General features: G+C 42.4%; 7 protein-coding genes across 8 annotated transcripts in view; 5 read left to right on the top strand and 2 right to left on the bottom strand.

The window, feature by feature from the left end:
• The window catches only part of LOC111981955 (microtubule-associated protein 6 homolog), a 37,963-nt gene extending 24,130 nt beyond the window's left edge, over positions 1–13,833 (top strand). Inside the window, exons 2-5 of the mRNA XM_024013458.2 lie at positions 7,604–7,823; positions 8,139–8,371; positions 11,707–11,817; positions 13,281–13,833. Of these exons, the coding sequence (XP_023869226.1) occupies positions 7,604–7,823; positions 8,139–8,371; positions 11,707–11,817; positions 13,281–13,425 (709 nt within the window). The 3' untranslated portion in view covers positions 13,426–13,833. The remainder of the gene's footprint in view (positions 1–7,603; positions 7,824–8,138; positions 8,372–11,706; positions 11,818–13,280) is intronic.
• Positions 13,834–22,027: 8,194 nt separating this feature from the next.
• LOC111979983 (uromodulin-like 1) lies at positions 22,028–32,555 on the bottom strand. The gene is made up of 15 exons (XM_070449741.1): positions 32,393–32,555; positions 30,496–30,605; positions 30,196–30,382; positions 29,718–29,858; positions 29,121–29,615; positions 28,566–28,826; positions 28,098–28,210; positions 27,712–27,931; positions 27,310–27,447; positions 26,551–27,167; positions 26,076–26,236; positions 25,585–25,821; positions 25,231–25,390; positions 23,314–23,398; positions 22,028–22,474 (listed from the first exon to the last, which is right to left on the bottom strand). Exons 1-15 carry the CDS (start codon positions 32,553–32,555, stop codon positions 22,287–22,289), a joined length of 3,276 nt encoding a protein of 1,091 aa, XP_070305842.1. The 3' UTR covers positions 22,028–22,286.
• Positions 32,556–36,336: 3,781 nt separating this feature from the next.
• On the top strand, positions 36,337–42,845 carry LOC111982086 (zinc finger and BTB domain-containing protein 21-like). Its single transcript, XM_024013635.2, has 2 exons — positions 36,337–36,433; positions 37,708–42,845. The coding sequence occupies exon 2, from the start codon at positions 37,713–37,715 to the stop codon at positions 40,782–40,784; it is 3,072 nt and encodes a 1,023-aa protein (XP_023869403.1). The 5' UTR covers positions 36,337–36,433; positions 37,708–37,712; the 3' UTR covers positions 40,785–42,845.
• A 3,603-nt stretch (positions 42,846–46,448) lies between these two features.
• LOC111980786 (autophagy-related protein 101) lies at positions 46,449–47,810 on the bottom strand. Its single transcript, XM_024011772.2, has 2 exons — positions 47,559–47,810; positions 46,449–47,431 (listed from the first exon to the last, which is right to left on the bottom strand). Exons 1-2 carry the CDS (start codon positions 47,808–47,810, stop codon positions 47,030–47,032), a joined length of 654 nt encoding a protein of 217 aa, XP_023867540.1. The 3' UTR covers positions 46,449–47,029.
• Positions 47,811–49,238: 1,428 nt separating this feature from the next.
• Positions 49,239–71,474, top strand: LOC111980785 (C2 domain-containing protein 2). Of its 2 annotated transcripts, none has more exons than XM_024011771.3 (13): positions 49,239–49,638; positions 50,378–50,473; positions 51,974–52,093; positions 65,499–65,600; positions 65,823–65,939; positions 66,223–66,331; positions 67,292–67,400; positions 67,610–67,674; positions 67,920–68,035; positions 68,197–68,371; positions 69,150–69,394; positions 69,518–69,809; positions 71,079–71,474. In XM_024011771.3, exons 1-13 carry the CDS (start codon positions 49,321–49,323, stop codon positions 71,336–71,338), a joined length of 2,124 nt encoding a protein of 707 aa, XP_023867539.1. In that variant the 5' UTR covers positions 49,239–49,320; the 3' UTR covers positions 71,339–71,474. The 2 variants fall into 2 exon arrangements, with proteins under 2 accessions (XP_023867539.1, XP_023867538.1); XM_024011770.3 differs by having other exon boundaries at positions 66,220–66,331.
• Positions 71,475–75,873: 4,399 nt separating this feature from the next.
• Positions 75,874–92,226, top strand: prdm15 (PR domain containing 15). Its single transcript, XM_070449416.1, has 24 exons — positions 75,874–76,401; positions 76,832–76,925; positions 77,117–77,270; positions 77,383–77,535; positions 77,752–77,854; positions 78,035–78,121; positions 79,254–79,481; positions 79,602–79,755; positions 80,039–80,160; positions 80,337–80,431; positions 80,562–80,649; positions 80,884–81,051; positions 81,534–81,631; positions 81,742–81,873; positions 82,041–82,181; positions 82,323–82,483; positions 82,952–83,034; positions 83,243–83,362; positions 83,642–83,773; positions 83,993–84,076; positions 84,194–84,369; positions 85,719–85,799; positions 85,899–86,102; positions 89,457–92,226. The coding sequence occupies exons 1-24, from the start codon at positions 76,374–76,376 to the stop codon at positions 89,988–89,990; spliced, it is 3,420 nt and encodes a 1,139-aa protein (XP_070305517.1). The 5' UTR covers positions 75,874–76,373; the 3' UTR covers positions 89,991–92,226.
• Positions 92,227–92,998: 772 nt separating this feature from the next.
• Positions 92,999–105,612, top strand: LOC111981436 (receptor-interacting serine/threonine-protein kinase 4). Its single transcript, XM_024012703.2, has 8 exons — positions 92,999–93,330; positions 99,490–99,781; positions 100,584–100,732; positions 101,000–101,049; positions 102,025–102,183; positions 102,396–102,502; positions 103,309–103,549; positions 103,758–105,612. Exons 1-8 carry the CDS (start codon positions 93,149–93,151, stop codon positions 105,062–105,064), a joined length of 2,487 nt encoding a protein of 828 aa, XP_023868471.1. The 5' UTR covers positions 92,999–93,148; the 3' UTR covers positions 105,065–105,612.
• The last annotated feature ends 5,298 nt before the right edge of the window (positions 105,613–110,910 follow it).

Raw genomic sequence — 110,910 nt, 5'->3', positions numbered from 1 at the left:
TAAAGGCAATGCTGCTACCAAATAGTAATTGAGTGTATGTAAACTTCTGACCCACTGGGAATGTGATTAAAGAAATAAAGCTGAAATAAATCATTTTCTCTACTATTATTCTGACATTTCACATTCTTAAAATAAAGTGGTGATCCTAACTGACCTAAGACAGGGAATTTTTACTTGGATTAAATGTCAGGAATTGTGAAAAACTGAGTTTAAATGTATTTGGCTTAGTTGTATGTAAACTTCCGACTTCGTGTTTCTTATTTTGTAGAATTTATTAAGACACTCACTTCCTGAACTTGCTTCCCGACTCTCAGCGCACATCGTTACACACGGGAAACGCGTCCTCCGTTCGCTATTTAAGTGCATAGATAACACGTATTTTCCCCTCTGCTTCGAGACAGGTGCTTGATAATGGTCCATTCTCAATAAATACAAATTCACATATATATTATTTAGTATATGTAAAGACAAGCATAAATCAAGAAGAGTCTAGTGGTGTAATGATGCGGCAGTGAGTCGGAACAAGGTACAGGTGTAACGTTTTAATAAAACCAAAAACACAACACCAACATAAGACAGTACGCCAAGACAAGAACAATACCAACTGGTGAGTGAACCTGGGAGAGTGACATATAAAGGGAAGGAAATGATGAAGGTAATGAAGTCCAGGTGTGAATCATAATGATGAGTGCCAGGTGTGCGTAATGATGAATCCCAGGACCGGTGGTTAGTACTCTGGCGAMGTGGTACGCAGGGGGGGAGGAGCAGGAGCAGACGTGACAGATGGGTGACAATATTATACTTGTGAATGATATATTATCACTTGTATATGATGTCCAGCTTAAGGCAAGGAACAGCGCATGCCTTTTTTTGCAACTTTTTCTATTCATAGTCACAAACCTGATGTAGCTTAGACCATAGGGCTATATGTTTTGATAAGGTTTGTATCACAACTAAAGTGGCCAAATAACTTCTTGAAATTAAGCACATTAATTTGCTTTACAATGGGTGTAGAGCCTAACTGGCATACAGTACATACTGTACACAGTGCGTGAGTTTCAAGTTTGGGGAAGAACATTTTCACCTAATTCACCTAATTCGAGACACCTTTATAATAAAAGCATTACATGCATAATTGCATTTGCGGTCACTTTTGAGAATGGTGTTTTCTGGCAAATGGAAAACTGCCGTGTGCACATTGGTGTGCTTATAATATGAAGAAATAGCCTAATAGTTTATCAACATTTTGAACTAAACGTTCTTATCTGTTGCGTCAGGCTCATTGCTTAAAAACGTTTTTTTGATGCTAGTGGTTTTATTAATTTGGGATCTATCGCATCCCACAACTGTCCCAGACTATGTTTGGAATATTTATTTTTCGTATAGAATAAAATAGGTAAACTTTTGTACTATGGCGGATAGTAGATTGACATAGGCTAGTGCTTTTGCTGTTCGTTAGGCCTACTCATCTCATTGGCTGACGAAAAGTAAATGTGGACAGTTTTTCCAATATGTTCAATATGCACCTCGGAATTGGATAAGGACGCACGCAGTTGCGTCCCAGATGTGTCTGTCTTCACTTGTAGCCTGTGAGAAAGACCCGATCACGTGACAGATAGCCATTGAAGTGAGATGTGCTTCGGCACGCGGCCGGGAGAAGGGACTTATTATTATATTCAGCCCAAGGGCACAATGGCCACTGGCCGCAAAGGGCATGGATTTTTTTAGGGGGCATTACGGCCACACAAAGGGGATGCAGCCAGGAAATTTGAGGCCTTATCAAGTGTTTGTCAAATTGTGAATGAGAGACTGGTGAATTGTGTCTGTACAAAAAACTAAGCAGAGCTCATGCATTTCATGTGACTTTTTTCAAATCATCCTTAGAGTCGCATCATGCAGCCTTAGAATGTATTAAAAATCAAACCATATAGCCCAACAAATCTTGTCTGCTAAATTAATTGTGTAGCCCACAGCCATATGGCATAGCCAGATCAGGGCCTAACATAACGACAACTCAGAGTATRCTATTTTGTTCCTCTGAAATAGACTACATTTTCTTCATATCATGTTTTTTTTTGACTTGTCTGAAATAAATAATGGATTTATTGTGATGGTGCAGGCTATATTACTTGAATTTATTMGACTTTTTAAAATGTAGATGTTCCAAAGGTCTGCATCAGTGGCTATGCGTTGAAGCCAGAAAATGCTAAATGTGTTTATGTTAACTAACGGTCAATTACCGTGAGACCGGCAGTTATTTGCTTGACGATCACCGTCTGACAAAATGTCATGACCGCCACAACCCTAGTTGTGGTTTGAAGGCAGAGCAGATGATGTTCCATTGGCGTCAGAATAAGAGAATGCAGATCATTTTCTCTTTGAGGCATTCTCCTTATCACCACACATTCTGTTATTTTTCTCCACTCACATTCGATCCCATGACAACCTATTACAAGAGGATCTTTGAGGTATGGATCCAGCTTTGATTCATACTCTGATGGAAAAGAGCCAGCTACAGATACAGTCTGGCTGTTATTTAAGCCTCCTCGTCATCCATCCATGGCCATGCTACAGTAGCTGCCATGGGTTGAGCTATAGTGTGATAGATTTCATATCTTTCTACGTGATCTTCAGCAGCAGTTTAATTGTTATAATGGATCTGTAGTAGGGTTGCAAAGGGTCGGAAACTTTCCGGGAAATTTCTGAAATTTTCCATGGGAAGTTAAGCCCTGGAATTTGGGGAATTTTGCTTAAATTCATCAAAAAATTTAGCTTATAACAGTGAACCTTTTTGGTGGGATACACATAAGGCAATGCTAGGTCTTGTGGCTTTTTTTGGTTAAAATATCCCCAATTCAATGGAATTGCAACCCTCTGCATGCACAGTGCATTCTTCCAAGATCTTGYACACTAATGAGATGCTATTGAGCCTACACTACTACACTGTCTGAGCCAAGGACTACATGCTTTCTGGTAAGTTTTGATTACAATTCTGGGTGGGGTGAATATATTTTATTTGACATACATTCTTTTTTGTTAACTAGTAAATAGTAGCCTACAGCAAAGTGTGTTTTAAATCATTTCTAACTTGTTAACAATTTCTGCTATTTAGTTTTTGCTACCATGTGGGTTTAGCTTGCTTGAGCCTGCTAACTGAGGAGTGTTAATTCACCTGTTTCCATATATGTTTCATTTTAAAACATTTATCTTACAAAGAAGTTCTTTAATCTAACTGCTTAACTATTTATCTGTACATGGAATTGTATTTGTTTTTTTTACTCCAGTTTTTCTAATCTTTACAGGAAACTGCCACGGGCACTATCTGATGTGTGGAGACATTTCACTGCAGCTAATGTAGAAGGAAAAGCTGTGTACATTTGCAAATACTGTGCCACATCATATGTGAAGAATCCATTTTACTCAATGGAGAAACATAGTCAGAGAAATGCTGATGAATGTCTTGCTCGAGCTGTGTATGCAACTGGTTTACCTCTGACGCTCACAGGCAATGTGTATTGGAATAGATTTCTGAATGTTCTTCGCCCAACATACACCCCTCCAACCAAACATGCTTTATCTACTAATTTGCTAGATGCAGAGATCAACAGAGTTCAAGTGWAGGTCAAGCAAATCATAGAGAAAGCAAACTGTATTGCAATAATTTCTGATGGGTGGTCGAATGTTTGTGGGCAAGGAATAATTAACTAYATCATCTCCACCCCTCAACCAGTATTCTACAAGAGCACAGACACAAGGGACAACAGACACAGCGGTCTCTACATTGCATATGAGCTGAAGGCAGTCATCAATGACCTTGGACCACAGAAGGTATTTGCACCGGTGACAGACAATGCTGTGAACATGAAGGCTGCTTGGTCTAAAGTGGAATAGTCCTATCCTCACATCACACCCATTGGCTGTGCTGGTCATCCATTGAATCTGCTCCTCAAGGACATCATGGCACTGAAAACAATGGATACACTCTACAAGAGAGCCAAGGAAATGGTTAGGCATGTGAAGGGTCATCAAGTTATAGCAGCAATCTACCTCACCAAGCAAAGTGAGAAGAATAAGAACACCAGATTGAAGCTGCCCAGCAACACCCATTGGGGTGGTGTTGTCATCATGTTTGACAGTCTCCTGGAGGGGAAGGAGTCTCTCCAAGAAATGGCCATATCACAGTCTGCGGATATGGACAGCCCCATCTAGAGGATCCTCCTGGATTATGTATTTTGGGAGAGAGTGGTAAGCAGCCTGAAACTCCTGAAACCTATAGCAGTAGCCATTGCACAGATTAAGGGAGACAATGCCATCCTGTCTGATGTTCAGACTCTGCTTGCAGATGTAAGAGAAGAAATCCGTACTGCCCTGCCCACTTCACTGTTGCTCCAAGCAGAGGAAACTGCAGTTCTGAAATACATCAAAAAGTGTGAAGACTTCTGCCTGAAGTCTTCAAACACAGCATCGTACATGTTGGACCCCAAGTATGCTGGCAAGAGCATCCTGTCTGGCGCAGAGATCAACAAGGCCTATGGTGTCATCACTACCATGTCTCGCCACCTTGGCCTGGATGAGGGCAAGGTTCTTGGCAGTCTGGCGAAGTACATTTCCAAGAAAAGGCTTTGGGATGGAGATGCAATATGGCAGTCGTACCAACATATCTCATCAGCCACCTGGTGGAAGGGACTTTGTGGATCTGAGGCTCTTTCCCCTGTTGCCTCCATCATCCTCCAAATCCCACCAACATCAGCCTCCTCAGAGCGCAACTGGTCCTTGTTTGGGAACACACACCAAAGCACGCAACAGGCTGATCAATACAAGGGTTGAAAAATTGGTGGCCATCCGGGAAAATGTTAGGCTTTTTGAGCCTCACAACGAGCCATCCTCAACAAGGTTGGAAAGTGACAGTGAAGATGAGGCCTCAGAGTCTGATGTTCAAGAGGTGGACATTGAGGAGGTCCAGGGAGAAGACATGGAAGCCTGAGAGGAAGACAACCAAAGCTTTAGTTTCAAGACTATCATTTTACAGATGTATGTTGAAAACATTTTTGGGAGATGCGATGGATCATTGGGGATCATTCAATATTCCCTTTCTTTTGTTGTTCAGTGAAATCATCCCATGTGAAGAGTCAACTCATTTAATTAAAGTTCAATTCGTAACTAAATTGTTAAAAAAAATGTCTATTGGAAGGATTTAATAATTTGCCAATTATGTCTACCCATGATAAGGTAAAAGGTTTATGTTTCTGTCTCCATATGATATGGTAAATATATCCAATGCAAAAAACATCTACATTTAAATGGTATTAATATTAATTCCCATATATTCCCGTTAATTCCCATATATTCCCATTAATTCCCACAGAAAGTTTCCACCTCTGAATATTCCCCAAAATGTGTAACCCTAGTCTGTAGTACTTGAGCCTGCCTGGGCTGCTTCCTCTATCCAGGCCAGTAATAGTGTTACCTAATCCCCCCTCCCTTGACTGCTGTAGTCCACAGAGGGAACATTGAATTTTTCACTGTGGTCTTTTATTCTCTTGGTGTGTGTTGCGTGGTTGTGCGGGGGTTGGGGTCTCCTGCTGCACAGAGTGGGGTCACTGGAGAGCCTTGACAGGTAGTTTGTCCTTGTCCAGGGACCAGGGCGGGAGTCATCTGTTTACATTTGGTGTTTGCTACCTTAGTCACATGAACAATGGACATTGGCAAGGAAGGAAATACACTGTGAAAAGCCAAATCAACCGGAAGAAAAATGTAAATGTTTTATACACTGGTAAGATAGTATGAAGGAGCAGTGGGAAAGGGATGAGGAAGTTTTTTCTAGCTTTTAAATGCTAGTAAAACTAAATGCATGCTCTTCAACCGATTGCTGCCCGCACCCACCCGCCCGACTAGCATCACTACTCTGGACAGTTCTGACTTAGAATATGTGGACAACTACAAATACCTAGGTTTCTGGTTAGACTGTAAACTCTCCTTCCAGACTCACATTAAGCATCTCCAATCCAAAATTAAATCTAGAATCGGCATCCTATTTCGCAACAAAGCCAATGTCCTTTACAAAATAGCCTCCAACACTCTACTCAGCAAACTGGATGTAGTCTATCACAGTGCCGTCGTTTTGTCACTAAAGCCCCATATACTACCCACCACTGCGACCTGTATGCTCTCGTTGGCTGGCCCTCGCTACATATTCGTCGCCAAACCCACTGGATCCAGGTCATCTATAAGTCTTTGCTAGGTAAAGCCCCGCCTTATCTCAGCACACTGGTCACCATAGCAACACCCACCCGTAGCATGCGCTCCAGCAGGTATATTTCACTGGTCATCCCCAAAGCCAACACTTCCTTTGGCCGCCTTTCCTTCCAGTTCTGTGCTGCCAATGACTGGAACAAATTGCAAAAATCACTGAAGCTGGAGACTTATATCTCCCTCTCTAACTTTAAGCATCAGCTGTCAGAGCAGCTTACCGATCACTGCACCTGTACACAGCCCATCTGTAAATAGCCCACCTAACTACCTCATCCCCATATTGTTATTTATCTTCTTGCTCTTTTGCACCCCAGGATCTCTACTTGCACATCATCATCTGCACATCTTTCACTCCAGTGGTAATGCTAAATTGTAATTATTTCGCCTCTATGGCCTATTTATTGCCTTATAACTCCCTACTCTTCTACATTTGCACACACTGTACATAGATTTTTGTCTATTGTGTTATTGACTGTACGTTTGTTTATGTGCAACTCTGTGTTGTTGTTTTTGTCGCACTGCTTTGCTTTATCTTGGCCAGGGCACAGTTGCAAATGAGAACTTAAAAATAAAAAATAAAAATAAAAATATATAATGAATGAATGTTTCCACCTGACCTTCCAATAAGTTAAGTGAGTATAAGTTAATATGTCATGTCCCAGCCTTCAGCTGCCCATCAGTGAGAAGACTATCATGTAGTCATTTATGGAAAATTAGGTCTGCTTTTATGAGTTCAAAATCCATTACAACTTTTAAAATCAACTTTATCTATGATGGGCAGTTCAATCTAAAACTCCAATTAGTAGCAACATGTTCGTTTATATACCTGCTATAGAATTGATAGTGAACAGATCTCACTTTGATGCCTATCTCTAATTGCTCTTGGATGTGTCTGGAGGTTGGCTCGTCCTGTACAGAACCCCTCTATGAGACAGACTAGAGCTCAGGCTGTTCTGTGTGAAAGCCATGGAGCTGACCTTCTGAAGAACTGCTGTGTCTGGACTACATTAAACACCTGAGCCGCTGGCTGCCTGGCGCAGTCACCAACCATCTCCTATACATTACATACACCCACTCACTCATACTGTGGGAGAGACCCAGTCATTCCACTACGTCTATTTCTATATCCAAACAGTTCTATATAAATGTACTTGTTTGTAAGTGACTGATTATTTGCAAAATACTGTTACTGCATATTTCTTGGGGGTTTTGAATGCCTACATGCTGCAACACAAATTGCCCTTTGGTACAATACAGATTTATTMTTCTCTCCTGTCTATAAATAGATTGTAGGTTGAAATATGAAGAGAGCTATTTTACTGAGTGTATTTGGTGCTGATTCTTCTCGTAGGACGGAGTTCAAAGCCCACAGGGATGTGAAGCCAGTGAAGCTGATCCGAGCCAAGTCCCAGTACCTTCCCCCTGAGGAGAAGACCAGCCTGGAGACCAGCTATAGCGCCACCTACAGGGGAGAGCAGGGCAAACAGCAGCCCAACGACAACAAGGCTGTGGACAGGAGGAGGATACGCAGCCTGTACAATGAGCCCTACAAAGGGCTACAAGAGACCAAGGTGAGAATGTTTTAGATCATGTCCTATTGACTACTCCTATGGTACAGCCATAATGCAGCTAATCTCCTATTCAGAACCACAGCCTTGCAGAGTRCGTTTTCAAGCCCACTGTAATGACAGAATCTTTCTCTTGGAGGGCTGCTGTTCTCTTTACTGTGTATGTTGCGATGGCAAATAATATCAGTAATACTGATGCAAACACAATATCAAACAGAGGAGTTACAGCTCTTTGCAGAGTCATTTACACCTGCTGCTAATGTCTTTGGGGATGGTATATATAAATAATCTCCATCTTCCCCCATCCCCTGTGCCTAGGTTAAGAGGTCTAACAGTGCTCCCCGATCCAAACCCAAAAAGGCTGGCACCACGGTAGCTAGTCAGGGCGGCAAACCTGTCAAGAAGGCCAAAGAGCAGAAGCAGCCGGGCAGCACAGCACTGCGGGGCACCAAGAAGACGACCTCTGAGAACCAGCCCACTGAGTCCAGGCCTGCGGAGGGGGACAAGGAGAAAAGTAAAGAGATGAACAACAAACTGGCTGAGGCAAAAGAGTAAAAATCATTTAGCACTACTTTTTATTCTTCTTTGGGGAAAGAACACGAAGGCTGCAAAATTAATTAGAAGTTCTCATCCCTTTTATGTTATGTCTCTCTCTCTCTCGTCTCTCTCTAACCCTCTTTCTCTCTCTTTCTCTCTCTTCTCTCTGCCTCTTGGCTAAGTTAGATGTAGTTACAGTAAATGTCAGGGTTGTGACATGACATGTCGTTGCTTCCCCGCCTCACATTACATTAGATCACCGTAGTAACAAGGGGGCGTGTTCATCCGCTTCCTCTGTTCCCCGATGCCACCCTCCACCCCCCTCTCTCCACGTCTCCATCTCAAGGTTACCATGGCTACCGGCTGCCTGGTTAGCCAATGAATGGCACGTGCTATTGTTGCATGAGCCCACCGACTAGCAATCCTGTGTGGTTGGCTTCCATCTTCCAACTGAACAGATTGCTTTGTTGAGTTTATCAAGGATTTTTGTGAATGAGAAGACCATGTAAATTGGCTCAGTGACTGGACTCGATTTCTGTAGCTGTAACTTTCAAATGTATGCAAAGATACATTTATAAATGAATGCATAGACACATTAGATACTCATCTAGGATAACGGTCTGAAAATCTTTGATAAATGTGCAGCTTGGAGTGTATCGATCCATGGCTGAGTTTGTGCCTGCTCTGTATTTCCTGAATGCTGTCTTCTTGAGCAGGGCTCCAGGTCTGTCTGTTTTCAGATTGGCATTACTAAGATGCTTTGTTCAACTTTGCTATCATTCTTGAATGCAATGTCTAACTTTGTAAACCTAATAACTATGTTGATTGTGGAGGATGTGGGAATGGTTTTGAACAAGTAATTGTCAGGACAACATTTAAAACCTCATACCCTCTCATTCAAATTGTTCTCTCTTTGCAGTCAAATTCATTCATCAAGTTATTTTAGAGGTCAGACAAGGCTATATTGTTTCATCAACCTTGTTGCCAAGCTGGGAGCCATCTGGGTTACTGTAACATGATTATGCATTACTAGACCAGTCATTTGCACAGCAGATGAGAATTTCCATTGAATTAAATGTTACTATCATGCAATTATAATTACATTCAGCATTTAAAAAAACAACATTAAATTTCACTGAGTCACGATAGGAATTTGATATTGTGGCTCTATGGTCTTTAGCTATGCTTTCACCCAGCCCATATACACTCTATGTAGCTATAGCTAGGACACACACACAGAGTCATGGTTGACTGGAACCAACATGATTATTTAGGCCCCCATGGCACTAGCAGATGAGAGAAGCCAACAACAATATTCACATCCCAGAGGTCTAAAGAGGTGCATGGCTGGATGTGATACTAGTTAAAACTCTTTCTCTCTTCCAGCACATTCATGGTTTTATAATTATATGTTATTTATTGTTTTATTTATTAATCTATTTATTTGGGTATAAAACACTAATTACTTCTGCTAATACCATTATTGTAACATACCCCCAAAAATGTGTCTGCGATGTTATGGTAAGTTGAATGCTGGCCGTTTGGAAAGTTTATTTTTCCGGACTTGTTTCTGTCTTTGTTTCTGGTTTATGCATGTTGTGTCTCTATGTTTCTGTCTAGCATGGGCCTCAAACAACTGGCCTCTTCCCTGGACCAGGGGTGTGTGTGTGTGTGTGTGTGTGTGTGTGTGTGTGTTGTGTGTGTGTGTGTGTGTGTGTGTGTGTGTGTGTGTGTGTGTGTGTGTGTGTGTGTGTGTGTGTGTGTGTGTGTGTGTGGATTTCATTAGGTTGAGAAGTTTACGTGTAGATGTCAAGATTATATTAAACACATTCAACTCCAAATATATCTCTCCTCTGCTGCCTTCTATGGCAATCTAAATATAGTAGGCATAGGCTACCAATGTAGAACGACTTGATATTCTCACGTGATTTGATTGAATTAGGACAAGCAGCGAAACTACATTTTATATTTGGTTTACATTTGTATCATACTTCTGCATATGTATGCAGTTTCTTGAATGGGATATATTGAGCGAGCAAAGAAAAKTATCTGTATTACAAACATAAACCTCATTATGTCAAAATGAATCAGGTTTGTATTGGTTGTATAGTGCCAGTAGAGCTCTATTGGCTACTACACATGTCTACTTGTGTCTTAGCAGATAGTAGTAAAGACCAGAACAGCGTTTCAGACTGCTGGGATGGCGTAGACCACAATAGAGCAGTGCATTGTGCTGTGCAGGACTTGCTGGTCATGGGCCACCCCACACTCCCCAGTCTCTCTCTTGTGTTGTTGTCATCTGTTGTGCTAGTCAGAGCCCCCTGGCTCCCTCCCCTCCATTTTGAATACTGGAGTGTGTTGTCTCTCCATTTGCCATGGTGGTGTCTTGAGTTAGTATGTCACAATGAACCACCATGCCATATTCCGCTTAGACTGAGCATGTGCCCACGGAGCGACGGGTGAGGGCCATCTCCTTAGCATTTTGCAGCCTTTGGCTGGGGGGGGTCTTTCTCTCGTAACACAGGAAGAGGTGTCGGGGAGGTCATACATGTAAAGTACTGACACACAGCACACACGGTGCTATCGATCTTTAATCCAAGCATTAGAAACAAAAAAATAATAGAAAGTAATAATGGTACAAAGAAGTTACAGAATGTATTGGACACAAATATTTTACTGTGACGTGCTTGTGTTTCTCTCTGCTTGCTCCTATTTACTGAAATATTATGAATAAATGCAAAAGCAGAAAAAGCTGTGTCCTCTTGGTTCTTTGTGTTGAAACGTATGGAGGAGGAGGAGGGTGAAAGAACCGTGGTTGCAGGTATTTGTTGAATTGTTTTTGTGTCTTTGTCTTTGTGAGACATGAGATGCTTTTTAGTGAGTGAATCCACATGGAAGAGAATTTTGCCTTCAGGTTTTCTTTAGCGCTTATCAAAGACATTCTGGCATGAGTTCTGACATCCTTCAAAAGGCTTGCATATTGCTGCTACACTATGTGAGAGCTGAGGAATATATTATTTTGCATCATGTGTCCAAATATATTCAAAGACCTTGCCCAAATTATACAGCAATATGCAAGTTAAGGATGGGTAGAACATTATTCCAGAATTGGATGTCATGTATTTACTGGGCCAACAAACTGTATGATTAATGAAATGTTCTTTCTCTGCGTGTAACAAATGTGACATTTGGATATTTCTAAAATCATTATAATCATGTAATTACTATATTTTCCAGCTTCATCTGGTATCGTTATTAGCTTTTCGAGGATGTCAAATTTGGATATGCTGTGCAAGGTGAAATCCTACCTCTAGAAAACCTAATGAGTGACATTCTGATTCATTTGAAGGGTTGTGCTAAAACAGTACCACTACATACAGCTCTGTCAGCCAATCCGTGATACAGGCTGGGTGCAGACGCTAAAGCAACACCTGTGGGGCTGTACACTACCCATTCCAAGGTAACCTAAAAACACACCCAGCCGCCACAAGCCACAAATCTCTCATTCATATGTGCTCATAATATGTATTTCAAAGTCATGATTTTTTAAATATTTGATAGTGGCACAGTTTTGTTTTGAAAATCGTTGTACTCCGATACAGTTCCCACCAGGTCAGATCCCTCATACATTTCTCTTCCATATGGAAACTAGAGTAGGGGAATGAGTGTGTGGGGCTGTCTGTGTGAATGCTTGGCTGTCATGTYCTATAATGTACGTATGTCTCCTTAAGGTTCCTCTCTTAAGGAGGCCTTGGGTCTGCCTTGTTGTAGTAGAATGGCTATAGTCCAGACCATCTTGGAATCCCTCCTTGAGCTACTGGAAGATGCTAGATGCATTCATTGCTCCTGGTTATAAGAAATAGGCCAAGGCTAAACAAATTGCATGGCTATGTAGTAAAATGTGATTTTTGAATTATTCACACAGATGACTAGAGATCGCCCATCCTTTTCTATTTTTAGAGCAACAAGATTAACCCTACCGTGCAACCACTATTATGTGATATAACTTTATTTGATATTATATCAAAGTGATATCGTAATTACACACATGTTACCAGTGTGGTTATATATAAATGATGAATAAATCTGTGGGTAAACACACCTACAGATATATGTTTATAATAACACATAGTTATCCTTTTTGGTTTGATCATTTTGATAATTTGATGTAATGTTGTTATGGTGTCTGAGTGGGACCTGCAATACAAATGTTATATAATATTACCAAATGTGTGGTTATTTTATATGGGCTGGACTTGGTACTAAATCTGAATTGTTTATTGAAAATATGTCGATTCAATGTTTATTGGGGTGCATGGTCGGAATAGAGTGGGGAGGTACAGTAGTTCTAGCATTGGAGAGAGACAGTTCTGCTACTGGAGAAGATAGTAAGTGCATGTTTTGGTCCCCTCAAGTTTAATTTTAGATTATATTATTCCTGAATGTCCTGTGGCTGTTTATCCTTGAACACCCTGAGACTCATTAGACTCTCATTATTCCCATTAGTGTGCTCTAGCTTTTAGTCTGAGAAGGTTTCAGCTGACAGATTGGATTCAAACTCAGAGAGCAGTGGCTATTTATTGATCTGAACATAACACAAAATCCTAACTTTGATTGAAGAAACATTTGAACTTTTTTKGGAATTGAGGAAGGTAGGCGGGCGAACTATGTTTTTTTTTTGTTGCTATTTTAGGTTTGAAGTGATAAGAAACCAAGAGAGAGCTTTAGCAGCTTTCTCTGAGACTGAGCTTCACATCCCCACTGTGGCAGTATAATGTTGCCCTCTCATATGAGTAGTCACAGGGTGCTCAACTCAACTCAGCAAAATTCTTTGTGATTGGCCTCTGAGAAATGCCTCATCTTGTGTCTCTTTGTTTTTGTCTTTTTCTTTGTGTCTTAACTCTGTGCTGCCTCGCCTCCTAGAGAGCTTAATGACGAGGTTCTCCGACCCGGTGATCATCATTCCCAGGGTGCCGTTGGAGGAGAACCAGAACCACTGGAGGAAAGACCCGAACCACGGAGGAGCGGCGTAGTTGTGCACTTTGCCCCAGATGTAAAGTATGAGTAGATCCACTAGATCTGTACTGTAGGGACATACTGTACTGTAGGTCTATTGTATACAGGGAGGGACTGCTGTCCTGTTCTGTACTGTACATATCTAGTATTTTCAACTCAGTTCTATTGGGAAAAGAGATATACCCCATTAACAACTCCTCTGCGTRAGGAGGCTAACCAAAATAGGATGCACGTAGCGTGTTTGAAACAGCTTTAGGGCAGTGCGGTCATAGCTGTTTGAGCAAATGCAAATGCAAAAGGTGCTATAAGTTTAATTTCCCTTACATGCTTTTGTTTTAAGAGAATGTTTTAATTTGGTAATGATGTTAGAAATGCCAAACCATAAAGTGCTTATTGAAAGAAAAAAAAAGAACTGTATATTGATCAATTCAAATGCAAATAAATATAGATAACTTGCTGATTTGCTAATCTGTGTTGTATTTTTATTGGTGTGTGACTTATTGGTGTTAGTTTAGAACAGACCAAGAAGCTATCCACAACTCTGAGTACACTGAAGAAGATAGTGGAAAAGCACAGTGGAAAATAGCCTACAATAAACACACTTAAAAATGAAACATGTGAAACACACTCATATAATATCGAGGTTCTCGGGCAACCCCTTTTTAAATGCTTTAGGACACATATTCCTTTTTCATTTACTGTATGACTCATTCTAGTCTAGTGAATATTTGTGTGAGAGTGCTGGTATGCTCTGTTTACTCTGGATAAGCGCTTGTGTGAAAGGGGTTTAAGGGCTTTGCTAAAGCAGCTATTTCTCTGTTGATCTTCATATTGCTCTTCATTAAATACCCCTCTCCCTTTTCTTTGATTGTGAAGTGAAAGATGAGAATGAATTTGTATTGGATGAGTATGCATATACGTTATCTGATTGTACAGATGTGCTCTGCTGACTCATTCTCCTCAATGTGCCTAGCCCAGAGGAGTAAACACACGCACGCACGCATGCACACAACACTTTTATATGAAGCCTTCACATCTCCACATGATGCCACATAGACTTGAGCTGCTCATCAGGATTGGAGGACTCGTATCTCTAAGTTTGATTCTCCTCCTATAGACTGTGTCTCGTGATTACATGGAGGACTCGTATCTCTAAGTTTGATTCTCTTCCTATAGACTGTGTCTCGTGATTACATGGAGGACTCGTATCTCTAAGGATGAGTCATGGAAGGATGAGTCTCCTCCTTATAGACTGTGTTTCATTACTACATGGAGGACTCGTATCTCTAAGGATGAGTCATGGAAGGATGAGTCTCCTCCTATAGACTGTGTTTCATTACTACATGGAGGACTCGTATCTCTAAGGATGAGTCATGGAAAGGATTTCTCCTACTATAGACTGTGTCTCATGACTACATGGAGGACTCGTATCTCTAAGGATGAGTCATGGAAGGATGAGTCTCCTCCTATAGGCTGTGTCTCATCACTCTCATCACTCTATTCCACATCAAGTAACTCATGCCAGCAGTAAAATTTGATTTAAAAAAACAGATAAAAATACACCTTATGGAACAGCAGGGACTGTGAAGCAACACGAACATAGACACATGCATACAAACACACGATAACATGCGCACTATACACACATATACACATGGATTTTGAGTTGTAGATATGTGGTAGTAGAGTAGATGCCTGAGGGCACACACTTAATATTTTGTGAAATCTGTTATGAATGTATTGTAATGTTTTTAAAAYGTAGAACTGCCTTMATTTTGCTGGACCCCAGGAAGAGTAGTGGGGATCCATAATAAATATAATTACAACACACATAAGTCTCCTCCTACTACCAGTAAACATTTTGCTATCTACAGTACTTACAATGTTCAAAAGCAATGAATAGGAAATCATAGCCTACAAACCTTCCAATTAGAATCTTTTTGTACAGTTATTGTCGGTCATAATGATTAGAGGAGATTTTCAGCAATTGTCCACATAAAACTGTTGTCTATGACATGAACAGGGAAGAGGGGAGGGGCACCAATGAATCCTCCCCAGTATTGGAGAGCACAGTGTTGACCCGTATTGACATTTGACCTAGTGACTGTATGGCAATCACCATCTTCCCTTAAGCTTACTGTATGCTTCCCAGTCGAAACAGTTCGCACATATATTATGCAGAAATGTTGTGCCGTTTTTGTTTGTTTTGGTATTCGGCAGCATTCGGCAGGGTTATTTTCGGCTGTTGCTGAAGTCTACGCCTCCTCGTCGGTGATTGATCCACAGTAGGAATTCTTCATTGAAGTGTTTGTTGTCATTCAACTACAGACAACTAGTTTTCATGCACATTATTTAACTTGAGAAATACTGGACCAAATATATGTAAAAGTGCATGACTAAAGGCTTCAGCATGCTTCACTTCGGCTGGCCGAACTCGCATACTCGCATAAAAGACTTTCGCTTGAAAAATTAGAAAAAAGYATCAATAGTATTGTTCACCAATTTTGAGACGCCGTAGGCCAGTATAAACTTCCTCCAAATAGTCAGAATTAATCTAAGATAAATCAAGAAATCTGTGATTAATTTAGAAGTTTTTGCAGAGGAGATTTTAGTCACGCAATTTTACATCTAACTAAGATGTTTGGTGCAGTATTTCTCAAAGAAATGTTTAGCAAAAATTGAGTCGTCTCTCGTTGAATGACAACAAAGACTTTATTGAATAATCCCTACTGTTGACCAATCACCGACGAAGGGGCGCAGACTTCAACTACCGACTTCAGAAATGTTTTTATTGTGCCCGAACAGCCAGGGAAAAAACTCACGAAGTCCAAAGCAAACAAAAACATCCAGTGGTGTAGTGGTGCCTGGAGAAGTGGGTATACTGAAATTTTGCCAAAACATTTCCAAATGGCCTGCCCAGCGAAGGAAAGGTGCCCTGTGTGAAAAAATGTTTAAAAAAATATGAGAAACAGGGACATTCACTCAATGACCTAAAATCATAAATCCCATATTGGTCTTTCATAGTCAGACCAACCCAAGCTGTCCTGTGCACGAAGGCTAATAGTAGTCCTACTAATGAAACAAAGTAATTAGTCTGTCAACTGTTTTCGCTCTCGAAGTCACACTTTTACAACAGAAATACAACATAATTGCATGTTCTAAGTCCATAACAATCTTTGAACCACATCAGGAGACCACCTTCGATCGAGGTCTTGGAAAAAATCTAAGAAATGTAGTGTGTGTAGTTGCCCTTTAATTCAAATGTGCAGGCATCTAGCACTGTTATTTGGTTAGCAGTATTTCTGTTGTACATGAGATGGAGTTTGCAAAAGAAATGGCCACTGGATTAATGSAAATAATCATGATATTCTGACAGGTATACTCAAATTACATAATTTACATATTTCTTAAATTATCTTTAAATTATAAATGAGACGATTTTGAGGATGTTTACTGGCTAGTGTGTTAAGGGCTACTTTGTAGCTAGCTAACATTTAATAGAGAAGGTTTTGGGAAAGCCTTTCCATCTACCGGAAGACTGCTAGGCMTATCATTAGCATCACTAATAGTGATGGGTCGTTCGCAAACGAGTTGGGTCTAAGAGCCGGCTCTTGTAGGTGAACGTTGGGAGCCGTCTCGCATATCAGAAGAGCCTAATCTATTTATAAAAAAATAAAAAAAATTAAGATATGAATAATCAAAAGATTTAATTGAATAGAATTAACTAATTCAAAGAACAAAAAATAAATAAAATAATATATAATATAGGCCTAAATGCTCAAGCGTACACATTCGTTCTGACTGTCTGCTCAGACTCACCTGTTGTTCCTGTCAATCAGACACGCAGTGTCAATCATATACATWAAAAAAGTTATACTTTAAATGCAAATGTGTAATAGCATCCTTCTTTTTTACATTTATTTCAATTTGTGGGATGCTGCAGTTTAGCAAATTGTTATTTATATTTCTTTCATATGGTGCAATATTMTATTATGCTGTTCAGATTGTATTCGTTTTGAATGGTTAGATGTATGTGCACTTTGTTTATATACATTAAAAAGTTATACTTTAAATGCAAATGTTTAATAGAGTTCTTTTTCATAACAAACCAATGCATTTTTAAATACATTGTGGTTAAGGTAGAGTATGATTTCATTTAATAATTTAATTAGAATTGTTTTAACACCAATCATAGTCAAACTATCGCAAACTGTTTGACTTGAAAAAATACAAAACATACTTTTTTGTTGTTGAGCTAAGCCGAACGAGCCGACTCACTGAAAAGGCCGGAATGCCCATCACTAATATATTTTTCCTCCACTACACCACTACACCATTTAAAATGTCGTTATAATATCTGCACGAACTCTTMCAAACTGTTTCGGCTGGGAAGCATTCAGACACCTTTAGACCTCCGCTTCAAAAACATCGATATCAATTACATATTTCTTAAATTATCTTAGATTAATTCAGATGATTTTGAGGATGTGTACTGGCTACCGCGTTTTAAGGGCCATGGCTAGACGGGATCCAGCTTTTGTCAAATTAATGTCAGACTTGACTATTCGTAGCAGGTTAGAAGCATTTACGCAGCGGGTTACGATAATTAACGTAGCATGTTAGGAGAATTAGGTTAAAGGTAGGAAAAGGGTGACGGTAGCTAAAATGCAAMAAAAAAAATCTACTTTTGACATTAATTTGACAAAAGCTGGATCTTTTCTAGCCATGACCAGTCTCAAGAGTGATAAACAGTAATATTGGTGCTTTTTTGTAGTTTTTCAAGTGAATATATTTATTTTAAGGGAGTTTGCTCGCCGAGCTCTGCTAATACATGCTGACCAGACCGGACACGTCGCGTGCGCGAGCGTCGCATAATAAATTTAGAAATCCATGTTATTCAATTATTGCACCCACACTGCTCGYGCGGCTGAAAGTCCTGCCTCTCCCATCTCATTGGTTTATAGAAGCAGGTACCCACGTGCCATCTCCTCATTGGTTATACCCACGTGGGCGATTGAAAGACAAAATGTTTTGCTGGTCGTCGTGGTAAAAGTGTAAGTTAGATGCCAATCACCATATAAGTTCAAAGATGAAAAAGCCTGGAAGGAGGAGAGATGACTAGAAACGATTTGGCTAGCTAATTAACGTTAGCTAGCAAGTGCAAGCTAACTAGCTAAATTGCCATACATGTTTAATGCTTTTCGACCTGTCCCCAACAAACRGAGTTTGTTTTGATATTTTAACCTGCGTGTCGGTGATCGCGTTTGGTGTGGGGGGGCAAAATATATTTATGCACGATGGCGCAGGCGCGCAGCCGGTTTGGGTTCCGTGAGCAAACCGAACCTATATATGCAGACGCCTTTAGACCTCGCAATGACGCCTCTCAACACAGATTTCAAAGTTCATACTGTATATAAATGTTCAGAATGGAATGTTGAGAATGAAATGATCTGTACTTCAGCAACTAGGTGAAAATTATAACATACAGCACAATCATCCCTGCCACTGATAATAATTATGGTACTAGACGAAATGCAGTAAAGACCTCATACCCTGACTACACCGCTCGTGTCACGTGCGTGAGGTTGCAAAATAAATTTAGGAATCTATGTTATTCAATTATTGCACCCACACTGCTCGCGCGAGTCTGCGTTGCCAAGAGCTAAAATAATAGTCCTTTCTATTTCTGACGCAGATCGAGCTGCAAGTCCTGCCTCTACCATCTCCTCATTGGTTTATAGAAGCAGGTACCCATGTGCCATCTCCTCATTGGTTATACCACGTGGGTGATTGAAAGACGAACTGCTGCCGGTTGTCGTGGTAATACAATGAAAGTTTAGATGCCAATCACCAACGATGAACGATGAAAAAGCCTGGAAGGAGGAGAGAGGACTAGAAACAATTCGGTTGACTGTTTTTATGTGTGTATTAATTGTCAGAGTATAGGACCTTGTGCATTTCAGGTAAAATAATAACCTAATGTTTATATCCCAGGACAAATTAGCAAGCAACAGCAAGCTAGCTAAATAGGACAAATTAGCAAGCAAGTGCAAGCTAACTAGCTAAATTGCCATAAATGTTAAATGCTTTTTGACCTGTCCCCAAATTAATGTCATTGGTTCAGAGTTTGTTTTGATATTTTAACCTGCGTTCAGTGATCGCGTTTGGTGTAGGGGGACAAAATAAATGAATGCATGATGGCGCACGCTYGTGGTGAATATCCTCACCACCAGCAGTAATTATGTAGTTGAGGTGCTTAGATTTGGCACTGGCTGGTAATGGTAAATTAACGGACAATGGGCTGAAAGTAAGAGGAAGAGAGAACATGAATTAGTAATGGTCTGAAAGCCCAGGGAGATGACAGACAGACAGACCAGCAGTTAGGGTGATAAATGCTGTCTGTGCTTCCTATCTGCCAAATGGACTGAGGATGGAAGAGAGGAGGAGGGGAAGAATGAAGGGGAAAAGGACAGAAAGATMAATTTGCAGCCATTACATAGATGTTTGGCTCAGCTGCCTCTTAGAATACTGTTTAGTGGGATGTTAAAAAGAAAGACATTAGTCTTCTGTGGCCCCGCCTAGTCCCCAGTTTCGATGTAATATGTTTGGAAAGGACTCCCAGACACTCATAGTGGTATTTAACAATTGGGGTTCTTTGGAAATTCAGTGCAGTGTTTTCTTATTCACTCTGTGAATATTATGGATGATCCAACACATCTGCACACCACAGGGTTGAAAAAAAAACCCTGGCTAATGTTCTTAAAGCCAGATTCATTGCTAAAGGAATCCTTAATTAGGTAATTAGATCAGGGGGGAAAACACCTACTTGTTAATTTTTGGAGTGAAATGAAATCAACAAAATTGCAGAAGTGGATAATTGGGAATCAAACCTATGGTGCTGAAAATCATTGGATGAATTTGATTGAAGGAGGATGTTATCATACTGGTGGGTACTGGTATGGCAACTTCCGGTTGCATCACCGCCTGGTATGGCAACTGCTCAGCATCCGACCGTAAGGCGATTCAGAGGGTACTGCGTAAGGCCCAGTACATCACTGGGGCCAAGCTTCCTGCCATCCAGGACCTATATAGTAGGCGGTGTCAGAGGAAGGCCCAAAAAATTGTCGAAGACTCCAGTCACTCAAGTCATAGAATGTTCTCTCTGCTACGCACGGCAAGCGGTGCCAGAGCGCGAAGTCTAGGACCAAAAGGCTCCTCAACAGCTTCTACCCCCAAGCCATAAGACTGCTGAACAATTAATCAATTGGCCACCTGGACTATTTACATTGACCCCCCCCAACTTTACCCCTACCTACATGTACAAATTACCTCGACTAACCTGTACGCCCGCACATTGATTAGGTACCGGTACCCCCTGTATATATCCTCATTATTGTTATTTTATTGTGTTACTTTAAAAATTTTACTTTAGTTAATTTGGAAATATTTTTTTAACTCTATTTCTTGAACTGCATTGTTGGTTAAGGGCTTGTAAATTAGCATTTCACGGTAACGTCTACACCTGTTGTATTTGGCGCATCTGACAAATACAAATTGATTTGATTTTGAATCTACAGTTCACTCAGCTTTACAATGTGGGTATTTTTTAAACATTTATTTAACCTTTATTTAACTAGGCAAGTCAGTTAAGAACAAATGCTTATTTACAATGACGGCCTACCCCGGCTAAACCCTAACCCGAACGACGCTGGGGCAACTGTGCGACGCTCTATAACTGTAACAATCAACTATTTTTGTTTTATTTTGATGGAGGTTTGTTCCTTTGATACTTTGCCTCAGATCACTGTTTCACCCTCCCAAGAAGGTGGGTTGGGGTTGTATGCGTTAATTGGGGGTGGGGTTTATGAGTCCTCGTCCACACAGATTGTACCCCCCATCCCACCACCCTCCAGGTCTCCAGGGTACGCCTCTGAAAGAAACCAACCTCCTGCTGTTTACCATGTATCCCTCCACAGGGCTCGCCTCTCAGAGAGAGAAAGGTGTGTGTGTCACAAAGGTGTGTGTGAAGTGGTGGTGTGAAATCATCATACACATGATGGGCCCGGCCTGCACATTTACACATGCACGCAGCACAGACATACAGACCACCAAGTCTTTGATGTATTTGATAAATGTACCATACCTTCATGTAATGTTATCTAATGTCAATCATCCAAAATGTTTATAGTGTGACCATATCTAATTCATGATATTATAACACTGTGAAATCCCAACATTTGTTGTCCTACCTATGTTTTAATTTTTTTTAATGCAATGACCCAACAGTGTCCTCTAGTGTATGGATCATTACAGTAGTTCTTAGATTGTATCACAAATTCAACATTTCACCTCATAAATAAAGATTGGGGAAATATTCTCTTCCTCTGCTACAAATGTTCCAATATACAAATAATTCCTTTTTATTTCTAGTTGTTCGTTTATGAACATATTTCACATATTTTAGCAGGTCAATATTTCAGGATGTGTCTGCTATTGACTTTAGAAGACTTCAGGATAAATGGTAGATAAATGGTAGATTTTCTCAGTTATAGAAAAATATCAGTTTAAAAGAAAATGAAGGGATTGYAGAATATATTATATTTTTAAAATAAGATTTACTATACAAATCCTAACAAGACAACATTAATTTCCAAGGCAAACAGTGCTTTGTATACAGTATGTATTTAAATGTATCAATGTTGAAAAAATTGAAGAGACCCTGATGTCATCCAAATTAATAATGATTTCTGCCCTTTTGATACACTTAGTTTTTTAATAATATGCCTTAGTTTAATCAAAATTATCTGTATTGACCTCTTCATTTCTGACTACTAGGCAACAGCTTGAAGAAATTAAATACCAACTTTACTATGTCTTTGAGTTCCCTAAAACTAGCCTAAAAGTGTTCCAGCACTAAGTATTGAAAACATGATAGGTATAGTTATCTTGTTTGGGTTTGAGGCTGAAACTGTAGGTTCCAATTCGCTTCCTGTGGCTGAAGAACAAGGAAGAGAGACTCCCGATAAAGAGGAGGAATAGTCCTATTCCCAGTAAACTGTAGCCCACCAGACGAAGAGTATCAGATCTCTCTTYGAYGGACACTGCCAGAAAACATGTCAGAATATATTAACTTCACAATATGTACAGTTGATCATCCTATACATCATGTAGCCTTGTACAAACCATCCTGAGCCTTTTTCTAAAATGTGTTATTAGATTGGAGAACACATTAGGAGGGATCTTAGACCATTCCTCCATACAGAATCTTTCCAGATCCTTGATATCCTTTGTCTACCCTTATGGACTGCCCTCTTCATTTCAAACCACAGGTTTTCAATGGGGTTCAAGTCTGGACACTGAGATGGCCATTGCAAAATGTTGATTTTTTTTGGTCAATGAACAATTTCTTGATGTGTGTTTGGGGTTATTGTCTTTGTCTTGCTGGAAGATCCACTTGCGGCCAAGTTTCAGCATCCTGGCAGAGGCAACCAGGTTTTTGGCTAAAATGTCCTGGTACTGAGTAAAGTTCATGATGCCGTTGACCTTCAAAATGGAATGACATGAATCCCTCCCAATGTGTTCTCCAATCTCATAAAACGTTTTAGAAAAAGACTCAGTGCCGTTATCCTCGCAAGGCGAGGTATTGAAAGGTATTAAAAATGGGTGACAATCATTTTGACCCCTATCTTTTTGAGAGAAAAAATTATTACAAGTTACACAAAATCTCTTTGGGTGAGCAATTSTATTAGTATAAAATAATATACTTTTCCATTCTTTATAGTTCAGTATTTGCATGATTTATTTTATACATTCTTTTTGCTCATCTTTATCAAGGGTGCCAATCATTTTGGACTTGGCTGTATATGAAATTAGCAGTAGCCTAGTTGTCACAGTATAGCTTTTTTTGATGCAGTCACACTTTGAAGAGMATTTACTTTACCTTTGTGTGATCGAAGCAATGGTCCACAGGATGATTTTGCTGTTCCAATTAGATTGGAGAATCTTTCTCTCCGCCCAAAGCAATCCTGACAAAGGAAAAGATTATGGAAAGAAAACAGCATTGAACTACACTGAACAAAAATATAAACACAACATGCAACAATTTAAAAGATTTTACAGAGTTACAGTTCAAATAAGGAAATCAGTCAATTGAAATAAATTCATTAGGTCCCCTATCTATAGATTTTACATGACTGGGAATACAGATATGAATCTGTTGGTCACAGATACCTTGAAAAAAATGTAGGGGCGTGGATCAGAAAACCAGTCAGTTTCTGGTGTGACCACCATTTGCCTCATGAAGCGCAACACATCTCCTTCGCATAAAGTTACTCCATATTGGCGGAACTGGAACATGCTGTTGTACACGTAGATCCAGAGCATCCCAAACGTGCTCAATGAGCAACATGTCTGGTGGGTATGCAGGCCATGGAAGAACTGGGACATTTTCAGCTTCCAGAAGTTGTGTACAGATCCTTGCGACATCATGCTGAAACATGAGGTGATGGCAGCGGATAAATGACACAGCAATGGGCCTCAGGATCTGGTCAAGGTATCTCTGTGCATTCAAATTGCCATCGATAAAATGAAATTGTGTTCGTTGTCCAAAGCTTATGCCTGCCATACCRTAACTCCACCATGGGGCACTCTGTTCACAACGTTGACATCAGCAAACTGCTTGCCTACATGACGCCATACAAGCTGTTTCCATCTGCCCGGTACTGTGGAAACCGGGATTCATCCGTGAAGAGCACACTTCTCCAGCGTGCCAGTAGCCATTGAAGGTGAGCATTAGCCCACTGGAGTTGATTACGAAGCCAATCTGCAGTCAGGTCAAGACCCTAGTGAGGATGACGAGCAAGCAGATGAGMTTCCCTGAGGTGGTTTCTGACAGTTTGTGCAGAAATTCTTCGGTTGTACAAATCCACAGTTTCATCAGACGATCCCGCAGGTGAAAAAGCCGGATGTGGAGGTCCAGGGCTGGCGTGGTTACACGTGGTCTGCGGTTGTGCGCCGGTTGGATGTACTAACAAATTCTCTAAAACGACATTGGAGACGACTTATGGTAGAGAAATGAACATTAAAATATCTCACAACAGCTCTGGTGGACATTCCTGCAGTCAGCATGCCAATTGCACGCTCCCCCAAAACTTGAGACATCTGTGGCATTGTGTTGTGGACACAACTGCACATTTTAGAGTGGCATTTTATTGTCCCCAGAACAAGGTGCACCTGTGTAATGATCATGTTGTTTAAGCTTCTTGATATGCCACACTTGTCAGGTGGATGGATTATCTTGGCAAAGGAGAAATGCTCACTAACAGGGATGTAAACACATTTGTGCACAACATTTAAGAGTGAAAGMTTTTTGTACGTATGGAACATTTCTGGGATCTTTCATTTCAGCTCATGAAACATGGAATCAACACTTTACATGTTGTGTTTACACTTTTGTTCAGTATAATTAAACATTCTCCAAGTAGAGCATTTTTCAAGAGCCTCTAGGTAGTCATATCAAAGGGGTTGAACACAGTGGTTAAATTGAACTGGAGATACCCGGATCAAAGCGAGAGCCAGGCAGAGCCGAGCTCTAGCACCTTATGGGAGTAGGATAAAAAGCAGGATAAAAGTAGTAACCCTAACCCAAACCCTAGAATAGTAATACATTGTACTTACAGCAGTAACACTAACCCTAATTCTAACCCTAATCTTGGCATAATCCTTTTATTCAACCCGCCAGAGCTTCCCCACCTCCGAATACCCCATTTAACCCCTGGTTGGAGAGTAAATCTAGACATCAAAGTAAATACTGTATATTTGAGTAGTACAGTATGAATAAATCTGGACAGATGCTCACAGGCTGGCAGGTGGCCGAGCCAGTCTCGATACAGATCTGAATCTGGCAGTGCAGGTAGATGACATTCAGGTTAATGTAGGAGAAGATGCGAAGAGACAGGCGAGACTTGCTGGAGTTGCCGTTCTCCACGACTGTGGTGTATGTGTTTGGGAGGGGACAGCTGATTAGAAAGAGAGATACAGATTACCGGCAGAAAGCTTAGAAAGTACCCAAACACATCTAAATCTTCAAGCAAATGTCCATCCTCGGATGGACAATACATATAAATGGTATTCTATTATATGCCACGGAATAAAAACCTAGCATCTAAGCTAACTATAATAGGGCACCTTCAAAAGCAATTGTAGAACAGACCTGTTTTCCAGAAAAACATAGGTTGTTGGTTCTAAGGGGTTGCTGCTCTGGGTGGCCCAGCACTTGTTGATGACCACTTTGATCTGGGCAACCGTGGAGTCAACGCTGACCTCGACCACAACATCCTCCTCAGGAGACAGGCTGTAGTTCTGGGGGAGGGGTGACATTCCATTCAGGAGCTGAAATGTCACGTAGAACGTCCCTGAGCCCATGACAGCATCATTGATCATATCATACCTGTCAATACACCATAAGATATTATGTAAATAAATAGCTAAATATATCATGGATACTGAATATTCAAATACACTCTATGTCAATAAGAGAGATATTTGCAAGCATGTCTTTGAGTAGTGAGGAAAAATTGGGTTCTAGACATGTTTATTTTTCAGTCTAGCTGAGCAGTGATTTGTGGGAGTTAAAAGGTGGAGGGAGGTGGATATGACCATAGTGACATAGATAAGGTAACCATGGCACCTGGCAGAGCGTACCCTGTGGTGCTGTAACCAGAGGAGATGATGATGCTCCTCCTGAAGGTACACATGATGGGGACCTTCAGCCGTACTGTGGGAACCCTTGTAGTGTCGTCAGGCAAGAGCTGAGAGCTCATAGAGTTGTACAGATTCACCTGAGCAGTGTAGTGAGTGCTGTTCTGAAGTGCAAAAGTTAACATGGGTATTAGTTAGTTATTTTATTTTCTAACAGACCATGAGGACAGTTCAATCTAGTTTGGTCATCCAACACCTGCACCTACAAGATACCATGGTGACAGGCTGCATGTTTTTAATGTATAGAATAAATGGTACATAAATAAGGACATTTTAACCTGTTAAATCCAGGTCTGTTTTGTACATTATAGAATAACCTTTTATTTAGCCTAAACACACCAGAGACTATGCTCTTTGTGACACAAGGGGGCAGTAGGTAGCACCCTCTAACCACTGACTGACAAGTTTACTGACTCACATATAAGAGCTGTGTGTTACACTCGTCCCAAGCCACCGTCAGCTGGACGTGGCTACTGTTCCCTCCGTTCACGCCACACTCCTGTCTCCCTAGGAACAGGGAAGAGTCCCCAATGTGCCCCGACCACAGGAAGTCCCTGGCCACTGTCACCGTGATGGCACTGGCCCTGCACTCCACTGAGATGGCTTCCGTATAAGAGACCAGAGGAGCCAGAGATGTAGGAGTCTCAGGCTGCAGACTGGTTTTGATGAGACCGCTGGTCATTTTTGTAGGAACTTCAGTGATGGTTGAGGTTGTAACTGGCGCCATGGTTGTGATTGTGACTGGAGTTTTGGTTGAAACTGTGTTGTTGATTCTAACTGTATTGTTGACAGTGGTTGTAACTGTTGCGTTCATTGCAGCTGCATCTGTATTGTTGGATGTAATTGAGGTTGTATTGTAGGTGGTAGTGGTTGACACTGTATTGCTGGTTGTAACGGGAGTGTTTGTTGTGGTTGCGGACATAGGTGTGGTTGCGGATATAGGTGTGGTTGTGGACATAGGTGTGGTTGCGGATATAGGTGTGGTTGTGGACATAGGTGTGGTTGTGGACATAGGTGTGGTTGTGGTCAAAGGAGCTGTATGGCAACAAAAAAAAGACAATTACAGTTTGAACTGTAGTGAACTGATTAGGCAGTGTGAGACGAATACTCTAGTAACCATATCCAGATCTGAATTTAGACTACCAAAAAGGGAAAGCGATTACTCCATTTTGTCTACCTGAACAGACCCGTCCCGGCCTAGAGGGGTTAGAGTCCGTGAATCCATCCAGACAGAGACAGCTGTAGGAGCCCCAGGTGTTAGTGCAYTGGGCCCATGGGGAGCAGTCCATGTCCCCTGTACTGCACTCATCAACATCTGTTTGAAACAACAACAAAAATCTGGCATTGAATATCAGGTTAACAGTTTATGCAGATTGGTATCACTAAATGTGCTCTCCATCTAATGCTAACAGAGAGTTATCTTATTTCATATTCAACCTATATTTAACCAGAAAGCCCCATTAATTCAAATAATAATTTTCAAGAAAGGCCCATTGGAGACCTGGCACATCATCTTGTACACATCCTTTTATCAAAATCTAAGTATTCTTCCAACTGTACAAGGTTAAGACAGCGTTACCATTTATGCTGGTGTTGTTGCTGTCAACTGTGTATCTGGAGCTGTTCTGTAGGGCCTGCATCAGAGCAGAGGACACTTTCAGGATGTCCTGGGACTGACTGGGTGTGAAGATGATGGTGAAGTTCACTACTACACTGCCAGGGGCCAGGCCTGTGATCTGAACCCTCACATCTCCTGAGTTTACCAGGGCCAGAATATCAGGAGGGAGAGACTGGAGGATCTGTGGGACAGTTAGAGGAGACAGTGTGTTTGTGTCAGTGTCATTTGATAGAAACTACAACATTCCATGTTCTATAAGTGAGGACAATGACAACATTCAAACATTCAACATTTGTAAACATTCAAAAAACATTTGTCTAAGCAGCCGTTGTGTGGTAGTCTCCTACCTCTTCCATAATACTACGACTAAGATTCTGATACGCCTGGCTAGTAGGGTCCAGCAGGGCATCAGTGAACTGCACATTGGTCAGGTGAGCTGTTGCTCCAAGTGTCTGTGCAGCTGTGAATTGGATACACACATCCAGCCAAAGCACTGTAGTCACTAGAACAGTTTCATATCTGCTATAAGAGTCAGCATAACGTGAAAGTGCTTTCGTAAGTGAAACCAAATCATATTGCTGTGTCAGTGTGTAATGAATAATAGAGGGCTTTCCTCTTGTCCTTGTTCAGATGGCTTTGGCCAGCAGTTCACTATAGGGCACACCATATCAGCCTCCTTATGCATAAAGCACATATAGCTAAMATGTACTGCATCAGTTTAAGTATGCACACATTTTAAGTGATATTGACATAACAAAACTGAAAAAGATGACAGAAAGTTGATATTTTAAACACATTCTTTACATGGTACTTACCAGTCTTAACCAGCAGCAGCAGGCTGGCCCCCTGGCTCCCATGGGGACAGGAAATGACAGTAACGTTGTAGAGAACCCCAGGCTTCAACAATGTCACCTCCCAGACTGACAGCCCCGTCTCCCAGCGTCCCCTGACCTTTGACCCCTCCATCAGCACCACCAGAAAGCTAAACCCGCTCTGGGATTGGCCAGTCATCCAGGACACGCAGAAGGAGGAGCCAGTGACGTTGGAAGCCTGCAGGTTGGTGATGGGGGCGGGGTCTGGGGGAGAAGGGAGACAGTAATCAATCTCAACTTCTATGAAATATAATTTTATCAATTAGGAATGACTTTGTGAGAGTCTAAGTTTTTTAAATTATGATTATTAAAGATGTATGTGGAGCACTTTGGAGAATATTATGCAAACAGCCTCAGGGGTTCTTAGAAACAGCAGGGGAGTCATTGGGGGAATTTCTATCAACAAAATATTGATAGAAGTGATATTTTAAAAAGTCCATACGCTTAAAACTGTTGCTGTTGTACAATGTATAATGGGTGTGTTATTGATTTCCATACTGCATGTTGATGGAGATGGTGGTGATACACTCAGGGACACCACCAGAGTGGGCTCAAGGCTGGTTTGTGGCATAGTGCTGGTCTGCTGGTGATGTGTCTGCCATGCCGGTACAGAGGGGGCCGAGGTGGAGAGGGTTGGGGTTGGAGAGTTGGGGTTAGTGGTATGCTGGAGTGAGGTGGAACTACTCCAGGATGTGAGAGCTGTACTGATTTCAGGCCTGCTGGAGGTCAATACAGTACTCGAGGGTATCACTGCGGTACTGGTCTCAGACCTGTTGGAGCTGGCTTTAACTGGGTTATGTGTGGTAGCATGTATATGGGTCGAGCTCAGCATCATGCTCCTGTCTGTGGTTGTAGCTATAGCTGTTGGGGTATCAGTGAAGCTGGAGACCTGGGACTGATAGCTGGTGCTGTTGGGTGGCAACTCTGTAGCATTGGCCCACCAGAACATATGAGTGGCATTACTGGGCATGGGTGAGGTCACAGGGTCAGCAGCTGAAAAGAGAACGAACAGGTTGAGTGTTAGCTACAAACTTTTACATCTTTACATTCATTTCATATAACCCAGAGTATGTACACACCACTCCCTGTCCTTACCTTGGCAGTGTACCCCTTTGTTGTTGGGGTTGAGATCAATTAATCCTGGATGGCAGGTGCAGCTGTAGGAGCCCTCTGTGTTGGTACAGTCTGCCTGACGTGAGCAGCTGCTGAGAGCGGCATGGCTACACTCATTCATGTCTGAAAGGACAGCAGCATAATGTGTAGTAGATACTGTATACAGGATATACATTATACAGTGTGTGTGTGTGTCTATTCGTTTTGTGTGTGTGTTCGCACTGGTGTGTGTTTTTGAGAGTGTGTGTCAACGGCCAGTTTTCCATTTCCAGAGGAAACATGTCGCAGATGAGTGTAAAGAGGAAGTGGAGGCAGAGTGGGACACCGTGGTGTTACTGAGTCAGCTTTTCCTTAGCAGGGTTTTCAGTAACAAGAGAACAACTATAACACATACATCATTATATCCACCAGAAAASCCTGTGTATTTTACGCCCCACAGTACAGTACAGAATCCCCTTACCTTCAACTGACACCGAGGTGACTTCTTCAATGTGTATGAGAAGAAGGTGCAGCTTTGTGGTCGTGTTGGACAGGGACAGCATTTCAGGGGAACTAATCAGCAGAGAGGAGGAGGTTCTAAATGGCCATATAGGCCAGGAGCTGATATAGTATACAGAGACGTCATAAGAGTCCAGCGCTCCAGTCACCTGTAAACCAATACAGAATGGTCATGGCCTATACTGGGCACATACGGTGAGAAATAGGGACTATATAATGGACCATCATTGAGAAGAACATAGGGAGAGATACAGTAACCTACCACAGAGTGCAGCAGCCTTGTGTGGTTCAGGATTCCCCCGTCCATGGATATCAGCMGCTGGTAATCTGTCTTCACTGTCACAGTGACGTGAAAGCACCAGCCTCTACCGCCTGAGTGAAATAATTAAGAATACTTGTATCTTTACAATATAATTTTCTGTGACTGTACTATACAATGAATATATATATATCAGGAGCGGCACCTGAGAAAGCATTTTCCACCACCATTAAATAAACACCAAATTATGGAATTTCTCATGGAAGAATGGTGTCTCATTCCTCCAATGGACTTCCAGACACTTATAGAATCCATGCCAAAGAGCATTGAAGCTGTTCTGGTTCGTGGTGGCCCAACACCCTATTAACTTCTTATGGCTGGGGGCAGTATTGAGTAGCTTGGATGAATAAGGTGCCCAGAGTAAACTGCCTGCTACTCAGTCCCAGAAGCTAAGATATGCATATTATTAGTATATTTGGATAGAAAACACACTGAAGTTTCTAAGACTGTTTGAACGATGTCTGTGAGTATAACAGAACTCATATGGCAGGCAAAAACCTGAGACAAAATCCAACCAGGAAGTGGGAAATCTGAGGTTTGTTTTTCAACTCATCGCCTATCAAATATACAGTGGGATATTGGTCATATTGCACTTCCTAAGGCTTCCACTAGATGTCAACAGTCTTTAGAACCTTGTTTGATGCTTCTACTGTGAAGGAGGGGGGAATGAGGGCTCTTTGAGTCAGGGGTCTGGCATGCCATGAGTGCCATGAGCTGCCCACTCGCATTCACGTGAGAGTTAGCTTGCGTTCCATTGCATTTCTGAAGACAAAGGAATTCTCCGGGTTGAAACATTATTGAAGATTTATGATAAAAACATCCTAAAGATTGATTCTATACATCGTTTGACATGTTTCTACGGACTGTAACGGAACTTTTGGACTTTTAGTCTGCTCGCGCCTCATGAATTTGGATTACTGGGCTAAACGCGCTAACAAAAARGAGGTATTTGGACATAAATTATGTACTTTATCGAACAAATCAAATATTTATTGTGGAACTGGGATTCCTGGGAGTGCATTCTGATGAAGATCATCAAAGGTAAGTGAATATTTATAACGCTATTTCTGACTTCTGTTGACTCCAACATGGCGGATATCTGTATGGCTGGTTTTGTTGTCTGAGCGCTGTACTCAGATTATTGCATGGTTTGCTTTTTCCGTAAARWWWTTTTGAAATCTGACACAGTGGTTGCATTAAAGAGAAGAATATCTCTAATTCTGTGCATAACACTTGTATCTTATATTAAAGTTTATGATGACTATTTCTGTAAATTGATGTGGCTCTCTGCAAAATCACCAGATGTTTTGGAAGCAAAACATTACTGAACGTAACGCGCCAATGTAAACTGAGATTTCTGGATATAAATATGCACTTTATCGAACAAAACATACATGTATTGTGGAACATGAAGTCCTATGAGTGTCATCTGATGAAGATCAYCAAAGGTTAGTGATTAATTTTATCTCTATTTCTGCTTTTTGTGACTCCTCTCTTTGGCTGGAAAAATGGCTGTGTTTTCTGTGAGTAGGTGCAGACCTAACATAATCGTTTGGTGTGCTTTCGTCGTAAAGCATTTTTGAAATCGGACACTGTGGTGGGATTAACAACAAGTTTATCTTTAAAATGGTGTAAAATACTTCTATGTTTGAGGAATTTTAATTATGAGATTTCTGTTATTTTGAGTTTGGCGCCCTGCACTTTCACTGGGTGTTGTCATATCGATCCCGTTAACGGGATCCCAGCCATAAGAAGACATTTTATGTTGGTGTTTCCTTTATTTTGGCATTTACCTGTATATCTTTGATCACAATGAAGTTGATCTGGGATCTGTACCTACCTGCAGACTGAGGGTCAGTACAGAGAGAAAGGCCTTCTCTCTGGCAGCACTTTTGCCAGCCTGGGCAGTCTAARTCCCATTCACACCCTCCACTCCTGGGTGCCTCCACGACACCCTCAGGACAGGACCCTGGCTTAGCAGTGAACTCTCCACTTCTGTTCATAGCTTAATCAAAGAGAGAGAGAGAGAGTATCCGATTAAATGTTTACAAAGAGCACTGTGAATAGCAAACTATAACTGTGTTCTTGGTCCACAGCCCCATCTAGTGTTCTTTGTTAGCTGCTCCATATAAACAAGTCTCCATGACTACTGGTCCTGATTGTATTAGGGCAGGGCCATAGTACTGATGTACTGTAAATTGTGAAAATGACCAAACTGTTAAATACATTTCTTACACTTTGTAGATACTTCTGTGCTCTCCTAAACATATTTTCTTTTCATGTTGAACAAGTGCTAAAATACAAGCTAGAATACTCACATAAAGCACAGTAGCTGCCCACTTGTTCATAGCCATCACAACACCTCAAAACGTCTTTGGTGACATTCATGTACTCAGTCCGATAGGCCTTTTTGTAAACAGTGACCTCACACATCTTCCAGGGTAGCCAGCCGCAACATGACCTCCTGACCGTATAAGAGATCTTATAGGACAACACTTTACTCACCACTGTGCTCTCATGTCGAGTACACAGGTGGTAGCTGGACATAGACAGGTCATATCCTGAAATACAGGAATGGTTATATTATATATGTAATGGAGACTATCCATGTTTTTATGTTTGCAGAATCTAAGACAAATGGGCAGGGCATTCCAAAAAAACAGTCACAAAAACATAATATTGGAAAATAAGTATTTGCAGATCAATGTTGCATAAATAACAGAATATATGAACACAAGCACATAACAGGTTTTCATTTCCACAACTGCGGGCGTTCATAGGAGTGCCCACAGCCAAGGAGTGCCCACAGTATCAATGCAGGTACAGTAAAAGAAATTGAATAATTTGCATTGCTTCTGGTTTAAGAATTACTAAAAAATATTTACAAAGATATCATGGAACATGGTAATAAACAGTAGAGCATACACATKATCATATTATTGATTGTGTCATAATTTAATTTAGCTTATTTTCCTACCTTCAAACAAAGTGTTGTGTCCCCTACAGAGGTCCAGAAAGGCCGTGGCCAGACAGAGAAAGGACATCCAACTCATCTTGAATACATAAAATACGGCATGCATTCAAGGACCATGCTGCTTGGACCAAACAGTTTTCAGCAAGCACTGTCAGTGCCAGCAAACAACATGTTAGTGATGCTAGAGAGGGAAAAATGGTGGCTGTGAGATGAGAGCAGCAGTGTCTGTCCCAGGTGACTTGGTTTCTACTCAGGTCCCCATGGCAGTGTTTACTCTCATATCCTCACTCATCTCCTCACCCACAGCCTCCGACAGGCAGGCAGGCAGGAGGGGTATTGATTTCGTCACATTTCCCCCAAAGACTAATAAAAAATAAAAAATGTTCCACCCCTTCAGAAAAAGATCTCTATATCCTCTGGAATTTAAAAGGTTTACTCATCACAGCACATTCCTTACTGGCTTGGGGATGTTCTACATCTTGTAAGTCTAATGTGATTTGAAATTTAACCATCAGTAATAGGAATGAATCAATTATTATGTTGTGAGTCACTGGGCCATATAGGCTGTGCTGGAGGGCGGGAGGGTGGTGCTCTCAGTGAAGAGGGGTGGCTCAACCTGAGTGGCACAATAACCATTTGAAGGTGTCGGCATCACATTAGTTAGTTCCACAGTTCCACAGATCCACAGTTTCAGGTTGTTCTATCCAGTTTATGCACATGCACTATATATGCAAAAATATGTGGAAACCCATTCAAATTTGTGGATTTGGCTAGTTCAGCCACACGCGTTGGTGAGAGGTGTCTAAAATTGAGCACACAGCCRTGCAACCTCCATAGACAAACATTGGCAGTAGAATGGCCTTAATGAAGAGCTCAGTGACTTTCAACGTGGCACCGTCATAGGATGCAACAATTCCAACAAGTCAGTTCTTCAAATTTCTTCCCTGCTAGAGCTGCCTAAGATCACCATGTGCAGTGCCAAGCGTCTGCTGGAGTGGTGTAAAGCTCACAACCATTGGACTCTGGAGCAGTGGACATGCGTTCTCTGGAGCGATGAATCACACTTCACCATCTGTCAGACCGGCGGGCAAATCTGGGTTTGGCAGATGCCAGGAGAACGGTACCTGCCCGAATGCATAGTTCTAACTGTAAAGTTTGGTGGAGGAGGAATAATGGTCTGGGGCTGTTTTTCATGGTTCGGGCTAGGCCCCTTAGTTCCAGTGAAGGGAAATCTTAACGCTACAGCATACAATGACATTCTAGACGATTCTGTGCTTCCAACTTTGTGGCAACAGTTTGGGGAAGGCCCTTTCCTGTTTCAGCATGACAATGCCCCTGTGCACAAAGCAAGGTCCATACAGAAATGGTTTGTTGAGATCGGTGTGGAAGAACTTGACTGGCCTGCACAGAGCCCTGACCTCAACCCCATTGAACACCTTTGGGATGAATTGGAACGCAGACTGCAAGCCAGGCCTAATCGCCCAACATCAGTGCCCGAGCTCACTAATGCTCTTGTGGCTGAATGGAAGCAAGACCCTGCAGCAATGTTCCAGAATCTAGTGGAAAGCCTTCCCAGAAAAGTGGAGGCTGTTAAAGCAGCAAAGGGGGAACCAACTCCATATTAATGCTCATGATTTTGGAATAAAAAGTTAGACGAGCAGGTGTCCACATACTTTTGGTCAAGTAGTTTACCTTAAAGTATTCACATATACACACAGATTATACATACATGTCAAAATGAGGCAATAGCAGTGCCACACCTTCCTTGGATCATCCGGTTGCCAGAAACGGTACTACATACAGTATGAGCCCTACAGACAAATAACCATATATGTGCCTTTTACATTTTCAGATTAGTGATGTTTTCAAATGTCATTATCTGCTCACTGTAACGTCAAGAGTTGTTTACAGACATAGAAGTAAATAGTAGCAGTTGTGTCCTTTCAGATGATGTGTAACATTTGACTCCAAATTATTTAGATTGTTTATACAAATGCAACTACATCAGCTGTTTTAAATTATTCCAAATGAAGATACATTATATGGTTCTTCGTTTGTAATGGTCGAAGACTTTCTTTTTGGCAAGTAGACCACAGCAACAAGTGCCTTCTGGATATATGCAATGAGAGAGAGCAGACGTGCCATAGGCTGCGTTTACACAGGCAGCCCAATTCTGATAATTGTTTCACAAATTAGTCTTTTGACCAATCAGATCAGCTATGAAAAATATCTGATGTGATTGGTCAAAAGATCAATTAGTGGGAAAAATATCTGAATTGGGCTGCCTGTGTAAATACAGCCATAGTGATGTCTTTTAATCACACCTCTATAATTAGTTTCAGTGGTAAAGTGGATCTGGTTACAGAGAAACACATTCATCCACCAATGTCAAATGCTGATTTTACCTAATGCTTTCCTCAAATGGTTGTTGTCATTCATTAGATATATAAAAATAAATGAACATGAYCAGTAATAAGAGCAAAATACATTTTGCATTTCCATTCAGTAATTCCACATAATTCAATAGTAGATTATCCGTCTATGGTTTTAGAGAATCACATTCTCGCCTACAGAATATTGATACTTTGCAACTGAGACAGCAATGTTGATCTGATTCGTATTCGTATTGCTTCCCAATGAAATGTTTAAGTCTCAAAGAACGAAAATATGACCTGCCACTTTAAGAGGTTTAAATTTGCCTGTCACGTCCTACATTCCCGCCTACGGGTATWAAACAGCCTATCAGAACGCAGCACACGTGACGAGCGTTGTATTTGATGACCTCATCCCTGGAGTGGGATGACGTCAAGTTCAAGATGGATGGAATCACGACTACCACACACTCAACAGAATTCTGATATAAATTCTTGTTCGTGTGCTCCGTGGGAACAGAACGAAGACATAGGGGTAAGTTTAGAAAGCCACAAAACTACTTGGTTTAGATTATCTGGCGGTAGTGCCTTATATTTAAGTCTTGTTTGGAGAAAATGTTTTTTTCCTGACGTAACTCAGAGGGGGTTTCTTCTTCTTTTTATAAGCCTCACGAGCAACTGCCCTATGTGTGCTGTAGATGCTGCGTCTGCGCTGTAATGAGGGCGAAAATACAGTAGCGGGTGTGTGCGCGCACACTCACTGACCACGCACTCGTTTCTCGAGGACTGGCGTTTGATTCTGTTCCATTGAAAGTCCTGAATCATTCTCAGAATGCGCATTTCGGATGCAACTTTACTCTTTCGGAAACATTGTAACACCAAGTGATCATGTGATATCACTGCCAGCAACAGTAACAAACAGACCACGCAATGCGTTATTTGTTTACATTTTCATTCACCAATGTATACCATAACGAGGAAGATACTTGCCAGAGTGATAAAACCAGTTTCATTTTAACGTATGTGTCATCAGGAATTTCAGCCACGTCTCGCGTATGATCTAATGCTTGCTCCCCTGACTTCCCATCAGACACATTCTATGGGCGCGCAGCGTTCTAAACTTTTCTGATATGGAACGTGTCAGACACTTTTATTTATCATGTGGAATTGATATCCGTGTCCACAGTTATGTGTGTGTGGAACGGAATGAACGCTGCCTGCGTCCCTGCTAAATATGACCCCCATGGCATGCCATGTCTTATGATTTAAAGACATGATGTAATCGAAATAGAACCTATAAATGCGCATGCGTCATGTTATTTGCGCTTATACCACAGATAGGCCTAGATACATTAACTCCTACCAGCAGCTGATCTAAACTACTCACTTACATTTAACTTACTTTTATTCAAAATTATATCTGTGTTTTAGTATTCTAAAATGAAGGATTTAATAACGAGATAAATAATAGGCTATTTTCACTAATATATTTATATCAATCAGTTGGAACAGACTGCATAGCAAAATAAATACAGCAGCAATAAATATACGTGCTTTCATCTATATCTCATTCATACATTTCTGAAACATGGGCAAATATTAATTTGCCATAATGCTATTAGATTCTTATACTTATTGCAATTTTTCTGCTGTTATGTATTTCTTCAGATTCAAGTTATTTGTTTGATTTTATGTATAGGGCTATCAATTTTCAGGTAACTCTTTACTTTAACTTTTTTACTGAAAACATGTGAATCAAAATGCGGCTCTTGAAATAAAAAGGATCTCCTTTTTGTTCTTGCCTTTCAGCCAGAATGGAGAGTCTGGTGCACTACAGTAATCCATCCCACAGCCTCTCTGTGCTGGGGGTGCTCAATGAGCAGCGCCTGAGGGGGCAGCTCTGTGACACAGTCTTGGTTGTGGGGGATCAGCGGTACCAGGCCCACAGGAGTGTGCTCGCCGCTAGCAGTGAGTATTTCCAATCACTGTTCACGCGAAGGGAGTCTGAGCCCCACAAAGTGATACAGCTGGACTTCTGTGAGCCTGACGCCTTTGAGATAGTACTGAATTACATATACTCATCCTCCCTCTTCGTGGATAGAGGCAGCCTGGCAGCCATCCAGGAGCTGGGCTACAGTCTAGGAATCCCTTTTCTAACCAACATTATGTCAACAAGGCCGCATGTGTCCTACTGCGTCTCCAGAAAAAGGCTGTCCTTCTCAGAGGACGATAACGACATCCAGCTGAGGAGTGTCATTGTGCGCCAGAGCCGAAGGGGTGATGCTCCCGGGGCCRGACGCTACAGTTCAAATGATCAAGGAGAACAGACTCAAGCTTCAGGACACAGGAAACCAAACGAATCAGCCAGAAACACTGCATCCAATCCCAGAAAATCAGCTGAAGCAACTGGTGAGGGTTCTGATAGCAAGCCCATCAGTTCATATGCCTCCATCTTAAAGGGGAAGACATCATCACACACAGGGGCATCAGTAAGGCCACAGCTCACCTCCTCAGTCTCCTTCAGTGAATCTCCAACAGTCATGTTACAGTCTGATCTAAGCACTAAAGAAGAGGAGGAGGCGCAGAGGCTCTACAGATCCAAACCACAATTTCAGGGCCAGGTAGGGGATCCTAGCCAGACCATTGACAGGAGTGGCCCACTCATAAAAAGCCTGCTGCGCAGGTCATTATCCATGGACAGTCCCGTCCCAGTCTTCTCCCCCACACTGGAGCTCAATAAACTGCAAGGTCGAGAACAGTCTGTTGTTAAGATGGTGGCAAATACAGAGGAAGGGATTCAGACAGAGCACAAACAAAGTGTGAAAGTAGTTCCGCCGCTTCTTCTCAAGTCAATGCACCACAGTAGGTATGATAAAGATGAAACTCCAGGAAAGGAGTTCCATGTGAAGACAGAGCCTAGCAGCCCACTGTCTGACCCCTCTGATATCATTAGAATCACAGTTGGGGATTCTCTACCAGTTAACCTCAAAAACAATGAAATGGATTTTGACCAAGGCCCTACTAAGCCATTTTCTAAACTCCCTGGAAAGAGAAGGGTGAGGAGAGACAATCGAAGGTACCCATTCAAAAAGTCTAAAGGGGTGAACGAACATGATTTCCCATGTGAAGATGACGACGACAATATGTCAGAATCTGTACCTCACAACTCCAACATGGATGACAATGATGAAGACTGGACTGATGATCCCAGGAAGAGCAAGATGTTTAAATGTTGGATCTGTTTGAAAGTGTTCAGATCCAATGCTGGATTGCACCGCCATGTTAACATGTATCACAACCCAGATAAGCCATACGCTTGTGACATCTGCCACAAACGCTTCCACACTAACTTCAAAGTCTGGACCCACTGCCAAACCCAGCATGGAGTGGTACAAAACCCTGCTTCATCCTCCAGCTCATTCGAGCTGGATGAGAAGTTTCAGAGGAAGCTGATTGATATTGTGCGGGAGAGAGAAATAAAGAAAGCCTTGCTCATGAAGCTGAGGAGAAATAAGCAGGGTTCGCAGTCTCAGGTATTTGCCAAAAAAGGTGGCCTGAGGTCCAAGTCAAATTTGATATGCCCTTACTGTGGGAAATTGTTTGTGTTTCTGTCTCAGTTCAAGCAGCATTTGAAGACACACCCTGCGGAGAGAGACAACCAAGAGACTGAGAGAGAGAGCAGTCTCTACCAAAAAGACCAGCCCAGTCAGAGAGAGAACACGGACACAGAGGTTTACTCCTGCAGACTCTGCAATGAGAAGCTGTCCTCTCTCTTTGAGCAGGGAGACCACGAGAGGGGCTGTCGACACGCAACCGTGTGCCCTTACTGTGGCCTCCGATTCTCCAGCCCAGCGGTTAAAAAAGAACATGAAGCACACTGCAAGTACAAGAAACTGACCTGCCTGGAGTGCATGAGGACCTTCAAGTCTTCCTTCAGCATATGGAGACACCAGGTGGAGGTTCACAACCACAACATTATGACTGTTAAGGAGCAGATGAGCCATCGAGAGGAGAACAATGGAGAAGTATCTGACCACTTCGGAAGGCCTCTCCATGCCCAGGAGTCTGTGGGAGCGGGGAGCTCCAGAGAAGACATAATCTACAGTGACTCCTCAGGTCCGCCTATGTTGGACTCGGAGGATTCTTCATCATTCGTGCCCGAGGACCTGAATGCTAGCCAGTGTCACAACGAACATCACGGCGAGCTGACAGTGAAGGATGAGCCCATTGAGGAGGCCGTGAGCGAGAGGGAGGACATGATGTCTGGGGCCTCCGTCGAGCCTGAGGAGCCAGGCGTGTGGCCATGCGAAAAATGTGGCAAGCTCTTTGGTGGCCACAAAGACCTGGAGCGTCACCAGGAGCTGCTGTGCCACATCAAACCCTTCATCTGTCACATCTGCAACAAGGCCTTCAGGACCAACTTCCGCCTTTGGAGCCACTTCCAGTCCCACATGTCAACCTCCGACGAACCTGGAGCGAGAGAGKTTGATGACAGGCGCCCTTTGTCTCCCTCCCCCTCACCACCACCAGCGGTCACACATGCAACTGGATGTCCTGCCACACAAGTTTTTCCACCTAAACCAGTGGAGGCAGATTCAGTGGAAGCTAAAGCTGTGGTAGCAAAAGAGAAGGAGAAGCCTGGAAGCTCGTCGTCAATGCCCAGGACCAAGAGGCCAGAGATGGACAGATCACACAGTAGCCCCCTACCCAAGATGGATAGTGTGGATAATTCCCTCACCCCTCAGGAATCAGAAACCCTTTTTTACCATGCCCCCACTCTCTCTGCCCTCACATTTAAGAGGCAGTACATGTGTAAGCTCTGCCAGAGAACATTCAAAACTGCCTTTAGTCTTTGGAGCCATGAGAAGAGCCATAGTCACATTTAATTATGTCTCACACAAACACCTGTACTCTGTTTTGAGCATCTGAGATGATACTTTATGCTCACAGCATCGTAAGAGATCAAATACAACTCAGCCGACACAAGAAAGATTTTGAATGTATCTATTGCTGTTGGTAGTTGGCTTGCCTTCATGTTATCTTTTCCAGTGGCCATGTGTCATAGAGGTGAGAAAGTGAATGTCTGCAATTAACTGCTATTTGACTCATCAGCTCCTTACAATGGTTACTTTGCCATTGATATTAGATTTACACAGTACTGACCTAATTCAGATAACCCCCTTTCAGTTGTCTTTACCTATAGAACTATTTTTTTGGATTCAAGAAAGAGCTTTGTTTAGGAATTGCTGTACTGTACAATTCAAGAACAGTTACGTGCTTTTGCTTAAGTTGTGAATTTTTGTTGATTGATGTGTGAAGATGACATTATGAAGATGATATTAGTGGCCTCAGGCATCATGTTTATTGATATGCACTTTGCAATTCTGTTCAATATTTACATTACATATAATGGTCAAATTACATTGATTTAATTTCAGTTATATGAATCTTTATTTTGAATCCTCTGCATTCCATTAACATTTCAGCTGTAACACTATTTGTTAATTCTTCATTCTGATTTTGTCGTTGCCTCAATGATATTTCATGTAGATTATACAAGTAAACAAGACCAAAGACCAGTTAGTATTTCAACTGACACTTTTTTGTTGTTGTTGTAAATCCTGAGTAAAATAAATAATTTCTTGTTTAATTTTAGCTATCACTCATTAAATTACAGATTATCATTAGTGGATTATTGTGTAAAGAATATGGAAAATATGTACTTTTGGGAAAGGAGTTTTGTTTACGTTCTGCCCACTGGGTGTGGTGTATGGTAGATTTAGTTTTTAATGATTAATTTGGTACACAAATACAACACCACACAAGCGACTTGTATAGTAGAGTGAATTTGAATGGAATTCACAGGAGTGAATTTGAATGGCTAAGAACATGTGTATTTTACTCTCTGTCGGCTCAATACTAGTATGATTAAGTCTGAAATAGTTTGTATGAGGTTGATAATTACACATGTAATCCTATGAATTGATTGCATGGCCTTAGCATATGCATCCTGAGACAATTTTACAATAGTTCTGTTAAAATGAAGCACAGTCAGTTTTTGCATATTAACTTTTTTTTTACATAGATATTTATAATGGTTTACAACCAAGAGCCAATAAGTGTGTATGTATGTATGTATGTATGTATGTATGTATGTATATATATATATATATATATATATATATACACTGTACCAGTCAAAAGTTGGACACCTACTCATTCCAGGGTTTTTCTTTATTTTACTATTTCCATATTGTAGAATAATAGTGAAGAYATCAAAACCATGAAATAACACATGGAATCATGTAGTAGCCAAAAAAGTGTTAAACAAATATATTTTATATTCTTCAAAGTAGCCACCCTTTGAATTTGTTAACACTTTTGCACACTCTAGTCACCTGGAATGCATTTCAATTAACAGGTGTGCCTTGTTCAAAGTTAATTATGTATGTGTATGTATATAATAATTAAGAACATGTGAAAGCAAGACTGTTGCTCTTGGGGGGTAAAAGTGGGATTTGGAAAATAAWTCCCTGTCCTATAACAGAGTCAGAATATAAAGTGTATATTTTGGTTGTTTAAGTGTATACTTTTTGCTGTGGTGGTGATGGCTTCTTAATTACACCTGGAAAAAGGATTTAGAAATTTGGTGGTTAGGTTCAAACAATGTATATATTTATATTTGTGCTCTGGATTTTATGCAAGATCATTAAAAAAAGAAATTGAGTGCAAAGATATAAAATATAATTTTGTGTATATGGCAGTGTTTGTATAATTGTGTACCTATAATTAGTTTGTTTATGAAAATACATACTTTGTGTATTACTGTGCTATTTCTGCAATGATTAATATTTGTATGGTTGCTCAACATGAACTGCAGCAGTTTAGTTTTTTTCTTACAGTTTTTGTGCTTGAATTTTTTTCTGTAATAAAGAGTTGATAATTCAGTAGCTGCCTTGATATTGAGTGTGTATATTGTTTGTATTGTGCTTATAAGAAACTAACACCCTTGAATTAGGGCTGGGAATTGCCAGGGACCTCGCGATACGATATTATCACGATACTTAGGTGCCGATACGATATATATTGCGATTCTCATGTTTCTATATGTATTGCGATTCGATACTGTGATTTTATTGCCGTTAGATATTCCAAACATATTGCTCACCATGTGTCTGCTGCAGAGGGACAAGAGAGAGCCATGAGAAAACACATTTTTATCAGGCATGGAAATAAGTGCTGAAAACAAATTGGCTCCCTATTTAAAAAGATGACGTTTTGGTGCAGGTACACCCAATTAACGCCAAAAATATATTGTTCTATTGTCCAAACTATACAATATATTGTTAAAAATAATATCCTTAAATATAACTGTAGCGATTTTCCTTGGACAGATGGTCACTGCTGTGGGTCACAGATATGTTTTTCAAACTGTTTAGCCACTTGGACAGTGGTGACTAATTTTTTGGCTGTGACTCTGGAAGTGAATTTGCTATCTGCTCTGTGGCCCTTGAGAATATAGAGACTGGAAATGCTTTGTTCTCCATTATTGTACAAGGTCATCCTGTGAATGAAAAATACATGATTGGAGAGGAAACCTTTGCAACTTAGATGAGGAAAAACATCCACACAGCTGCATGGCAAATACTGCTTTTGAATAAAGCATCTGGCCTCTCAACCTAAAAAATGCCTTGACTGTTTAGTTACTAATTCTTTATTTGAAGATTTCCTCAACATCTTTACAACTTGACCTGTCTGAAGCTGCATGCTTGGTATACAGTATACCACAGAGTTTCTAAATGATATATATTATATATACTGGGTGTGGTGTATGGTAGATTTTGTTTTTATTTATTAATTTGGTACACAAATACAACAGCACACAAGCGACTTGTATAGTAGAGTGAATTTGAATGGAATTCACAGGAGTGAATTTGAATGGCTAATAACATGTGTATTTTACTCTCTGTYGGCTCAATACTAGTATGATTAAGTCTGAAAGAGTTTGTATGAGGTTGATAATTACCCAGAGAGGCAAAATGGCGAGACTTCCCGGAACACTTGCGAAATAGACCGAACAGACCAGGTTTATATCGAAGGAGTGCCTATGAATTGAAGGCCTGCACATGTGCAGTTCAGCACGAGATTACCTTTATACCTGATGACGCGTTTCTGTGCATGAGCTTAACTAGCTAACATCGCCATAACATTGCCTATAAGTGTGATCTGGGATTTATATTGTCAGTGGCGACACATCATTCAGGGCAGGCGGGTCAGAGCCCCACCTGTTTTGAACCCCACCTGTTTAGCTATGATTTTGGCTGTTTTGCTTGTTGTTTTGGCATTAATACGTGTCACATATCAGTTTGCAAACAATGTAAAAAAAAAAATTAATAATAATAATTGAGTTAATAAAGCCGCATACAAACATGGTCTCTTTTTTGCTTTCTTGAGTTTGGCAGCTCCAAAATGCAGGTGTTTCAGCCCAGCTCAGTGCTTTCTGCGTAGGGGTGGTAATGTTCTCTAGTTGTGTCGTAATTGGCTCAGTGTTCTGTCACTCATAGGGATGCCATGTCATTGCAAAATTTATGGGGAGAGCTCAAAAATTCAAGCCCCTTGGGTGCTGTCATAGAGTTACATTAGAAGTGCCCATGCAWGAAGTCTCAAAGTCATTGGCCACAGATAAAATGACGTCAAATCACGTTATATCTACAGTAGCTTTGATTGGACTGATCATGTCAACATCAACTTTCAAAATCTTAGCTAGCAAGTTACATAGCAGTCATCATCATGAATCAAGTCAACAATCTACTGGCAAATCCTTTTCAATCCTTGTCATATGAAGATAAGTTATAGATMAAACGTATCGGTGCTCATCGACCATTGGACATTAACATTACACAACAAGTGGGAAATCGCAAATTCAACAATGAGTGGTTTGGAAAAATCAGTGGCAAACTGCAAGCATTGCAAAGCAATCACTAGCCTGCTATTCAGTGGAGTGGATGTGTGGTCCAAGTCTTTAAGAATCTCTTTTAAGGGTTTCTTTTCCAAGCTTAAAAGGATAAACATTGGCCATTCTGTCAATCCAGCATGACTTCTGCCGCTTTCAAAACAACTGGAAACTCAGAACTGGAAAATCTCAGACTTCAGTGAGTTCAAGACAACTGGGAACTCGGGAAAACAACGAGCTCTGACTGGGAAAATACGTTTGAACAGTCATGCAACTCTGAATTCCAAGTCAGGAATTCTGGCTTTTTCGAGAGCTCCGACCTGAAGATCACTAACGTCATGATTCTACCTTGTTTTTTCCCCGAATTACCAGTTGTCTTTGAAAGCACCATAAATCCAGAGAATGCCAGACTTTGATGACAAAGTTTGCCTACGAAAGACCGCCGCACCACCTTCCTGTTCAAGTGAGCATAGCACAATAAGGCGAGTCCAAAAATGAATTGTATGCTGCTGCATAAATGATGTAATATGCCAGGGAGATATGTATACTGTAGCTAAGAAAGTAATACTAAATGTATGTTGTGTAGTAAGCTGTTAGTAGTCCATGTGCCCCACCCTATTAATTTGGGCCATTTCCCCTCATAATTTAGCCTACTGTTCTGACTTGGTGGTGCACATGTAACCTATAGCCTGTTTTAGAGAAATGTCATCATCGAATATTGTAAGAGCTTTAATTGTCTGCTTATATGCCCCCTTTATTTATCCTACGGTTCTGACTCGGTGTACAGGGAGAATACTGTAAGAACGGCCCATGTTATGAATTCTGTCGTCGTACATTTAAAAAGTGCTGAACAACTWGTTATATTGACTATGTCCGTCCTAGCTCGCTCATTGTCTTAATCRAAATTACGGATTGCCATTTATCCTCTCGTCGTCCCCTTATGCCATAGTTTGTACATCTCAATTGTCAGTAGAAACCACATTTGTTTAAGCCAGTCAGCCATATGAGCTATGCTTTTTTTTTAAGGCAGTAAATGAGGCTGAATGAACTGTTTCACTGCCAGACAAGGCTCTGCTGATAGCCAGGAGTAAAATTGGTAAGGTGTTGGGACTGCTGTTGGGGCAGCTTTATGTAGGCCCTAACAGTTTGTGGGCACCGTTTGTCACCGTTATAGTCCAATTAATATATTGTTAAGTGTTGTGTAGTGGCTTTAATGACATGCATCTAAAAGAGTTTGCCCCAACATTTACATGCTAAAATCGCCACTGTCTATTGTAGAAGCGGTTTCTGCCTATCTTCATACTGTACTGTCTTTCAATATACTTCACAAATCTGAACCTGTAAAGGAGAAGACAGACCAACACAAATGTCAGTCATCTGCAGTAAATCACCTGCTTGGTGTGGAAGAAGCGCGGCAATTGAACGTGTAGAGTCAGGAAATTAACAGAAAATGACGACCAATGTTCTGTGGTCAGACGCAATAGGACGGCCACTCACTGCGCACGGCCGAAGTTCGCGTTGGTCTGTCTTTTCCTTAATTAACATCAGTAAGCACAGAACCAGGTGGTYTTCTAGAATAACAATTGGGAAAGTGAAGTCAGTTAGGATTATCGATTTTATTTTCAAAAGTGAAACACCTTTCTGCACATTATTTTCTAATAACAAAAGCTAATGTCAGAAACATAAATAAGATAGTTACTTTACAATTACTTAAAGCAGTTATTAAATGAAAACSTGTTTCAGACAGACATGCTACTTTTGCAGCACTTTCTTCATACAAAAACATAAAAGCTCAAATTGTACTATCGGATGTGAAAGGTCATGTTTCAGTGTTGACAAAGGCATTTTGTGAAAGAATAGGGATAGATAACTAGGATCCTAAAATGACTGCTTACAAATGTGAATAAAGCGGATTAGACATTTGATGGTGGTACTTCTAGTGTACTACCAGTGCTTCTAACTAATACTTAAGACACTCACAGGCCTGCAAATGCCGATGTCAATGAAGCAATTACATCCCATAGTCAATAAAGCACACAGCCTAGTCCCTGATCCATTTGTGTTGTCTTGATAACATCCTATGGTCACAATCATAGGAGCTGGCAAGACAGCACAAACAGATCTGGAACCAGGCTACCCACAGCCATGTTTTACRATGCAAATCATCTTGAGACTCCCTCACAGTGCTAAGGTGTCTTTTATCAGCCTTCTCATGGTGGTGCTTACTGAGGTGCCCAGCGTATCAGTGATCTGAAAAGTGATTTTGTACAGGTAAGGCTGTACGTCTTTGAGGCTGGTGTCGAACACATTGTCCACTTCCGACTGTGTGGGCATTTTGGGTAGGTACTCGTGCTGGTTGATCACCTCCACAATGTTGATCACCTTCTCGCCCAGCTTCTCGCCCACTTTCTCCCGGCAGATCTGTCTCTCCTGCTCGTTGGCCAGGTTGACGACATTGACCTTAATGCTCCAGACCTCCCATGGAATACACTCATCAGAGAAAGGCCAGCGAGACTTCTTTTTCTGGTAGAACTCCAGTGAGATTTGTCCCATTCCATCAGTCCCGTTGCCCATGGCATCCTGTAAAGAACAACATAGATCCAGAGGTCAATGGATTGCAGTTTAAGAAAAATACAGCTAGCTACATGTTTTAATGTATAATGTCAATTTCAATATCCAAACAATCAGAATAATCAGACAGGCTTACCTTGAATTCGCCCACTGCTTTCCTGATGACCCTGTCAAGCTCATCTGAAGAAACACGAACAAAACTGAAATCAATAAAGTCGCAGTCAATGTCCTGTGTGCCAACAGTGCCAATGGAGTAGGTGCCCTCTTTCTTGTAGTGAAATTTTCCAGTGCTGCGATGCAATAGGATAGTGTGCAACAGAGCCAGCATAGCCTCGTCGACCTGTCTTCCCTCCACAGACACCTCCAGAACCTCTGAACGGCAGTTCATGATGATCTGCTTCCCCACAGTGGCAGGTTGAATATATGGGGAAACTAGCAAGCTATTGAAACACACCCTTCAATTGTTGTTTACGTTCCATAAAACAGGGCTAAACATCAAAATGAGCTAGCTAGCGGACGTTAGATGCTACTGCTAGATAGCTATTGTGAGTAGTTAGCTATAACGCGCAGCAAACGTTATTTCCCTCGAGCAAGTTCGATGGTTATCAAGAGAAGGCGCAACTTTCAGATTCACTTGATGAATATAGCAACATATGTTGTTGCTTGCTAGCTATGTTCTTTAAATGTATTTATTCATAATAACTTGCTGACACAAAGTGTAATGTCGTCGTTCTTACTAGAGAGGAGGAGCCATTTCTGTAAACACAACACTGGAAAATCTACGGAATGTAGTTTGGTCCAATCCGAGCCTTGTATCTCTGCAACGTAACATAACGTGTATCGATAATAGCTATGTAATTGCAGTTATTTCCGCATCAGAAAGCTGATTTTCTTATATAACAAAATGTATTTGAAGATATAATTGATMGTTTCAAAAGACCCACTTGAGGTTAAAACAGGGCGCACTTGGGGTGCTTTAAGATATCGCTATGCACTCTGGGAATAACAGTTCAAGTCACATATATCGCATTGGCAAGTTTTCGATTTCGGTCATCGTTGGTGTCGGAGATGCTCTGCAAGTTTGAGATGGGGCTTTATAAGAACTTCACGAAATTAGCATCCCCCCCCCGTCGTTTAAAGCTAGCCACATATTACTTTCACTTTGTTTTACACCATGGACGCCAGAAATGATTAATGAACATTACATTTTGGAATACGTGTTACTGAGTAGCAGCTAGCTAACTTGCTTGCTAGCTACTGCAATTTACTAGAATAACGTTACACGTTAGCTAGTAATCGAATGAAAGAAAGGTCTGAAGTTAGCTAACTTACTGTTGTTGGCTAGCTAGTCAAAGACAGACATTTGATACAATGTTGTTCAGCTAGAGCTGTGGAACGTACTTAGAAGCTTGGTAAAACGTAACGTTACTCAGAATAACACTCACGTTATTTTAGCTAGCTAACGTTACTTGCAATAAAGGAAACAATGTATTTTACTTGCTTGTTTTTAGCTACCTAGCTAGCATTCTTCTGACTGCAGTTTCAAACCAGATAGATAGCAAGATTAACGTTACATCCTTGAGAAGTCTGTCGCCAGCCAAGTTACTCGTCTTGGGTATTTTATTTTCGTTTAAAGTTGCTCCTCAATCAGGAGCCAGGATATTATTGACAAGAGGCTGACATTAGCTTGCATACTGGTTCAGTGGTTGAACTTGTGGTAGCAAGACTAGCTCCCATTGCTATAATAGCTGGATCTAGTCCTCCGTTAGCTAACTGTCTTGAATGACAGGGACTTTCTTGCAAAGATCATCAGACCATGTTTTTGTACTGGTCTTACTTTTAAGGGGGCGTTGTTATTAGCTAAATACATAGCTAGCTAACCAAGTAAATTGCTGAGGATGCCTGGCTCAGAAATTCATCTTCCAAATGCTGATTTGGGAGAATTGGACTCAGAAAGTCTCCCTTCAAATTCCGGTTTGGGAGACTTGCCATGGCTTTGCATGGTTACACTGTTCATTGCCTCCATCATTACATTGATACTGTATCTAGTACAGTATTTTTACAGCGATCTACGGATACAGATGCCTGAGCAAAACAATGCTGGTTCGGGGGAAGCGGACGTTCTGTTGGGATGGGCGCTTTCACTGAACAGTTGGAAAAGTCAATGGAGAGGGGCTTGGTGCAGAGCTTTGAATGATGAATCGACGAAGTCTGGGGTAAGACTAGCTACCGTTTGTACGCCATATATGTGATACATACGTTTCCATTACTGGCCGTTACAGGTTAGCTTATATTTAACGCCACCATGGAATTTTCAAATAACCTGCTCTTGGTGCTACTGTGGATTTAATATCTTTCTGAGTTTTCTGTGGTTTTTGTAGAATCACCTGCAACTGTACACGGACATTTACAAGATACCCTTTTCCCCTAAACGAAAACAAATACAGTATCGCTAATAGCAGGTTAGTTGAAAAATTCAAGTCCCATGTCGACCAATAGCTTGTTTCACTTAACAAATTACTATTGGGAAACTACAGAGCTGACTGTAGCTACGCATTTTTTTTTTTAAATAGTCCCTGGTAGACTTTACAAAGAATCCACTGTAGCCAAACAAACAATATATGAATACAGGATCTGTATGAACCTAACAAGACTTGAGCACACATGTGAGCATCGTGACAGCACAAGCTCCCTGTCACGGAATACAGTGTCAACAATCTTGATTCCCATACATTGACACTGCCTTGTTGAAACCTCATCTCTCAAGTTACTGTCAAGAGTTGAAGCCCCTGTAGCTGCAAACTGTAAACGTGATACAAATTGTAAAGGTGATCCATTTCTTCCATGTTCTCTAACTCTTTGATTGAAACTGTCAAAATGAAGTGTAATGTTGAGATAATGACAGTTATTGCTGATCACCTCCTGACCTGATCGGTGTACTCCTAACTCACACAGTGCCCAGTGAAACTAATATTAGAAGAGGACGGCCTCGAGTCATCAGAACTGGTGGTTGGCCAAGTGTCCAGCTTCAAGAAGTCTGCTAGTCAGAAGGTAAGATAGTCCCGGTGTATCAGACTGGCTCTCATCCAATGGTTCTCAATAAATTGCACACACAATGTAAAGCTCAGTACATTAATGAATTATAGCCCAGATATGGTTTTATCATTGTTTTTGAATGCTTCTTTTCCTGACTAAAATCAAGAGTGAGTTAAGATGAGGAATCTGGATCAATGTTGTCATTGTTGATCCCAGTGCAGCGTCCTCATTCTCCTCCTATAGCCAATGAAATAATGTTTCTTTTGGCAGTGTTGGCCTCTTTAACATTCATTACAGCTGGAAAAGTAAGCATTTATGCTGTTGCCATTTCCTAATCAACATGCCCTAATGTCATAACCCGGCTCTGTAGTCAATCCGGTCTTCCACTGTAATTCAATGTAGAGGGGCTGCTCTACTGGTGCTACAGCCATTTAACTTAATTTCAGGTCTGCAGTGGCCAATCTCCTGAGTTACACAATGTCCATTAACTTCACTGGCACTTCCAGACATTTTCCCCCTCCCCTTAAATTGTCTGGCTGGAGCCAATAGCAGCCTCTTTGCAGTTTTCATGCTGTAAGCTCACTTTTACTACCTCCTCTCCAGTTCTAAGTTTATGGGATCCTCATATAACCAGCCCTCTTCTAAAAGGAAGGTGAACAACATTCTCAGAAGTTATCAATAAGATTTTCAACAATAGCATTGGCAGATTTTGTATGGAGAAACAAAGCAAAGCAGTGATTTAAACTAGTCTGTGTTATTAAATGCCTGCTCAGTTTTTTTTCTTTTTTTTCTGTAATATGCAAGATCCAGATGCTGCTTCATTGTTTTTTGCTCCCAGAGACTTTGGTGAACAAAGGTGTGTCCTTGCCCTGCCTCCATTGGTATGTGTGTATGTAGTAAGAAGCTTAGGTAGCGGTCCCCTTATAGCCAGCCCAGTACAGATCAGCACTGTAAAACAACTCGGAACTCGAGTTCTCCAACTTCTGACTCCAGTGTATTCAAGACAACTGGGACCTCTGGAGTGGAGAAAAACTAGCTCCGACTAGGAAAAATCGTTAGAACGGTCATCTAACTCAGATTTCTAAGTGGGAAACTTTGGCATCTTTCTAGCGCTCCAACCTGAAGATCAATGATGTCATGATTTGACCTAGTTTTTTTTCTTCCAGAGTTACCAGGTGTCTTGAAAGCACCATAAGGAGACGAGGGAACCAATGACAAGGAGGGTCAAGCAGGGAGAAATGGGCAGTACCTGCCTTTAATGAGATGCTTCATGTTTGAGCTTTCAAGTTGATTGTTGTCACACTCTGAAAAAAGCAACACACATTGTTACCATTAAGGAAAAACTACAGGTTAACCAATTGTAATGTGAGCCACGTATGCAGTTTGCAAGAATACCATAATCATAGTTAGGCATGTTTAGCACCAAGCACCTTTTTACCTCAAATAAATTTTTGAGTGTTCCCTCGCTTATTGTATGGTACTATTGTAACTATTTGCTGTCTTGTCTTCTCCTAGGCTGCACGATGCAAGGTGGTCGGGGACAAGCTTCAGTTCTCCCTCAGTGCTTCACCATCAGCCATGTGTCCAGGAGAGCCCTGTAGGTACAGCGTAACGATATCTCCACTTGAACTGCAGGTAAATGAACACAACAGTTGTGCTCACTACATCTGCAGCTATAATCTATCCCTTCCCATTTCTATTGGAGCTATGCTTAATACGAACAAAGGGAGAGCGAGTCAGAGGTGGCAGGGTTCCTGGTTGTCTTAATGGAGGAAGCTCTGATTTATTGAACATGACGCACTTCAGCAGAGCTTCGCTTCTGCTACGAGAATCAGATTAAATGGCGAGGACCCAGAGGTTGATAAATGCCCTGGAGACCTTGTTTAAATTACTGTCAGTGTCATGTAAAATACTGAAAGGGATGAGTTCCCAGCTCCCTCATTTTTTGGTCCCCTACTACCTCCACTTTCATTGTTAGGAGTATAATCACAGACACAATCACATACTAATGGAATTAAGAATTTTCCCAAAAATAATTGTCTTGACGTTGAGTGATAGGCTCTCTTTCATGCAAAACAAAGTAGAGATGGCTTGATTCATCTATTTTAGTAGCACGGCCCATAACTGACTGGGCACGATTTACAGTCAAGTCTCACGATTTACAGTCAAGTCTCACGATTTACAGTCAAGTCTCAGGTTTACCCACAATGTTTACGCAATCTAGCCTTTGTCTCTCTGCTTGAATTAAAGGTATTTCGAAATAAGGTGCTTTACTTGTTGCCTCATTGTGGGCCTGATCTGAATCTGCCATAAATACAAATCCAGTGAGAGGTTTAATAGGATACTTTGGGGATTTTGGCAATGAGGCCCTGTATCTACTTTCCCTGAGTCAGATGGACTCGTGGATACCATTTTTATATATCTGTGTCCAGCATGAAGGAAGTTACAGGTAGTTTTGCGAGCCATTGCTAACTAGCGTTAGCACAATGACTGGAAGTCTATGGGAATCTACTAGCATGCTAGCAGTTACCCGAGACTTCCAGTCACTGCACTAATGCTAGTTAGCAATCCCTTTTAAAAAGCTGAAGTTCGGTCAGGACACCTTTGTTATTGTTTTGGATATGCTGTTGTTTTTGGGTGGTGTAGAAGGAGACTATTTGTTTTTTACAGGTCTCTTCGGTTTGGTCTGGAAAACTCCTAGGGACAGGCTTTTCGAAATATTTTCATCCTTTTTTATGTTGCGACGAATGACTGACTAACCAACACTAGAATTGTTCTTGTCATGAGTAATTGTGAATGGATATACACTGAGTGTACAAAACGTTATGAATTCCATGACATAGACTGACCAGGAGAATCCAGATGAAATCTATGATCCCTTATTAATGTCACTTGTTAAATCCACTTCAATCAGTGTTGGGGGTGGGGGGGGRTGTGTTAAAGAAGGATTTTTAAGCCTTGCGATATGGATTTTGTATGTGTGCCATTCAGAGGGTGAATGGGCAAGACTAAATATTTAAGTGCCTTTGAATGAGGTMTGATAGTACGTGCTTGACACAACTGTGGGAAGCATTGGAGTCAACATGGACCAGCATCCCTGTGGATTGCTTTCAACATCTTGTAGAGCCCATGCCCCAACAAATTGGTGCAACTCAATATTAGGAAGGTGTTCTTAATGTTTTTTTGTGCACAGTGTATTTATACAGTATATTGAGACCGTGTGTGTTTCTCTTTCTGCCTCACACGCTCTGTGGTTGCGCGGCTCAGTGCACTTTGGCTATGTAAATCACACAGTTCTAACATTACTGTAGTATGATTGCAGTGGAGGCATTTCATGTGACTCACGTGATGAAATAAAATTATCAGTCACATGCGCCAAATACAATAGGTGTAGACCTCAGTGAAATGCTTACTTACGAGCCCCAAACCGACAATCTAGTTAAGAAAAATATGGATAAGAAATAAAAGTAACAAGTAATTAAAGAGCAGCAGTAAAATAACAATAGAGAGACTATATACAGGGGGGTACCGGTACAGAGTCAATGTGCGGGGGCACCGGTTAGTTGAKGTAATATGTACATGAAGGGAGAGTTATTAAAGTGACTATACATAGATGATAACAACAGAGAGTAGCAGCGGTGTAAAAGAGGGGGAGTGGAGGGGGGCAATGCAAATAGTCTGGGTAGCCATTTGATTAGGTGTTCAGGATACTTAAGGCTTGGGGTAGAAGCTGTTTAGAAGCCTCTTGGACCTAGACTTGGTGCTCCGGTACCGCTTGCCGTGCAGTAGCAGAGAGAGCAGTCTATGACTAGGGTGGCTGGAGTCTTTGACAATGTTTAGGGCCTTCCTCTGACTCCGCCTAGTACAGAGGTCCTGTATGGCAGGGAGCTTGGCCCCAGTGATGTACTGGGCCGTTCGCACTACCCTCTGTGGTGCCTTGCGGTCGGAGGCTGAGCAGTTGTCATACCAGGCAGTGATTCAACCATTCAGAATGCTCTCGATGGTGCAGCTGTAAAACTTTTTGAGGATCTGAGGACCCATGCCAAATCTTTTCAGTCTCCTGAGGGGGAATAGGTTTTGTCCTGCCATCTTAACGACTGTCTTGGTGTGCTTGGACCATGTTAGTTTGTTGGTGATGTGGACATCAAGGAACTTGAAGCTATCAACCTGCTCCACTGYAGCTCCGTCAATGAGAATAGGGGAGTGCTTGGTCCTCTTTTCCTATAGTCCACAATCATCTCCTTTGTCTTGATCACGTTGAGGGAGAGGTTGTTGTCCTGGCACCACATGGCCAGGTCTCTGACCTCCTTCCTATAGGCTGTCTCGTCGGTGATCAGGCCTACCACTGTTGTGTCATCTGCAAACTTAATGATGGTGTTGGAGTTGTGCCTGGCTGTGCAGTCATGAGTGAACAGGGAGTACAGGAGGGGACTGAGCACACACCCCTGAGGGGCCCCTGTGTTGAGGATCAGCGTGGCGAATGTGTTGTTACCTACCCTTAACACCTGGGGGCGGCCCGTCAGGAAGTCCAGGATCTAGTTGCATAAGGTGTTTAGTCCCAGGGTCCTTATCTTATTGATGAGCTTTGAGGACACTATGGTGTTGAACGCTGAGCTGTAGTCAATGAAGAGCATTCTCACATAGGTGTTCCTTTTGTCCAGGTGGGAAAGGGCAGTGTGGAGTGCAATAGAGATTGCATCATCTGTGGATCTGTTGGGGCGGTATGAAAATTGGAGTGGGTCTAGGGTTTCTGGGATAATGGTGTTGATGTGAGCCATGACCAGCCTTTCCAAGCACTTCATGGCTACAGACGTGAGTGCTATGGGTCGGTAGTCATTTAGGCAGGTTACCTTAGTGTTCTTGGGCACAGGCACTATGGTGGTCTGCTTAAAGCATGTTGTTATTGCAGACTCGGTCAGGGAGAGGTTGAAAATGTCAGTGAAGACTTGCCAGTTGGTCAGCGCATGTACACGTCCTGGTGATTCATCTGGCCTTGTGAATGTTGACTTGTTTAAAGGTCTTACTCACATCGGCTGCGGAGAGCGTGATCACACAGTCTTCCGGAACAGCTAGTGCTCTCATGCATGTTTCAGTGTTATTTCCCTGAGCATTGAAGTAGTTTAGCTCATCTGGTAGGCTGTCATGGACAGCTCTTGGCTGTGCTTCCCTTTGTGGTCTGTAATGGTTTGCCAGCCTTGCCACATCTGACAAGCGTCAGAGCCGGTGTAGTATGATTCGATCTTAGTTCTGTATTGACGCTTTGCCTGTTTGATGGTTCGTCGGAGGGAATTGCGGGATTTCTTATAAGCTTCCGGGTTAGAGTCCCGCTCCTTGAAAGCGGCAGCTCTAGCCTTTAGCTCAGTGCGGATGTTGCCTATAATCCATGGCTTCTGGTTGGGGTATGTACTAGAGGTCGACCGATTAATCGGAATGGCCGATTAATTAGGGCCGCTTTCAAGTTTTCATAACAATCGGAAATCGGTAATTTTGGATGCCGATTTTTACCGAATTTAAAAACATATTTTTCATAAATCAATCTTAACATAATCACTAGTTAACTAGCTTGTCCTGCGTTGCATATAATCAATGCAGTGCCTGAAATTGTCACTTCTCTTGCGGTCAGTGTAAGCAGAGTCAGGGTATATGCAGCAGTTTGGGTTGCCTGGCTCATTGCGAACTGTGTGAAGACCATTTCTTCGCCATAATTTTACATAATTATGACAACATTGAAGGTTGTGCAATGTAACAGCAATATTTAGACTAAGGGTTGCCACCCGTTCAATAAAATACGGAACGATTCCATATTTCGATGAAAGAATAAACTTGTTTCGAAATGATAGTTTCCCGATTTTACCATATTAATAACATAAGGCTCGTATTTCTGTGTGTATTATATTATAATTAAGTCTATGGTTTGATAGAGCAGTCTGACTGAGCGGTGGTAGGCAGCAGCAGGCTCGTAAGCATTCTTTCAAACCACACTTTTCTCCGTTTGCCAGCAGCTTTTCGCAATGCTTGAAGCACAGTACTGTTTATGACTTCAAGCCTATCAACTCCCGAGATTAGGCTGGCAATACTGTAGTGCCTATAAGAACATCCAATAGTCAAAGGTCTATGAAATACAAATGGTATAGAGAAATAGTCCTATAATAACTACAACCTAAAACTTCTTACCTGGGAATATTGAAGACTCATGTTAAAAGGAACAGCCAGCTTTCATATGTTCTCATGTTCTGAGCAAAGAACTTAAACGTTAGCTTTTTTACATGGCACATATTGCACTTTTACTTTCTTCTCCAACACTTTTTTTGCATTATTTAAACTAAATTGAACATGTTTCATTATTTATTTGAGTCTAAATTGATTTGATTGATGTATTATATTAAGTTTAAATAAGTGTTCATTCAGTATTGTTGTAATTGTCATTATTACAACTAATATATATTTTTCTAATCAATAATCGGCATATTTTTGGTCCTCCAATAATCRGTATCGGCGTTGAAAAATCATAATCGGTCGACCTCTAGTCCAGAAGTTATTTTCGGTCATAAGAAACGGTACTGGCAACATTATGTAAAAAAATAAGTTGCAAACAATTGAACAAAAAACAATCGAATGGGGGCACGTAAAATGTCTGCCTTCTCCGGCGCCATTTTAAAAGTCTTAAGCTACTTTAAATGGAATCCTTTTGTTCTCAGGTATTTTTTTTCCTCAACCAGAAGAGACTAGGCTATGTTCATTCACCATTACTATAATGACACAGGAAGTTTGTTGTCAACATTTCCGCACACATTGATGATAAATAGTCGTGTTCAGGCAACAACAAAAAGAAAGTGCATTTGGAAATGATTCAGACCCCTTGACTTTTTACACATTGTTATGTTACAGCCTTATTCTAAAATTTATTAAATTGTTTTTTTCCCCTCAAGCTACACACAATACCCCATAATGACAAAGCAAAAATCGGTTTAGACATTTTTGTAAATCTATTTTTAAAAAGCATACAGTACCAGTCAAAAGTTTGGACACTAATTTGCATTATTCTAGAAGTGTTTGCCTTATGGAAGCGGGATTGATTCTCACAACAAAAATTTATATGTATGTACAGTTGAAGTCAGAGGTTTACAAACACTTAGGTTGGAGTCATTAAAACTTTTTTCTACAACTCCATACATTTCTTGTTGACAAACTATAGTTTTGGCAAATCGGTTAGGTCATCTACTTTGTGCATGACAAGTAATTTTTCACAGACAGGTTATTTCACTCACAATTCCAGTGGGTCAGAAGTTTACATACACTAAGTGTCTTTAAACAGCTTGGAATATTCCAGAAAATTATGTCATGGCTTTAGAAGCTTCTGATAAATGATGTCAATTAGCCCGAGTCAATTGGAGGTGTACCTGTGGATGTATTTCCAGGCCTACCTTCAAACTCAGTGCCTCTTTGCTTGGGAAAATCAAAAGAAATCAGTCAAGACCTCAGAAATATAATTGTAGGCCTCCACAAGTCTGGTTGACCCTTGGGAGCAATTTTCAAACGCCTGAAGGTACCACGTTCATCTGTACAAACAATAGTACGCAAGTATAAACACCATGGGACCACGCAGCCGTCATACTTCTCAGGAAGGAGATGCGTTCTGTCTCCTAGAGATGAACGTACTTTGGTGTGAAAAGTGCAAATCAATCCCAGAACAGCAGCAAAGGACCTTGAAGATGCTGGAGGAAACAGTTACAAAAATATCTATATCCACAGTAAAATGAGTCAAATATCGACATCACCTGAAAGGCCGCTCAGCAAGGAAGAAGCCACTACTCAGAAACCGCCATAAAAAAGCCAGACTACAGTTTGCAACTGCACTGTTACGCACGCCTCTATGAAGAGGGAACGCAACACCCTGCTACAACTCAACTCCCCGTGAAGTGAAAGAGGTATGGACTGTAGGTGTGAGTAAGGATGACAAAAGGCAGAGAATTCACCGTTTACTAGGGATTTATTCCTTCACATGGTCATTTTGGGGGAAAGGGGCTGGACAGAACTTAAGCAAAGAAAGTAAATATCAAAGCCCCCTCTCCTACCTACCCACTACTTACCTAACTTAGCACCACCTGGCGCGCTAACCAAAATACAGGGGGTAGTCCACCCAGGTCTTTCCTAGTGTGCCTAGACAGTGAATATACTACGGGTATATGTATGCCCACGGGCCTCTTGCCTAAGCACTCCCTAGGTGCGTTCCCCTTCCCCCCTGGCAACAAATGAAACAATATTAAACAATTTCACAAACAAACTGAGAAACACAGGACATCAAATAAGCTCTATCTGACTGAGCAACAAACTAACACAGAACATACCAAAGCTGCTCCCAGCAACAACGAACACAGTAAATAACCCACAGCCATCAGCCTTCTCTCTCAGCAATCATCTTAGGATATGCAATCAATCTCCCCTCTGAGCAACAGAACACTGCCTTATATAGCTTCAGAAGGAATCTAATTGAAGACAGCTGCGTCCTGACGAGGGGGCGGGGTCAGCTCTCCAATCATCAATTCGGGGCCTACCAATCAGCTGCTTGGGGAGAATTTCAGGARGCCATTTCCTGAAACACACACTCAAATACACAGAAACTGGGGAACGTAACATGCACATGGGGACAAAGATCGTACTTTTTTGAGAAATGTCCTCTGGTCTGATGAAACAAAAATAGAACTGTTTGGCCATAATGAACATTGTTATTTTTGGAGGAAAAAGGGGGATGCTTGCAAGCTGAAGAACACCATCCCAACCGTGAAGTACGGGGGTGACAGCATCATGTTGTGGGGGTGCTTTTCTGCAGGAGGGTCTGGTGCACTTCACAAAATAGATGGCAATATGAGGAAGGAAAATTATGTGGATATATTGAAGCAACATCTCAAGACATCAGTCAGGAAGTTAAAGCTTGGTCGCAAAGGGGTCTTCCAAATGGACAATGACCCCAAGCATACTTCCAAAGTTGTGGCAAAATGGCTTAAGGACAACAAAGTCAAGGTATTGGAGTGGCCATCACAAAGCCATGACCTCAATCCCGTAGAAGATTTGTGGGCAGAACTGAAAAAGCGTGTGTAAGCAAGGAGGCCTACAAACCTGACTCAGTTACACCTGCTCTGTCAGGAGGAATGGGCTAAAATTCACCCAACTTATCGTAGGARGCTTGTGGAAGGCTACCTGAAACATTTGACCCAAGTTTAACAATTTAAAGGCAATGCTACCAAATAGTAATTGAGTGTATGTAAACTTCTGACCTACTGGGAATGTGATAAAAGAAATAAATGCTGAAATAAAACATTCTCTCTACTATTATTCTGACATTTCACATTCTTAAAATAAAGTGGTGATCCTAACTGACCTAAGACAGGGAATTTTTACTAGGCTTAAATGTCAGGAATTGTGAAAAACTGAGTTTAAATGTATTTGGCTAAGGTGTATGTAAACGTCTGACTTCAGCTGTGTGCGTGTTGATTTATTTCATAGTTTTGATGTCTTCACTATTATTCTATAATGTAGAAATTAGTAAATATAAAGAAAAACCCTTGAATGAATAGGTGTCCAAACTTTTTACACACACATGCATATTTATATATATATTTACTGTATATATGTATGTATGTATGTATGTATGTATGTATGTATGTGTATATGTATATCTGTGTATGCGTGTGTGTGTAAAACATTTGGACACCTATTCATTCAAGGGTGTTTCTTTATATTTACTAATTTCAACATTATAGAATAATAGTGAAGACATCAAAACTATGAAAAAACACATATGTAATCATGTCATGTAACCAAAAAAAGTGTTAAACAAATCTAAATAATATTTAAGATTCTTCAAAGTAGCCACACTTTGCCTTGATGACAGCTTTGCACACTCTTGGCATTCTCTCAACCAGCTTTATGAGCAATGCTTTTCCAACAGTCTTGGAGTTCCCACATATGCTTAGCACTTGTTGGCTGCTTTTCCTTAACTCTGCGGTCCAACTCATCCCCAAACCATCTCAATTGGGTTGAGGTCAGGTGGTTGTGGAAGCAAGGTCATCTGATGCAGCACTCCATCACTCTCCTTCTTGGTCAAATAGCCCTTACACCCCCAGAGGTGTGTTGGGCCATTGTCCTGTTGAAAAACAAATGATAGTCCCATTAAACCCAAACCAGATGAGGTGCAGAATGCTGTGGTAGCCATGCTAATAAATCACAGAATGTGTCACCAGCAAAGCACCCCCACACCAACACACCACCTCCTCCGTGCTTCACGGTGGGAACCACACATGCAGAGATCATCCGTTCACTTTCTCTGCGTCTTACAAAGACACGGTGGTTGGAACCAAAAATCTCATATGGACTCATCAGACCAAAGGACATATTTCCACCAATCTAATGTCCATTACTTGTGTTTCTTGGCTTAAGCAAGTCTCTTATTCTTATTGGTGTCCTTTAGTCGTGGTTTCTTTGCACCAAAATTGACCATGAAGGCCTGATTCACACAGTATCTTCTGAACAGTTGATGTTGAGATGTTTCTGTTACTTGAACTTTGAAGCATTTATTTGGGCTGCAATTTCTGAGGCTGGTAACTAATGAACTCATCCACTGCAGCAGAGGTAAATCTGGGTCTTCCTTTCATGTGGCGGCCCTCAAGGGAGCCAGTTTCATCATAGCACTTGATGGTTTTTGCGAAAGTTCTTGAAATGTTCCTTATTGACTGATCTTCATGTCTTAAAGTAATGATGGACTGTCATTTCTCTTTGTTTTTTTGACTTGGTATTTTACCAAATAGGGAATCTGTATTCCACCCCTACCTTGTCACAACACAACTGATTGGCTCAAATGCATTAAGAAGGAAAGAAATTCCACAAACTAACTTTTAACAAGGCCCACCTGTTAATTGAAATGGATTCCAGGTGACTACCTCATGAAGCTGGTTGAGAGAATGCCAAGCGTGTGCAAAGCTGTCAAAGCATAGGGTGGCTACTTTGAAGAATCTCAAATCTCAAATATATTTTAATTTGTTTAACACTTTTTTGGTTACTACATGATTACATATGTGTTATTTCATAGTTTTGATGTCTTCACTATTATTCTACAACATAGTAAAAATAAAGAATAACCCTTGAATGAGTAGGTGTGTCAACTTTTGACTGGTACTGTAAGTGTTCAGACCCTCTACTCAGTACTTTGTTGAAGCACTTTTGGCATCGATTACAGCCTCAAGTCTTTGGTATGACGCTACAAGCTTGGCAAACCGGTTTCATCAGACTAGAGAATCTTGTTTCTTATGGTCAGAGTCCTTTAGGTGCCTTTAGGCAAACTCCAAGCGGACCGTCATGTGCCTTTTACTGAGGAGTGGCTTCCGTCTGGCGACTCTACCGCCAAAGGCCTGATTGGTGGAGTGCTGCAGAGATGGTTGTCCTTCTGGAATGTTTTCCCATCTCCTTAGAGGAACTCTGGAGCTCTGTCAGAGTGACCATCGGATTCCTGGTCGCCTCCCTGACCAAGGCCCTTCTCCCCCTGATTTCTCAGTTTGGCCGGGTGGCCAGCTCTAGGAAGAGTCTTGGTGTTTCCAAACTTCTTCCATTTAAGAATGATGGAGGCCACTGTGTTCTTCGGCCCTACAATGCTGCAGAAATTGTTAGGTACCCTTCCCCAGATCTGTTTTTTGACACAATCCTGTCATGAACCTCTACGGACAATTCGTTCAACCTCATGGCTTGGTTTTTGCTTTGACATGTACTTCCAACTGTGGGACCTTGATAGACAGGTGTGTGCCTTTCCAAATCATATCCAATCAATTGAATTTACCACAGGTGGACTCCAATCAAGTTGTCGAAACATCTCAAGGTTGATCTATGGAAACAGGATGCACCTGAGATCAATTTCGAGTCATAGCAAAGTGTCTGAATACTTAAGGTCTTTCTGATTTTAATTTAATTTATTTTTTAAATAAATTAGCATTCATTTCTAAACCTTTTCGCTTTGTCATTATAGGGTGTTTGTAGATTGAGGAACATTTTTTAATTTAATCAATTTTAGAATAAGGCTGTCAAAATAACAAAATGTGGAAAAAGTCAAGGGTTCGGGAATACTTTCCGAATGCACTGCATGTTTGTTGTGCTCTCCATTACTTAGAGCACAGTACAAGCGAACTTAAGTAACCCTTAGGCCTACACTGTTTCCAGTCTGACCGGAATCTACTTTTACTGATCAAACTTTTGTTTTACTTAATCCAGGCATTTTACCTGGGTATTTCAGTGCTATCAGAAAAAGCCTTTGTTTGGTAACACAGATTTGTCTGTACAGCCAGAGCAGAATCGAGGCATAATGGGAGAGGATGGCCCAGGGCTGTGGCGGTTAGGATTGCACATTTTGGGGAATATTCAGAGGTGGAAACTTTCCATGGGAATATATGGGAATTAACGGGAATATATGGGTATTAATACCATTTAAATGGAGATGTTTTTTTGCATTGAATGTATTTACCATATCATATGGAGACAGAAACATAAACCTTTTACCTTATCATAAGTAGACATATTTGCAAATTATTAAATCCTTCCAATAGAAATAAAAAATAACTATTTAGTTAAGAATTGACCTTTAATTAAATGAGTTGACTCTTCATATGGGATGATTTCAATGAACAACAAAAGAAAGGGAATATTGAATGATCCCCAATAATCCATCGCATCTGTAAAATTATAGTCTAGAAACTAAAGCTTTGGTTGTCTTCCTCTCAGGCTTCCATGTCTTCTCCCTGGATCTCCTCAATGTCCACCTCTTGAACATCAGACTCTGAGGCCTCATCTTCACTGTCACTTTCCAACCTTGTTGAGGATGGCTTGTTGACAGATACAAAAAGCCTAAAATTTGCCCGGATGGCCACCAATTTTTCAACCCTTCTATTGGTCAACCTGTTGCGTGCTTTGGTGTGTGTTCCCAAACAAGGACCAGTTGCGCTCTGAGGCGGCTGATGTTGGTGGGATTTGGAGGATGATGGAGGCAACAGRGGAAAGAGCCTCAGATCCACAAWGTCCCTTCCACCAGTCTTCACACTTTTTGATGTATTTCAGAACTGCAGTTTCCTCTGCTTGGAGCAASAGTGAAGTGGGCAGGGCAGTAAAGATTAGAARAAAATGAGTAAAAAAAACAAATACAATTCCATGTACAGATAAATAGTTAAGCAGTTAGATTAAACAACTAATTTGTAAGATAAATGTTTTTAAATGAAACATGTTTGGAAACAGGTAAATTAACACTCCTCAGTTAGCAGGCTCAAGCAAGCCAAAATCCACATGGTAGCAAAAACTAACTAGCAGAAATTGTTTCAACACACTTTGCTGTAGGCTACTATTTACTAGTTAAGAATCATGTATGTCATATAAAATATATTCACCCCACCCAGTATTGTAATCAAAACTTACCAGAAAGTATGTAGTCCTTGGCTCAGACAGTGTAGTAGTGTGAGCTCAATAGCATCTCATTAGTGTGCAAGATCTTGAGAATCAGCTGTACATGTGATGGAAGAATGCACTGTGCATGTGATGAAAGAATGCACTGTGCATGCTGAGGATTGCAATTCCATTTAATTGGGGATAGTTTAACCAAAATTTGCCACAAGACCTAGAATTGCCTTATGTGTATCTCACAAAAAAAAGGTTCACTGTTATAAGCTACATTTTTTGATTAATCTAAGCCAAATTCCCAAATTCCAGTGAAACATAGTTTGGGACACTTGTGGGATGCGATAGATCCCAAATTAATACAACCACTCGCAACAAATAGATCAGAACGTTTAGCTTAAAATGTTGGTAAACTATTAGGCTGTTTCTTTACATTATAAGCGCAGCGATGCGCACACGGCAGTAGGCGCGAATGTTCCAAAATGCAATCAATTTGCGGGATAACACGGTTCTCAAAAGTGACTGCAAATCGGATTTATGCATGTAATTCTTTAATATAAAGGTGCATTTTTATGGTTTAAATTATCTTCCCCGAACTTGAAGCTCAAGCGCCGACTATGTATGCCGGTTGTAATGCAGATTAATGTGCTTTATTTTAAAAAGTTATTTGGCCACTTTAGTTGTGATACAATCCTAGGCTAGGCTACCTGAGGTGTGCGACTAGGATTTGAAAAAGTGCAACAACAAAAAAGGCATGCGCTGTTTCTTGCCTTACTGCACATGCTGGGTGTCATTCACAAGTTATAATACATCATTCGCAAGTGATAATATTGTCACACATCAGACTTCTTAATTTAATGTTTTCTTCACATATACTAAATATATGTGTGAAATTACTTTTCATTTAGGAAGGACCATTATCATGCACCTGTCTCGGAACAAAAAAATCTCTGCACTTAAATTGCGAATGGAGGACGTTTTTCCTCTGGTTAATTTTTATGCTAGCCAATTAGGCTATACTCTTATTGTAAAGCGAAGCAATGGGTTTAATATTAGTAAATATAGTAGGCTTAACCTATAGAAAGCTGATGGGATCCTTCTCTTTTTAGTAGAGGCCATCAAAACTCATGCAATTCTCATGCAATTGCATAGCTTATAGAAATGTTGCACAACATGAGCTCATGGGCTCTCGTGAAGTGTTTGATTAGATTTTCGATTACATTTGCATTGATGTCAGAGTGATTAGAGGGACAATAGAGTGCTGAGTACCAGGCAGTTAGCAAGTTTGGTATGCTACTAATGACCAGTAGCAGCATCAGAGCTTGGAGAAGCCTAGTTACTGTTAAATTGTCACATGGAATTTGACTGCAGTCATGACTCGTGACTGCCGGTGTGCTGGTTATACAGTCACCATAACAGCCCTAGGATGGCCCAGTCACTAGTACAGTCCTACCTCTGACGATCACCTCCACTCTCGCTCAGTCCCTCTCTCTCACTTACTCTCTCTGTGCTGGACTGCTCAATTACAGCTCATTGTGTTGGCTTGCACTCTGAGCTGTGTGTGTGTGTAACTGTGTTGTTGCTTATGGTGGTTCTGTTGCCCTCTGTTCCCCAGTTGGACTTGCAGATGAGGGAGGCTGAAGGGCAGGTCCAGGTGGTCTGGGGGGTGTGCCATCTTGAGACTTGGGACCTGCAGCTCAGCCCCAGCTTCACACAGGTACAGCCCACAGTATCAGTTGTAGTGTTAAAAAGGCAATACACATTTGAAAAAACGACGTAAGTGCTTCAATACTTCTTGAGTGTAAACTGCAAACCTGAACATGTTCCTTTAGGATGTATCCCAAAACCATCAGTCCAGACAAGTCAAAGTGTAATGGCGATGATTGCTAGTGATATGATGGGATAGTTGATCGGTTTGTTTGTTGTATGTCTCTGTCAGGACCATGCCACAGGCCCCAGTGTGTTTGCAGTAAAGGACAGGCTGAGACAGCTGCTGTGTGCGGTGCGTCCCTCCGTTATGCTGAGTTGCAGGCCTGCTCATGCCACAGAGGTCAAGGTGAGAGGAAGACATACGACAACAAAAACACACCGTCAGCACATCGTGCTCCTGTCACCCCGTGGCCATCTCTATACCTCTCCATTGATTGATGTGCTGAAGCGCTTACATAGCAACATTGATAGGTTGCTTAGTCTCTACACCCCACGTTCTTGAGTCAGGTGTGTTAGTGCTGATCTGGAACAATAGCCTGCACATCCTCTAGCTCTACATTTCTACTCTGCACTACATGGCATATGGAAGTGCCTAGTATCGCCATGTTCTCTGTCACCTTTTCTAGGAGGCACGTAACAAGGTGACATCACCGCCCAAGCCCCCCCGCGCTCACGACTGGAAGCTGCTGGTAAAGAATATCCGGGTGACGTGTAAGGAGCAAGAGGACGGTGCTGCAGGTGAGGGACCACTGGGTCACAACCTGGTTCATCTATGGAAACATGATCAAAACACTGAAGTATTGTTACAGCTCCAAATGTGCCTCATCTTGAGGTGGMTGCCAGAAGAGATGACTGCATCATGGAACCCAAGGAGCCACTGAGACTTGTTCTTTTCTGACCTCTGTTGAACCCTAATCACTGTGGTTCTAAACTCTCCTACAGTAGCAGGGCTGTCATAGCTGCAGCTCATCACCCCACAGCAGGGGCAGAGCGTATCTCCCTGAATAGATTACCGTTGATAAATGAATTTGTGGCGTTCACCACTTCTCACCCCAGTTGCTTCTTTTTCATTAAAGCAAAGTGGACAATTATGCTGGTAGGATTTTTGAAATTGGCTGTGACCCAAAACTAGAGGCAGCAGCTTTTTGGTGTGTGCTGTCTGAAAGGTTCTACCTAACTGCAGATATTTAATGAATTAAAGCAATCCAGGTCCCTTTCATTGAGTTTCAGTCTGGCTTGCCAGTCACTAGTGAAGTTTCCTGCTATCTTGTAATGGCTCCATTCCCCTTAGCTTAGCCTCAGTCCGGCCTGAAGCTGAGTTTTTAGTTGGCCAATGGCCAGGGCAACTTGTGTCTCTACCAGTTGATGCATTATTCATTCTGTTACAAGCCTGATAGCCAGAGCTGCTTTATTTCAGCCATTGACATGTAAAGGTATTGGTCACAAAGTCACTCAAAGTTATTAGCATGCTATTAAACTAAAGTGTTCAGACCATAGAAGTAGAATGAACTCATTCTAGTTCTGTGGTTCAGACATCTAAAGTCAATTTGATCTAATGTTCAAAAATCATAATGCTCCTAAATTGAGTTGTCAGTGTACTGTATTGACTAGTGTTTCATTATCCCCAACCCCAATGTTTGATTTGTATGTGAACATGCATTTCTGTTAAACTCATCTTCTGTTCTTTGCACTTTGCAGGCAGTCTGAATCCCCTGTGTGTGCTGCAGCTAGATGACCCTCCACAGAAACTCTCCACTTCAGTCCTACAGAACACAGCCAGCCCAGCCTGGGACCAGCCCTTCATCTTGTGAGTCCAGCTCCAATGCTGCCAGAAACAGTCTTTACAGACCCCGGTCTATAGTGGAAACAAAAATTTATTTGTAGCCTGTGAGCTCAATCGCTTAGTGAACACTTGCCACCGGTTGCGTAATATCCAACCCACAGTTCTCYTCTCTCCCTCATTGTCTTTCTGTTACTCATTTTCAGTTTAGTGAATGTTTCTCTTTCTCTCATCAGTGAGCTGAATGGACGATCAAAAGAGCTGAAAATTCAGCTGCTGGATGATGGGAAACCTCAGGAGAGTAAGTGTATCTTTGTTTTGAATCTCTGTCTTTAGGTACAGGGAGAGGGAATGATGCTAATAATCTGTCCCATATGCACCCAAAATAGTTCTACTTTGGAGTTGTTTTTAACAACAATGAAAGCTTTGTCTGACAGTTAAAATGTCCTCTGTATTGTGTTGTCTGCCATTTTACTCATTTATTTTTCCTGTATGTATGAAGTCTTGTAATAGCAAACTGATTGGGATGTTTTGTCTTCCTGACAGACTCCTTACTGGGTCAAGTGTCTGTGCCTTTTGATCTGGTGAAGAAGCAKCCCAAAGGACAGCTAACATTTACACTCATGACCAAAGATCAAGTGACAGGGTCACTTACTACTGAGGTAAGAACTAGCTTTTTAACTACTTAATGCATATCATATTCATGTCTATCCAACACATTAATGTTTCACACAATGTTTTTGAAGTTTTATTGACATTCCAACCAGTTATACTTGAACACGTGTGATAATCATGTCTTCACCTTCTTTCTCTTGTACCACAGTTGACATACCTGAAACCCAGTGAGGTGCGGTCGTGGCAGTCCCCTACTCCAGCCCCCACTAAGAGAGTGGAGATGGACCGCACGGTCATGCCCTGCGGTACTGTGGTCACGACAATCACTGCAGTGAAGAGTAAACCAGGTCGACCACTACTGCCTGGACTAAATATAACCCAGCGTACGTATTGAAATCACGTTTTAAGCTGGAACACCAAAAATATGGCAATAACAGACTCATTTGAAGGTCCTTCTTATCCACATACTACAGACAACCATTATCTGGAGCTTTGATGTTCAGGCATTTTTTTTATTTTWTTTTTATCCCCTTTTCTCCCCAATTTTCGTGGTATCCAATCGCTAGTAATTACTATCTTGTCTCATCGCTACAACTCCCGTACGGGCTCGSGAGAGAGGAAGGTCGAAAGCCATGCGTCCTCCGAAGCACAACCCAACCAAGCCGCACTGCTTCTTAACACAGCGCGCCTCCAACCCGGAAGCCAGCCGCACCAATGTGTCGGAGGAAACACCGTGCACCCGCCCCCCTCGGTTAGCGCGCACTGCGCCCGGCCCGCCACAGGAGTCGCTGGAGCGCGATGAGACAAGGATATCCCTACCGGCCAAACCCTCCCTAACCCGGACGACGCTATGCCAATTGTGCGTCGCCCCACGGACCTCCCGGTCGCGGCCGGCTGCGACAGAGCCTGGGCGCGAACCCAGAGACTCTGGTGGCGCAGCTAGCACTGCGATGCAGTGCTCTAGACCACTGCGCCACCCGGGAGGCCGATGTTCAGGCATTTTGACACAAATTACTTTCTCTAGTCTAGGCTAAGCCTAGACTAGAGAACAGGAGATGGGCTCAGATTATTTTAAATCAAATGTATCAAAAATAGAAAATAATATTTGTATAAGTTATTAGTTGGTAAGCCACTTATCCAAGTGATCTTGTATGTTTTCAGAGAACCCCTCCAATCCTCCCAGCGGCACCAAGTCCAAGGTGTCAGGACGGAGGGTGTCGGCGCAGCCGTCCGTGCTGGGGATCATGGGGAGYAAGGCCTTGTCCTCCTCCGACACAGAGCTACTCATGCTCAACGGGACCGACCCCGTGGCTGAGGCTGCCATCCGCCAGCTCCACGAGTCCGCCAAGCAGAAGCTCAAGTCCCCGGTCAAGAAGAGCACCATCATCATCTCAGGAGTGACCAAGGTACCATAATACATAGGATTTGGATAGGGCTTTTCTGAAAGCCAAAGACGTACCTTACAAAGCAGCTAGGCAGTACACTCTACCTCTAACAGTGGGTTTTCTGTTCTGTACTCCATTTCCCAGACTCCTCTGTCTCAGGATGATGAGATGGCTCTGATGGCGGGCTATGCTGCTGCGATGGATGCCTCTATGTCGGAGGGGGGATCTCAGGAGATCGCTGTGGCAACTGCATCAGTAGTAAAAGCCAGTAGCAAACCCCCGGAGGTGTCGTCAGACCCCCAGGAGGGCCCCAGTGGAGTGGCCCAGCAGGCCCSGGAGGACTGGGAGTGCCAAGCARKAGAGGGCACAGACCAAGATCCAGACAAAACCTCCATGTCACTATGCATCTCAGAGTCTGGATCCAAAAAGAGCAGAGGTGGGATTTGATGGAATGTGCCCTATGCAGCCCTGTGCAGACAGATCTCATTGCTGGGTTTATTTTGGCCTTATTCTCTCCCACAATATTCTACTGGGCATATCACTTTGGTACCTGTCTTACACTATTCAAGTCCTAATGATCCTGGTCAACGCTCCTGTCTGTTGTTTGCTGTGTCTCTTTCTCTCCCTCTCTCTTTCCATGTCATTTATCTAATTTCTCATCGTTCCTTCCTCCTGACACAATTTATCATGTCTTCCCTTGTCACTTTCTTCTTTGCCGTCTTAGAGGAAACTAATCAGAAATGATTTCCAGAAGAGTAAGTCACCTCCCKAACAGCTGTTAGTAGCTTGGTACAGTAGTGACTAGATTAGAATGCTATCCATCTGTGAAATGTGACATTCACATTTGCTTTCAGATGGTATAATATCCATTAAATTTTAGGCTGGAGCAGTGCCTAGTTTGGTTGTAAGAGCAGTTATAGGCGCATTCTGTCATGGTTGGTTCTATTTTTCAAGTCCAGATTTATTAGTTAATCCACTTTCTCTTTTTGACCTTGTCTTTGTCCGTGTTTGATTGTCCTTGTTTTCAGCTTGAGTCTTTGTCCTTGTTCAATGGTGTTTGTGTGTGTTTGTTGTTTACCCACTTACCCTAATTTACTCCAATTCATCAATATGTGGTTTGCATAAAGGTGTGGTTCACCTTTCTTCTCCTCCCAAGGTAAAATGATAGGTATCTGGATGTATCTTGCAAGGTTTTGTATTGAAGTGTGTGTCAAGTTTCCTAAACTAAGGGTGAAAGTTGGCCCACATATTCACAGTATCTCTTGCATATAACTTGGCTCCAATTTATGAGGTGCATTGTGCAAACAAGAATTCATGTTTTTTGCCCTATCATATTAGTGAATATAGACTGGGATTATGAGGGTAGACGACACTATCTGACAGTTACTGTCAGCTAGAACAGCAGTCCCTGGCCATCTTCCGAAAACATCGTAAACCCTACCTCTAAACAGTATCTTAAATAATACCCCCCCCAAAAACAATTTACAAAAACTTCACCTGCACTTAACGTCCCCTTCTAGCTTGACTGATAGAAAGTACATTTTTCCTCAGTAACGTAGCTGTCTGTGATACGTGGTTGTCTTAAGATGAATGCACTAACTGTAAGTCGCTCTGGATAAGAGTGTCTGCTAAATGACTTAAATGTAAAATTAAATATATTAATTTAGGACAACCTCCTCTGGTTTCCTTCTCTCCCTCCCACCAGGAGGCAGCTTCCTRCACAGGAGTGCCAAGCTGTTCTTCCGCCGGCGCCGCCAGTGCAAAGACCCGGGGATGAGCCAGTCGCACAACGACCTGGTGTACTTGGAGCAGCCTGTGACGGTAGACCAGGAGAAACGCACGTCCACCTTCAGCCGGATGCTGAACCGCAAGCTGCTGCCCACGAGCAAGAGCACAGCCAACGGCTCCACCGCCACCCAAACAGTGACACCCGCTCCTACCCCGGGGGAGCAGCATGCAGCATGACCCCCCCCCCCCTTCCGATAGGACTCCACCACCCTCTCCTTCCCCTCTAGGCCTCCAGCCCCCCTCTCCTTCCCCCCCAATAGTTCTCCAGCTCCCCACTCCACCACCCTCTCCTTCCCCTCCAATAGTTCCCCGCGACCCCGTGAGAACTGCAAGAGTACATTGACAGAATAAAAATCAATAATCAGAAAGGTATGAACGAATAATGTAGCCTATACTACATTACTATAACAAAAACAATAGCAAGCAACAAAAATGACAACCAAACCCACAAAACCTACAGAAAACCAACTCAAATTCCAACCCAGCACACACAAACATAAAAAACAGTCCTCCACCACCCTCTTCTTCCCCTCCGATAGTCCTCCACCACCCTCTCCTTCCCCTCCGATAGTACTCCACCACCCTCTTCTTCCCCTCCGATAGTTCTCCACTCCCCACTCCGCCACCCTCTCCTTCCCCTCAGATAGTCCTCCATCCCCCCACGTTGCCTCCACCTCTACCACCTTGCACTGACTGAGAGACTCCACTTCGCGGTCCGTGAATCCTCCATTACTGGTTGGAAGGCAGTATGGAGGTAAAATATTATCTTTATCTCCCTCCCTTCTGCTCCTCCACCAACCTCACTTTTTTTTTAGCAGAAATATTTGATATTGTTTTTGGGTAATGCTAATTTTAAATGTTTTTTTTCTTCACCTCCATGCCATTTCATGATAATTGTTTTGTAACATTCTTGAAACATATTCTGTATTTGTGGCCTTCTAAACCAGAAGAATAACTACTGGTGGCCAACCTGCACCCTCATCCTATTAGAGGGTAGTAACACAGATAGAACAATGAGACAGATATTTCACCGGATGTATAAATGTGAAGCATCTGGTTGGTGTTTCCACTCATTACCAAATATGGTTATGAGAGAAAGCCAAGTGGTCGTCAGCSGGAGAAGATGGAGTGAGATGGATTTTGGCCATCATTCTGATAGTTTTCTCATTGATTAAACATTTGATGTCCATACAGTTTTCTGCTTCCATAACTAGAATCAGTAACAAACCGAGTGGACTGCACTTTGTAGACTTTACCCTTTGCCAAAGTTTTGAAAATGCCGTTGTTTTGGAGTGCAAAGGCGAATTGGGTTATTGCACACGCGCACTTCAGAGTAGGCGTTCCCTACCGGAAATATTAAAATAAATTCTATAAAGTGCCAATAAGATCTCACTAGCTCGTGCTTGGTTCTGCCCACCTCCTTGTTTGTTCTGCCCAGTATGATTAATTTGCTCCCATTGGAAACGACAGGCTCTGGTCTATCTTGGGTTAGTTAAAAAAATATTTGGTAGTGAGGTCAACCCTGACCTTTGACCTCTTAAAGGGTCCGATTGAAATGTGGCCCAGAGGGACCAAAGAAGGAGAGAAGAGTGGTGTTGACATGATTTGCACACATTGCTAGATACATTTTCTAGGTTTTACACTCAAGGTGTGATTTTTCAGCTTTTTAAGAGCAATTACTTGAACTGCTCTTGTGATAGAGATTATCTGTATAAATAGCAAGCAGTTTGTGTAGGCACTTTGTGATTGAGAGAGGAGTTTGTGTTGACAAAGGGAGACAGTTTGTTCCACTGCAAGGCTGATACTAGTGGGAGATGATAAAGCCTAACATTTTAATTCAAGACATCTTATCAAAAGTAAATTCACATACAAACTTCAGAGCTACTGTGAAAATGTTATGCCAGACTAAACATTTCAGACATCAACAGTTATGGCAGTTCTGTGTAAATTATATMTTTTGATGTCATTGGTTATCTCATACAGTTTTGTAAAGTCCAAAATTACAGTTGGTAATAAAGAATTGGGAATTTCCACCATAAACACTATTTCAAAACAGTRCAGTGACATCATGGAGAACATGAAAATTGCAATTTTCTGTTTGATATTAACATTCTAAAATATTTTTTTGCTTTGTATTATCACTTTTCTTTTAAATATTGCAGTGTTTTAAAATGAAGTGCAATTTGCTCTAGTCTTCCGACCTAAAGATTCCTTACACTACAACTGCCTGGGGTTGGTGAGGTGGAAAATGGAACCCCAATGACATCATGCTGAGAGAGGGAACGAACGTGACACTATCTCAAGGCATACTTGTTGCAGTGTTCACTAAAAACACAGTGGTCATTCACTCATGCGYTTCTGCTGTTTTTTGTTTTAAAAATGTAATGTAACATATCAGCGCTTTAAACATTGTCTAAACAGAAAGGATGATATATCTTTGGGAAATCTGAATGGTTTGACTGCTTTGGGATTTTATCTAGCTAATGATTGTACTTTTATTTAAGCAGGTAAATTAAATGAGTTGTTTTAAGATMAATTCCCTGCCAACTACTGTTTTTATTCTCATTGAATGAACCTACTGAGAGGACTGCTATACTCTGATGGACATGATGGCAGTACTCAACATGGACATGGTAGTCAGATGCCCTACTGTTTACAAGGCTTTTGAAGAGACTGGAGAACAGTTCTTCTACCTGTGTAGTGACGACAAACTGTGTGTAGTGGGATTACCTCTTGGAAATTGTYGATTTTTCAGGTATGACCAGTCTTCGAATGACTTGGGACTTGCTGTCCCAGGACGGCAGTAGCTGTGCTATCTATACCTATCATCTGGTGTTTTCGGAGGACTTGAGAATGTTGCTGAGTGGCATTAAAATGAGATAGAGGTGCCAATTGGATTTCCCCTCAACAACCCATATGAAAACATAATCAATGASCTGTGTTTTTATGATATGCTTGGATGTCTGATTACACTGGGGTATCTGGTTGCTGAAAAAAAGGGTATGTCATTTGTGTTGATCTTGAACAACAGCATTAACTAAGTTCTCTGTCTGCTGCAGATACTGTATGGGGTATATGTGTCCATATTATTATTTTTTCGTCCCTACTGTGAAGTATGAACGAGTGTCAAACGCCTCAGATCCTGTAACCGGTCACATATTTGAACAGTGGTGGGTCAAATATTGACGTAAGCTCCTGGAAGGGTTACCAATGAGCTGACTGCTCCTTGTTTCAGTAAATAAGGTCCCTTTTAGAGCCATCTTGCAGCTGTAGGTGTATGCCGAAACCCAAAGTCATCTTTAAACCTTGTTCAAACTTCAGAAAAGAATGTGGGGTGTTTTAAACATGCAAACTTGATTCTAAGCCTAATTGATGGCAACTGACAAGTGCAAGATTATGCATTTCAATAAGCAGTGGGCCTGTATATTATTAAACAGCTTCCTGACATTTTATATTGGCTCTGTGAAACGTACAGAACCTGGTTGCCTGCTAATATTTAATGGCAGTCAATGCCATGCAGGGATTATTACTAATTATTGACATATCAGGTTTAACATCTTGAGCAATAAATATTAACTGAATAACCACTCAAGTGTGCGGTTTTCTTTGAATCTGCGACAAAATGCTTATTGCCTTTCTCTGATTAATAGTGCTATATGTATTTTATGTTTGGAGGCCACACCTGTTTTAAGCAATTACATTTTAACGTAATGTAGACCTAGTGCATTCAAATATGTGCGTTAATTGTGTAAAGAAATCGAGTCATGAATTAGATATTTTGAAAACGTAGCTATGTTCTATTGGCAATCCCTTGATAACTCGAGCGATTGAAGAAAACTACTATTCCCAAGCTGCACTTCACTGCATTTCCGGTCCTGCGCGGTTTCTTGGAGCGGATTGCAACCCGGAGTCAGGATTCAATAAATGTGTAGTCGTTTGGAAAACAGGTAACATGTTTATTTCTAACTTCTGCAGTTTGAACAAACAATAATTGTGCCACCGTGCAGAAATATATATTTTTAGTTTGCGAGGTGCACACGGAATCTCGCGGAGAGTCCAGTATAACGCCGTTCTGACATTGAAATTAACTGGCTCCAGATGGAGTTTGCGTCTCCATTCCATCCGCCATGCCGATTGTTCTTTGTTACATTTGCATGACTGCAGAAGACGGAGTAGGCTGAGATCGGAGTTAAAACCCGGCTAGAGTTTGGAATCTGTTAAAATCCTGGATCCCGTTCTACTGGATCGTCTTTATTAATATGTAGCTACTCCACTGCTGTATTGTGATTAGCGTGGAATGCACAGTGTAATTTTGCATACTGGAKAAGAATGGCCTTTGCTTTATTGAGGTCCCCATACATTTACCACACCGCTGTTTTTGACCAGAATATAGCTCCAGGTTGAGTTATCCACATTAGTCAAGAAGTGTAGGCCTCACATTTGCCACTATTTTGAACTGCTTCAGAGGATTGCACACATTCTTCAGTATTCATTAATTTGACGAACCCATTTGGCATTTCTTATTGTATTTATGTTACAACCACCAGTGGCAACAGAAATACATTGTATATGATCATGAAGTAATAATGTAGCTTGTAAATAAAGCGGCAACTCCATTCGTAACAATCTGRGGGATGGGCCTGGAGAAATGTAACCACTGAATTTCATTGAGCTATTAATGCAAGGCCTGACCATCCAATATATMAAAAATAATACTATTAAGCATATATTGAGGCTATACAGTGTTGTTTATGCCCAACATTTACAATGTTTACAAACATTGGAGTAAAACAAACTTATATTTAGGGTACTGATGGAAAGTTACGCTAAACCAGGGAAGTCAAACTCATTCCATGGGGGGCCTAGTRTCTGGGGTTCAGGTTTTTCCTTTCAATTAAGACCAAGACAACCAGGTGAGGGGAGTTCATTTCTAATCAGTGACATTAATTAATTAATCAAGTCCAAGGATGGATCGAAAACTCCGCAGACACTCGGCCCTCCGTGGAATGAGTTTGACACGTGCACTGAACTAAAGTTATAGCCTTCAAGAATCAATGCGTATACATTATTAATTTAAAAGTCCAKAAATGGATGTATCAACTGCTGATATTCCCTTTAAACGTTATGATTTAGATAAAGCAAATCATACACAATTACACACGTTACGAAGATTAGTAACAACATCCCTTTCTTGAATGTGCAGATTGTCACGATGACGGAGCAACCAGATGAGTTTATCTGTGAGTATACTGAACTTCAATACCCTTGAAATGGCATCAGATTTTATTTGTCACACGCTTCATAAACAACAGGTGTAGACTTACTTGCATATTCTTGTCCAACAATGCAATATAAAGATAGATAAATAAATGTAATATTGAAATAGTGACAGAGGAATAAGTAAACGTGAATAACAATAWGAGTAAAAATATCATGGCTATATACAGGGAGTACCAGTACCACGTCAATGTGCAGGGGTACTAGGTAATTGAGGTAGTTATGTACATATGGGCATAGTGCACATTGATTTAYTATTGTATCTCTCCCTATGTGTGGTGTGTATTTAGCACTACACGCGCATGTGTGTGTATTTCACGTTGCATGCCTGTGCCTATTTAGACATCAGAGTATGTGGTATCTGATATGTGACTTTTTGATGGTACCCGTCAGGGTGTGAGGACTGTGGGCAGTATCATGACTCTGAGTGTCCAGAGCTGGGTCCAGTGGTGACTGTACAAGACTCATTTGTTCTCAGCAGAGCACGGTGAGTAAAAGTCCACCATGCAAGCTACCCAGTGAGAGGGTTACTTACACCGGTGTTGAGTGGGTTTCCAGTTTAGCTGGTAATCTTACAAATTGTGTATTTAAAGCAGCAAATCTTGAACCTGATATTGGAGTAACAGAAGTGGAGGAGGCTATGTAGTAATAGATGTTGTGTTGTTTGTCGTGGGTCAGGTCCTCTCTGCCGGAGAGTCTGGAGATCAGACAGGTACCAGATGGGAAGGAGGGAGTGTTTGTCCTCCAACGTCTGGTCAAGAGGACCAGGTTTGGTCCCTTCGAGGCTAGGAGAATATCCCACCTGGACAAAGAAGGCCTGTTCCCTCTGAAGGTGTGTTCTCAACTTAGACTGCTGTTATTATGGAGAAAGACGTTTGTGTTCTTTGCTGTGGTGTTAATATCCCCCTCTCTGTATTCTTTGGTTTTGTTTGTGACCTGGACAGATCTTCCAGAGAGATGGCCTGGTAGTCTGTTTTGACTCAGCCAATGAGGATGACTGTAATTGGATGATGCTGGTTCGGCCCGCCACTGACTATCAGCACCAGAACCTGACTGCTTACCAGCAGGACGATGAGGTCTACTTCAACACCTCACAGGTATCATATACCAACTCCCCCAAACAAAGCAACTGAGGACAGTTTTGGTCATTCTTTATTGGATATGTCCCCATATCCACACTAGCATACTATTTAGTGTCCATGGCCAATACATCACTACATACTAGGTGGGGAACAAATGGGAGAGAGATCTCTTCCAGGAGACACAGATGGTTCCCTACTCTTTCATAAGGTAACCCTCTGTCTTTTCCCCAGGATGTGCTGCCAGGGTCTGAGCTGAGGGTTTGGTATGGGGCCTTCTATGCCAAGAAGATGGAGAGGACCATGCTGAAGGCCCCAGTCCATCCACCTCCAGCAGGTATGGAGCCCCACTGGCAGACTAGATTCAGCATTATTGTCCCCTGAGATGCAAACTGGTGTACTGTAGCTTGAACCCTTCTGTTAACGCAGATCAACTAAGGGTTCGATTGCTAGGCGCATAATCAATATGAAATATATGACCGTGTTGTCCTGTTTTTGTTCTTCCCTTATCTCTCAGTTGTGGATACTACCTCTACCATGCCAGAGGGGGCTTTGAATAAAGCTGGAGTGTCACAGGCCCTAGTGGTTGGAGAGAATGATGCAGGTGAGTTCACTCCCAGAGATGCCACACTTTCTGGGCATACATCAACACCTTCTCATGAAACCACTGTTAGGTGAAATACCTCTGCTGTCAACAAGTGAATAATGATCCCTTTCTGTTACAGTAACAGTTCAGCCACATTATTCAGCCCCTTAACATTTGAGGAATAACTACCCATATCATTCATATGAGTGATATGATCAGAATACATTTCAGAAATGAACAATGGCCACAGGGTTTCCTTCAGCTGGAGTGGACAGTAAGTATGTTTTAGAGAAACGGCCCTACATGCCCTATCTTGCCGGGTTGACCCGACCCATGCTTTGTGTCCAGTAGGCAAGGGCTGTGTTTATGGAGCCAGTGCTCCTGACCGGTGCGTGACCTCCACACCACCAAGACTAACCATAGAAAGACAGGCAAGGAGAAGTGGATGGTTTCATACTGTTATAATCAATCAATCAATCAAATGTATTTATAAAACCCTTCTTACATTAGCTGATGTCACAAAGTGCTGTAGTGAAACCCAGCCTAAAACCACAAACGGCAAGCAATGCAGATGTAGAAGCACTGTGGCTAGGAAAAACTCCCTAGAAAGGCCGGAACCTACGAAGAWWCCTAGAGAGAAACCAGGCTCTGAAGGGTGGCTAGTCCTCTTCTGGCTGTGGCGGGTGGAGATTATAACAGTACATGGCCAAGATGTTCATAGATGACCAGGAGGGTCAAATAATAATAATCACAGTGGTTGTCGAGGGTGCAACAGKTCAGCACCTCAGGAGTAAATGGCAGTTGGCTTTTCATAGCCGATCATTGAGAGTATCTCTACCGCTCCTGCTGTCTCTAGAGAGTTGAAAACCGCAGGTCTGTGACATGTAGCACGTCCGGTGAACAGGTCAGGGTTCCATGGCCACAGGCAGAACAGTTGAAACTGGAGCCAGAAAACAAAGATCCTCCTCATGAACACTAGCACTTGCATTACATAGAAGGTAGGCATGATGGTTGAGGTCTTCAGAGCTGGCTGAAGACAGGCAGCTGAATTGCTTGTATTAATCAGGACAGTAGTGAAGAGGACGAGGTGCTCTTCTGTATTTACATGAAAAGCTTAATTTCCCCATCCTTCCACCTGTCTTCTTCCCAGACCACCTGCTGAGCCACCTGCAGGAAGTGAAAGATGTAGCCCCGCCCCCTGACGACCAGTCCCAGCAGCAGGAAGAAGCACAACTGGTAACCACTGACGACGGCCTCAGTGCTGAACCCATCCCTGCTCCTCCTCTGCCAGCTCCCAAAAGAAGGCTGGGCAGGCCGGGGAAGAGGGCCAAAGGAGGACGGAAACCTAGCACTGCAACTATAGCAGCAAAGAAAAAAAGTGAGACAGATTCCACCTCTTATGTTGTTAAATTATTGACTACCCCATCACATGCACTGTTCTGTTTCCACCACATTCTCTCCTAAAATGTGAATTTTATTCATACCTTCCTGCTTCTAGTTGCAGCCTTTTTGGGGCCAGCAGAGAAAGCCCTCAACACCGTCCCTGCAGACGGAGGAGAGGCCATGCTGGATGGCAATGACCTGGAGATCGGCCCTGACGGGGTGGCTGTCACCATGCCTAGGGTGACCCGCACCCTGCTCTCAGCTGGGATGTAAGGATCAACACCCTCTCCACTATGTCATGATTGACTGAGCCAAAATAAATGCCTCTTAGTCGAGTCATTTTCCATTGCTATCCTTCAACTGCAGTTCACCTTTATATTGCATGCTTTATTTACAGTACACATATTTCCTTTTGAAGTACAATTATCAATCAATCAGTTCTTTCATAGACTTGGAAAGATACCAGGCATGCTCTCACTCTCTACTCTGTTCTGTCCCTCTCCTCTCTCAYACTCCCYCCACTCTCTCTTGYCMTTGTTCCYTCTTCCTCAGGCCTGGGTCRAGGAAGAGGTTCCTGAGGCAGGGGGGAGACCATAAGAGGCTGTACAAGTGCACCCTCTGCAACAAGGTCTTCCAGAACAGCAGCAACCTCAACAGACACATCCGCTCCCACGGTAATGCTCTCCTCTCCCCCCTCTGTTTTTTTTGTCCCCTTCTTTTTTTTGTGGCAGTCTTACTGAATTGTTCCGAACACCACTCTCCAGAGAAAAKAGATGGATTATGTGGAGATCAGTGTTTACTAATCATATCATACAAGTGCATATGTTTTATTTGTCTGTGCTCTCTTTAGGTGATAAGCTCTTTAAATGTGATGAATGTGACAAGATGTTCAGCCGCAAGGAGAGCTTGAAGCAGCACATCTCATACAAGCACAGCAAAAACGAGGTAGGCGCACCTAGATCAATGCTCAACATTTTGGCCTTTACAGMTTTTGCCCAGGATAGTCACTGTTTGTGTTGCAGTGGCTAGCTCCTTGATTCACTATACATTGTGTGTGTCCCCGTCGCTCCCTCAGCCCGATGTGGAGTACAGATACAAATGTAACACATGCGACAAAGCCTTCCGTCTGGAGAATGCATTAGAGTTCCACAACTGTAGAACAGGTAAGTGCAGCATGAATTAAAAAACATCATTTAGTTGCAGACCATTTTGTTTGGTTGTCCGCTATCTTTATCCATCTTTGAAATACTTCTTTGTGTTACTTTACTGTTGTATCGCTTGTTGTACTGCATGGCTTCGTTGTGCTAGCGATGACTTTGACACAGTATCCCATCCATCCATTATTTATTTCATTGAATGACTAGTCATATTGTTTGTTCTTGTTCCTGTGGTGGCAGATGACAAGACGTTCCAGTGTGAGATCTGCTCCAGGTTCTTCTCCACCAACAGTAACCTGTCTAAGCACAAGAAGAAGCACGGAGAGAAGCTGTACGCCTGTGAGATCTGCAGCAAGATGTTCTACCGCAAGGACGTTATGCAGGACCACCAGAAGAGACATACTGTGGGTCAGTACTGGCGGAGGGACCAGGGGGACATGATCCATCTTTATTGATGACTATTTTGGTGATACTCCCCGCTGGGCACAGATGTCAGTTCAACGTCTAGTTTTGATTTAAATGTGGTTGTTGACAACTAATGTGAATTCAACGGGAGATAAACAAAACATTTCACCATGTCATTGGATTAAGGTTAAAAGKTAGGTGAAAAAAATATGAAATTACATTGACTTTTTGCTAATCCAATCAGTCATCACATAGATTTTGTTGTTGAAATGACGTGGAAATAACGTTGATTAAATGTTTTTGCCCGGTGGGTCTCTAAGTTTGAAGTATGTTATAGTATATGATGTACTTGATTATTTTATATCAACAGAGCAGAGCTTGCAACTTTTACAAGTGCATGGCTCATGATCCTGAAATGTGTTCTATCCCAAAGCATCAATCAGCCTTCTCTCTGAGCTCAGCTGTACTGTTATTGTATGTCTCAGCAAACCCAAAGCACCTGAAGAGGGAAGAGCTGGAGGCCAATGGGGAGGAAGGGACCAAATACAGAAAGGAGCCTTCAGCATGTCCTATCTGTGGCAAGGTGCTGTGACACGGATACCTGAAAATATACTTATTTTGACATTGGATCAAATGAGTCAAAATAAAAAGAAGACTTGAAATAAGATATTTACCCTGACTGTGTGTGTCCAGGTGTTTTCCTGCAGGAGCAACATGAACAAGCATCTGCTGACTCACGGGGATAAGAAGTACACCTGTGAGATCTGCGGACGCAAGTTCTTCAGAGTGGACGTCCTGAGGGACCATATTCACGTTCACTTTAAGGTGAGAGAGATTATGTGGATGTTGCAATCAAACGTTTAGTTCATGCTTCTTTTGAACTCCAACATAACCACACATTTCATTCACACTCAAACATGAAAGATAAATAAAGAGATTGACACTAGGTCCATAGTGGTGTCATTGCTCAACTTCCTGTGTGTGTTCTCCAGGACATAGCCCTGATGGACGAGCAGGAGAGGGAGGAGTTCATCAGGAAGATTGGCATCTCAGTGGACAGCAGCGACGACACTGATGAGGAGGATGAAGACTACGGACAAGAGACCCACAAGTACAGCTGCAAGAAGTGTCAGGTCAGTCACACACCTCTCACGCATGCCTACATCCCGACACACATTCTGTCACGCAAACACACTCGCACCACGGTGGTGGTTAAACAAGCACACTCGCACTCTCCATGGCCTCTGTTCGAATCTACTGTCTTTGTGTTTTAGGTGACGTTCTTCAAGGGCAGAGACTACCTGAAGCACATTATGGACCTGCACAAAGAGAGGGGTTATGGCTGCATCATCTGTAACCGGCGCTTCGCTCTGAAAGCCACCTACAACGCCCACCTGGTCATCCACAGAGAACAGCTCCCAGACCCTGCTGTGCGAGGTGACAGGGACCATATGAGGGGAAGGAACTTGAGGAACAGGGACATATGAGGGACAGGGACATATGGGGACAGGGACATATGAGGGACAGGGGACATATGAGAACTAGACTGCTGAGGGGACAGGGATATGAGGGACAGGGACATATGAGGGACAGGGAATATGAGGGACAGGGGACATATGAGGGACAGGGGACATATGATGAGGGACAGGGGACTATGAGGGACAGGGGAAATATGAGGGACAGGGGAACATATGAGGGAAGGGGACATATGAGGGACAGGGGACATATGAGGGACAGGGGACATATGAGGGACAGGGGACATATGAGGGACAGGGGACATATGAGGGACAAGAGGACCAGGACACAGAGATATAGGACATACAACAGTTGTACACTCTCCTTCTTGGCTCGTTACTAGCACCCAGACAATAACCCTGTCTGTTACACTTTTCATCTTGCTCCTAAGGTACATCCACCCCTGTGAAATGTGTGGCCGAATCTTCAACAGCATCGGCAACCTGGAGAGACACAAGGTCATTCACACAGGTATGAACCTCACCCTTTATCTCTAACAAGATACTTTCTGGATACTGGACTACATTACATTTTGTTCTTTAGCACACATGAATCATATTTTGGCACTATGATAGCCACCCAATATTTGTCTTGAAGGCGTGATAAAGAATATCTGATTTTATGGGCTTATTCAACTTTTTTTTTTTGATTGCTGTCCTCTGTAATGTGGTTCTCCCAGGGGTGAAGAGCCACGGATGTGACCAGTGTGGGAAGTCGTTTGCCAGGAAGGACATGCTAAAGGAACACCTGAGGGTCCATGACAACGTCAGAGACTTCCTATGTGCTGAGTGTGGGAAAGGTGAGGCTGTCACCATGACAACTGTCTTTGTCAAATAATTTGGGGTACAGACGTTTGCATAATAGACTAGAAATTGAGACCAAATTGACCCACATTGGTGGTGGCTTTTCCAATTGCTGTTTTTGCCTTTACCAAGCACTTACCGTGAATGGTAATACCAAGAAATATGTGGCTCTATGAATTGGGAAAATGTTCTGATCAAAGCATGCATGGACTTTTTTTGGTAAAAACATCCACAGGGGGTAAGATGAAAAACTTAAGCCAATGTGTTTTCTGCAGGGATGAAGACCAAGCATGCGCTGAGGCACCATATGAAGCTGCATAAGGGCATCAAAGAGTACGAGTGTAAGGAGTGCAACCGCAAGTTTGCCCAGAAGGTCAACATGCTGAAACACTACAAGAGACACACGGGTAAGATGGACCCAGCAACAACTATACAAAACAACCCAGAGGCAGTGGGGGGGGGAAAGGCCACTTTCATTTATAAACATGGGTTGGGCATTGTAAGCTAACATGTATGGCTGAACATTTGTCATATCTTACAGATACAACAAAGCTAATGAAGCATGTAAGGTACAAAGGGCTTATTTAGTTAAGTCTTACACTGATGTACCGTTTCTACTCCTGCAGGAATAAAGGACTTCATGTGTGAGTTGTGTGGGAAGACCTTCAGTGAGAGGAACACCATGGAGACACACAAGCTCATTCACACAGGCAAGTTCCTGGATGAATACTCGTCGTTTCCAATTGTGTGTTTTCGGTTTGGACAACTCCACGAATACCTTCTGTTTGAGAACCGTTATTAGATTTCTCTCTTGTCTCGCTCCCCAGTGGGGAAGACGTGGTCGTGTGCGGTGTGTGATAAGAAGTATGTGACAGAATACATGCTACAGAAGCATGTGCAGCTGACGCATGAGAAGGTGGAGGCCCAGAGCTGTCACATGTGTGGCACCAAGGTGTCCACCCGAGCCTCCATGAACCGCCACATGAGGCGCAAACACCCTGAGGTGAGCTGGGACAGTAGGGGTTAAACCATAGACACCCCAAGGTGAGCTGGGACAGTAGGGGTTAAACCATAGACACCCCGAGTGAGCTGGGAACAGTAGGTTTAAAACCATAGGCGCCCCGAGTGAGCTGGGACAGTAGGGTTTAAACCATAGACGCCCCAAGGTGAGCTGGACAGTAGGGGTTAAACCATAGACGCCCAAGGTGAGCTGGACAGTAGGGGTTAAACCATAGACGCCCGAGGTGCAGCTGGGACAGTAGGGGTTAAACCATAGACCACCACCAGGTGAGCTGGACAGTAGGGGTTAAACCATAGACACCCCAAGGTGAGCTTGGGACAGTAGGGGTTAAACCATAGACGCCCAAGGTGAGCTGGACAGTAGGGGTTAAACCATAGACGCCCAAGGTGAGCTGGGACAGTAGGGTTAAACCATAGACGCCCCAAGGTGAGCTGGGACAGTAGGGGTTAAACCATAGACGCCCCGAGGTGAGCTGGGACAGTAGGGGTTAAACATAGACACCCAAGGTGAGCTGGGACAGTAGGGGTTAAACCATAGACGCCCCGAGGTGAGCTGGGACAGTAGGGGTTAAACCATAGACACCCGAGGTGAGCTGGGACAGTAGGGGTTAAACCATAGACACCCGAGGTGAGCTGGGACAGTAGGGGTTAAACCATAGACACCCAAGGTGAGCTGGGACAGTAGGGGTTAAACCATAGACACCCCAAGGTGAGCTGGGACAGTAGGGTTTAAACCATAGACACCCGAGGTGAGCTGGGACAGTAGGGGTTAAACCATAGACACCCCAAGGTGAGCTGGGACGTAGGGTTTAAACCATAGACACCCCAAGGTGAGCTGGGACAGTAGGGGTTAAACCATAGACACCCAAGGTGAGCTGGGACAGTAGGGGTTAACCATAGACACCCCAGGTGAGCTGGGACAGTAGGGGTTAAACCATAGAACGCCCAAGGTGAGCTGGACAGTAGGTTTAAACCATAGACACCCGAGGTGAGCTGGGACAGTAGGGTTAAACCATAGACACCCCAAGGTGAGCTGGGCAGTAGGGGTTAAACCATGACACCCCAAGGTGAGCTGGGACAGTAGGGGTTAAACCATAGACACCCCAGGTGAGCTGGGACAGTAGGGTTTAAACCATAAGACACCCGAGGTGAGCTGGGACAAGTAATATGCATGAGATCTACCACATCTTGAATGGAATTCTTAGTGTCAGCTGAAACTGACATTTTCTGTTATGTTTTCCAGACCAGGCCCAGCTCTCTTTTAAACATAATTTCCTGTCACTGAGAGTGACATCTCAGCTTTATTTAAACTTGTGCTCTCTCCTACCCCAGGTGGTCACTGTGAGAATAGATGAGTTTGACGAGCTCCAAGAAGACTCAACAATCGATGAGTCAAGCATCAGCATTGTGCAGGTAGGAAGTGCCATACAATGCCTATGGTGGTGAGCTAACTACATTATATGCAGAGATGGAACTATTTTAATACTCTTGGTTCGCATACCACCCTCACAGCCCACTCTAACCCTGGAGAAGGAGGCTCTTTCTGGGGAGAGGCCCCAGCGGACCACACGGCTGCCCAGGAAGAAGCAGAAACAGCTGGAGGAGCCGGAGCTGTCGGACTCTGACGAGTATGCTGACTTCACAGGCAAAGGAGTACAGTATACCACCACCATAGTGGGAGATGAGACCAGCTCTGCTGTGCAGAGTATACAGCAGGTGGGTGGGTCATGTATTTGTCAGATCATCTATGTTAGCAATTATATTAGGTTAGAGATTCTCTTTATTGCAATTGGGTCCATCTGTCCATTATTAATGTCTTGATTAATGCTGTGGATAARTTGGGTTTTTAAAGGTCCAATATAGCTGTTTTTATCTCAATATCAAATCATTTCTGGGTAACAATTAAGTACCTTATTGTTTTAAATTAAAATGTTAAATGAAATGGCTTCTTAGCAAATAGCAATTTCTAAAGCAATTTTGCTAGGACTGTCTGGGAGGGGTTTGACTAGAGGGGAAAACTGAAAATGAACTGTTATTGGCAGAGGTTTGGAACTCTCTTATTGGTCTATTAACTAATTTTCTGCATCGAAGTGCATGGTGATGTCCCCATGGAAGTGCATGGTGATGTCCCCATGGAAGTGCATGGTGATGTCCCCATGGAAGTGCATGGTGATGTCGCCATGGAAGTGCATGGTGAAATTTCAGTCTTTTCAAACAGCTCTTATGCTAAAAGGGATTTATCATTTTCACAGTATTATTCCAACCTCGTGTGGAAATAAACATTTAGTGTACAAAACATTAGGATCACCTTCCTAATATTGAGTTGCACCCCCTTTTGTCCTCAGAACAGCCTCAATTCGTCAGTGCATGGACTACAAGGTGTCTAAAGCGTTCCACAGGGTTGCTGGCCTATGTTTACTCCAATGCTTCCCACAGTTGTCAAGTTGGCTGGATGTCCTTTGGGTGGGGGACCATTGTTGTTACACACAGGAAACTGTTTAGCGTGAACCCAACAGCGTTGCAGTTCTTGACAAACTCAAACCGGTYCGCAGCAAATCTCTCCCTCCTACAGAGGGGAGGGCAGACCTAAATACTCTTGCCTTATCTGTTTGTTGTTTCATCCTTCTGTGCCCGGTGCCAAAGCATTAAATCAAGGCTGAGACCTTGGGGTTGAATAGACTATACATTTTAAACATCTTAATCGCTTAACACCCATGGCTTTTTATTACATTTTTTTAATGGCTCAAGGGCATAGATACTAGTAAGCCAGACATAGTTTATGGTGACCTCTGGCATTAGGGAGGRCACCTAAAGGCCAAATTCCAATAAGCAAACTGCATTCTTAAGAACACACCTCATACACAAGCAGACTCCTGTACTTATCTATACACTCAAACACATGCGTACGCCTATAGTCACTCTCACACACACAGCCAACGCTGCTGTCCCATGTATATACAGTGCCTTTGGAAAGTTTGACTCCTTGACTCTTTCCACATTTTGTTACGTTACAGCCTTATTCTAAAATTGATTTTAAAAAGCAATCTACATACAATACCCAGAAATACCTTATTTAAATAAGTATTCAGACCCATAGCTATGAGACATGAAATTGAGCTCCAGTGAATCCTGATCATCCTATTGATCACCTGTGGTAAATTCAATTGATTGGACATGATTTTGGAATGGCACACACCTGTTTATATAAGGTCCCACAGTTGACAGTGCATGTCAGAGCAAAAACCAAGCCAAGTCCGCAGAGCTCGCAGACAGGATTGTGTCGAGGCACAGATCTGGGGATGGGTACCAAAAAGATAATGCAGCATTGAAGGTCCCCAAGAACACAGTGGCCTCCATCATTCCTAAATGGAAGAAGTTTGGAACCACCAAGATCTGGCCGYCCGACCAAACTGCGCAATCTGGGGARAAGGGCCTTGGTCAGGGAGATGACCAAGAACCCGATGTTCACTCTAACAGAGCTCTATACACTCCTCAGTAAAAGGTACATGACAGCCCGCTTGGCGTTTGCCAAAAGGCAGCTAAAGGACTCTGACCATGAGAAACAAGATTCTCTGGTSTGATGAAACCAAGATTCAACTCTTTGGCCAGAATGCCAAGCATCACGTCTGGAGGAAACCTGGCACMATCCCTACGGTGAAGCATCATGCTGTTGGGGTATCTTTCAGCGGCAGGGACTGGGAGACTAGTCAGGATCGCAAAAAAGATGAACGGGAGCAAAGTACAGATCCTTGATGAACACCTGCTCCAGAGTGCTCAGGACCTCAGACTGGGGCGAAGGTTCACCTTCCAACAGGACAACAACCCTAAGCACACAGCCAAGACAACACAGGAGTGGCTTCGGGACAAGTCTCTGAATGTCCTTGTGGCCCATCCAGAGCCCGGACTTGAACCCAATCGAACATGTCTGGAGAGACCTTCTCATCCAACCTGACAGAGCTTGAGAGGATCTGCAGAGAAGAATGGGAGAAACTGCCCAAATACAGGTGTGCCAAGCTTGTAGTATCATACCCAAGAAGACTCAAGGCTGTAATTGCTGCCAAAGTTGCTTCAACAAAGTACTGAGTAAAGGGTCTGAATACTTATATAAATGTGATATTTTAAATTTTGTGTAAATTAGAAGAAYWTTTTTTTGCTTTGTCATTGTGCGGTTTTGTGTGTAGATTAAAGGGTATTTAAAAAATTWAAAAATAGAATAAGGTTAACCTAACAAAGTGGGAAAAGTCAAGTGGTCTGAATACTTTCTGAAAACACTTCCCGTTTCCTTTATGCAGTTTTTCCCACTGTAATGATATACTGTATTCTGCAAATTGCTCATTTTAATATCTACTACTGTTATACAGGCCGCTTATTTATATACTGGATTCTTTACGTAGCTCACTGTAATATACAGTGTACAAAACATTAGGAACACCCTCGTATTTGAGTTGCACCCCCTTTTGCCCTTAGAACAGCCTCAATTTGTCAGGGCATGGACTACAAGGTGTTGAAAGTGTTTCACAGGGATGCTTCCCACAGTTGTCAAGTTGACTGGATGTCTTTTGGGTGGTAGACCATTCTTGATACACTCACACAGGAAACTGTTAACTGAAACACTCCTGGGTTTTTCATGCTTTTCACACTCAAACCAGTGCGCCTGGCACCTACTACCATACCCTGTTCAAAGGCACTTACATCTTTTGTMTTAACCATTCGCCCTCTGAAGGACGCACACACACACACACACACAATCCATGTCTCAATTGTCTCAAGGCTTAATAGTCCTTCTTTAACCTATCTCCTCCCCTTCATCTACACTGATTTGAAGTGGATTTAACAGGTGACATCAATAAGGGATCATATACTGACCAGGTGAAAGCTATGTCATGGGAAGCGCAGTGTTCCTTATGTTTTGTACACTCAGTGTATAAAACACAGGACAATCATGTTTTTGACTGCACCTGGCCTTAAAGTTTTCCATATTGTCCACAACATTGTTTGTAGATTGTGTGATTCTATCATACTGTTAGTAGTGTATGATCTGACCCATTGTGGGTGGTGCTGTTGTTGTAGGTGGTGGTGCTGGCCGACCCCAACGTGTCCTCCGCCTCCTCCCCCAACAGCTCAGTGGGGCTGACCAACATCACAGTGACCCCCATCACCACCCATGCCCCTGCCCAGTTCACCAGCCTGCAGCCTGTAGCCGTGGGCCACCTGACAGCCAGCGACCACCGGCCCCTTACTCTGGACAGCTCCATCCTCACTGTCACCTTCGACACGGTCAGCGGCTCCGCCATGCTCCACAACCGGCCCGCCGAGCTCACGACCGACACGGTGGGGCCTGGCGGTGCCAGTACTGGGCCACAGTCGGTCGCCCACTTTATCAACCTTACCACCTTCGTCAACCCAATGGGGCACCCCCTGGAGGCCCCCACCCTGGCCTGGAGGCCTGTCACGCAGGCTGAGGGGGTCCAGGTCACCCCTGTAGCAGAGGGGGCTCCAGGTGACACCCAGGACTCTGAGACCCAGACCCCAGAGCAGGCTAGACAAGCCCAGGCAGCACAGCAACAGCAGGCCAACACAACACAGCAGATGTTCAGCTACTAGACTGAAGAGGGGAGGTGCTGGTCACCTCAGTCCTGGTGAAGGACAGTGGATAGACTAGACACATGGAAGGCCTGTGGACTAGAGGCCTTGAATGCTCTCACCCAAATGCCTATGTTATATTCCCCAAAATACACCTCTTGAATGAGAACATTGATGGAGGATGATAGCATTTACATGAACCAAGAGCTACTTTCTCTTGAGTCAACGTGAGTTGTTTGTCAAAAACCCCACAGAGGAAGCTGTTGAACTGTATAGTTTACAGAGATGCATGTACAGTTAAAAAGAATGAAATGATTTGGGTGCATTGTTTCTTAGGTCAAACTGTGTAGTTTTGACCAATCAACAGATCAATGTAATAGTTATAATATAAACCTAAGCAAGAAATTGAATATTCTAATTTGTGAATTTAAACATGCACGTCTCGCAATATTTGCATATTTTCACTGCAGAATTATTTAGGTTATGGAGATGCAAAAAAGTTGTTTTTTTTTATTCTCATTGGGGGTTAAATTATTAAATAATTTGGGCACACGGCTTTGAATGCCTTGTACAAGAGGTTAATAGAAGACAATTAGAATCGTTTTATTTTATTTTTTATGAGTAGATCACGAGTGTAAAGCAGCCAAGACACAGCATTTAACCAGTAGAGAGAACCATATTTTATTTTTGAATGTCTGAAAGCATTGAAACTTAAAACCATTCAGCAATTGTCAAAGAAATACTGGAAGCCTTTTTTATTGCCATTGTTTTTCAATTAAATTTCACAAATGAAATGTATTTAGCCCATTTTCTGTTTCTGTCTAAATATCAATGTTTAAATCGAGTAGTACATTTGAGAATATGGTACAAGCTTGTTTTCTAGCGTTATGATTTAACCAACTGGGAAACTCGGCTGGCATTGTAATCAGTGGTGAGTGTGTGTGTGTGTCAAGTCTTTTTACATTTAGCAGACGCCCTTATCCAGAGCAATTAGCGTTAAGTGCCTTGCTCAAGGGCACAGACTGATGTTTCACCTAGTCTGCGCGAACCAGCGACCATTCGGTTATTGACCCAAAGCGCTTAACCACTAGACTATGAACCGCACACCTGTTGTACACCTGTAGCTTACCCGGAGTCAGAACCTGGACCAACCAGAAGGGGGAGCTATCTTCACAAATATGATTTATCTGAGAGCTCCTACATAAAATGAGTTACATGTGCATTAGATTATGCAGAGACATTCTGTCTAGGAAAGGTGTTTTGAAGGACTGCAAAATAGAGTGCTGGTCTTTTGTATGTATGGTTCTTGCTATTGTCTCCTTCCATGGTCGGGCCAAGGAATGTCGACACCCTCAAGAAGGATTAACATCTACACTAGATGGACCATCACCTCCAAAGACCCTCATTCTCAGGGTTGACACCTTCAACTGTTAATGTCTCTGTGTCTCTGTTCTCTATTAGCCCCAAGCATTAAACAATGTCTCTGGTGATGTGCATCACTATGGTGTGAAGTAGGCTGCTTCAAACTGCYACGCTCTCATTGTTTCCCACTGTTTACACCTCTTGTATGTTAATAATTATCAGGATAAGTGTTCTGTAGTTCGAGGGGGTCTGTGGAAGTGCAGGTTGAGGGTTTCTATTGTCATTTACTATTGGCACTAATTTTGCTGATGAACTTATTTGAGGAAAAATGTACTTACAAAGATTGTGGTTTCCTCACCTAGCTATTTTAAGATGAATGCACTGATTGCACGTTGCTCTGGATAAGAGCGTCTGACAAATGCATTGCAAGAAATCTGATGTTTTGGGGATATCCCTCTGAATATGTAAACCAAGACAATTACATTTTTGAACCCAGTCATTATAAATTGTACTTAATTCATGGACAAGCTACTATAAACTAAATACTTTTCAGTGGTGTAAAGTACTTAAGTAAAAAAGACTAAAGTACTACTTAAGTTGTTTTTTGTCTGTCTGTACTTTACTATTCATATTTTTGTCAACTTTTACTTCACTACATTCCTGAAGAAAATAATGTACTTTTTACTCTAAACATTTTCCCTGAAAGTATGTTACATTGAGTGCTTCGCAGGACAGTAAAATGGTCCAATTCACGCACTTATCAAGAGAACATCCCTGGTCATCCCTACTGCCTCTGATCTGACGGACTCACTAAACACACATGCTTCGTTTGTAAGTTATGTCTGAGTGTTGGGAGTGTGCTCCTGGCTATCTGTAAATAAAAGAAAATGTCACCTTCTAGTTTGATTAAATATAAGGAATTTGAAATTATTTGTACTTTTGATACCTAAGTACATTTAAGCAATTACATTTACTTTTGATACTTAAGTATATTTAAAACCAAATACTTTTAGACTTTCTCAAGTAGAATTTCATTGGCTGACTTCCACTTTTACTTGAGTCATTTTCTATTAAGTTAGCTTTAATAAAAAAGTATGGCAATTACACCACTAGTACTTTGAGAAACAAGTCTTCTCTACTTAGTTATTGCTCATGTTTGCTGATATGTATGACACCTGCTGAGTCACTGACATGTCTCACACTCAGTGTGAACGRGAAAGGAATCGGGCAGGTATATGACAAGGCTTGTGGTTTTRGATACATTTATCCCGGTAGTATAACTCATGAATAGGCTAGTATACATCCCAGATAAACACACATTCCAAACCAGGGCCATCTGGGCAATATCACGTAACCAACCATTGTTGAAGGATATTCCCAATGTCTCCTCGGGTTATTTACAGGGTCTTTGGTAGTGTTAGGGTTCTCAGCTGGACAAAGGTATTGGGTGATATCCCAACATTCCACTGTTTTTGAATTCCATCTTATTTACAAATACACATTTTTTCTGGACAGAAATATGAGAGAGTTGGGGCTCAGATTAATGATAAACCTGGTCAGTGGTGTGCTACCTGGAAAGACTAATCTGTCTGTCTGGCCAGATCCAGGAAATGATGTCACAACTATAGGCTCTTCCCCTTCTTTCACCTGAATAGAAGGAGGGGCCAGATTGAGTTAGGCAAGAGGGGAAAAACAAGGAAGCGAGATCTCAGTTGGTAGGCAGGTGTGTATGTTTACTTCTTCTGAATGTGTGTTGGAGAGGAAAACAATAAGGATTTGGGGATTTTAACACCACTCAAGCCTTTCTAAAGACGGATATGGACGTTGCGGACCCTTCCCATGGGAATATGGGGCTGCTGAGAACCTTTGACTCCTCTGAGTTTGGGAGCTGGGAGAAGATAGGCTCGGGCGGCTTTGGACAAGTATACAAAGTCCGGCATGTACAGTGGAAAACATGGCTGGCTATCAAGTGCCCGCCCTGCCTTCATGTAGATGACAAGTATGTTGGACAGCTGTTTTTATTCTGGGATTGATGGTGTGTGGGGCTGTGAAGAATGTTGTTTAAAGTATTTAAGCCTAGATTACATGTTAAATGTATGATATCCTCTGTGGGCTTCAGACTAAAAAGCAGTAGTTCTCTATGAGTTTGTTCATCTATCTGAGGGTGTGACGTATGCTGGAAACTTAGTCAGCCTTATGTCACAGACTCATTATCTTGTGGGTTCTGGAGGGTGGACATGTATGGGGGTACATTTCTAYTATGTAAATGTTGATGTTTTTGAGGTGAGCACTTAGCAGTCATTCACATGCGGTTACAATGGAGGGCCCTTGAGCAGTACACCTGTGAATGTTTGGCTAGATTTTTTTATGTGATACACCCTCATGCTCTGCTATACTGTGGGGAAGAGGACTCTTTCACCCCTGGTGGCATTACCACCACAATTATCGGAGCTAGCCGAACAGATCAGTCTTCTGTACTCTAATGCCTGGCCCTTTGTCCAGGAGACCCTGCCAGACATTACACTATGTCTCTGGAATGTAACCTCTTCTTCAGTTTGGTGATGATGTTTGTTTTGACTCATGATTATGAGAAGCAGTATGACAGGTGTTGTCCCAGGTGTGTGTGCGTGTAACATGGTGTGCTGGGGGGAAAAGTTCAATATTATGCTAGCACGCTCCTTCCTCTCTTACAACACTCCGTAGAACGCCATGTCACCACCCTGACCCAGCTCCCTCCGGGAGCCTCAAAGAGGACTACCAAGTCTTAATTTACTTTCAATATTACTTTTCTACTTGATTTCAACATGTAGCGGAGTGGATGTGTAAATGATTTACAACACATTATTTAAAGAATCTGTACAATATCCTTTCATTCCTTTGGCACAACAAGTGTTATTTAAGTTCACCAGCAGTGAGAAATATTAGTGCATTTGACTTTTTTTGTGGCATATCAAGTTAATGTTTCTGAAGGTGTCAGAGAATGAGGTTGGGAACATTGTATTCAAGAGGCCCCGTTTTGAGAGCTTTTACAGCTTTGAATACAATGATTGGATCAGGTTGCTCCTAAACTTCATTTCACTTGAGGCAATATACCCACAGACCACAGGCTGAACTTTTTGCTGTCGACAATTTGTTGAGAGATTTAGTCACAGACACTTACACTGAGTGTACAAAACATTAAGAACGCCTGTTCATTCTTTGACATACTAGATGAAGGGAAGAAGACAGGTTAAAGAAGGATTTTTAAGCCTTGRGACAATTGAGACACGGATTGTGCATGCGTGCCATTCAGAGATTTAAGTGCCTGGGTATGGTAGTATGTACCAGGCGCCACCGGTTTGTGTCAAGAACTGCAATGCTGCTGGGTTTTTCACGCTCAACAGTTTCCTGTGTGTATCAAGAATGGTCCACCACCCAAAGGATATCCAGCCAAATTGACACAACTGTGGGAAGCATTGGAGTCAACATGGGCCAGCATCCCTGTGGAATGCTTTTGACACCTTGCAGAGTCCATGTCCTGATGAATTGAGGCTGTTCTGAGAGCAAAAGGGGGGTGCACCTCAATATTAGGAAGGTATTCTTAATGTTTTGTAAACTCAGTGTATTACATTTGAGTTATTTAGGGTAGCGTTATGGATATTACATTAGCACGCAAAATCCCAACTTAAATGTCTCACAGAATGGACAAAAGAATATAAATAGAACTTTTGATGTGTGTGTCTATAGTACCCCTTGGGGGGAGTGTATCCCCAAAAAAGCGGACTTGTAAATATTGATATGTTGGAGAAATGAAGCAAGTAAGAATGGATGTTACATTAAATGGACAAGCTTTTTGGGAAGACGGGACATATTAGCATATGTCTGTGAGTTTGTAAGTCTTAGGTCAAAACATGGATTGCATTTTCGAAGGAAAGGCGTAGCTGAACACAAAAACGCTCATTTAAAAAAAGATTGTAATTTACATTATTACTTCGGAAAGGAAAAACAACCGTTATAGATGTTAAACTCTCCATTATGGATGTCACAGAGTCTGAAATAGACATTCATTTCTTACAGATTTCTTGATCAAAATCTATAATTTGTTGTCATTCGGAATGTTTTTTTAAAATGTCAACAGAAGGCATAGTACCTTAAGATTGCATAATAACAGGTAGTCTGAATATCATACAAGACCAGGCACCATACCCTAATAGGTATTTTTTTCTCTTCATATCAAAATGAACCTTCAACAGTTTAATTACAATTTTGTATAAAACATTTTTTTCAGAACTATTGTAACAAAATATGATAATAAAACAATATACATGTCCCTATAGTGCAAATGCATTTTTCTGGACACTGGATGAAGTCAGTATATTTTGGGGGGCTTTCACTTGAAAAAGACGCAGGCTCAGTTTCCCAAAAGCATCTTGAGGCTAAGTTCATCTAAGAACAATATGATCCTTGATCCAATGGGCTCCCGAGTGACGCAGCAGTCTAAGGCACTGCATCTCAGTGCAAGATGGTGTGCGTCCCTGGTTCAAATCCAGGCTGCATCACATCCGGCCGTGATTGGGAGTCCCATAGGGTGACGCACAATTGTCTCAGTGTTATCCGGGTTTGGCCGGTGTAGGCCGTCATTGTAAATAAGAATGTGTTCTGAACTGACTTTCCTAGTTAAATAAAGGTTCAATCATATTTTTTTTTTTAAATCGTATGGTTCTAACAATGAACTTCACCTTATTAAGATGACTTTTGGGAAACTGGGTCCAGCACTATTCACAGATTGTTGATAAACACTCTTCTCATCTTTCTATCTAAAAAAAGTACTGCCATGTATGAGAAATGCATTTCAGCATATATTTTCCAAGAGAATTTGAGCTAAAACACACACTTTTCAAGATATCAATAATTGCTTCAGTACAAGTCTGAAGAATACATCCCGGAACAAGCAGACAAAATGTGTTGAATGCACAAGCTTCTGAAGATAAGATATGATACATCAATATCCATCACATCCACAGCCGTTATGGAAGGTGCAGATATCATAACGCTGAAAAAAGATACGATAATGAAAAGAGATCCCAATTATAGACCATATAAAACCTTGATGAAAGTTGGCTTTAAAGAGAAAGTTTCAAGATGAACCGATGTAGTGTATGTTTTTTAGTTTTTTTTACTTTTCATTAAAAAGTTTATGGATGTTACATTGCCTGTCCCAGTCACCTTTACAAGACTGTAGAACACGCAAAACAAAACTCGTCGTGAAGTCGTGAAATATCATTGACTGAAAAGCCTTTTTTGAGACTTGGCCACCTACTTACTCTGTAATGGTCAAAATTCATGCAATCGCCTACTTAAACTTTTAAAATAAAGCCTGAACTCCAACATATAGACCTTAAGGATAGTTATGAATGTGGTTTCATTTGGAAATAACTAACTTTATTTGTGCATTCTCAGGTTGACTTAAACATGGAATCGTCCTTTAGCAGACAAACACAACAGAGTTTATTGACTCCTTTATTTGTGTTTGATTGTGTTACTTCCTATGACCATTTATCTCACGTCTCTACCCTATTGCTTTTGAAAAACATTCACAAAGAAAAATATGTCGGATACAAAGCACAAGGAGGAAGTTCTTTAGCTTTGCCAATGACAAGCATTGACATCCTTCTCCAAGCTAGACTCATTGCACCCACTGAACCTGAGCTAAAGATGTTATCTTCTCTCAACATCTGCAAAGTACATGAACTGTAATTTGCCTGCCTGCTCCCTGCCTCCACACACTCCTCTGACTCCAAGCTAGCTAGTGAATTGTAACGGTCTCATGTGATGCTCCATTAGCCGTTACAGGATAGGTACTGTTTGGCATTGCACAGAGAATTTAACTAACTTTAAAGGTGCAATGCAACTGTTTTTCTGAATATCCAATTATTTTGGGGGGGTAACAATTAAGTACCATACTGTTTGTTTTAAATTAAAATGGTCAAAAATAACAAAAATACACAGCTTCATAGCAAAGAGCAATTTCTCAAGCAAGAATTTTGCTAGGACTGTGGTGAAGGGAAAACTATAAACTAGCTGTTATTGGCAAATAGGTTTGGAACTCTCTTTCTTATTAGTCTAACTAATTTACCGCCTGGTGATATCACCATGCAGGCCAAAACTCCATCCCACCAAAACAGGTTGAAATTTCAGGCAGTCTTTTTAAACAGCTCTTAAAAGGGCATTATCATAATTTTCACAATTTCACAGTATTATTCCAACCTCAGTGTTGAAATATATATAAAACACTTTTAACTTGGGGATACTACCTTTGTTCTGGATTCGGCCAAACATGTACCTTCTAAAATGTCAGTGGCCAGCTCCATGAAGTAATCCAACAATGTGTATGCCGCCATCTTGTCTTTCAAATCTTCTCTCATTGATGGAGACATGTGAGTGTCATCATGACACACAGCACTTTGGGGTGGACCCACCTGTCTCAAAAACTTGTTTTATATATATATTTCCACACTGATGTTGGAATAATACTGTGAAAATCATGATAATGCCCTTTTAGTGTAAGAGCTGTTTGAAATGACCGCCTGAAATTTACATTTTAGATTTTTAGATTTGAGTAATTTAGCAGGCAATCTAATCCAGAGCAATTTCCAATTAGTGCATTCATCTTAAAATAGCTAGGTGGGACAACCACATCACAGTCATTGTAAGTAAATTTTTCCTCAAAGCTATCAGCAAGGTCAGAGCTAGTAAGGGGAAATAAAGTAAAGTGCGAGTGGTAGTATTATTAGTGTATTTTTTATATTTTTTGTGGGGGGTCGGGGTGAGGAGGTAGTGTGAGTTAGACACTGGTGCCGTGTAGATGGAAACAGAAAAGTCTCTTGTGTAAAACACTCTCCTAACTCCACACATTTGCACAGATTTTTCATGCTTGTCAGATTTATTTAATGAAATGGCTGACACTTTTATTGAACTTGAATGATTTGGTAATATACCCCTTGGCAATTCCACGATATCGGAATTACCCTGTGACTCCAATTTTTCACTTTGAAATGTATGTCAAACAAAAAACATTGATTTCAAAGTTTAACAAACCATACAACTCTATGCACAATGACCCTTTGAACAATGTACACAGTAAATTAATTAAAAAATAACATTTACTGGAAAAACCTTACAGATGCAAAAGTTTGGTAACAGATTTACGGTAAATCTCCCTCAGTTTTCTGTTACAAAACTTGTATCTGCACCGTTCTTCTTGTAAATGTGTTTTGTAAACTTTTCGGTGGAAATTGTTAAAGTAGTGGTTGTGCATAGAGTCGAAACATAAAGAAATGGTTGCCTTAGTGACAGAGAGACTACAATACATTGTTTATTTAGCCTTTTACTTTTTAAGATCTTATCAGCATGCTGATTTAATATTGAATGAATCCTTTGAAAACCCAAGTTGTTGCTCATTGCCTTTGTAGTGAAGACACTACCGTATACACACACATTATTCAAGAGATTAAGCAGTTTATCCAAGTTTTTTTTCAAAGCCACCTCTCTTTAGATCTCTATACTGAGGTCAGTGGTGATGGGCTACACGGCTCTGTTTGCATCTGCTAGCCTAGTCAGGCTAACACTGATAAAGGTAATAAATAGATAATTGTTCAAAGGTTGAGCAACAAGAGCACAGGGAACAAGAGGTCTGTTGTGTTCATAACTCCAAACCGAGCTGGATTCTTAGGCTCTCTGAGGAATGTCGCTGGGACAGATCTGCCTGGCTGCCATACTTGGAGAATCTCTGTCCCATAAATTCGTCATGTCTGCAGGGGTTCACTGATTTAACCTGTCAGAGAGACGGGTTAATGCATAGCTCATGCGTCTCAGTTTGCTGTCTCCTTGTATTCCCTCGTGTAATTTGGGTCGACGGTAAAAGGTTTTTCAAGTGCTGCTATTTTAACAAGCCTTTGAATACCTGTGTAAGTAAGATAAAATAACAGCATTTTACGAATTTGTTGTGGATCGAGGGATGTAGATGGATGGGCAGATTTATGAAGACAGCTACATTTAAATTCACTGTTATCTGTATGAGTTATGTAGTTCAGTCTAAACAGACAGGTATACGAGGGCTTTATGCCCACTTGATGTGATGAAGTCTAAGTAAGTTAACAGACAAGCATGTCGTCTGTAGGGAGCGAGCAGAGCTGCTGGAGGAGGCTAAGAAGATGGAGGCGGCYAAGTTCCGCTACATCCTGCCAGTGTATGGGATCTGTGGGGACCCCCAGGGCCTGGTGATGGAGTACATGGAGACAGGCTCCCTGGAGACCCTGCTGGCTGCTGAGCCTCTGCCCTGGGAGCTGCGCTTCAGGATCATCCACGAGACGGCGGTGGGAATGAACTTCCTGCACTGCATGAGCCCACCCCTCCTGCACCTGGACCTAAAACCTGCCAACATCCTACTGGACGCACACTACCATGTCAAGGTGAGACACAACCGTTACTTGGTGTGTTCGTTGGAGTTCGTACAGGGCACTGTGTGGGCAGTGCTTGTACATTTGAGACATAAATATGTAAAATCAATACACCGTCCAATAGAAAAGTCAGATTTGACCTTATAGTGTGCATTTAGCAAACTTTCACCCAAATTATCTTTAAAACAACAGCCCAAACTCAAGAGCTTTCATGTGGTATGTCCTTTAATAGGATTTGCTCAGGTGTGAATTTCAGCTGAGATGTATAGAGGGAGGAAATATTTTTTTCACTTTCATTTTGCCCTGCTGCACACACATGCTACGGGCAGAAAGGTGTCTCCCTCCCAGCCCACCTGCTCTCCTACCTCCCACTGGATGACTAATGGAGGTGGAGGAGAAATGGGTGGGAACCTCATCTGTTTTAATACCTTGATGTAAACAAGGAGCCTGGGCCTGTCTTAACAGGCTGAGTACAGTACTCTGCCAACACTGACTGAGTGTGTGTTCAGCTGCTCGCCCACACATGTAACTCACAGTCAAACAGGGCCTCAACTCCTGACACGAGAGGTAAGGAGAGCACCCACAGGCTAGGACAGGACGTGGCTGGGAAGCACCCTCAGACTGGGACAGGACGTGGCTGCCTCTGCCCTCATCAGGGCTCTGGATGCATAGAATACAATAAGGGCTCAGCCATCAGCTTGAGGGTAAAGTTAGTCATAGGTAGCCATAGCCATGACAACAAATGGGAAAGGGAGAGATCAAGTAGGTTCTTGTCTTAATAAGATATATTCTGTATCTCCAATCTCCCCTTCAGATATCAGATTTTGGTCTGGCCCGGTGGAACGGCCTATCCAGAGTTGATGAAATCAGCCGTGATGGGTTCTGTGGCACTATCGCCTATCTGCCGCCGGAGAGCATCATCGAGAAGAACAGGGTGTCAGACACTAAGCATGACGTCTACAGGTGAGCCTCTTCACCTTCACTTCTCTCTGTTCTTGTCTGCCAGAGGAGTGGAACGTTGTCTGTTTAATGCTTAGTCATGGTGTTTGTTTTTTCAATTCTCCCTTCCATTGTTTGTTTTCACAACATTGGTTTTAATCACTATGAATATGAAATGAATGTATATTAATCAGTTATAAATGATGCTTGGACAACACATAGTGAGTTCACTCATTGATCACCTTTATTAGTATTCCTTGATACTGACCTGTTGTTCCCTTCCTGTTACAGCTTTTCGATAGTCATCTGGGGAATTCTCACACAGAAGAAACCTTACCAAGGTGAGACATGTTGAGGAAATGTATGGATGGGTTGAGGATTGGTGTGAGACATGTTGTAGTCCTTTAGGGTTTTTCTTATAAGATTCACTCCTAGTCTTTCTTAAACTCAAAAGGCCTGCTTCCTGGACCGTGATTAAGCACATAGACTCCTTGTGACATGACCACCCATGTTAGTTTGTCCTGCGTCTCACTAAGTGAAGGTAACAGACGTTTAGTCACAGTGCACATATTGACGGTGCCGTTGAGTGTTTACCTGGTGAATTCCAGGGAGGCAGGCTGACAGGTGTTTTTTCCCCAGGCATATCCTTTGAATTGAAAGCTCTTGATCAGGGCATTGACATCCTTGGCACCGGCACCTGTGTCCGCCATTAAGGAAGCCCTAGAAAAGCACTCTCCTCCTCCCATGTTCCTCGTCCTTCTATTGAATGGTATTAAAGCTACAAAAGAAGCCAGGGTGATCTGAGCTTAACTCCACTGCCTCTGTTTGCTTTGAATCATGGACTGGCTTGCTGGCTGGTCCCAATGCCTAATAACAAAGATACCATGACCAAGAAAGCCTGAGAGGTTTTTCCAGGCTTGGTGTGGGAGAGAAAGAAAAGGGGGATACCTAGTCAGTTGTACAACTGAATGCCTTCAACTGAAATGTGTCTTCCGGCATTTAACTCAACCCCTCTAACAAAACATCTATATGCCTTCTTTATCTGAGCATACAGAAAGATTATAATAATGAGGGGTACATACTTGAATTGGTCCTACCCAGACATTTGTTTATGTTGCTTTTCCATACTTTCACCAGCACACGATCAAGGCATAATTCATTGATATGATCCAGGCTCTAATTTGTCTTTTGTATAATGGGGCCTGGTACACCTTTTGGACTGAGTTATCATATGAACAGTAGAGAAATTAATGAAGTGTATCAATGTGTCTTATATATTGTGTTGATTGTATCTTTATGTCCTCTATTTCCTCCAGGGGAGAACAACATCCTGCAGATCATGGTGAAGGTGGTGAGAGGGGTGCGTCCCGATCTCAATGTTGTGCCCCGGAGTCGACCCCAAGCCTGCATGGGGTTCCTGAGCCTCATGCAGCGCTGCTGGGCCCCTTTACCTGATGCCAGACCCAGCTTCCAGGGTGAGTAGAGACCCAATGGGGCCTATGCCTGTAAGGGATGGGTGTTTATGTTTATCTTGAGGCTTGAAAGCAGGAAGAACACAATTCAAGTGTAGTAATACATACACAAAGTCATGATGTACTGTACATATAGTTTTCTGAAAAGGTGAAATTTAAACCATGGGATGCTATTCTGTACATCAAACCTGACCTTTGTTGTCTTCTGTCTGCAGAAATCACATCAGAAGCCGAGGAGCTGTGTTCTAAACCCCAAGAGGAGTCCAAGAACCAAACTCCTATGCCTGAGAATAACCACTGCAATGGACTAACCACTGACCAGGTAGAACCACACATACCATTCACTTATATTCCCCTGCTTTTAAATGACTGTTGTAGCTCAAAATGGCTTATTTTTAATGGAATATCTACATAGGCATACAGAGGCCCATTATCAGCAACCATCACTCCTGTGTTCCAATGGCACGTTGTGTTAGCTAATCCAAGTTTATCATTTTAAAAGGCTAATTGATCATTAGAAAACCCTTTTGCAATTATGTTAGCACAGCTGAAAACTGTTGTGCTGATTAAACAAGCAATAAAACGGGCCTTCTTTAGACTAGTTGAGTATCTGGAGCATCAGCATTTGTGGGTTCGATTACAGGCTCAAAATGGCCAGAAACAAATACCTTTCTTCTGAAACTAGTCAGGTAATTCTTGTTCTGAGAAATGAAGGCTATTCCATGTGAGAAATTGCCAAGAAACTGAAGATCTCATACAACGCTGTGTACTACTCCCTTCACAGAACAGCATAAAACAGCTTTAAACAGAATAGAAAGAGGAGTGGGAGGCCCCCGGTGCACAACTGAGCAAGAGAAAAGTACATTAGCGTCTAGTTTGAGAAACAGACGCTTCACAAGTCCTCAACTGGCAGCTTAACGATGTCTACAGTGTATTTCTGATCAATTTGATGTTATTTTAATGGGCAAAACAACAAGGAAATTTCTTAGTGACCCCAGACTTTTGGACGGTAGTATACATAGCTACATAACTAGATGTTTTAACAACATGTCAACATAAAGGTTGTCAAAGAGCCAAGGAGTCAAGGGGTTTGTTATTGTATTTCTAACATAGCTGTGTCTCCAACAGAATAAAGAGCAGAAGCCAGTCAGGCCCAAGTCTGCCATGTTGCCAGAGAAAGACTACAGCCTATCAGAGCTGCTGAGCCAGGTAGACTCTGGGATATCTCGGAGCTTTGACCATGTGAAGGAGGACTGCTGTCCCAGCAAAGACAACACCAGCAAGAGACTGTCAGGAATCTCCTCTGTAGACTCTGCCTTCTCCTCTCAAGACTCCATTACCCTCTCCTTTGAGAAAGAGAATACCTGTGGTAAGAATGGCTGTGCCTTGGCATTGTCTATGGTTTCCTTTAACAGATGACAGGAATTCTCGTTTCTCATGGTGTTATATCGTACATATAAGTAGTACAGTTCTGAATGACTTCTGGAGTATGCAAAGTGTCTCTTTAACTTTAGGATAATTTCTTTGTGGTTTTGTCCCTGACTCTATACTGTGTCTTCTATCTCCATGTTGTTTAGACTCTGGGGAGGTGCAGAGGAGGAAGCTGTGTGATGCCATCCGTACCAAAGATATGTCCAAGCTGATGAAGATCTTGCAGCCTCAGGACGTGGACCTCCTATTGGAGGGCGGCTACAGCCTGCTCCACCACGCCGTCACGCAGGCCAACGAGGAGGCCGTCAAGTTCCTGCTCCTCAACCATGCCAATACCAACCTGGCCAATGCCCACGGCTCCACCCCCCTCCACCTGGCCACCGAGAAGCACCTGAAGGGCCTGGCCGAGCTGCTGCTGGGCCGCCGGAGCACCAACGCCAACGCCCGGGACGAGGACCAATACACAGCCCTGCACTGTGCTGCTCAGAACGGGGACGAGGCCATCACCCGCCTACTGCTGGACCGCGGCGCCTCCATCAATGAGACGGACGCACAGGGACGTACACCCGCACACATCGCCTGCCAGCATGGCCAAGAGAACGTGGTCAGGGTGCTGCTAAGCCGCGGGGCAGACGTCCACGTGAAGGGCAGAGATGACTGGACGGGTCTTCACTTGGCTGCCTGGCAGGGCCACCTGGGCATCGTCAAATTGCTGGTGAAGCAGGCCGGGGCGGACGTAGATGGGCAGACCACCGATGGGCGCACCCCGCTGCACATGGCCTCCCATAGGGGGCAGTACAGGGTGGCAAGGATCCTGATAGAGCTGGGGGCAGACGTCCACGTGACCTCCACGGGCCTCCACACCCCCCTGCATGTGGCGGCTGAGACAGGCCACACCAGCACCTCTCGCCTCTTAGTCAAGCATGATGCAGATATCCAGGCCCGGACCACCCAGGGCCTTACCGCCCTTCACCTCGCTGCTCAGCACGGCCACTTGCCCACAGTGAAGATGCTGATCGAGGAAGGGGCAGACCCCTACTGCACCAACCAAAACCTGCGTACCCCCTGCCACCTGGCGGCAGAAGGGGGACACTGTGAGGTCTTCAAAGAGCTTCTGGTCCACTGCCCTGAGGGTGCCAGTCTGTCAGACGAGCAGGGCCTCACCCCTCTTCACCTGGCTGTGAGGGGAGGCTACACAGATATCACCAGCATGCTGCTGGCCCAGGGGGTGGAGGTATCACAAGAAGTACCACAGGACTCCATACCCCTACCAGAGGAAGTACCACAGGACTCTATCCCCCATGACACACTGCAGCCAGCAGCAGAGGACTACCCAAAGCTTCTGGATCGTCAGCAAAGCTCGTTGGCCAAGTGTCTCCAGAGAAAGGTTGTAATCTTGAAACTGACGGAGCGTGAAGGAAATGACTGTCCAGAGGAGGGAGTCACGCTGTGACTGGATTGTACAGAACTGTCCTGGAATTGAAAACAGTCAGGGATCTCTTCTATTCCCTTCCCCTTGGATGTGATGGGAGAGGTGTCTCGAGCTAAAGAGACCAGCAGTTGTATTAGATTTCTTTTGTACATAGTATTTTGATTGTGTCTTATTTTTATGGCAGTCTTTGATTGATCATTCATTGCCAGATGTTATGATTCTTTGGTTATTTGGGCCTCTCAAAGCCCCTGTTACCGCCCTTCATTACTTTGGTATCTTGTCAGAGAAGGATAGCTTAAATGTAAATATGTATACTGTATATAGAACCATGAGCTCATATAAATCACTTTTTTCCTTTATGTTAAATATAGACCCAAGTCATGTTTTTCCCTTAATAGTGTAGCTTTTCTACTTTGCATATGCACATTCATGGCCCCCGGTAAAAAAGAATGTTGACATTATCTGTGGAATGCCATTTGTATTTTCCTTTCCTATCTACTTACTGTAGCTGGTATGTTTAAACATGTCCATAAGCTATATTCTCTAATAAAACAACAGTGTCAATACAAGTGTGTGTGTGTGTGTGTGTGTGTGCGTGCGTACCCACCCACGTGCCCTTGTAAATGTGTGAATGAAAGAATGATGGCCATCTTCACTGCCAGGCAGAATGGGCATGTCTCTATCTGCAGCCGGCTTTACTCTTATCATTCCTGCCTGCCTCTCCCCCAGACCCTACAGAGCATTCTCAACTTGGCACCATCCATGGGAACTGCCCTCGGGGGGGATCGCAGGCCAGGCAGGTGGGTTAGTGGGAGGGGAGTGGGGAGGGGAGTGGGGTGAGGAGGGGGGAACATACCTGCCTTTCCAGGCTGTTGGCTAATTCCTCAGACCATTTAAAATTTTCATCACTCTCCTAAACCAACGTTCCATCCTTGATGTTGACGCCTGCAGGGCTAGGCCTCTTTAGACCCGAGTCTGAAGCCCTCCTGAGCTGAGCTCCGGCGAGCCTTGTAATTGCCCTGGTTTAGTGGTAAGTTCTGTGTAATCAGAGGCTTTGGTGTGTGTGTGCGCGGGGGGGGGGGGGGGGGGGGTTGTGTGTGTGTGTGGTGTGGGGGGGGTTTGTGTGTGTCTGTGTGTGTCATCTGTTGCGCGTGGATCCTACAAAAGCCTCAGTGGTGTGGAACCTCCGTTACTCAATCTGGGGAAGATTGAGTAACGGCAATCTTCCGCCTCACTTATCATGGCATTCTATTATGTTCCTTCACTGTACCCTTTCTACATACTTTACACAGTAGCTTGTTATTCAAGTACACTCCCTATATTTGCACTGTGCCAACCTTGTAGTGTTTGATGAATAAGTAAGTAGAGCATTTAAATGGATTTGACTCTTTATGCCTCTCATGAGAATAACACACACTGCTATGACTCATTGCTCCCTCTTAATGGCCCTCATCTCTACTTCATCTTTTGATTGTGTCAATGTGCAGATCATTTTCACACTCAAATATATCATCTAGAGTACTTGGTAGTTCAGTAATGAAGCAGTCATGAGTCCTTAAGATTTTTCAACAATCCATTTTTAATGATAATGCTTTTGTAATAAAAAATAATAATGAATGACCATGAAAATAGAAGATGTGGTTATTTCAGTTATCCATGTTGTTGTTGGCACTGCCCTCCTCTGTGTTGCTGCTGGACAGACACTGTCCAAACAGCTGGAAGTCACACAGGCTGCCCAGGCTGTCTACCTCATAGAAGAACTCCATGCCAGACTCCCCTGCTGCGGCTATGCCCACAGACCCCTCTGATCCCTGCGACTCCAGCAGGCGCTGCATACAGCCATCTAGGTCCTCCTGGTCCAGGGAGTGATCCAGGGTGGAGGGACACTGACCCCTGCCTGAAGCCTCTTGAGCGGGGCTGGACAACACACCCTGTGGTACCAGAACACTTAGCCCAGCCTCAGYCTGCTGGCTGGGTTCCTCCTCAGACTCACAGTGGAAAATCTTCATAGCCTCCTCCAGAGAGGTGACTGCAGGCATGGAACTATCTCCTAACCCCTGCAGGGACAGGCTGGGGCCGGTGACCTGGGTCAGAGAGGCCTGGGAGACTCTTGCAGCCCTGAGGCTATAGCTCTGGAACTCGAACAGAGGGTGGTTGGAGCCTGCCTGGAAGGGACCTCCAAGCTGATGGTGAGGGGCCAGGTGAGTGCAGCTGTCTCCGGCCTGAGGGAGGCCAGTGGGGGCTTGTTGGGGCTCTGTGGGGAAGATAGGGTACATCCTAGCCTCCATGGGCCCTCCTGTGAGGTGTTGCCTGTAGGACCAGGGGACCCTAGCCTGGTAGGCCATCCTGTTTGACTCAGGCCTCCACTGTGTGGCACGCTGGTCTTGGTGTAGCTGGTGTTGAGGCAGCCAGTAGAGCGCACTGTGCATGTACTGGGCAGACACCCGTTGGGTCTGTGTGGCAGAATGGGATAGGTAGCCCTGGGTCCTCCCTGTCCATGTCTGTGGGTAGTACACCTGGGCATGACTGTGGACCCATGACCCCTTGGGCTGCTGAGGCCACATGTATGGAGCCTGCATCTGCGTGGAAGGGGTGCCCAGCATGGCTGAGGAGCTCATTTGTCTCATGTCACACACTAGACAGAGATGAATATGGAATGTCAACAACCCACTGGGCAAAAACTGGTTGAATCAACGTTGTTTCGACGTCATTTTACCAAAAGGAATTTTGTCTTTTTTTCACCAAACTTGAACCTAAATCCAATAACATGGTGACATTTTTTGTTGATTTCACAATGAATTCTCATTAGTTGACAACTCAACCAAATGTAAATCAAAACTAGACGATGAACTGATGTCTGAGCCCAGTGTGAAAGTTTCTCCCTGAATTTACAGCACAACATTTTGGTTACCAAGCAAGCTACGTTCACTTGAACAACTACCAATTAAGTTCAAGAGATAGCTAGGTCTCACCTGGAGAGAGGCCACCAGTTATTCTGACAGGAAGAAGTTGTTCTTTTGAGGTTGGGAATTGAATCATGTCACTTTCTTTCAAGAGTATATGGTGAATGATCGTTTGGTTTTGTTGTAATTCAAGTGATTTCTGAACATTCTGTTTGGCATCATTCCTGAGGCAACGATGTTCTATGGATGAAGGCCCTTATGACATAAGAATATTCTGGTGGGAGAACTATATTGTTTTGTTGTGATTCAAATGATTTCTGAACATTCTGTCTGCTATTGTTCCTGTGGAAACCAAGTTCTATTGATCTTTTGACATTCTAAGATTCAAAATGTTTTTGACTAAGGGTGTGTTTGTAAATTCACTCTGTAGTGCCAGAGTGCGCTCAGAGTGCGCGCTGGGCTTTTGTAAATTCAGAGCATTTCGTGCTTGGAGCATTCAGAGCGCACACTGGACACTCTGGCCAAGGAGTAGGGTTGATCCGAATGTTCTGACCTCATAATGGCAGTCAAGCACCCAAGCTAACTGGCTAAAGTTGGCTAGCTTGCTAGCTACTTCCAGACAGGCTATGAGAGGTTCTCTCTCATTTCTGTCTTCTTTTGAGAGCCAGGTCTGCCTATGGCAGCCTCTCTCAATAGCAAGGCTATGCTCAATGAGTCTGTACATAGTCAAAACTTTCCTTAATTTTGGGTCAGCCACAGTGGTCAGGTATTCTGCCACTGTGTACTCTCTGTTTAGGGCCAAATAACATTCTAGTTTGCTCTGTTTTTTGTTTCCACTGTGTCAAGTAATTGTATTTTTGTTTTCTCATGATTTGGTTGTGTCTAATTGTGTTGCTGTCCTGGGGCTCTGTGTGTCCTGTTTGTATTTGTGAACAGAGCCCTAGGACCAGCATGCTTAGAGAACTCTTCTCCAGGTTCATCTCTCTGTAGGAGATGGCTTTGTTAAGGAAGGTTTGGGAATTGCTTCCTTTTAGGTGGTTGTAGAATTTAATGGCTAATTTTTGGATTTGGTAATGAGCGGGTATCAGCCTAATTCTGTTCTCCGTGCTTTATTTGGTGTTTTACGTTGTACACTGAGGAGATTTTGCAGAATTCTGTATGCAGAGTTTCAATTTGGTGTTTGTCCCATTTTGTGAATTATTGGGTGGTGTAAAGACCCCAGACCTCACAACCATAAAGGGCAATGGGTTCTATAACTGATTCATGTATTTTTAGCCAGATCCTAATACGTTGAATTTGATGTCCCTTTTGATGGCGTAAAAGGCCCTTCTTGCCTTGTCTCTCATATCTTTCATAGCTTTGTGGAAGTTACTTGTGGCGCTGATGTTTGGCTGAGGTATGTATAGTTTTTGTGTACTCTAAGGCAACGGTGTCTAGATTGTATTTGTGGCAACTCAACATTTTTTTAAACAAAATTATTTTTTATCTTACTGAGATTTACTGTCAGGGTCCAGGTCTGACAGAATCTGTGCAGAAGATTTAGGTGCTGCTGTAGGCCCTCCTTGGTTGGGGCAGAAGCACCAGGTCATCAGTAGACATTTGACTTCAGATTCTAATAGGGTAAGGCCGGGTGCTGCAGACTGTTCTATTGCTCTCGCCAATCCATTTATATATATATATATATATACAGTGGGGAGAACAAGTATTTGATACACTGCCGATTTTGCAGGTTTTCCTACTTACAAAGCATGTAGAGGTCTGTAATTTTTATCATAGGTACACTTCAACTGTGAGAGACGGAATCTAAAACAAAAATACAGAAAATCACATTGTATGATTTTTAAGTAATTAATTTGCATTTTATTGCATGACATAAGTATTTGATACATCATCACCAAAACTACACCCTCGGCTGTTTTCAACCAAGATCTCACTGCCTCATTGTTGCATCCGTAATGGGTCTGTGGTCAAACGACCACCCCTCATCACTGTCAAAAACGCTCCCTAAAACACTTCAGCGAGCAGGCCTTTCTAATCAACCTGGCCCGGGTATCCTGGAAGGATATGACCTTATCCCGTCTGTAGAGATGCCTGAATATTCTTTATAAGTGCCTTCCTCATCTTAAATAGAGCATGCCCCATTCAAAAAAATTGAACCAGAACAGATATAGCCCTGGTTCTCTCCAGACCTGACTGCTCTTGCCCAGCACAAATCATCCTGTGGCGTCTGCATTAGCATCGAATAGCCCCCTGATATGCAACTTTCAGGGAAGTTGGAACCAATATACACAGGCAGGTTAGAAAGCTAAGGCTATCTTTTTCAAACAGAAATTTCATCCTGAAGGCAAAAACTCAAAAAAGTCTGGGACACTGTAAGTCCATGGAGAATAAGAACACCTCTCCCAGCTTCCAACTGCACTGAAGATAGGAAACACTGTCACCACGACAAATCCACGATAATGAACATTTTAATAAGCATTTTTCTACGGCTGGCCGTGCTTACCACCTGGCTACTCCTACCCGGTCAACAGCCCTGCCCCCCACAGCAACTCGCCAAACTCCCCCCCCAAATCCAGATAGCTGATGTTCTGAAAGAGCTGCAAAATCTGGACCCCTACAAATCAGCCGGCTAGACAATCTGGACCCTCTCTTTCTAAAATTATCTGCCGAAATGGTTGCAACCCCTAAACTATCCTGTTCAACCTCTCTTTCATATCATCTGAGATTCCAAAGATTGGAATGCTGCCGCGGTCATCCCCCTTCAAAGGGGAAACTTTGTCGTTTACTCATTGTTTTGATTTAAAAAAGGTGTTTGACTCTACTTGGCAGGAGGTCTGCATACAAATTGAATGAAAGCAGTGTTGGGTGAAAACAACAACATTATAAAATCCAAGTACACAAACAACTGCGCTTAAAATTGGCAAAAAACACACATTTCTTCAAACTAGGAGCCGTGTGGTAAGG

This window comes from Salvelinus sp. IW2-2015, linkage group LG20 (genome assembly GCF_002910315.2).
Source record: "Salvelinus sp. IW2-2015 linkage group LG20, ASM291031v2, whole genome shotgun sequence".
Taxonomy (NCBI): domain Eukaryota; kingdom Metazoa; phylum Chordata; class Actinopteri; order Salmoniformes; family Salmonidae; genus Salvelinus; species Salvelinus sp. IW2-2015.
The sequence above is the reverse complement of the archived record's forward strand: the minus strand, read 5'-3'. Positions and strand labels throughout refer to the sequence as shown.

Bases quoted from the DNA above. Each gene is read 5' to 3' on its own strand.
- LOC111980786 (XM_024011772.2), bottom strand. From the start codon at position 47,810: ATGAACTGCCGTTCAGAGGTTCTGGAGGTGTCTGTGGAGGGAAGACAG. The intron at 47,432-47,558 runs GTAAGCCTGTCT...TGTTCTTTACAG, and splicing joins AAGCAGTGGGCGAATTCAAG to GATGCCATGGGCAACGGGAC.